Here is a 144,179-nt window from a genome sequence, read left to right on the forward strand (position 1 = left end):
CCTGAATAGTCTAGTGGTTTTCCCTACTGTCTTCCATTTAAGTCTGAATTTTGCAATAAGGAGTTCATGATCTGAGCCACTATCAGCTCCTGGTCTTGTTTTTGCTGACTGTATAGAGCTTCTCCATCTTTGGCTGCAAAGAATATAATCAATCTGATTTCAGTGTTGACCATCTGGTGATATCCGTGTGTAGAGTCTTCTCTTGTGTTGTTGGAAGAGGGTGTTTGCTATGACCAGTGAGTTCTTTTGGCAAAACTCTATTAGCCTTTGCCCTGTTTCATTCCATACTCCAAGGTCAAATTTGCCTGTTACTCCAGGTGTTTCTTGACTTCCTACTTTTGCATTCCAGTTCCCTATAATGAAAAGGACATCTTTTTTGGGTGTTAGTTCTAAAAGGTCTTGTAGGTATTCATAGAATTGTTCAACTTCATCTTCAGTGTTACTGGTTGGGGCATAGGCCTGGATTACCGTGATATTGAATTGTTTGCCTTGGAAATGAAGAGAGATCATTCTGTCGTTTTTTAGATTGCATCCAAGTACTGCATTTTGGACTGCATTTTAGATATATATTAACTATTGTCATTTTTAAAATATTTAAAAAATGTTTTAAATTTTAAGTCCTCTACTACTTCTTCAGTTTTCATTTTTATAACCTATTACAACTTTGCAAAAAAAAAAAAAAAAGATCCTATTTTTTAAGCAAACTTCATATATATATAATTTTGTTACTTTGTTTTATTTTATTAATATTGTATTTTTGAGAGTTTAACCTCTACTCTAGACTTTTAATCTTTGTTTTTTGGTATTTGTTGTCAATTTTGTACCTTTAAAAACCCAGTCTTCAGTACTCATTTTTACTCAGGAGTGTGATTACTGGCTTGATTGCTCTCTCCCCCTTTTGACTCTCTTTTCTCCACCAGGTCGCCTCTATCTCCTCCCTCCCCAACTCTGTGAATCTCTTTGTGTGTTCTGGGCTGTGGGGAACATTTAGGGAACGGATTACTGGCTGTATCTATCTCTCTCCTTTTGATTCCCCCCTTTCCTCTCATGGTCACCTCTGTCTCCTTCCTCCCTCTTCTCTTTTTTGTGTAAATCCGTGAACATCTCTGAGGGTTCCACACTGTGGAGAGCACATAGGGAAATGATTACTGGCTAGCTTGTTCTCTCCCTTTTTGATTCCTCCTCTTTTCCTCCTGGTCACCAGTATCTCCCTCCTTCCTCTTCTCTTCTCCATGTAACTCTGTGAACCTCTCTGAGTGTCCCTCACTGTGAAGAATCTTTTTATCATTAACCTAGATATTTTATCATCTGTTCTGTATAGATGAAGAAGTCTTGAGGTTAATGTAAGAATAAGACTGAAAACCAGAGGAAGAATCTTAAGCCCAAAACCTGAGAACAGCAGAGAACTCCTGTCTCCAGGGCACATTAATCAATAAGAGCTCATCCAAAAGCCTCCATACCTACACTGAAACCAAGCTCCATCCAAGTGCCAACAAGTTCCAGAGAAAGACACACCACAAAAATTCTCCATCAACACAGGAACATAGCCCTCAGCTTCAATACACAGGCTGCCCAAAGTCACACCAAACCCATAGACATCTCAAGACTCACTACTGGACACTTCATTGCACTCCAGAGAGAAGAAATATAGCTCCAACCACTAAAACACTGACGCAAGCTTCCCTAACCAGGAAACCTTGACAAGCCACCCATCCAACCCTACCGACAGCAAGGAACCTCTACAATAAAGAGGAACCACAAACTGCCAGAATACAGAAAGGCCACCACAAACACAGCAATATAAACAAGACGAAAAGGTAGAGAAATACTCAGCACATAAAGGAGCATGATAAAGGCTCACCAAAACAAACAAAAGAGGAGGAGACAAGGAGTCTACCTGAAAAAGAATTCAGAATAATGATAGTAAAAATGATCCAAAATCTTGAAAACAAAATGGAGTTACAGATAAATAGCCTGGAGACAAGGATTGAGAAGATGCAAGGCATGTTTAAGAAGAACCTAGAAGAAATAAAAAAGAGTCAATCAATAATGAATAATGTAATAAATGAGATCAAAAACACTCTGGAGGGAACCAAGAGAAGAATAATGGAGGCAGAAGATAGAATGAGTGAGATAGAAGATAGAATGATAGAAATAAATGAAGCAGAGAGGAAAAAAGAATAAGGAAAACAAAATGAGGACAACCTCAGAGACATCTGGGATGATGTTAAATGCCCCAACATTCGAACCATAGGAGTCCCAGAAGAAGACAAAAAGAAAGGCCATGAGAAAATACTTGAGGAGATAATAGTTGAAAACTTCCCTAAAATGGGGAAGGAAATAGTCACCCAAGACCAAGAAACACAGAGAGTCCCAAACAGGATGAATCCAAGGCAAAACACCCAAAGACATATATTAATCAAATTAACAAAGATCAAACACAAAGAACAAATATTAAAAGCAGCAAGGTAAAAACAACAAATAACACACAAGGGAATTTTCATAAGAATAACAGCTGATCTTTCATTAGAAACTCTTCAGGCCAGAAGGGAATGGCAAGACATATTTAAAGTGATGAAAGAGAAAAACCTACAACCCAGATTACTGTACCAAACAAGGATTTCATTCAAATATGAAGGAGAACTCAAAAGCTTTACAGACAATAAAAAGCTGAGACAATTCAGCACCACCAAACCAGCCCTCCAACAAATGCTAAAGGATCTTCTCTAGACAGAAACACAGAAAAGGTCTATGAACTCTAGCCCAAAATAACGAACTAAATGGCAATGGGGTCATACTTGTCAATATTTACCTTAAATGTAAGTGGGTTGAACATCCCAACCAAAAGACAAAGACTGGCTGAATGGATACAAAAACAAGATTCCTGTATATGCTGTCTACAAGAGACCCACCTCAAAACAAGGGACACATACAGACTGAAAGTGAAGGGCTGGAAAAAGATATTTCACACAAATGGAGACCAAAATAAAGCAGGAGCAGCAATATTCATATCAGATAAAATAGACTTTAAAATAAAGGCTGTGAAAAGAGAAAAAGAAGGACACTACATAATGATCAAAGGATCAATCCAAGAAGAAGATATAACAATTATATGCACCCAACATAGGAGCACCACAATATGTAAGGCAAATGCTAACAAGTATGAAAAGGGGACATTAACAATAACACAATAATATGGGAGATTTAATACTGAACTCACACCTATGGGTAGATCCACTAAAGAGAAAATTAACAAGGAAATACAAACAGAATCCAAAAACATATTAAAAAGATCATACATCATGACCAAGTGGGCTTTATCCCAGGGATGCAAGGATTCTTCAATATCTGCAAATCAATCAATGTAATATACCATATTAACAAATTGAAATATAAAAACCATATGATTATCTTAATAGATGCAGAGAAACCCTTTGACAAAATTCAACATCCATTTATTAAAAAAAAAAAAACACCTCCAGAAAGCAGGCACAGAAGGAACATACCTCAACATAATAAAAGCTATATATGACAATCCCTTATAACACATTATCTTGAGTGGTGAAAAATTGAAAGCATTTCCCCTAAAGTCAGGAATAAGACAAGAGTATCCACTATCACCACTACTATTCAACATAGTTTTGGAAGTTTTGGCCATAGCAATCAGATCAGAAAAGGAAATAAAAGGAATTCAGATTGAAAAGAAGAAGCAAATCTCTCACTGTTGGCACATGACATAATCCTCTACATAGAATACCCTAAAGACTCCACCAGAAAATTACTAGAGCTAATCAATGAATATAGTAAAATTGCAGGATATAAAAGTAACACATATAAATTTCTTCCATTGCTATACACTCACAATGAGAAAACAGAAAGAGAAATTAAGGAAACAATACCATTCATCATTGCAATGAAAAGAATAACATGCTTAGGAATATATCTACCTAAAGAAACAAAAGACCTATATATAGAAAACTATAAAACACTGGTGAAAGAAATCAAGGAGGGCACAAATAGATGGGAAAATATACCATGTTCATGGATTGGAAAAATCAATATAGTGAAAACGAGTATACTACCCAAAGCAATCTACATATTCAATGCAATCCCTATCAAGCTACCAACGGTATTTTTCACAGAACTAGAAGAAATAATTTCACAATATTTATGGAAATACAGAAAACCTCGAATAGCCAAAAAAATCTTGAGAAAGAAGGATGGACCTGTTGGAATCAACCACCTGACTTCAGGCTCTACTACAAAGCCACAGTCATCAAGACAGCGTGGTACTGGCACAAAGACAGAAATATAGATCAATGGAACAAAATAGAAAGCCCAGAGATAAATTCATACACCTATGGACACCTTATCTTCGACAAAGGAGGCAAGAATATACAATCGAGAAAAGATAATCTCTTTAACAAGTGGTGCTGGGAAAACTGGTCAACCACTTGTAAAAGAATAAAACTAGAACATTTTCTAACCCCATGCACAAAAATGAACTCAAAATGGATTAAAGATCTAAACCTAAAACCATAAATTACAAAACTCCTTGAAGAAAACATAGGCAAAACACTCTCTGACATAAATGACAGCAGGATCCTCTATGACCCACCTCCCAGAGTAACAGAAATAAAAGCAAAAATAAGCAAAGGTGACCTAATTAAACTTAAAAGCTTTTGCACAACGAAGGAAACTATAAGCAAGGTGAAAAGGCAGCCTTCAGAATGGGAGAAAATAATAGCAAATGAAGCAACTGACAAAGGATTAATCTCAAAAGTATACAAGCAACTCCTGCAGCTCAATTCCAGAACAATAAGCAACCCAGTCAAAAAGTGGGCCAAAGAACTAAATAGACATTTCTCCGAAGAGACCTACAGATGGCTAACAAACACATGAAAAGATGCTCATCATCACTCATTATCAGAGAAATGCAAATCAAAACCACAATGAGGTACCATCTCATGCCAGTCAGAATGGCTGCTATCCAAAAGCCTACAAACAATAAATGCTGGAGAGGGTGTGGAGAAAAGGGATCCTTCTTACATTGTTGGTGGAAATGCAAACTAGAACAGCCACTATAGAGAACAATGTGGAGATTCCTTAAAAAAACTGGAAATAGAACTGCCATATGACTCAGCAATTCCACTGCTGGGCATACACACTGAGGAAACCAGAATTGAAAGAGCCATGTGTACCCCAATGTTCATTGCAGCATTGATTATAATAGCCAGAACATGGAAGCAACCTAGATGTCCATCAGTAGACGAATGGATAAGTAAGCTGTGGTACGTATACCCAATGAAATATTCAGTTCAGTTCAGTTCAGTTCAGTAGCTCAGTCATGTCTGACTCTTTGTGACGCCATGAATCGCAGCATGCCAAGCCTTCCTGTCCTTCACCAACTCCCGGAGTTTACTCAAACTCATGTCCATCAAGTCAGTGATGCCATCCAGTCATCTCATCCTTTGTCGTCCTCTTCTCCTCCTGCCCCCAATCCCTCCCAAGATCAGGGTCTTTTCCAATGAGTCAACTCTTTGCATGAGGTGGCCAAAGTATTGGAGTTTCAGCTTCAGCATCAGTCCTTCCAAAGAATATGCAGGACTGATTTCCTTTAGGATGGACTGGTTGGATCTCCTTGCAGTCCAAGGGACTCTCAAGAGTCTTCTCCAACACCACAGTTCAAAAACATCAATTTTTCGGTGCTCAGCTTTCTTCACAGTCCAAATCTCACATCCATACATGACCACTGGAAAAACCATAGCCTTGACTAGATGGACCCTTGTTGGCAAAGTAATGTCTCTGCTTTTTAATATGCTATCTAGGTTGGTCATAACTTTCCTTCCAAGGAGTAAGTGTCTTTTAATTTCATGGCTGCACTCACCATCTGCAGTGATTTTGGAGCCCCCAAAAATAAAGTCTGACACTGCTTCCACTGTTTTCCCTACTATTTGACATGAAGTGATGGGACCAGATGCCATGATCTTAGTTTTCTGAATGTTGAGCTTTAAGCCAACTTTTTCACTCTTCTCTTTCACTTTCATCAAGAGGCTTTTTAGTTCATCTTCACTTTCTGCCATAAGGGTGGTGTCATCTGCATATCTGAGGTTATAGATATTTCTCTTGGCAATCTTGATTCCAGCTTGTGCTTCTTCCAGCCCAGCGTTTCTCATAATGTACTCTGCATATAAGTTAAACAAGCAGGGTGACAATATACAGCCTTGACATACTCCTTTTCCTATTTGGAACCAGTCTGTTGGTCCATGTCCCATCCTAACTGTTGCTTCCTGACCTGCATATAGCTTTCTCAAGAGGCAGGCCAGGTGGTCTGGTATTCCCATCTCTTTCAGAATTTCCAGTTAATTTTGATCTACACAGTCAAAGGCTTTGACATAGTCAATAAAGCAGAAATAGATGTTTTTCTGGAACTCTCTTGCTTTTTCGATGATCCAGCAGATATTGGCAATTTGATCTCTGGTTCCTCTGCCTTTTCTAAAACCACTTTGAACATCTGGAAGTTCACAGTTCATGTATTGCTGAAGCCTGGCTTGGAGAATTTTGAGCATTACTTTACTACCGTGTGAGATGAAATATTACTTAGCCATTAAAAATAATACATTTGAATCAGTTCTAATGAAGTGGATGAAACTGGAGCCTATTATATAGTGTGAATTAAGCCAAAAAGAGAAACACCAATACAGTATACTAATGTATGTATGTGGAATTTAGAAAGATGGTAATGATAACACTATATGTGAGACAGCAGAAGAGACACAGATGTATTTAACAATCTTTTGAACTCTGTGGGAGAAGGCGAGGGTGGGATAATTTGAGAGCATAGCACTGAAACATGTGTATTATCACATGTGAAACAGATCGTCAGCCCAGGTTTGATGCATGAGACAGGGTGTTCAGGGATGGTGCACTGGGATGACCCAGAGGGATGGGATGGGGAAGGAAGTGGGAGGAGGATTCAGGATGGGGAACGTATGTACACCCATGGCTGATTCATGTCAGTGTATGGCAAAACCACTTCAATATTGTAAAGTAATTAGCCTCCAATTAAAATAAATAAATTTATATTAAAAGAAATAAAAAACTGTTAATGCATATAATGGAATATTATTTAACCTTAAAGAGGAAGGGAGGACATTCTGACACATGCTGCAAGAATAACAAAACAAAACAAAAAACTGAAATATATAAATAGTATCCCATGTAAATAATAATAAAAATAGAGCTGGATTATCTATAATAACATCAAATAAAATAAACTTTAAGTCAAGTGCTATTATAAGAAGCAAAAAAAGACATTAAACATGGGTAAATGGGTGAATGTATCAAAAAGATTTGACCATATGCATACACAAGAAACAATGGAGCCTTAAAATATATAAAGCAAAGGTTGATACTGTAGGGAGATAGTTCTATGATAAGAGCTGGAGACATCAATGCTCCAGTTTCAAAACAGATGTAACATGTATTCAGAAAATCAATAATGAAATAGGGAACTTGAAAAAACAATATGACCTAAGCATATAAATTATAGGACTCCACCCAACAGCAGCAGAATACACCTTCTTCTTGAGAGTGCATGGACTATTCTCTAGGCCAGACCAGATAGGAAAAATGTAAAAGCAATAAAGGGCACCAGTGGAACTAACTTTGGTTCTTTGAAAAAACCAACAAAATTTATAAAACTGTAGCTATGCTGACAAAAAAGAAAAGAAAAAAAGTAGAACTCTCAAAATATTAAAATACGGAATGCAGACATTACTATTAATCTCAGAGAAGTTGAAAAAATGAGAATACTATCAATGATTTTAGATCAACAAATTAGGTAATCTAAATGAAGTGGAAAAAAAATCTGAGAAATATACAAACAACTAAAACTGACTCAAGAAGAAATTGAAAATCTGGAAAGGACTAAGAGATTAAACCTGTCATCAAAATCCTCCAAACAAAGAAAAGTCCAACACCAGACAATTTTAATGGTAAATTTTGACAAATATTTGGGAAAAAAAAAAAAAAAAAACTTAACAGCAATCTTTCCCAAACTCCTCTGAAAAATAGAGAAAGATGAAATGTTTTCTAACTCATTCTATGAAGCCAGCATACCCTCATACCAAAGCCAGATTATAATATTGCAAGAAAGGACAATTACTATTATCTTTTATGAATATCCATGTAAAAATATTCACCAAATTGCTTGTAAACTGAATGCAACAGCATATTAAAATGATTACATACCACAAACAAGCAAGACTTATCCTACAAATATGAGTGGTTCAATATAAAATCAATTATTTCAATATACTACATTAATGGAAGCAAAAGCACATAATCATCTCAATTGAATTTTTAAAAAATGACAAAATCAAATACTGTTTCATGATAAAAAAAAATCAGAAAACTAGGATTAGAAGGAAATTTATCCAACATGATAAAGGGAATTTATATAAACAACAACACAGCTAACATCAGTATAAATTGGTAGAGGACTGAGACCTTTCCCCCTAAGATCAGGAACAAGACAAAGATGGCTGCTTTCCCCACTGCTATTCAACACTTTTACTGGAAGTTCCAGCCATAAAAATTAGATAAGTTAATGAAATAAAAGACATCCAATGTGTAAGGATGAAGCTAAACTATGTGAATGAAGCTAAACTATCACTATCCACAGATAATGTGATTTCATATATAGAAAATTTCAAAGAATCCATAAAGAAGCAACTAGAGCTTAAATTAATTCAGCAAAGTTTCAGGGTAAAAGATTAACCCAAAAAAGCAGTTTCTCTCTCTACAAGAGTGATGAAAAATCTGAAAATAAAATTTAAGAAATCAATTCCATTTGAATTGAACTGGGGTCTCCTGCATTGCAGATGGATTCTTTACCAGCTGAGCCACCAGGGAGGCCCAAGAATACTGGACTGGGTAGCCTATCCCTTCACGAGGGGATCTTCCCGACCCAAGAATCCCGACCCTAGAATTGAACCAGGATTTCCTGCATTACAGGTGGATTCTTTACCTAACATCCAAAAGAATAAAATAACTAAGCATAAATGTTACCAAGGAGGTGAAATACTTACACACTGAAAACTGCCAATTATTCATGAAGGAAATTAAAGACCTAAATAAATGGAAAGACATCCTGTGTTCATGGGATGGAAGACTTGATAATGTTAAAATGACAATACTATACTCAGATAAATCTACAGTTTCAATGTATCCTATATCACTATTCCAACAGCCTTTTCTTGGAGAAACGGGCAAATAGATCCTCAAATTCATATGGAACCACAAGGAGTCCCACATAGCCAAAACAATCTTGAAAAATAACAAAATTGGAAACTCAAGGTTCTCAATTTCAAAACGTACTACAAAGTTACATTAATCAAAACGGTGTGATACTGGCTGAAAGGTAGACATATAGACCAATGTAATTAAATTGAAATCCCAGAAATAAACATATACACCTATGATCAATTAATTTTTGATGATGGTACCATGACTATTCAATGGGGAAATAATAGTCTCTCCAAGAAACTGTGAAGATACACTTGACTATATACATGGAAAATTATTAATATGGACCCTTACTTAAAACCATACACAGAAATTAACTGAAAATTAATTAAATACATAAATGCAAGAGTAGACATTATGAACCTCTCAGAAATAAGCGTAGAGGTAAATCTTTGTATCTTGTGGATTAGGTAGTGGTTTCTTGCACTAAAAGTGCAAGCAATGAAAGATAAAAATAGATAACTGGACTTCATCAAAATTAAAAATATTTCTGCCTCAAAGGTAACTAGCAAGAAAGTGAAGAAACAGCATACAGAATGGGAGAAAATATCTGTAAATCATGTATCTGACAAGGGTGGAGTATCCAGAATATATAAATAACTCACAACTCAAAAACAAAGAGGCAAACAATCCATTTAAAATGGACAAGGACTTGACTAGACATTTCTCCAAAGAAAATATACAAATGAACAACACACACACAAAGATGTTCAACACCATTAGTCATTTGGGAAATGGAAATCAAAACCATAATGAGATACCAGGCCACACCTCTTAGGATGGCTATTTTCAAAACAAAAAAAGCCAAACAGATATTAACAAGTGTTGAAGAGGATGTAGAAAAATTGGAACCAGGTGCACCACTGGTGGAAATGCAAAATTGTGTAGCCATGTTGGAAAAGAGTTGAATAGTTCCTCAAAAAATTAAATACAAAACTACCATATGACCCTACACATATACTCCTAGATATATATACATGTACTCACGTGTTCATTGCAGCATTAATCATAATAGCCTAAGGTGACCACAGCCCAAATGTCCATTAACAGATGAGTAGTTGAATTGGTGTATAATACATAATCATATTCAGCATAAATGATTAAAGTACTGATATCTGCTACATAATGAATAAACCTCCAAAACATTATGCTAAGTGAAAGAAGCCAGACACAAAAGGTCATGAATAGGATGATTTCATTTATATGAAATATCAAGAATAGATAAACCCATAAAGACAGAATGCAGATTGTTGGTTGCCGAGTGCTTGAGGGAGTGGGAATGGGGAGAAATTGCCTAATGGACAAAGGGATTTCATTCGGTCATGCAAAGAAATGAACAAAAAACTGCAGTGTTAACTCCTGTCTGAGCTTCTAGACACCAATCGGCTCTACAGATTCCAGACTTTCCAGTCATCATTACTGTGTGGATTAATTCTTTATAATAATTTGTGTACATTTATAATTCACATATAAAATATTTCCTATATATATATATAGGAATTTGTAAAATTTATATTCTAGTTATAAAGATTTATGGAAAAATTGATTATATGTATATAAATGTGTATATAGACAGATAGGTGTAGACAGAGATGTATACATAAACAGATGCATATTCATTTATTTACTATCATAATGATGCATCTGTCACTGGAGATCATAACCAACAAAATTGGAAAGACATTATTATAATGGATTGAAATAGATGACTCAAACCTATATTAGGGCTTTTTTATATTCTTATTTAAAAAATACATTCATTAAAATAAAAAATACATTCATTCAGGCTCCATGTGTGAGAGAGACTGGATTGTTCTGGGTCTCTTCCTTCTATGACAGAGTTGTAATATGGGGATAAGACTGTATTTCAAGTCAGTTTTAAAAAAAAAAATTGAAGTACTGTGCACAACGTACTCTAAGTAACCAAGATATATTTCAATAATTTTACCTTACTTATATATAGATAGTCTTCTATAGAAACACTGATATGATTTAATCATCTAATATGAAGTCTATTTATTGAGTCAAGTACATTATAAAGGTTAGTCATTAATAATCTGTTCTATACATTTAGTTCATGTGCATAATTTGTGAGATATTTGATGCATCAGTCTATGAGCCTTTGTGTTAAGAAAAGATGTATGATATCTGTGATGTGGAAATATATCTAAAGTATGAATACATAAAATTAATAATCTCTTGTTCCTCTAGTGCAATGGCTTTCAAAGTATTCTTGGTAGAGCCTGAGAAATTCCCTAGAATTATTTGATGTTTGGCAGAGTGCAGGGGTAGAAAATAGAGCCAGCCAGACTCATGCTCCCCCAAATACACATAATAAAAACACACACTCATTTTAATCAGAAAATCTTCATTTACATGTCTTCCATTTGGGTTATCTACATCATGTTTTCCTTAAAGAAAAAGATGTACAGATCAGGTTTAAAAAGCCTTAAGTAGTGATTGCTTTGTAGCCAGCAGAACTAATCAGCATTGGAAACTGAAATGCATGTTTTTGAAAAAATCTTGAAGTATGCACTTTATAATGGTATTGTTTGTCATGTCACTTTTTTAAAGATGGCTCTAAGAGATGCATAGTAAAAACATCACTGGGTTGAGTAAGAAGTCCCAGACTCAACTTATTCGTGATTTGCAAGTTACCAGCTTTGCATCCTAGGGTAAATCAACTGATCTTTCTGGATTTCAGTTTCCTTTTTGGTAAAATGAGGTTGACTTAGATTAAAGTATCAAACAGGTTTTAATCTTGTGCAAAATCTGGTGACTGTTGCTGCCTTTCTAAAGTAATGTGTTTAGAAGTATTCTGATGCTTGGCTGAGGAGCCAATGGGGCGAAGCTACCATCTGTGGGATTATGACTGAACGCCTCTAAGTCAGAATCCCGCCCAGGCGGAACGATACGGCAGCGCCGCGGAAGCCTCGGTTGGCCTCGGAAGCCTCGGTTGGCCTCGGAAGCCTCGGTTGGCCTCGGATGGCCTCGGATAGCGGGTCCCCCGCCGTCCCCGCCGGCGGGCCGTCGCCCGCGTCCGTCGGGGCTCGGCGCGGCGCGCCCCGCCGCGCGTCGGGACCGGGGTCCGGTGCGGAGAGCCCTTCGTCCCGGGACACGGGGCGCGGCCGGAAAGGCGGCCGCACCCTCGCCCGTCACGCACCGCACGTTCGTGGGGAACCTGGTGCTAAACCATTCGTAGAGGACCTGCTTCTGGGTCGGGGTTTCGTAAGTAGCAGAGCAGCTCCCTCGCTGCGATCTATTGAAAGTCAGCCCTCGACACAAGGGTTTGTAAAAAGAGAAAAAAAAAAAGTAAATAATAGAAGTATTCTGAGGCTCAATAGGAAAGATCTCTGTAATCCTTTAACAGTACCTTCCACGGACAAGCAAATGGGTCAGGAAAGCTTTTGGGCAATTGAACACTCCTGGGCTAGGCGATCTCTTAAAATCTTTTCTAATCTTAAGGAGTGTAACATCTAGAAAAACAAGTAAGAAGCACATCAACTAAAATGCAAAGCACATGAATAAATGACAAAATGCAAAAAATTTCTCTATATATAACTCTGCTGTACACATGAGACTAATGCGACATTGTAAATCAATTATAGTCCAATAATTTAAAAAAAAATAAATTTAAAATGGAATAAATTTCTGAGCAGATTGACAATCAAATGACATGAATGGGACAAAGAGGGAAGGATGAATATGTGGAACACAGGACTTTTAAGGCAGTGAAACTATTATGTTACTGTAATGTACTGTTAAATTATAATGCTGTGATGGATATATTATGCATTTGTCAAAATCCATAGAACTGTAAAACACAAAGAATGAAGCCTAATGTAAATTATGAGCTTTAGTAGATAATAATTTATCAATATTGGTTCATCAATTATAACAAAATATATTCCATTAATGCACGATGTTAATAATACTGGAAATTGGGGGATAGGAAAAGTATACGAGAACTTTCCGTGCTTTATGTTCAATTTTTCTTGAAACTTCCTAAATAAAACTGCTCTAAAAAGTAATCTAATTAGTTAATGTTTAAAGTGAGAAATATTACATTGACCACTTATTATAAAAGCAGACTCCCAAATAATGACAATAGGGGAAGTTTCAAAGAAGAATAAAAATAAAGACTTGCCTACTTCTCCAGCTGCTTCTTCCCTAGCTTCTTTCCAAATCCTAGCTGGATTTAGAAAAGACAGAGGAACTAGAGATCAAAATTGCCAAAATCTGTTGGATCATCCAAAAAGCAAGAGAGTTTCAGAAAAAACATCTACCTTTGCTTTATTGACTACGCCAAAGCCTTTGATTGGGTGTATCACAACAGACTGTGGAAAATTCTTAAAGAGATGGGAATATCAGACCACCATACCTGCCTCCTTAGAAATATGTTTGCAGGTCAAGAAGCAAAAGTTAAAACTGGACATGGAACAACAGACTGGGTCCAGATCAGGAAAGGAGTATGTCAAGGCTGTATATTGTCACCCTACTTATTTAACTTGTATGCAGAGTACATCATGCAAAATGCTGGGCTGGATGAAGCACAAGCTGGAATCAAAATTACCGGGAGAAATATCAATAACCTCAGATACACAGATGATACCACCCTTATGGCAGAAAGAGAAAAACTAAAGAGCCTCTTGATTAAAGTGAAAGAGAAGAGTGGGAAAGTTGACTTAAAACTCAACAGTCACAAATCTAAGGTCATGGCATCCAATCCCACCACGTCATGGCAAATAGATGGGGAAACAATGGAAGCAATGACAGACTATTTTGAGGGGCTCCAAAATCACTGCAGATGGTGGCTGCGGCCATGAAATTAAAAGACGCTTGCTCCTTGGAAGAAAAGCTATGACCAACCTCGACGGCATATTAAAAAGCAGAGACATTACTTTGCCAACAAAGGTCCATCTAGTCAAAGCTATGTTTTTTTTTTTGTTGTTGTTGTTGTTGTTTTTGTTTTTTCCCAGCAATCATGTATGGATGTGAAAGTTGGACCATAAAGAAACCTGAGTGCCAAAGAATTGATGCTTTTGAACTGTGGTGTTGGAGAAGGCTCTTGAGAGTCCCTTGGACTGCAAAGAGATCCAACCAGTTCATCCTAAAGGAAATCAGTCTGAATATTCATTGGAAGGACTGGTGCTGAAGCTTAAAACTCCAATACTTTGGCCAACTGATGTGAAGAACTGACTCATTGGAAAAGACTCTGAAGCTGGGAAGGATTGAAGGCAGGAGGAGAAGAGGATGACAGAGGATGAGATGGTTGGATGGCATCACCTACTCGATGGACATGAGTTTGAGTAAGCTCCAGGAGTTGGTGTTGGACGGGGAAGCCTGGTGTGCTGCAGTTCATAGGGTCGCAAAGAGTTGGACACAACTGAGTGACTGAACTGAACTAGCTTCTTATCACAAGAACTCTCACATAAGTAAAATGTGTGCTGACCATAGACAATCTCTACTCTAGCCATGCTGAAGTATTTGTAGTTTCTTTAATGTTCCATGATGGCAAGAGCCTCTAAGCCAGGGGCCATGTTACTGCACTCCCCTTGCTTCTTCACCTGGTTAACTCCTTCTTAGCCTTTAAGTCATAGTTTATATATTTCCTATAGGAAAGTATGGGCTTCTGTGGTGGCTCAGTGACAGAGAATCCGTCTGCCAATGCAGGAAGCATGGGTCTGATCCCTGGGTTGGGAAGATTCCTTTTAGAATGAAAGGGCAACCCACTCCAGTATTCTTGTTTGGGAAATCCCATGGATAGAGGAATCTGGCAGACTATAGTCCAGGGAGTCAAAAAAGAGTTGGACATGACTTAGCGACTAAACAACAAATAGGAAAGTATGCCTGATCACTTCTTATATTCATCAACACGTAATAAGATGTCGCTCCTAAATTGTCTCTTAGCACCACTTACTTATCTTTCTGTATTAGAAATGCCTAGTAATCTGTACATCATTCCACAGTAAATAATTAGTTTCTTAAAAGTAGAGATAATGTCGTATCCACGTTAGTATTTTTTCCCCTAAAATAAGTGCCTGAAAGTGAAAGACTCTTTGTAACCCCATGGACTATACAGTCCATGGAATTCTCCAGGCGAGAATACTGGAGTGGGTAGCCTATCCCTTCTCCAGCGGATTTTCCTGACCCAGGAATCAAACCGGGGTCTCCTGCATTGGAGGTGGATTCTTTACCAACTGAGCTATCAGGAAAGGCCCCCTCCCCCCCCCCAAAAAAAAACTGCCTACTGTATATTAACTGCAATAGTTGAACACAGCTTAGCGACTAAATAAAAGTTTGTGATTTAAAATATGGGTTAAGTGATTAATTATAACTACCACTCATAGCAGCACTTTAAAACTTAGATATTATAAAATATAGCAAGTAAGATTTTTAAAGAGTTTTTTGATGACCGAGAATGCTTTTTTCCTTTATTTTCTCAGAGCATATCAAATCCACTGTAGGAAACAACAAAAAAATGTAGAATGGAGTTGAAAAGGCTATGTACCACTTGCTGAAGGGTCAGTCACTACAACAGATGCTTAATTTGTTGTTTTTCCCCACCTTTACTTCAAGCTAGTTATTATAAATTTAATATACAGTCTTCTCCAATACCTCCATTTGATATTTTACTAATGTTTAGAAATAGTTAAAACCATATGTGATTTGCATATATTTTCTCTATTTATTATGAGAGAAAGTGAAAAGAAATGGAACTATCCATAATTTCTTCCAAGCTCCATCTATATGAACAAACCTGTTTGTTTGTTTTTACTGACTTAACTTGTTTGTTTTGACTGACTTAACCATTTCATAACTCAATGAAGCTATGAGCCAAGCATGCAGGGTCACCCAAAGATATATGGGTCATAGTGAAGAGTTCTGACAAAAAGTGGTCCACTGGAGGAGGAAAGGGCAAACTACCCCAATATTCTTGACCTGAGAACCCCATCAACACTATGAAAAGGCAAAAAGATATGCCACCAGATGAGCCCACCAGGTTGGGATGTGACCAATATGCTACTGGGGAAGAGCAGAGGGCAATTACTAATAGCTCCAGAAAGAATGAAGAAGCCAGGCAAAGGGGGAAACAATGCTCAATTGAGGATGTTTCTGGTGGTGAAAGTAAAGTCTGGTGACTTTTCCCATTGCATAGGAAACTGAGATGTTAGGTCCATGAATCAAGGTAAATTGGACATGGTCAAGCAAGAGATGGCTAGAGTGAAATTCAACATCTTAGGAATAAGAGAATTAAAATGGATGGTAATGAGCAAATTTAATTCGGTTCAGTTCAGTTCAGTTGTTCAGTCTTGTCTGACTCTTTGTGACTCCATGAATCACAGCAAACCAGGCCTCCCTGTCCAACACCAACTTCCGGAGCCTACACAAACTCATGTCCATTGAGTCAGTGATGCCATCCAACCATCTCATCCTCTGTCATCCCCTTCTCCTCCTGCCCTCAATCTTTCCCAGCATCAGGGTCTTTTCAAATAAGTCAGCTCTTCACATCAGGTGACCAAAGTATTGGAGTTTCAGCCTCAACATCAGTCCTACCAATGAACACCCAGGACTGATCTGCTTTAGGATGGACTGGTTGGATCTCTGTGCAGTCCATGAGACTCTCAAGAGACTTCTCCAACACCACAGGTCAAAACCATCAATTCTTCAGTGCTCAATTTTCTTCATAGTCCAACTCTCACACCCATACACGACTACTGGAAAAACCACAGCCTTGACTAGACTGACATTTGTCGGCAAAGTAATGTCTCTGCTTTTTAATATGCTGTCTAGTTTGGTCTTAACTTTCCTTCCAAGGAGTAGGCGTCTTTTAATTTCATGGCTGCAATCACCATCTGCAGTGATTTTGGAGCCCCAAAAATAAAGTCTCCCACTATTTCCCTGTCTATTTGTCATGGAGTGATGGGACCGGATGCCATGATCTTAGTTTTCTGAATGTTGAGCTTTAAGCTAACTTTTTCACTCTCCTCTTTCATGTTCATCAAGAAGCTCTTTAGTTCTTCCTCACTTTCGTCCATAAGGGTGGTATCATCTGCATATCTGAGGTTATTGATATTTCCCCCTGTCAATCTTGATTCCAGCTTGTGCTTCTTCCAGCTCAGCGTTTTTCATGATGTACTCTGCATATAAGTTAAATAAGCAGGGTGACAATATACAGCCTTGATGTACTCCTTTTCCTATTTGAAACCAGTCTGTTGTTCCATGTCCAGTTCTAACTGTTGCTTCCTGACCTGCATACAGGTTTCTCAAGAGGCAAGTCAGGTGGTCTGGTATGCCCATCTCTTTCAGAATTTTCCACAGTTTATTGTTATCCACACAGTCAAGCATAGTCAATAAAGCAGAAATAGATGTTTTTCTGGAAGTCTCTTGCTTTTTTGATGATCCAGTGGATGTTGGCAATTTGATTTCTGGTTCCTCTGCCTTTTCTAAAACCAGTTTGAACATCTGGAAGTTCACGGTTCATGTATTGCTGAAACCTGGCTTGGAGAAGTTTGAGCATTACTTTACTAGTATGTGAGATGAGTGCAATTGTGTGGTAGTTTGAGCATTCTTTTGCATTGCCTTTCTTTGGGATTGGAATGAAAAGTGACCTTTTACAGTCCTGTGGCCACTGCTGAGTTTTCCAAGTTTGCTGACATATTGAGTGCAGCACTTTCACAGCATCATCTTTTCGGATTTGAAATAGCTCAACTGGAATTCCATTACCTCCACTTGCTTTGTAGTGATGCTTCCTAAGGCCCACTTGATTTCACACTCCAGGATGTCTGGCTCTATGTGAATGATCACAGCATCATAATTTACTGGGCTGTGAAGATCTTTTTCGTACAGTTCTTCTGTGTATTCTTGCCACCTCTTCTTAATATCTTCTGCTTCTGTCAGGTCCACACCATTTCTGTCCTTTACTGAGCCCATCTTTGCATGAAATGTTCCCTTGGTATCTCTAATTTTCTTGAAGAGATCTCTATCCTTTCCCATTCTATTGTTTCCCTCTATTTCTTTGCATTGATTGTTGAGAAAGGCTTTCTTATCTCTACTTGCTATTCTTAATTCAGATGACTTTATTTACTACTGTGCGTGAGCATCCCTTAGAAGATTGGAATAGTCCTTATAGTCAATAAAAGAGTCTGAAATGCAGTATTTAAGTGCAATCTCAAGAACAAAATATTCTCAGTTCATTTCGAAGGCAAACCATTCCACATGACAATAATCCAAGACTATGCCCCAACCACTAATGCTGAAGAAGTTGAAGTTGATTGGTTCTGTGAAGATCTACAAGATATCTAGAATTAACACACACACACACACGCGCACACAAACCCAATGATGTCCTTTTTATCATAGGGATTGGAATGCAAAAATAGGAAGTCAATAGATACCTGGAGAAATAAGCATGTTTAGCCTTGGAGTACAAAATGATGCAAGGCAAAGGCTAAGAATTTTGCCAAGAGAACACATTGGTTATAGGAAACACCCTCTTCCAACAACACAAGATATGGCTCTATACATGGACATTTCCAGATGGTCAATAGCGAAATCAGATTGATTATATTCTTTGCAGCCAAAGATGGAGAAGGTCTATACAGCTGGCAAAAACAAGACCTGGAACTGACTGTGGTTCAGATTATGAGCTCCTTATTGCAAAATTCTAACTTAAATTGAATAAAGTAGGGGAAAACCACTAGGCCATTCAGGTATGACCCAAATCAAATCCCTTATGATTATACAGTGGAGGTGACAAGTAGATTCAAGGGATTAGATCTGGTAGGCAGAGTGTCTGAGGAACTATGCTCAAAGGTTCATAACATTGTACAGGGGGCAGTGACCAAAATCAGCATGGCCTTGAAGGCACTTCCTAATATTCAGAATTTCACCTGTTTTTTTTATATCTATAGGACATATAGTACTCAGCTGACAAAAAGAAAGACTTCAATTTGTGAAGACTCAATTCAACATTTTACTTTACATATACATATATGTTAATTTTAAGGTATAGTCTAGCAGATATAAACATCTCAAAACTGTCATCTATTTTTAAAGAATATCTGTTTTTGACAGTATTGATTATTTGAAACTAAAGGAAAAGCAAAAATACCCACAAAATACTGCAAGTATCATCATCTGCATTTAATAAAGCTCAGGAGAAAATATTGATGAAAAAATGTTTCAGCATTTTCCAGAATTTATTACAAAATACTCTGTTTACTCTAGACCTCTCCATAGCATATTTTTGTTTGTACACAAAATAATGCTTTGTTTAACTCCAGTGTATACTGCAAAATTCAGAATCCTAAATAAGAAATTTAGAAAGTTTATTCAAAGTGTTTTCTTTCTGTTATCGTCTCTTTTCTCCTTTCCTACTACCTAAAAAGTGTATTACCCATCTAAAATTACTATTACACTATTTAGAAACTATATGAACACAAAAATTATGTTTTTGAAAGTACTGAGTTTATTTTAAAACATTGCAGCAAGTTTGAATTTCAGTAAACAAAGCCATGTCTTCATTATATGTTGATTTTGGCAAAGAGCACAGACTTGCATACATCAAATGATGTGATAAAGTAATTTAAAGTAAAATGTGTTTGCTTTCAGTAATGTGGAACCAAAGTACAATAGTAGTGTGGAACTAAAGTACAATATACATGTCTTCTGGCTGATGTAGGCCATAATGTTTCTTGTCTTCTAAGAAGTTTTCAAAATTAATATTTAAAAAAATTGATCCTTTTGTCTGATACTTACGGTATTCACGGAAATAGAGGCAGAGAAAAGATTCTCTCTGCTTAGATTAATGCACTCATACAATAAGCTGAAACAAAAATGTCAAATACATCAGAGATAGTGGCATTCATGATCATAAGTTGTTTTAAAAGGGGAAACTCATTTCCAATCTATTTTAAAAGTTAATTAAAAGTCTGAGTTCTTTGTGAAAGGAGGCCATTTTAAACTTATTTGCCATCCCACTTCCATAACATACATATACATATTTCTCCAGGGCAAGCAGCTTAGCAACATGATTGCATGAAAAGTGTTTAGTTAAGCAAGAAATTTTCAACTGAATACATCATTTTTTTGTGGGAGGTTATCTGTTCCGGTCACTGAAATATGCAATGAAAGGCTACATTTAGAAGCCTAGAAGACCTGTGATTCAGTACATATAATTATTTTTTTAAATTTTTAACTACAAAGGAACGGGAATGTTATAAATACCACAGGAAATTACAATGTATGACATATCATAAACATTATCTGCAACTACTTTTTAGTCACAATAATTCACACTAAAAAGGTACAGACTTTTGCTCACTAAAATTAATGAGGCAATTTGGGAACAAGAGACAAATTCTCACTCGCCTTTTAAAATTGCTCAATGTAGAGATACAGATATAATTAAACTGCAATAATAATACCGAAAAAGGGAACAGGTGCTTGCTTTTTAAAATCACTGAAGTACATAAAATGCCTTAGCGGACAATAGTATTCCATGGCACCTACTTAAAATTTTATGTTCATTTCCTATATTCCTCATCACATTGCTAACATTTTAATTATGAATTCATTTTGACTGTTTGCATGTGAAAGTACCAACTAATCTAGTATTTCAACATTAAGCCTATTTCTTTTGAAGCCATGATAATTTTGCTATTTTATAAAAAGCAATGGAGACTCCTTTCTCAGGATGCTTAAGGCAGAATATTTAAGATTCATGCTTGCTGCTTTGCCTGAGCTTCTGCTTCCTGAAATGAAAAAAAAAAAAAAAAAGAACAGATTGAAATATCATAAAACATACATACATGTGTATTTTGAGTAAACTATATTATCTCAAATTACTAAGAATATTCAAAATCAGAAAAATAGCCCCCAGAAAAAGATGGCTTAAAAATTCTTAATAGAAAAACTATAATATAGAAACTTCTGTCTAGAAACAGATGTAATAGAGAACTGTCTACAATTCCATAAAAGTGAGTGATTTACACTTGTGTCAATTATAGTTGACATTTTATTTAAAAGTAGCTAATTTACTTTTTGAGTGATTTTTCACAAAAATTGAGTGTTTAAAAACATTATCATCTACAGTTTCCAGTCTGCTGAGTTTTGTTTAAGGTTAAGTTACTTAGAAAATGTGTTATTTGCTAAAATGCTGTTTTTAAATTTCTTAGCAGTTCCTGTGAACAGTGAGTACTTCTACAATAGGAATTCTGACCTATAGGTGTGCTCTGGCACTTAAGATAGTACTCAACACAAAATACAATTCAAGGAAAAATATATGGAAATAAAGATGGGTGGCATGAGTGAATTTGGTGAAAGAAACCTCAGATTTGAGTTGTAGAAATCATATATACTAGAAAATCAGCACCTAAACACCTCTCTTGACAATATCAGGAGGAGTGAAAGCAACTGAATATTCCAAAATAGGCCTCTGATGCTAACACCGAAAGAAAGAAAAAGTAAAAGGTGCTACATTTTTACCTCCCCTGCAAAAAAAGAAGCAAAATTGATAGAAGGAAACCAGAAGACAGTGTAATTCATTCTTAATACATGCTTAACAAAACAGATGTAATACACTATTGACTCACCTTCCAAAACCCTTAGTAAAAAAAAATATATATATATATATATATATATACATACATATATATACACACATACATACATACATACATATAGTCCCTAAGCTCTTATGAAATTTCGAAAGTAGTGTTTGGCTGTAAAAATGAGTCTGTCTTAGACCCGCGGTATGTATTTTGTTTCATTTTATTGAAGAAGATTCTACATATTTCCTCACACAGCACAATTAATTTTATACCAAAACCCTTCAATGGCCTAGCATATATAGATGGGGAAGCAGTGGTATAAAAATGTGAATATGGGACTAATGTAATGTCCTTCTTCTTACGAGCACCTAATACCTGAGTAACTAGTATTTTGGAGACAGCCTAGTTCCCTAAAGTCACACTTATCAATCTTTACTGATCTGTCACAAACTGTGTAGCTTTCAGTTATCCTTTTTAATGGAATAAATTACTTGCACAAAAATCCAAAACAAAAGGCAATTAAAAATTCTTTATAATTTGTCTTTAAGAACACATACTATTTAATATACTACATTTAAATATACTATACTTATATTTACTCATAAGTATATTATATATACTTAAATATATGTAGTATATTATATATACTTAAATATATACCTGTAAGTATAGTATATTAAATATATTATACTTATATTTAAATATAAAATATACTATATATTTAAATTATTTACTTTTAAAAATATATTTTATTCATACAATATGTAAATTGTGCTAAAAGCTTTATTATTACATAAAAGTAAGTGGCTAGTATTTATAGAATCACTAGTTATTTAATCAACCAGAGAGCTTTAGAAATAGGAATATGATGTGTTCTTTACCTACTCCCACTATAAACATCATTCTATAAATGCATTGGTTTTGAGTCATATAATCCTGGGTTCAAATTCCATATCTGCTACTGAATTATTAGGTACTCTTGGTCAAATTACTTAACTTATCTGAGTATCTGTTTCCTCCTCTGTAAAATGGCATTGAGGATACCTATCTCTTAAGGGTGGAATAAAGATAAAATGAGATAAATGTGAAATGTGTAGCTCAGTGCTTGGTTCATTGCAGGTATCTGTATTTTTTTCCTACCTTTCTTCTTTTCACTTTCTGGATTAAGTGGAAAGTAACTAAGACCAACACCACAACTAAGTGTTGTTAACATACAGTTTCCCTTGGAGATGTAGTAAAATGGAATGGATTTAGTAGAAATGGGAATGTTTCAAATCCCACAGTAGAGGCAGATTTTCATGGCCTTTCCCTAGAGCCAGGTGGTTCAAAGTCAATGAGAATACTTCTTTAACCAGCGTGCTTTGTTCCTTCAACGTGTTAGTGAACATGGCTTTTCCACATCACTGGATTTTTATATTTTAGTAAAAATATATCAATTATTTTATTTTGTATCAAAACTATCAACTCTACTGAAATGTAAGAAATGCTAATGCAAAGAAATTATTTTTTGTATTAATAAAACAGTAAATAGCAAAAAAAGTAAATAGTAAATATCTTTATATACTATGTTTAAATGCATCCAATATTGAAAAGAATAAAAAAATATTTTATTAAATGGGATTCCTTGCTTTATGGGACTATTTGCTATTGGGTACTTTTAAATCACAAGTTTTCCAGTGCACTGGCTTTCAATAATTTTTAAATGTAAAGAGGATGTATTTTAATTATTTGGAAAATAAAGGGAAAAATAGGTATATTATTAGTTATGATTCTAGTCTCTTTTGCCCTATAAATAGATTTTAAATGTAATTAGAATGCTTATTATGCAATAAAAGCAATTCTGTAGTTCATTATAATGTATCTTTTCACAAACTATCATTTTTTAATGAGAGAATGAGTTCATTAAGTGGATAAACCATTTTTGTTGATCCTATTTTTAGACATTTAACTTGTTTACAAACTTCTTAAGATATAAATAACATTTTTATTTTTTTATTCAAAAAGCCTTTTCCGTGTATAAAATTATTTCAATAGGCTTTAATACCCAGTAAAATTACTGGATGAAGAATTGTAAACATTTTTTAGATCCCTAATATATATTTGCCATTTTGGTTTTCAAGAAGTAGTACCAATTTATACCATCATCAGTAATATATGAGAGAATATGTTTCAATGCACCCTTCTCAGCATTGAGCATTATCACTGTTTTATATTTGTTAACTTCACAGATGAATACTGTATCTACTTTTATCACGTTTCTTTTATTATGACTGCATTTTTCCAATGCAGGTTACTTAGCTGTATCTCTTTATTTTGTATACTTTCTTTTCAGCCAGTTCTTTCTGGAAGACTTATTGTCTTGTTAAATTAAAGGGGGAAACTCTTCTGATATAAAATTTATCACTTTTAATCTTGAGAAAAACCTATTAAATACTAACATTCAGAATCTTCCTATTACCAATCTACCCTCAACTCCACTGCCAATTCTGGATGTCTTTTTGTTATCCCAATCTATCAGCTCCCCATAGTTCAATCCTTGATAATATCTGCTGTTCATTTACTCTATTCCTACTTCTAGGGTTAAACAAGGATGAAAAAAACACTATAAATAAGTTGACTGGCTTCATAATGGGCTCATCAACCCTAACTTCAACTGGGCCTTTCATCTTGCTAAGCCATCATTCCATCAATGATCTTAGCCTATTCTTTGGCTTATTATTATTATTTTCAACAAGTGAATACTTTCAATTCTCACTGAATTTCCCATCCTTCCTAGCAGATGATTTTTGTTCCTACCTCATACTAAAGATACAACATTTTCAAATATGAACTTTCCTAAACTCCCATGCACATTAAAATTTCTATTTTCATCTTTCTCCCCTCATTCTTTCCAGTCTCAAAAGAAAACTGCATACTCTCTCCTTTCCAAGGCTAACCCCTCCCTTGGATTACTCACTTTTCTGTTTCCTCCATGACTTTTTCTTTATTTCCCAATCACCCAGGTTAGAAGCCTTAGAGACTGCTTCAATCCTTTCCAACTCTTTTCATACACAAGAATCTAGTAAACTGCCAAATTCTATCACAAGTGATTTTTCTGTGCCTCTTAAATCCATCTTTTCCTTTCTATAGCTGCTGTCCCACTTTAGGTCATCTCTTCTGGACTTTTAAGGTACCCTCTAATGGGTCAGCCCAACTCTAATATTTCATTTATTCAATGTTTCACAATCCACAGATAAATCTGCTAAATTTATTTTCTTAACACAAAGATCAAATCACATCTTAAAATACAGATATAATCACCTCATTGCCTTCCCTCATTCCACACCACGGCTTTTACATGCCTAGAAGATGAAGTTGAAAGCATAGCATTCATGTACACATACATTCATAGCACAGCATTCATAATCTGGCCCCAACCTACCTAGCCAATCTCACTTCCTAATGCATCTTCTTTTATTTAATATGTCCTATTCTAGGTTCATGCTACACTGCACTACTGCTTCCCAGATATACCATCAGGTGCAGCTATATCCAAACGCAGTGGTTCCTGCTGCAACCTCTGTGAAAGACGCTTAGTGTTACTTCAGTATTTTGGAATCCCTAGTAGCTCAAATGTCAATTCCTCTGTGAAATCTTCCCCAAAGTCCTTCGTAGCAATTTATGATTATTTCTTCTGGGTGCCTACCAAACTTTATTTATACCAATCATATAGAATTTACCACAGTATATCATAATTATTTGTAGGCATATTCATTGTATAATTACTTGCATACATGTCCCTCACTAGGTTATAAACACTTTGAAGATAGAGATTATGCCATATTCTCTGTATTTGCCCTACCATCAATATCAAGTCAATATTTGACACTCAGTAAATATTCACTGAATGAATAAATGAATGAATAACTTCCACTTTTCACTGAAAGTCATCAGTCATAAAAAATAGATGATCCTTCCTTTCATACTTTCTCTAATATATGCCCTGAAATTAGTGACAATTTGGGTTTTACTAACTTCTTTAAGGGCTTCCCAAGGTGGCGCTAGTAGTAAAGAGCCCTCCTGCCAAGGCAGGAGATGTAAGAGATGCAGGTTTGATCCCTGGATTGAGAAGATCCCTTGGAGGACAGCATGGCAACCCACTCCAGTATTCCTGCCTGGAGAATCCCATGAACAGAGGAGTCTGGCAGCCTACAGTCCATAGGGTCACAAAAGAGCTGGACATGACTGAAGCAACTTATGCACACAACTTGTTTAAAGGAAAATTCCTTACCTAAGATTTCCTACAATTTGAATTATATAAAGCCTAAAATAATACATTTTATCCATGGTAAAAGAAAGTTTGGCAAGAAAACAGAATTTCATAGTGACTCAAAAATGCCTGTAAATGGTCTCTAGTGAAAACATAGACAATAATACAGACTCAAAATTGGAGAAGGAGCTGGAGTTTGAAGAATCTGTTTAACATACAATTAACTTCTAAGAGCAAAATGTAAAATGCCAGCAGGGGACACACATTTTGATTAAACTAGCCTTTGTCGAGAAGAAATGTGGTAAAAGGCAAAGGCATATTTAAAGTCCATAGCTTTGAGACTTTTCTTCAAATTTGCAATTTAATTATTGATGTTTTTCTTTATATGGTCTCCTCTGGGAACTCTGCCACTCAAAAAATTTTTTCATTGGCAGAGGAAAATTTCCAAATTCAGCCAGCAATTTAGTGACCAGTTTTGAGACTCAGATGCTCTTAGTTAATTTGAATAGGTGACTATGGCAGTTGCTTCCACACGAAAACAATAGATATCACCAAGAATATTATTATGAACTAAGATGATTTCTGTCCATGTAGACCCATACATGACAACTGGAATAATGGATCCTTTAAAGTTGCTAACCACTTATTTGTGAATGGGTCAGTGAGAAATCTGCTGTCTTGGGCAGTGTGACAGGGAAGTCACTCTGCCTACCTCTTATCCACATACATAATATACTTGATTATGCACATCTGTTTACCATACTATGGATTAAGTGTATGCAGAGCAGGGACATTTCCTTTTACCTATGCTGTACGCCTCTGGCTTAATCTGTATACTCAATAAAGGAAATTTTACTGATTTCATTTTAAAAAAAAGCAATAAAGTGGCCTATAAAGAAAAGGAAAAATGAATCATACCTTTGAACCAGGTGGGGCTGTCAAGCCTAAAAAGGCATACACTGCATTATTTTCTCTGGCTTCAAAGAAGGCATCATAATCCTTGATAAAACGAAGGCAAGAAGAATTAGCAATATGCAACCTTCATTGGTTGGAAAGAAAAGGGGAAATTAATTCAAAATGATCTGACTGCTCAACATCATTGGGGGCAGACAGGTCAGTTAACTTCCATAATGCTAGAATTCTATAAAGAGCAGTAAAGAGGCAAGGCTCATTGGACTCCAGTTAATGTGGGTTAAAAGATATACTGTTCTGTGAGATACAGAAATTGGTCTCTTACTTCATACTGCATAGAACTTAAATCTGCCTCAGGGGAAATAGCTTTCTTCACAGACCAAAGTAGCCAACTCTATGCCAGTAAGAGGTTGCTTAATTTTGGTTTGAAACTGTTGTTCCAGTTCACCATTATTTCTCCTGCATTATTAATGCAGATAAAAATAAAAATAAATAATTATAAAATAAAATAATAAAAAATTAAAATAATTTAAAAGTAGAGATGTCTTCAGAACCAATGGAAGACCAGATATTAGTTAGGCATGCCCATGACCATAAGAATAGTAAATCTGTGTTGTGTTTGGAGGAAGGGTATGAGATTTTCATGAAATAAGACTGAAAGGGCAGTTCAGTCCAGTTCAGTCGCTCAGTTGTATCCAACTCTTTGCGATCCCATGAACCACAGCACTCCAGGCCTCCCTGTCCATCACCAACTCCCAGAGTCCACCCAAACCCATGTCCATCGAGTCAGTAATGCCATCCAACTAACTCATCCTCTGTCGTCCCCTTCTCCTCGTGCCCTCAATCTTTCCCAGCATCAGGGTCTTTTCAAATGAGTTAGCTCTTTACATCAGGTGGCTAAAGTATCGGAGTTTCAACTTCAACATCAGTCTTACCAATGAACACCCAGGACTGATCTTCTTTGGGATGGACTGGTTGGATTCTCCTTGCAGTCCAAGGGACTCTCAAGAGTCTTCTCTAACACCACAGCTCAAAAGCATCAATTCTTCAGCACTCAGCTTTCCTTATAGTCCAAATCTCACATCCATACATGACTACTGGAAAAACCATAGCCTTGACTAGATGGACCTTTGTTGACAAAGTAATATCTCTGCTTTTTAATATGCTGTCTAGGTTGGTCATAGCTTTCCTTGTTGACTTGCCATCAACAACCAAGATGGCATACTTGAAAACACCAATCACAAAGTAAAAATTACTTTTGTTTCCCTAACCCATACATAAGTCAAAAATTTAAAGAAAATTCATTAATGATACCAAAATAAAGGCTTTACTACTTTTAAGCAGAAAATAAGGTATTCCTCTTTTTAAATTAATTTCAAACTAAAGAAGTAAAACAGCTCACCTCTTTTCAGCAGCTTCTTCATGAACATACTAAAACAATAAAATACTCTGGTCTGTACTTACATATTCATCAATAACTTTTTGGTGAATGACTCATCCATTTGCCTCCAAGTAGAAGGCAAAATAGGGAAAGGAGTACGTCAAGGCTATATATTGCCACCCTGCTTATTTAACTTACATGCAGAGTACATCATGAGAAACGCTGGGCTGGATGAAGCACAAGCTGGAATCAAGATTGCCGGGAGAAATATCAATAACCTCAGCTATACAGATGACACCACCCTTATGGCAGAAAGCAAAGAATAACTAAAGAGCCTCTTGATGAAAGTGAAAGAGGAGAGTGAAAGTGCTGGCGTAAAACTCAACATTCACAAAACTAAGATCATGGCATCCAGTCCCATCACTTCATGGCAAATAGATGGGGAAACAGTGGAAACAGTGACAGACTTTATTTCTTTTTTGGGGAGGGGGCTCCAAAATCACTGAAGATGGTTCCTGCAGCCATGAAATTAAAAGACACTTGCTCCTTGGAAGAAAAGCTACGAGCAACCTAGACAACATATTAAAAAGCAGAGACATTACTTTGCCAACAAAGGTCCATCTAGTCAAGGCTATGGTTTTTCCAGTCATTATGTATGGATGTGAAAGGTGGACTATAATGAAAGGTGAGCACCGAAGAATTGATGTTTTTGAACTGTGGTACTGGAGAAGACTCTTGAGAGTCCCTTGGACAGCAAGGAGAGCCAACCAGTCCATCCTAAAGCAAATCAGTCCTGAACATTCATTGGGAGGACGAATGCTGAAGCTGAAACTCCAATACTTTGGCCTCCTGATGTGAAGAACTGACTCATTTGAAAAGACCCTGATGCTGGGAAAGATTGAAGGCAGGAAGAGAGGGGGCTGACAGAGGATGAGATGGCTGGATGGCATCACCGACTCAAGGGACATGAGTTTGAGTAAACTCTGGGAGTTGGCAATGGACAGGGAGGCCTGACATGCTGCATTTCTTGGGGCCACAAAGAGTTGGACATGACTGAGTGACTGAACTGAACTGAACTGAGAAGTTAAAACACCCCAGATGTCTAGGATGGATGCAAAGGATAAGCAGGATGAATGACTGTATGGAGATTTGGACTGGGAGTAAAAGAAAGAGAATGGGTTTGAGGCAATCCATTTGAAAAAAATAAGAATTTTAATTGGTTCCTTACCCCACGGTACTGGCTTTCATTGAAAATCTGAGGTGGCAGGGGATATCCTGTGGCTGGTCGATTGTTTTCAGGTACATTTTCTCTCATCCACTTCCGATTCTCTTCATTGGCTGCAATATCTTTTTCTTCAAATCCTATTTTGTTAGCTTCTAAGAAACCAAGCACATCTTGCTGTTTTTTCTTAATCTAGGACCCAAAGGACAAGAAATTATGTTGTTGAACAAACAGCTTTTGTTGTTTTTATTTTTCAAATTCAATAAAATGTGTTAATGAACTAGTAGAAATGAATTCATACATGGATCAAGATTTGTGGCTTTCCAAAACATATGTGGTTTTCCCCTCTTTATTAGTGTGTTCTCAATGATGTCTCATAAGAGGACTGAAGAGCTTTCAGTTCACAGATCCTTTTATCAACCGGACTTTTATTTTTCCTCTGGAATTACATCTAATCATGTAGAAGAAAAGCTAGCTGATGCATATCAATAATAAAAAGGGCAATTAACTGAAAAGTATCTACAAACCTCTCTTAAGTTTAGCCCTTGTTGAAAGTCATCCCAAATGACCTGAGTCTAATTCCTGTCTTAATAAGCACCACACAGCTAACAGAAATGAATCTTACCTTGAGAATGTTTTAAACCTCTATGTCTCAGTTTTCTTCATTTAGAATAGAAACTGAGGAAGATGTAAGAAGAGCTAAGCCTGCTTTTATAATAAGTTTGAAATATACCCATACCATTCATTAGCCCTTAACATGTAACACTAAGGAATCTTGGAGATAATACACTTATTTTGTCTCCTAATCGTTCCTAGAAGGCTTCAAAATAATAAAATTAATATTTTTGGGTTTCTTCCCTGATATGCATTTCTTTTAGAACCTTGATTCACACATCTATAGTAATTGACCCAAATTTAAAACTTAGTAAACATTTCTGAGCTGCAGAGCACAATCAATAAATATTTCTTCATGGAACTACACTAAAAAGAGTCACGGAGCAGAAGCATCAAAAATACAAAATCAAAAGAAAAAATCTTTTTAATGGAAATCAAAATGCAAAATAAAAAAAATTCATATAGTCAAGCCTTCTTTAGATTTATATCCCCACACACACATACATACATGCATAAACAGAGGTCATATTTTTGTTCTAACTTGTTTGTGACTACAGGTAATTTTATCTTTCATCACACAACTCCAGGAAAAAAAAAATTCTCAACTTCTCCCAAAAGGAACTGAAATCACTACAAGATATTTAGATCAGAGCACAGAATGTCCTCCATTAAAAATCACTTGAAATCAGCAAAATTTGTAGCCAGTTTTTCTAATAGGAATCATATTTCCTTATTAACTTATAAAATCAAACTTTAATTTATAAATGTAACAATACCACACCCTGGATCAGGAAGATACCCTGGAGAAGGGAATGGCTACCCACTCCAGTAGTCTTGCCTGGAGAATCCCATGGACAGAGGAGCCTGGTGGGCTACAATCCTTGGGATTGAAAAGAGTCGGACGTAACTGAGCAACTAAACACACCACCTTTTGAATTTTGAGGATTGTTCTCGTTCAGTCACTCAGTCGTGTCTGACTCTTTGCGACCCCATGGACTTCAGCACTCCAGGCTTCCCCATCCCTCACCATCTCCTGCAGCCTGCTCAAACTCATGTCCATTGAGTCGGTTATACCATCCAATCATCTTGTTCTCTGTTGTCCCCTTCTTCTCCTGCCTTCAATCTTTCCCAGCATCAGGGTCTTTTTCAATGAGTCAGCTCTTCACAATAGGTGGCCGAAGTACTGGAGCTTCAGCATCAGTCCTTCCAATGAATATTCGGAACTGATTCCCTTTAGGATTGACTGGTTTGATCTCCTTGCAGTCCAAAGGAATCTCAAGAGTCTTCTCCAACACCACAGTTCAAAAGCATCAATTCTTCTGTGTTCAGCCTTCTTTATGGTCTATTTCTCACATCCATACATGACTAATGGGAAAACCATAACTTTGAATATATGGACCTTTGTCAGCAAAGTGATCTCTGCTTTTGAATACACTGTCTACATTTGTCATAGCTTTCCTTTCAAGGAGCAAACATATTTTAATTTCATGGCTGCAGTCACTGTCTGCAGTGATTTTGGAGCCCAAGAAAATAAAGTCTGTCACTGTTTCCATTGAATTTTGAGGATAATCCATGTAAGAATCAGTAACAGGAGTGGTAGAAGGCTCAATTAAGTTAGTGGGTTTTAATCTCCATGATGCTAAAGGGGGTGTTCAGATTGCATGGAGTGTGTCAAACAATTTGTTCATCATTTGCATATTTACAAATTTAAGTAGATATACAGATATCCTATAAATATGGTATACTTCAAGGCATTTGGCATTCCAACAGATATTTTTAGTGAATTAAGAGTTACTGTTATAGCTAACATGCTAAGAATTATACATGGCCCTCGATGACTGTCATCTGTCATGCTTATGTGAGACAAAAAGCAGAGAACCCTTAAGATAAATGACTCTCTGGGCCTTTCTCACATTATTGAATGCTTAATATGTTGGGAACACTGTTCTCTATGTCCTGAGCTAAGGTGGTAGCCAGGTCTGGTATCAGTGGTAATTACTGTATATCTTCAGTGATGTCCTTACTCCCTAACCATTAGCTCTGGACCACAAGTATTTCTTCCATCTTCTGAAACTGCCTGACAAGTAAGTACACATGCCCCCTAGAGTATTCTACATCTTTATAGGGCTGAAGAGAATGGGCTATAATATTTTTAAAGTAGATTCTGCCCTAGCAAATATGAACATTTGTCCAGCTTTGAATCTTCAGGAAATGTAAAAAATTGTTTCTTATATATCTGTAAGTCCATTTTCAAATATCAATTTTACTTCCTACAAGGGATGATTAATATCTAAACAATTAGTACCTATAGGTGCATGCTTGATACAATATATCCCCAAAAAGTGGATTTGGACAGATGTGACTGAAAACCATGCATTGCTAGAACAATTAGGAACAATTGTTCAGAACAATTAGGAATGGGTATCACAAAGTTTCCCTAAGGAATAAAATTTAAATTTCCTACAGGAAAAAATACTTTGGAGTTAAAAGGTTACTGATATCCTTTTCAACACACAAATGTATTTGCAAGTAGACAGTGGCACTGTTCAGGAATTTAAATCAATCTTTTTCAAAGAGCAAACCACACCCCCCACTTCCACCCAAAGAATTTCCACCTGTCAGGGTTTGAGATTCAGGGTATCCATCCCACCAAAGACACAGAGCAGGGCTGCTAAAAAAACTGCTGCCTACACAAAAAATTCTGTCTCCAGTTAGCCTCAGTAAGTTTCCTGTCTGTCAGCCAAAGGTCAAGTTTTTTTTTTTTTTTTTTTTTTTTTTTTTTTTTTTTAAGAGGTTAACTGATAAGGTTTCTGCTTTAGAAGGTGTCAGAGTGAATGTTCAAATTCCAAAGGAAGGTGCTCACTTCGGCAGCACATATAATAAAATTGGAATGATACAGAGAAGATTAGCATGGCCCCTGTGCAAGGATGACATGCAAATTCATGAAGTGTTCCATATTTTTAAGACAGCCTTCAGAATGGGAGAAAATAATAGCAAATGAAGAAATAGACAAAGGATTAATCTCAAAAATATACAAGCAACTCCTGCAGCTCAATTCCAGAAAAATAAATGACCCAATCAAAAAATGGGCCAAAGAACTAAACAGACATTTCTCCAAAGAAGACATACAGATGGCTAACAAACATGTGAAAAGATGCTCAACATCACTCATTATCAGAGAAATGCAAATCAAAACCACAATGAGGTACCATTACATGCCAGTCAGAATGGCTGCTATCCAAAAGTCTACAAGCAATAAATGCTGGAGAGGGTGTGGAGAAAAGGGAACCCTCTTACACTGTTGGTGGGAATGCAAACTAGTACAGCCGCTATGGAGAACAGTGTGGAGATTCCTTAAAAACCAGGAGATAGAACTGCCATATGACCCAGCAATCCCACTCCTGGGCATACATACCAAGGAAACCAGATCTGAAATAGACACGTCTACCCCAATGTTCATCACAACACTGTTTATAATAGCCAGGATGTGGAAGCAACCTAGATGCCCATCAGTAGATGAATGGATAAGAAAGCTGTGGTACATATACACTACGGAATATTACTCAGCCATTAAAAAGAATTCATTTGAATCAGTTCTGATGAGATGGATGAAACTGGAGCCCATTATACAGAGTGAAGTAAGCCAGAAAGATAAAGACCAATACAGTATACTAACGCATATATATGGAATTTAAAAAGATGGTAATGATAACCCTATATGCAAAACAGAAAAAGAGACACAGATGTACAGATCAGACTTTTAGACTCTGTGGGAGAAGGCGAGGGTGGGATGTTCACAGAGAACAGCATGGAAACAAGTATACTATCAAGGGTGAAACAGATCACCAGCCCAGGTTGGATGCATGAGACGGGTGCTCAGGGCTGGTGCGCTGGGAAGACCCAGAGGGATGGGATGGAGAGGGAGGTGGGAGAGGGGATCGGGATGGGGAACACATATAAATCCATGGCTGATTCATGTCAATGTATGGTAAAAACCACTACAATATTGTAAAGTAATTAGCCTCCAACGAATAAAAATAAATGGAAAAAAAATAAAAAATAAAAATAAAATTAAATTAATCTATTTTAAAAAAAGAGTCATGAAGGATCTTTTGATTAATGGAAATGTTTTTATGCCATGATTATTATCGTCATTGCATAAATGGATTTGGATTTGTCAAAATCCATCTAGTTGTACATATAAAATTGTTGAATTCTTGTATGTAAAAAAAAAAAAGAAAAGAAAAAAATTCCAAAGGAAGAACAAAGCTTCAATAATCATGCTTCTCATGGGAAAACAAGAGTAATTTTCATGACAGTGCTGACCTGCAATAAAGCATTTAATCAAGATGAAATTTTGTCTTGTTTTATAAGTAACCTGACATTTTCTCAGCTGACACTTTAAAGTGAAGATAGACAGAGGTTCCAACTGTGATGCACCAAAATTTAAAATGATTGTCTGACACTGTATTTCATAGCTATTCAACAATATTTCTTGGGTGCCTTTTAAGTGTGTAAGAAATGTATGAGTTTCTCTCAAATGTCTAAAGAAAAATAGCAGATTCCCTCCTAAAATTACAATCTAATGGGAAGGATTAGACATAAATATGTTAAAAAATTTTAATTACCGCAATGGTATTTAAGTATGAAACTTAAACAACCACACAAGGTGTTTAGGTGAGAGGAGTCAGATGAATCACAAAGCAAATGAGTGGAAGGAACTTAGAAGAGAAAGCAAGTGATTATTGCTATGAATGATGCCACTTAGATTAAGCTTAATAATGACTTCACAAATGCTACATACATATCCATCTATACTGAATGCAGACTCATGCTTACTGAAAGCATGATATATTTCAGTTCAGCTCAGTTCAGTTCAGTCGCTCAGTCGTGTCCGACTCTTTGCGACCCCATGAATCGCAGCATTTAGTAAAGCTTAATATAAACAACCAACTGTGAAAAATGAGCTCACAACTATTATAGCATATTGCACTAGAACAATGAAGGTACAGTATTATAAAATAAACCTGTAAACTTTCTAAATGGATGCTCACAATTTCTATGACTAAATTCTTAATGAATAAACACTTGTGTAGGTATGCATTTTGACTTTTTATACAAGTTAAAATTTTTGACCCAGTCAACTTATGCAAAAACAAATTCAGATATATAGACTTCCTCCAATTGGTTCTATTTGTTTTGAATCTGCCATAAGAGAAGCTGCTTTAATTTGTAGAGAAATAATAAGCTTATCTTTGCTTGCTCCTGCTAAGTCACTTCAGTCGTGTCCAACTCTGTGTGACCCCATCCCTGGGATTCTCCAGGCAAGAACACTGGAGTGGGTTGCCATTTCCTTCTCCAATGCATAAAAGTGAAAAGTGAAAGTGAAGTCAGTCGCTTAGTCATGTCTGACTCTTCACGACCCCATGGACTGCAGCCCACCAGGCTCCTCCATCCATGGGACTTTCCAGGCAAGAGTACTGGAGTGGGGTGCCATTGCCTTCTCTGCTTAGCCAGTGCCTAATAAGCATTTAGGTGTGGGGTGAAGGAAGCATGAACAAATAAAATTTAAAGTTGTTGTTTTTTTTTTAATCTTTTACTATTCTACTTACCAAATATACCCAAAAGGAAAATTAAATCTGAATCCCCAGTCTGTTTGACTATAGACCACAGCAGCATTGCCACTGTGTAGTCATTTGGTAACCAAAGAGATCTGCATGCATTTTTAAGAGAATGCTGTAATGAGTCCTTAAGCCACTAGCTTCTTACTGCTTAATCTAATGGTACAACCAGGCAAGAGACATTTGTTTTCAGTTTGCCTGTTTTGTAATGCTGTAAAAAATGCTTTGGTCACAATCAGCCATGAAAAACTTGTAATTCATATCTCTTTACCAACAAGTCTGCAACAAATCTAGGTTAAGACTATCAAGAATTTCCGTGTTGATCTCCCACCTCTACCCCTAGCTCTCTGGAGTTATCCTGAGAGATATTCTACGATGTGGCAGCATAAGAGCACAGTGCAAGGTTTGCTATTTTACTGCTGCCTGCCATCCCAAAATACTGTTACTATTTTCTCTTTTAGTTGTACTTCTACCACATTATGTCTAAAGAGATGTTAAGGTCCAAGTAATTTAGGAGATCCAACCAGTCCATCCTAAAGATCAGTCCTGGGTGTTCATTGGAAGGACTGATGCTGAAGCTGAAACTCCAGTACTTTGGCCACCTCATGCGAAGAGTTGAGTCCTTGGAAAAGACCCTGATGCTGGGAGGGATTGGGGGCAGGAGGAGAAGGGGACGACAGAGGATGAGATGGCTGGATGGCATCACCGACTCGATGGGCATGAGTTTGAGTAAATTCCAGGAGTTGGTGATGGACAGGGAGGCCTGACATGTTGCAATTCATGGAGTCGCAAAAAGTCGGACACGACTGAGCGACTGAACTGAACTGAACTGAATTTCAGAATTGGAGCCTTGTGTGAAAAAAGGAAAAGGTAGATATTTAAAGATACTTTCTCAAAAATAGGAATTACTATGTCTTAAGGTGGTCACAGTAAAGAAAGTGCACTCATGCCTAATTTTCTGGGTTAAGAAGACTTTTCTTGATCAGTTCTGAATAATCTCATCTATCCAGCCCTTTCTTATCTGTAGTTTTTTTGTTTTTTTTTTTTCCCCAGAGTCAGAAGGAACTGTGGTCTCTCTCCAATTCCTTCAGACACTACTCTATGTGTAGATCCAGGAAGTTGTGAAATAAGGAGCACCAATTCAATTCAGTTTGATTCAATTCAATTCAGTCTTCTGATGCCTGAAACTCTATCATTACTGATTTAGAATGGGCAGGAAATGTGCATGTTTGGAGTGGAAGGAGGGACTGCCTGGAGAAAAGTAGGTAAGGAAACAGTGAGGTTTCTTTGTGTGCCTTAGAATTCTGCCCAGAGTCGTCCCTACTTAAACTCTAACAGAAGGTTACACAAAAATGTGTTGGGAATGACCTCCCAAGATAATCTGAAAACAAAATTCCCAAGCCTTACTGTATGTTATTATTGAGTTAAGTTTTGTACCAGATAAAGACCTTTAAGGAGAAAGGAAGACTAAGGCTTGTTGAGTGTTTGCTGAGTATCAAATTCTTTGTGAGGCTATGTATGCATAGCTGTTGAAATCCTGACAGTTCTGAAAGGTTAGTATGATTATCCTCATTTTACAACAATGGAAACTGAGATTTAGAAAGGTTAACAGACCTTCCTGAGAAGAATGGTCTATTAATTGCCTGTACCAAATTACAATTCTAAAGCTATCTGGCTGCAAAGCCCTGTTCTTTCTCACTACATGCAGTACATATTAGAATTCACAATCTTGTTGGGGAAATAAGACTGACACATATGGGAGAGTTCCTTCTAAACTTTGTGATACAGAATAGAAAGACAACAAACCTGAGATATCTTATGTTCTCTTCCAAATAGCCTCATTTAGTGTATTTGATTTCCCAGGTAGTATAGCCTCTTTTCCCTTGACCAGTCTAAACTGACCCCACCGAATTCCCAAGTCCACCAATCTGTGGGCTTGCTTGTACATAGGCAGTATGAACAGAAGAGAACTGAATGGAATGTCATGAGGCCTCTGATTTTTTGTTGACTGCACTGAGAACAATGTAGCCCATGTCCCCCCTTTGTCAAGCATTTCATCCCTTAATAGTTCTGAGTGGGCAAAGTTGGTATGCAGGGCATATTTCTGTACTTTAAATTTACAAAGAAGCAGATAAGAAAGTGCAAGGGCATCAGATGCTTCCCGATCTTTATTATTTTTTTAAAATAAGCAACGTACCCATCACTTTAAAAAAGTCCAACAATCATTTCACACAGCAAAATGATCTGAATACAATAAACTACTCACTTGAAAGTAAAAAAAAAAAAAAAAAGCTTTAACTGAGTCAGTAAGAGACAGAGGGACTAAAGGAAATAGTATCTACAGAGAAAAGTGCCAGATAAGAAAGGGCTTATAAAGATGAGATTATTCAGAACTGAAACTTAATTTAGTCAAGAAAAACTCTTTTAATCCAGAATATGTGGGTGACTACACTTTCACCTCTTGTAGGTGAACTTCAAACCCACATAGTCTTATCAAATGTACTTGCCAAGAGAAGTGTCTGTTGTTGTTTGGTTGCTAAGTCGTGTCCAACTCTTTGTGACCCCATGGACTATAGTTCACTAGGCTCCTCTGTCTAGAAAAGTATTAGCAGGTTAATAAATAATAGACTAATTTGACCAAAGGCTGAAAGCCACAGAATCAAAATATATACTGCAATCCAACTGCTGCTACACTGGTTCCCTGTGGCCAATTTCAACCTTACCCCCTACTGCTTAACTTTAAAATTTCTGCATAATGTTTTATCTATCACTCTAAAAATATGCATTCCTCAGCCACCCTACAACAGATCAAGCTGCCTTTATTCTTGCCTGAGTTTATTGTGCCAAAGTCCTGGAAAAGGTCAGTTTTCATTCCAATCCCAAAGAAAGGCGACACCAAAGAATGTACAAATTACACTTTTTAACTGTGTTCATTATGCATTCTAGCAGGGTAATGCTCAAAATCCTTCTAGATAAGCTTCAGAAGTACATGAACCAAGAACTTTCAGATGTACAAGTTGGATTTAGAAAAGGCAGAGGAAGCAGAGATCAAATTGCCAACATCCATTAGATCAGAGGAAAACCAAGAAAATTCCATAAAAACATCAATTTCTGCTACATTGACTAAGCTAAAGCCTTTGACTGTGTGGATCAAAACAAATGATGGGAAATTCTTCAAAAGATGGGAATACCAGAAAGGGAAAACCACCAAAAGAAAGGGAAGACCACCTTTCCTGCCTCTTAGAAACTTGCATGCAGGTCAAGAAGCAACAGCTGGAACCAGACATGGAACAATGGACTGATCTAAAGTTGGGAATGGAGTATGTCAAGGCTGATAAACTGTCACACTGCTTATTTAATTTATATGCAGAGTCCATCATGTGAAGCTCAAGCAGGAATCAAGATAACTGGGGAAAATATCAATAACCCCAGATATGCAGATGGCATCTTCCTTATGGTAGAAAGCAAAAAGGAATAAAATCTTGATGAAGGTGAAAGAAGAGAGTGGAAAAGTTAGTTTAAAACTCAATATTCGGGGAACAAGATGGTGGAGGAGTAGGTGGACGTGGATTTATCTCTCCATGGATACATCACGAATACAGCTCAGACACAGAAGTGCATGCAGAACACCAACTGAGAATGGACAGGAGTACCTGAGCAGCAGAAAAGAATATATACAATCACACAAAACTCGGTAGAATGAAGGAACTGGGGGGAAAGCAAGAGTGTTAGTAAGACTGGACCTACCCTCGGCAGGTAGGGGGGACTGAAGCAGGAATCCAATCCCCACATAGGGGCAATTGTCTGCGTCAGAGGAGAAACATTTAAGGCTGAGAGTGAAACAGCTCATCTGTGGCAACCTAAATGGAATTAAAATCAGACACTCCTTGCTGCAGCCATACATACCCTAGACAGGGACACGAGTCCTCTGGAAGGCACAGCAGCTAGGAGCTAGAGGTTAGGGATTGTGGAGCAATCCCAGGGTGAGGGCTGATGTTGACTGTGGAGAGATGGATTGATGAGATGTGAAGGAGGAGATTGGGTGGAAAATGCCTGTGGAGGAGAGCCAGGAAGCCATAGAATCAAGGCAATACTGCTGAGTCACTTGTTGCGGGTGGAGCCATCACCATAGCCTCTCTCTCCCCACACTTCAGCATTGGCAGCTGAACAATAGAGAGGCTGGCCCATCAAATGCCTTAGGCACTGAACTACAGAGTAGGACTCCACCAGGGATGCCCCTTTAATCTCATTCAAAATTGATGGAGAAATAAAAAGCTTTTCAGACAAGCAAAAGTTAAGTGAATTCAAGATGACCAACAAATGTTAAAGGGATTACAACAAATGCTTTAAAAAATGTTGAAGGGATTATATAGTCAAGAAATACAAGAGAAGAAAAAAAATTTGCAAAATCAATCCCAAACAATTAAGAAAATTGCAATAGGAACATATATATCAATAATTACTTTAAATGGAAATGAATTACATGCTCCAATCAAAAGTCACAGACTTTTGGCTGAATGGATACAAAAACAAGACCCATATATTTGCTGCCTACAAGAAACCCACTTCAGACCTAAAGACACATATAGACTGAAAGTGAGAGGATGGAAAATATATTCCATGCCAATGGGAAGCAAAAGAAAGCTGGAACAGAAATCCTCATATCGGACAAAAAAGACCTTAAAATGAAGAAGTTTACAGGAGATAAGGAAGGATATTACATAATGATCAAGGGATTGATCCAAGAGGAAGACATTACAATTGTAAATATCTATGCACCAAACACAGGAGCACCTCAATACATAAGAGAATCACTAGCAGATATAAAAGGAGAAATTGACAGTAACACAATAATAGTAGGAGGCTTTAAAACCCCATTCATACCAATGGACAGATCATCAAAACAGAAAATTAATAAGGAACCACAGGTCTTAAATGATGCATAAGCTGAGATGGATCTTATTGATGTCTTCAGGACATTCCATACAAATGCAGAATACAACTTCTTCTCAAGTGCACATGGGACATTCTCCAGGATAGACCACACCATGACTAACAAATCAAAGCTCAGTAAATTTCAGAAAGTTGAAATCCTATCAAGCATCTTCTCTAACCACAATGCTATGAGACTAGATATCAATTACAAGAAAAAAAAAAAAAAAACCTGTAAGTAACTCAAACACATGGAGATTAAACAACACATTTCTAAATAACAAACAGGTTAGTGAAGAAATCAAAAGGGAAATTAAAAATTTTCTAGGAACAAATGACAATGAAAGCATGAGAGCTCAAAACCTATGGGATGCAACAAAAGCAGTCCTTAGAGGGAAGCTTATAGAAATACATTCCTACCTCAAGAAACAAGAAAAATATCGAATAGATAACGTAACTTTACACCTAACTGGAAAAAGAAGAACAAAAAAACCCCAAAGTTATTAGAAGGAAATAAATCATAAAGATCTGAGCAGAAATAAGTGAAAAAGAAATGAAAGAAACAATACTAAAGATTAATAAAACTAAAAGTTGGTTCTTTGAGAAGATAAAATTGGCAAACCATTAGCCAGACTCATCAAGAAAAAGAGAAGGATCAAATCAACAAAATTAGAAATGGAAAAGGAGAGGTTACAACAGATGATGCAGAAATACAAAACATTATAAGAGACTATTGTGAACAACTATATGGCAATAAAATGGATAACCTGGAAGAAATGGACAAATTCTTAGAAAAGCTCAATCTTGCATGACTGAACAAGGAAGAAATGGAAATTATGAACAACCAAATTACAAGCACTGAAATTGAAGCTGTGATCAAAAATTTCACACACATAAGAAGTCCAGGACCAGATGGCTTCACAGGAGAATCCTATCAAACACTTAGAGAAGAGCTAATGCCCATCCTTCTAAAACTCTTTCAAAAAATTGCAGAGGAAGGAACACTTCCAAACTAATTCTATGAGGCCACCATCACCCTGATACCAAAACCAAAGACAACACACACAAAAAAGAAAACTACAGGCCAATTTCACTGATGAACATAGCTGCCAAAAATCCCCAACAAAACTTTAGCAAACATAATTCAGCAACACATCATAAAGCTCATACACCATGATCGAATTGGGTTTATTTCAGGGATGCAAGGATTCTTCAATATACACAAATCAATCAATGTGATACACCATTTAAACAAACTGAAAGATAAAAACCACATGATAATCTCAATAGATGCAGAAAAAGGCTTTGACAGAATTGAGCACCCATTTATGATTAAAATTCTTGAAAAAATGAGCATAGAAGGAACCTATGTCAACATAGTAACAGCCATATATGATAAGCTTACAGCAAACATTATTCTCAATTTTCAGTTGAAAAACTGAAAGTATTCCCCCTAAGAAGAGGAAAAAGAAAAACGTTCCCACTTTCACTACTATTATTCAACATAGTTCTAGAAATCCTAGCTATAGCAATTGGAGAAGAAAAAGAAATAAAAGGAATCCAGAATGGAAAAGAAGTAAAGTTTTCACTGTTTGCAGATGATATGATACTGTACATAGAAAACCCTAAAGATAGTATCAGAAAATTACTAGAGATAACCAGTGAATTTAGCAAAGTTTCAGGATACAAAATCAATACACAGAAGTCACTTGCATTTCTATATACTAACAATGAAAAATCAGAAAGAGAAATTAAGGAATTGATCCTATTCATCATTGCAACAAAAAGAATTAAATATCTAGGAATAAACTTACCTAAGGAAACAAAAGAATTGTACACAGAAAATTATAAGACACTAAGGAAAGAAATCAAAGACGACATAAACAGATGGAGAGATATTACATGTTTCTTGGTAGGAATAATCAATATCGTCAAAATGACTATACTACCAAACACAATCTACACATTCAATGTGATCCCTATCAAATTACCAATGACATTTTTCATAGAACTAGGACAAAAAAAAATTCACAATTCATATGGAAACACAAAAGACCCCAAATAGCCAAAGCAGTCTTGAGAAAGAAGAATCGAGCTGGAGGAATCAACCTTGCTGACTTCAGATTATACTACAAAGCTACAGTCATCAAGACAGTATGGTACTGGCACAAAAACATAAATATAGACCAATGGAACAATATAGAAAGCCCAGAAATAATCCCATGCACCTATGGGTACCTTATTTTTGACACAGAAGGCAAGAATATACAATGGGGCAAAGACAGTCTCTTCAATAAATGGTACTGGGAAAACTGTACAGCTACATGTAAAAGAATGAAATTAGAACACTTCCTAACACCATACAAAATGATAAACTCAAAATGGATTAAAAACCCAAATGTAAGATCAGAAACTATAAAACTCCTAGAGGAAAACATAGGCAGAACATTTAATGACATAAATCAAGAGCCTCTATGACCCACCTCCTAGAGTAATGGAAACAAAAACAAAAATAAACAAGTGAAACTTGATGAAACTTAAAAGCTTTTGTACAGCAAACGAAACTATAATAAGTAAGGTGAAAAGACAACCCTTAGAATGGGAGAAAGTAATAGCAAATGAAACAACTGACAAAGGATTAATTTACAAAATATACAGCAGCTCATAAAACTCTATGTCAGAAAAACAAACAGCCTAATCAAAAAATGGGAAAAAGACCTAAACAGACATTTCTCCAAAGAAGACATACAGATGGCTAACAAACACATGAAAAGATGGTCAACATCACTCATTATTAGAGAAATGCAAATCAAAACTACAAATATCACCTCAGTCTGGTCAGAATAGCCATCATCAAAAAGTCTACAAACAATAAATGCTACAGAGGGTCTGGAGAAAAGGGAATGTTCTTGCACTGTTGGTGGGAGTGTAAATTGATACAGCCACTATGGAAGACGGTATGGAGATTCCTTAAAAACTAGGAATAAAACCACCATAAATAAATAAAACCAGCAATCCCACTCCTAGGCATATACCCTGAAGAAACAAAAATTGAAAGACACATGTATCCCATTGTTCATTGTAGTACTATTTACAATAGCTAGAACATGGAAGCAACCTAGATGTCCACTGAAAGATGAATGGATAAAGAAGTTCTGGTACATATACACCGTGGAATATTACTCAGCCATAAAAGGAACATATTTGAGTCAGCTCTATTAAGGTGGATGAAGCGAGAACCTATTATAGAGTGAAGTAAGTCAGAAAGAGAAAGATAAATATTATATTATAACACATATATACAGAAACTAGAAAAATGGTTCTGGAGAACTTACTTACAGAACAGCAATGGAGAAACAGATATAGAGAATAGAGAATGTACAAGGGGAAAGGGGAGGAGAGGTTGAGATGTATGGAAATTAACCCAGAAACTTACATTACCATATTAAAATAGACAGCCAACAGGAATTTGCTCTATGGCTCAGAAAATTCAAACATGAGCTTTGTATCAACCTAGAGGGGTGGGATAGGGAGGTAGGGGGAGGTTCAAAATGGAGAGGGTATATGTACACATATGGCTGATTCATGTTGAGGTTTGACAGAAAACAACAAAATTCTGTACAGCAACTAACCTTCAATGAAAAAGTAAAAAAAAAAAAAAAAAACCTCAATATTCAAAAAACTAAGAAAAATGGCATCTGGTCCCACCATTTCATGTCAAATAGATGGGGAAACAATGGAAACTGTTACATGCTTTATTTGCTTGGGCAGCAAAATCACTGCAGATAGTGAGTGCAGCCAGGAAATTAAAAAAAAAAAATGCTTGCTCCTTGGAAGAAAAGCTATGACCAACCTAGACTGTGCATTAAAAAGCAAAGACATTACTTTCTTGACAAAGGTCCATATTGCCAAAGGTATTGTTTTTCCAGTAGTCATGTATGGATGTGAGATTTGGACCACAAAGAAGGCTGAACACCAAAAAATTGATCCTTTTGAACTGTGGTGTTGGAGAAGACTCTTGAGAGTCCCTTGGACAGAAAGGATATCAAACAAGTCAATCTTAAAGGAAATCAATCCTGAATACTCATTGGAGGGACTGATACTGAAACTGAAGCTCCAGTACTTTGGTCACCTGGTGTGAAGAGCCAAATAATTGGAAAGGACCCTGATGCTGGGAAAGACTGAGTGCAGGAAGGGAAATGGATGACAGAGGACGGGATGGTTGGATGGCATCCCTGACTCAATGAACAGGAGTTTGAGCAAGTTCTTGGAAATGGTAAAGGACAGGGAAACCTGGCATGCTGAAGTCCATAGGGTTGCAAAATAGTGGGACATGGCTGAGTGACTGAAAAACAAGAAATCAAGAAAAAGGAGAAGGCCCAAATCAAAGTCAGAAATAACTGAGGAAAAGTTACAAACAATACCACAGAAATTTAAGGATCATAAGAGATTCCTATAAACAATTATAAGCTAATAAAATGGACAGCTTAGAATAAATGAACATATTCTAAAAATGTAGAATCTCCCAAGACTGAATCAGGAAATATGAACAGAGAAAAGCAGTAATGAAATTTAATCAATAATTTAAAATACTATCAACAACAACAACAACAAAAAAAAATCCAGGACTAGATGACTTTATATGTGAATTCTACCAAACCTATGTACAATAGCTAAAATCTATCCTTTTCAAATTATTCCAAACACCTGCGTAGGAAGGAACTTCCAAACTCATTCTATGGGGCCAGTCTCACACGGTTACCAGAAACCAAGCAAATGTATCACACAGAATAAAAGCAAAGTTACAGGCGCAAATCACTGGTGAACATAGACACAGAAATCTTCATCATATTAGTAAACAGAACCCAACAACACATTAAACGGATCATATACTATGATCAAGTAGGATTTATCCCAGTGATGCAAGTATTCTTCAACACATGAAATCAATTAATGTGATACATCATGTTAACAAACTGAAGAATAAAAACAATATGATCATCTTAATAGATGTAAAAAACCTTTTGATAAAATTCAGCATCCATTTATAATAGAAACTCTCCAGCAAGTCGGCATCGAGGGAACTTGGCATGGCCTGTGTGCTCAGTCATGTCAAACCCTTTGTGCCCCCATGGACTATAGCCTGCCAGGCTCCTTTGACCATGGAATTTTCCAGGCAAGAATACTTGAGTGGGTTTCATCAAGGTAATTTCCTACTTCAAGGGATCTTCTCGACCCAGGGATTGAACTCACGTCTGTTACATTTCCGGCAATGAGAGGTGGATTCTTTACCACTGTGCCACCTGTGAAGACCCCAGAGGGAACCTACTTTAATAAAATAAAGGCCATATATAACATGCCTACATAGGGCATTATATTCAATGGAGAAAAGTTGAAAGCACTTCCTCCTAGATCAGGAACAAGACAGACATGCCCATTCTCACCACTATTATTCAACATACTATTAGCAATCCTAGTGACAGCAATAAGACAAAAAAAAAAAAAAAAAGAAGAAGAAGAAGCAAAAATAATCCACACTGGAGGTGGGAGGGGGTCCCAAGATGGTGGCACAACAGGACAGAAAGACCACTTTTTCCCTAAAAATTCATCAAAAGGTCATTTGAATGCTGAGAAACTTCCACAAAACAACTTCTGAACGCTGGAGAAGGACACCAGGCACCCAGAAAGGCAGCCCAATCTCTTTGAAAGGAGGTATGGCAAAATACAAAATATGCAAAGAGAGACAAACGATTTAGGGACAAGAGACCCATCCTGGGGAGGCGGTTGTGAAGGAGAATCTTCCACACAGTAGGAAACTCTCCAGCTGTGTCTGTGGGGAGTTTTGGAATCTCAGAGGGCAACATAACTGGGGGGAGGAGGGGAGAGAAAGAAACAGAATTTGCACCTAACCACAAATGCCAGCAGAGAAGCGGCCCAGAGGTTCACATCCACCACCAGCAAGTGGGGGCTGGGCAGGGAGGCGTAGGTTGCATCATCAGTCCTTAGGGGAAGGACTGGGTTTGAATGCCCTGAGGACAATCTGAGGGACCTAATGTGACAAAGCAACCCAAACTGTGGGATCAACAGAAAGACCAAAAAAAGAAAGGACCTTTCCCGGGAAAGTTTCCAAAGCTTCATGGTGACCCCAGCACACTCAGAGAACAAAGGATTGTGCCCTAACGAATTCCAAAGGAGAGCAAGCTGGCTGCCATTTAGGGCACTCCTTTCCTGGAGGCAGAGAGGCAGGTGTGCCACAACCAGAGATGAAAGGCAAGGGGCTGTTGCAATCTCAGCCCCAGAGACCGAATCTCCCACCAAACTGAGCAGGCTGCCAGTTGTTAATCATGCCTTCCTAGAATCCTAGACAGTTCACATCCACAAGGAGTGTCACGACCTGAGATCAGCTCCCCAGAGGAGATACACAGCACACATGGGATTGTGTGCTCATGGTGTACCCAGGAAACCGAGCTGCTGAGATCATGGAGGTGGGTAAGATGCATGGCCCACCTGGGACAATGAGCTCACCAAGCACCTCGTCACCTGAGCGGCTTGGACCTGGAAAGGGCACAAAACTCAGAGCCCATCTGGGTCTGTGCCCTTGGGTAGCACCCTGGAGCCTGAGCAGCTTGGACCTGGGAAGTGCACAAAACACAGGGCCCACTTGGGACAGTGCCCTTACAGAGCACCCTGGAGCCTGAGCAGTGTGGACCCAGGAAATACACACCGCCTCGGGCTGTGGCAAACCAAGTTTAGTCCACCACTGCAAGCACTCCCCACACATGCCAGTGGTAAGCATCCCTCCCTCTCCACAGCACAACTGAACAACTGAGCCTAAATAAGTGGCCACGGTGGACCCATTGCACCAGGGTGGGAAAAAAAAAAAAAAAACTGAAGAGACTTACAAAGAGAGGAAACCAAAATAAACAAAGAAGGGTACACTGCCTGGAGGTGACAGGTGCAACATATTAAAACCCTGCAGTTAATGCTGAGACTGTGCATTTAAGGGGGCAATTCAAGACCTTGAGAACAAGTACAAGCAGGAAGAAGGGAATATCTGAAACTGAATTGACACCAAACTGCCCGCAACTGCTCTAGAGAAATTCCTAGGTATATTTGGACTATTATCACTTTTTAAATTCTTAAAAATTTTAGTTCTTTATTATTCCTTTAACTTTCATTCTTATAGCCTACTATTACCTTTCTATAAAAAGCCCTATTTTTGTAGAACAAATTCGATACATATATATATTTTTTTTAATTTTAATGATCGAATTTGTTTTGAATTTTTTATATTTTATTTTTGAGAGTCTAACATTTATTTTAGGTTTTAACTCTTTAATTTTGATATTTGTTATCAATTTTGTACCTTTAATAAGCTAATCTTCAATATCCATTTTTACTTAGTGATTTGATTACTGGGTTCATTGCTCTCTCCCCTTTTCACTCTCCATTTCCTCCTCCTGGCCGCCTCTATCTCCCTCCACCCTCTTCTCTTCTTTATATAACTCTGCAAATCTCTGGGTGTTTCTGGCAGTGGAGAGTTGGTTCACTATTGACCTAGGGGGGTTATCTTCTGTGCTGTATTGATGGAGAAGTCTTGAGGCTACTGTAAGAGGAGGACCAAAACCCAGAGGCATGAGGCTCAACTTCAGAACTTGAGAACTTTGGAGAACTCCTGATGCCAGGGAACATAAACAGACAAGAGCTTACCCAAAAGGCTACAACTTCACTGAAATCAAGCTCCAAGCATGAGTCAACAAGTCCCAATGCAAGACACAGCATGTTAATTCTCTAGCAAAACAGGAACACAACCCTGAACATTAAAAGACAGGCTGTCCAAAGCCATACCAAACCCACAGACACTCCAATACTCACTACTGAACATTTCATTGCACTAAAGAAAGAAGAGATCCACTCCACCCCAACAGAATATAGACACAAGATCCCTCAACGAGGAAACCTTTACAAGTCACTGGTCCAACTCTACCCACAGAAATCAGACTCCACAATTCAGAGGAATCACGACCTTAGAGCCAGCAGAAAGGGCACAATAATACAAGATGAAAAGGCAGAGAGATATTCAGTAAGTGAACAAACATGATAAAATCTCACAAAACCAAGCAAAAGAGCAGGAGAAAAGAAGACTACCTGAAAGAGAATTCAGAATAATGATAGTAAAGATGATCTGAAATCTTGAAAACAAAATGGAGTAAAAGATAAATAGACTAGAGATAAGGATTGAGAAGATGCAAGAAATGTTTAACAAAGACTTAGAAGGAATAAAGAAGAGTCAATCAATAATGAACAATGCAATAACTGAGATTAAAAGCACTCTGGAGGGAAACAACAGTAGAATAACTGAGGCAGAAGAGAGGATAAGTGAGATGGAAGATAGAATGATGGAAATAAATGAAGCACAGAGGATAAAAATAAAAAAAGAATTAAAAGAAATGAGAACAACCTCAGAGACCTCTGGGACAACGTTAAGTGCCCCAACATTCAAATCATGGTGGTGGTGGTTTATTCACTAAGACATGTCTGACTCTTGCAAACACATGAACTGTAGCCCACCAGGCTCCTCTGTCCATGGGGTTTTCCAGGCAAGAATACTTGAGTGGATTGCTGTTTTCTTCTCCAGGGGATCTTCCCAATCCAGGAAACAAACCCAGGTCTCCCGCATTGCAGACAGATTCTCTACCGACTGGAGCTATGAGGTAAGCCCAGTTCAAATCATAGGTGTCCCAAAAGTAGAACACAAAAAGAAAGGGCATGAGAAAACTCTTGAGGAGATAATAGTTGAAAATTCCTTAAAATGGGGAAGGAAATATCCACCCAAGTCCAAGAAATCCAGAGAGTCCCAAACAGGATAAACCTAAGGCAAAACACCCCAAGACACATATTAACCAAACTAACAAAAATTAAACAGAAAGAGCAAATATTAAAAGCAGCAAGGGAAATCAACCAATAATACACAAGGGGATCCCCATAAGGAACACAGTTGATCTTACAATAAAAACCCTTCAGGCCAGAAGGGAATGGCAGGACATACTTAAAGTAATGAAAGAGAAAAATTGAGAACAATGATTATTCTACCCAGCAAGGATCCCATTCAGTTAAGGAGAAATCAAGAGCTTTACAGACAACAAAATCTGAGAGACTATAGCACCACCACACCAGATCTTCAACAACAATTGAAAGGATCTTCACTAGACAGGAAAAATAGAAAAGGTTTATAAAAACAAACACAAAACAACAAAGTAAATGGTAGTGGGATCATACTTATCAATAATTGCCTTAAATGCAAATGGGTTAAATATCCCAACCAAGGGACAAAACTGGCCAAATGGACACAAAACAAGACCCCTATATATGCTGTCTACAAGAATATCACCACAAACCTAGGGCCACATAGAGACTGAAAGTGAGGGATGTATAACCATATTTCATGCAAATGGAGACCAAAAGAAAGCAGGAGTAGCAATAATCATATCAGATAAAATCCAACTTAAATAAAGACCATGATAAGAGACAAAGAAGGACAGTACATAATGACTAAAGAATCAATCCAAGAAGATATAACAATTATAAATATATATGCACCCAACACAGGAGCACCTCAAAATGTAAGGCAAATGCTAACAAGTATGAAAGAGGAAATAAACAGTAACACAGTAGTTGGGGATTTTAATAGGCCACTCACATCTATGGATACATCAACCAAACAAAAAATTAGCAAGGAAACACAAGCTTTAAGTGATACAATGGACCAGGTAGACCAAATTGATATCTACAGGTTATATCGCACCAAAACAATGAATTTGATGTTTTCTCAAGTGCACACGGAGCATTCTCTAGGACAGATTACATCCTGAGCCATAAACCTAGCCTTGGTAAATTTAAAAAACTGAAGTCATTGCAAGCAATTTTTTTTTTTTAATCACAAAGTGGTAAGACTAGATGTCAATTATAGGAAGAAAACTATCAATGCATGGAGGCTAAACAAAACGCTTCTGAATAACCAATAGATCAGAGAAGAAATCAAAAAAGAAATGAAAATATGCATAGAAACAAATGAAAATGAAAACACGACAACCAAAAACCTATGGGAATTAGTTAAAGCAATGCTAAGAGGGAGGTTCAATATAATATAAATCTTGTAGAATACAAGAGAAACATAACATAAACAACCTAACTTGATATTTAAAGTTACTAGAAAAAGAAGAAATAAAGAATCCAAACGTTAGTAGAAGGAAATAAATCATAAAAATCAGAGCAGAAATAATGAAAAAAGAAACGAAGGAGCTACAACAAAGATCAACAAAACTAAAAGCTGGTTCTTTGAGAAGATAAATAAAAGAGACAAGTTATTACCCAGACTCATTAAGAAAAAAAGGGAGAAGAATCAAATCAACAAAATTAGAAATGAAAATGGAGAAATAACAGCAAACAACACAGAAATATAAAGGATCATAAGAGACTGCTATCAGCAACTATATGCCAAAAAAAAAAAAAGACAACTTGGAAGAAATAGATAAATTCTTAGAAAAGAATAAACTTCCAAATCTGAATCAGGAAGGAATAGAAAATTTGAACAGACAAGTCACAAGAATGGAAAACCAAACTGCACTCAAAAACCTTTCAAGGAAAAAAAAAAAAAAAACAAAGACAAAACAGGACCAGATGGCTTCACAGGTGAATTCTACCAAAAACTTTAGAGAAGATCTAACACCTATCCTACTCAAACTCTTCCAGTAAATTGCAGAGGAAGGTAAACTCCCAAACTCACTCTTTGAGGCCACCATCACCCTGATACCCAAATCAGACAAAGATGCCACAAAAAAAACAAAATAAAACAAAACAAAACTACAGGCCAATAGCACTTATGAACACAGATGCAAAAATCCTCAACAAAATTCTAGCAAACAGAATCCAACAACATATTAAAAAGATCATACATCATGACCAGGTGGACTTTATCCCAGGGGTGCAAGGAATCTTCAATATTCACAAATCAATCAATGTGATACATCATATTAACAAATTAAAAGATAAAAACCATATGATTATCTCAATAGAGGCAGAGAAAGCCTCTGACAAAATTCAACATCCGTTTATGATAAAAACTCTCCAGAAAGAAGGCATACAAGGAACAACCTCAACATAATAAAAGCTATATACAACAAAGGAAACAGCAAACATTATCCTGAATGGTAAAAATTTGAAAGCATAACCTGTAAAATCAGGAAGAAGATAAGGGTGCCCATTCTAAGCACTACTAATCAACATATTATTGGAAGCCCTAATCACAAAAATCACGGAAGAAAAAGAAATAGAAGAATCCATTGGAAAAGAAAAACTCACTGTTTGCAGATGACATGATCCTCTACATAAAATACCCTAAAGATGCCACCAGAAAATTATGAGAGCTAATCAAAGAATATAGTAAATTTGCAAGATATAAAATTAATACACAGAAATCCCTCACATTCTTATACACTAATAATGAAAAAACAGAAAGATAAATAAAGCAAACAATGTCATTCTCCATTGCCACAAAAAGAATAAAACCCTTAGGAACACATTTACCTAAAGAAAAAAAAAAAAAAAGACCCATATAAAGAAAACTATAAAACACTGATGAAAGAATCAAAGATGACACAAATACATGGAGAAAATATATCATGTTCATGGATTGGCAGAATCAATATAGTGAAAATGAGTATACGACCCAAAGCAGTCTATAGATTCAATGAACCACCTATCAAGCTAACAATTTTTCAGAAAACTAGAACAAGAAATTTCACAATTTGTTTGGAAACAGAAAACCTTATATAGCCAAACCAGTCTTGAGAAAGAAGAATGGAACTGGAAGAATCAACCTGCCTGATTTCAGACTACATGACAAGGCTATAGTCATCAAGACAGTATGGTACTGGGAGAAAGACAGAAATATAGATCAATGAAACAAAATGGAAAGCCCAGACATAAACCTGTGCACCTATGAATACCTTATTTTTGACAAAGGAGGCAAAAATATACAATGGAGAAAAGACAATCTATTTAACAAGTGGTATTGGGAAAACTGGTCAACCATCTGTAGAAGAATGAAACTAGAACACTTTCTAACACCATACACAAAAATAAATTCAAAATAGATTAAAGATTTAAATGTAAAACCAGAAACTATTAACCTCTTAGAGGAAAACATAGGCAAAACATTCTGACATAAATCACAGCAAGATCCTCTAATACCCACCTTCCAGAGTAATGGACATAAAAAAAAAATGGGACTTAATTAAACTTAAAAGGTTTTGCACAACGAAGGAAACTATAAGCAAGGTGAAAAGACAGCCTTCAGAATGGGAGAAAATAATAGCAAACGAAACAACAAAGAATTAACCTCCAATATATACAAGAAACTCATGCAGTTCAATACCAGAAAAACAAACAACCCAATAAAAAAAATGGGCCAAAGCACTAAACAGACATTTCTCCAAAGAAGACATACAGTTGGCTAATAAACACATGGAAAGATGCTCATCATCACTCATTATCAGAGAAATGCAAATCAAAACCACAATGAGGTATCATCTCACATCAGTCAAAATGGTCACCATCAAAAAGTCAACATATAATAAATGCTGGAGATGGTGTAGAGAAAAGGGAACCCTCTTACACTGTTAGTGGAAATGCAAACTTGTACAGCCACTATAGAGAACAGTGTGGAGATTCCTTAAAAGACTGGAAATAGAACTGCCATATGACCTAGCAATCCCACTGCTGGACATACAGGCCAAGGAAAGCAGAACTGAAAGAAACACATGTACCCCCAAGGTTCAATGCAGCAATGTTTACAATAGCCAGGACATGGAAGCAACATAGATGTTCATCAGCAGACAAATGGATGAGGAAGTGTGGTACATGTACACAATGGAATATTACTCAGCTATATAAAAAGAATGCATTTGAGTCAGTTCTAATGAGGTGGATCAAACTGGAGCCTATTACACAGAGTGAAGTAAGTCATAAAGAGAAATACCAATAAAGTATATTAACACATATATATGGAATTTAGAAAGACAGTTATGATGATCCTATATGCAAGGCAGCAAAAGAGATGCAGATTAAAAGAATCAGACTTTTGGACTATGTGGGAGAAGATGAGGGTGGGATGATTTGAGAGCATAGCATTGAATCATGTATATTATCATATGTAAAATAGATGACCGTGGAAGTTCAATGCATGAAGCAGGGCACTCAAATCCCTGCTCAGAGACAACCCTGAGTGATGGGGTAAGGAGGGAGGTGGGAGGGGTTTCAGGATGGGGGGACACATGTGCATCCATGGCTGATTCATTTCAATGTATGGCAAAAACCACCACAACATCATAAAATAATTATCCTTTAATTAAAGTGAATTAATTTTAAAAAATGAGAATCCACATTGGTAAGAAAGAAGCAAAACTGTCACTGTTTACAGATGGCATGATACTACATATAGAAAATTCTACAGATGTCACCATAAAACTACTAGAACTCATCAATGAAGATGGCAAAGTTGCAGGACACACAATTAATATATAGGAATCTATTATATTTCTATACATTAAAAACAAAATATCAGAAAAATTAAGAAAGCAATCCCATTTACCATCACATCAAAAAAAAAAAAAAATATCTAATACACCTAAGAAGATAAAAGACCTGTGCTCAGAAAACTATGACACTGATAAAAGAAATTGAAGATGACAAAAACAGATGGAAAGATACACCATGTCCACAGATTGGAAGTATTAATATTGTTAAAATGAACATACTATCTAAGGTGATTTACATACTCAGTACAGTCCCTACCAAAATACTAATGGTATTTTTCACAGAATTAAAACAAGTAATTCTAAAATTTCTATGGAAACAAAATAACCCAAATAGCCAAAACAATATTGAGAAAGAATAACAAAACTCGAGGTACCAAAGCCTCCGGTTTCAAACTATACTATAAAGCTACAGTAATCAAAAGAGTATGGTACCAGTACAAAATTTGCCAGCAAATTTGGAAAACTCAGCAGTGGCCACAGGACTGGAAAAGGTCAGTTTTCATTCCAATTCCTAAGAAAGGCAATCCCAAAGAATGCTCAAACTACCACACAATTGCACTCATCTCACACGCTAGTAAAGTAATGCTCAAAATTCTCCAAGACAGGCTTCAGCAATACGTGAACTGAGAACTTCCAGAAGTTCAAGCAGGTTTAAGAAAAGGCAGAGGAACCAGAGATCAAATAGCCAACATCTGTTGGATCATCGAAAAAGCAAGAGAGTTTCAGAAAAATATCTATTTCTGCTTTATTGACTATGTCAAAGCCTTCGACTGTGTGGATCACAATAAACTGTGGGAAATTCTGAAGGAGATGGGAATAACAGACCATCTGACCTGCCTCTTGAGAAACCTGTATGCAGGTCCTGAAGCAACAGTTAGAACTGGACATGGAACAACAGACTGGTTCCAAATAGGAAAAGGAGTACGTGAAGGCTGTATATTGTCACCCTGTATATTTAACTTATATGCAGAGTACATCATGAGAAACACTGGGCTGGAAGAAGCACAAGCTGGAATCAAGATTGCTGGGAGAAATATCAATAACCTCAGACACGCAGATGACACCACCCTTATAGCAGAAAGTGAAGAAGAACTAAAGAGGCTCTTGATGAAAGTGAAAGAGGAGAGTGAAAACGTTGGCTTAAAGCTCAACATTCAGAAAACTAAGATCATGGCATCTGGTCCCGTCACCTCATGGGAAATAGATGGGGAGACAGTGGAAAAAGTATGACTTTCTTTTTTTGGGCTCCAAAATCACTGCAGATGGTGACTGCAGCCATGAAAGTAAAAGACGCTTACTCCTTGGAAGGAAAGTTATGACTGACTTAGATACCATATTAAAAAGCAGAGACATTACTTTGCCAACAAAGGCCCATCTGGTCAAGGCTATGGTTTTTCCATTGCTCATGTATGGATGTGAGAGTTGGACTGTGAAGAAATCTGAGAGCCGAAAAATTGATGCTTTGAACTGTGGTGTTGGAGAAGACTCTTGAGAGTCCCTTGGACTGCAAGGAGATCCAACCAGTCCATCCCGAAGGAGATCAGTCCTGGGTGTTCATTGGAAGGACTGATGTTGAAGCTGAAACTCCAATACTTTGGCCACCTCATGCAAAGAGTTGACTCATTGGAAAAGACCCTGATGCTGGGAGGGATTACGGGCAGAAGGAGAAGGGGACGACAGAGGATGAGATGACTGGATGGCATCACTGACTTGATGGGCATGAGTTTGTGTAAACTCCGGGATTGGTGATGGACAGGGAGGCCTGGCGTGCTGCGATTCATGGGGTCGCAAAGAGTCGGACATGACTGAGCGACTCAACTGAACTGAACCAGTACAAAAGCAGAGATTGATTTTTGGAACCAAATTGAGAGACCAGAAAGGAACAAATTAAATGGTCTATTAACCTATGACAAAAAGGCAACAATATACAACGGGGGAAAAGAAAGCCTCTTCAATAAATGGTGCTGGAAAATTGCACAGCTACATGCAAAAGAAGGAAACCAAACGATTTTCTCACATCATATACAAAAATAAACTAAAAATGGATTAAAGGCTTAAATGGAAGACTTGAGATCATAAGACTTCTATGAGAAAATATAGGCAATATGCTCTTTGACATCAGCCTTAGCAGAATTTTTTGGATATGTCTCTTTAGGCAAGGGAAAGAAAAGCAAAAATAAACAAATGGGACTATGTTAAATTAAAAGCTTCTTGCACAGTGAAGGAAACTAAACAAAATGAAAATCTGCCTACTTAATGGGAGATTACAAACAGTATAGCCAGGAAAGTGTTAATATATAAAATATACAATAAACTGAAACACCTCAACATCACAAAAAAAGAAAGAAAGAAAGAAAAGCTGATTAAAAATCAGCAGATGATCGTACACCATGACCAAGTGGGCTTTATCCCAGGAATGCAAGGATTCTTTAATATCCGCAAATCAAACAATGTAATACACCACATTAACAAATTGAAAGATAAAAACCATATGATTATCTCAATAGATGCAGAGAAAGCCTTTGACAAAATTCAACACCCATTTATGATTAAAACTCTCCAGAAAGCAGGAATAGAAGGAACATACCTCGACATAATAAAAGCTATATATGACAAACCCACAGCAAGCATTACCCTCAATGGTGAAATACTGAAAGCATTTCCCCTGAAATCAGGAACAAGACAAGGGTTCCCACTCTCACCACTACTATTCAACATAGTTTTGGAAGTTTTGGCCACAGCAATCAGAGCAGAAAAAGAAGTAAAAGGAATCCAGATAGGAAAAGAAGAAGTGAAACTCTCACTGTTTGCAGATGACATGATCCTCTACATAGAAAACCTTAAAGACTCTACCAGAAAATTACTAGAGCTAATCACCGAATATAGTAAAGTTGCAGGATATAAAATTAACACTCAGAAATCCCTTGCATTCCTATACACTAACAATGAGAAAACAGAAAGAGAAATTAAGGAAACAATACCATTCACCACTGCAACAAGAAGAATAAAATACTTAGGAGTGTATCTACCTAAAGAAACAAAAGACCTATACATAGAAAACTATAAAACACTGATGAAAGAAATCAAAGAGGACACAAAGAGATGGAGAAACATACCGTGTTCATGGATCGGAAGAATCAATATTGTCAAAATGGCTATTCTAACCAAAGCAATCTATAGATTTAATGCAATCCCTATCAAGCTACCAAAGGTATTATTCACAGAACTAGAACAAATAATTTCACAATTTTTATGGAAATACAAAAAACCTCAAATAGCCAAAGTAATCTTGAGAAAGAAGAATGGAACTGGAGGAATCAACCTGCCTGACTTCAGACTGTACTACAAAGCCACAGTCATCAAGACAGTATGGTACTGGCACAAAGACACAAATATAGATCAATGGAACAGAATAGAAAGCCCAGAGATAAACCCATGAACCAATGGACACCTTATCTTTGACAAAGGAGGCAAGGATATACAATGGAAAAAAGACAACCTCTTTAACAAGTGGTACTGGGAAAACTGATCAACCACTTGTAAAAGAATGGAACTAGAACACTTTCTAACACCATACACAAAAATAAATTCAAAATGGATTAAAGATCTAAATGTAAGACCAGAAACTATAAAACTCCCAGAGGAGAACACAGGCAAAACACTCTCTGACATAAATCACAGCAGGATCCTCTATGACCCACCTCCCAGAATATTGGAAATAAAAGCAAAAATAAACAAACGGGACCTAATTAAACTTAAAAGCTTTTGCACAACAAAGGAAACTATAAGCAAGGTGAAAAGACAGCCCTCAGATTGGGAGAAAATAATAGCAAACGAAGCAACAGACAAAGGATTAATATAAAAAATATACAAGCAACTCCTGCAGCTCAATTCCAGAAAAATAAATGATCCAATCAAAAAATGGGCCAAAGAACTAAACAGACATTTCTCCAAAGAAGACATACAGATGGCTAACAAACACATGAAAAGATGCTCAACATCACTCATTATCAGAGAAATGCAAATCAAAACCACAATGAGGTGCCATTACACACCAGTCAGGATGGCTGCTATCCAAAAGTCTACAAGCAATAAATGCTGGAGAGGGTGTGGAGAAAAGGGAACCCTCTTACACTGTTGGTGGGAATGCAAACTAGTACAGCTGCTATGGAGAACAGTGTGGAGATTTCTTACAAAACTGGAAATAGAACTGCCATATGACCCAGCAATCCCACTTCTGGGCATACACACCAAGGAAACCAGATCTGAAAGAGCCACATGCACCCCAATGTTCATCGCAGCACTGTTTATAATAGCCAGGCCATGGAAGCAACCTAGATGCCCATTAGCAGATGAATGGATAAGGAAGCTGTGGTTCATATACACCATGGAATATTACTCAGCCTTTAAAAATAATTCATTTGAATCAGTTCTAATGAGATAGATGAAACTGGAGCCCATTATACAGAGTGAAGTGAGCCAGCAAGATAAAGAACATTACAGCATACTAACACATATATATGGAATTTAGAAAGATGGTAATGATAACCCTATATGTAAAACAGAAAAAGAGACACAGATGTGCAGAACAGAGTTTTGGACTCTGTGGGAGAAGGCGAGGGTGGGATGTTTCGAGAGAACAGCATTGAAACATGTATATTATCTATGGTGAAACAGATCACCAGCCCAGGTTGGATGCATGAGACAAGTGCTCGGGCCTGGTGCACTGGGAAGACCCAGAGGGATCAGGTGGAGAGGGAGGTGGCAGGGGGGATCGGGATGGGGAATACATGTAAATCCATGGCTGATTCATGTCAATGTATGACAAAACCCACTACAATATTGTAAAATAATTAGCCTCCAACTAATAAAATAAATTAAAAAAAAAATCAGCAGATGACCTGAGTAGACAATTTTTCCCAAGTAGAAACACACACATAGACAGGCACATGAAAGGATGCTCAACATCACTAGTCATCAGGGAAATCAAAAGCAGACATTTTTTCAAAAGAAGAAACATACACATAGACAGGTATATGAAAAGATGCTCAACATCACTAATCGTCAGGGAAATCGAAACCAACACCTCATACCTGTCAGAATGGCTATTATCCAAAAAAATCACAAATAAGTGTTTGCAAGGATGTGCAGAAAGGGAAATTTCATGCAAATAACTTTGGGAATATAAATTGGTGCTTTCACTACTCAAAATAACAGTGACTTTTCTTAAAATATTAAAAATAGGACTACCATGGCTTCCCTGGTAACTCAGACAGTAAAGAATCTGCCTGCAATGCGGGAGACCTGGGTTTGATCCCTGAGTTGGGAAGATCCTCTGGAGGAGGGCATGGCAATCCACTTCAGTATTCTTGCCTGGAGAATTGCATGGACAGAGGAGCCTAGCGTGACTCCATGGAATCACAAAGAGTTGGACACGACTAAGGGACTAAGCACAGCACAGCACATATAATCCAGCAACTTCATTCCTGGATGCTTAGCCGAAGAAAATGAAGACACTAATTTGAAAAGATATACACCCCCCCCCCATACTCACTGAAGCATTATTTATAATAGTCAGGAGGTGAAAGCAACCTAAGTGCCCATCAATAGATGAACGGATAAAAATGATGTGACATATATACACGCTGGAATAGTACTCAGCCATAAGAAAGAATGAAATCTTGCCATATGTAACAACATGAATGAACCCAGAAAGTATTATGCTAAATGAAATAAGTCAGACAGAAAAACTCAAATCCTATATGATTTCATCTAAATATCCAATCTAAAAAACAAATGAACATAATGAAAGAGAAATAAAGTCACAGATAAAGAGAACAAACAGGAAGAGAGGAGGGAAAGCTGGGGGAGGGGAGAGAAATAGGTGTGGGAGATTAAGAGGTAGGAAAATTCAGTTACAAAATAAATGAATTAAGGGTATGAAAAGTACAGTGTGTGGAATATAGTCAATTACTATGTAATATATTTGTGTGGTGACAGAGGGTATCTAGACTTATCATCATGGTGATCATTTTGAAACATATAGAAATACTGAATTACTGTGTTGCATACTAGGAACTAACATAGTGTCATAGGTCAATTATACTTCAAAACTAAACAAACTAACACAGAAAATGAGATCAGATCTGTGTTTACCAGAGGCAGAGGTTGGAAGGAGAAAGAAGTGGATAAAGGTAGTCAAAAAGTAGAAACTTCCAGTTGTAAGATAAATGAGTACTAAGAATAACATGTAATACAACTAAGAAATATGAATAACACAGCTATATATTATGTATGAAAGTTGTTAAGACATTAAATTCAAAGAGTTATTTTCTCAGAGAAATCATTTTATTCCCTATTTTGTTAATTTTGATTCTATATGAGATTACAGATATGCACTGAACTTATTGTAGTAATCAGTTCAATTAAGTCACTCAGTCCTGTCTGCCTCTTTGTGACCCCATGAATTTCAGCATGCCAGGCTTCCCTGTCCATCACCAACTCCTGGAACTTGCTCAGACTCCTTCCTATCGAGTCAATGATCCATTATTTCATCCTCTGTGGCCCCCTTCTCCTCCTATCTTCAATCTTTCACAGCATCAGGGTCTTTTCTAATGAGTCAGTTCTTCACATCAGGTGGACAAAATATTGGAGTTTCAGCTTCAGCATTCGTCCTTCCAATGAATGTTCAGGACTGATTTGCTTTAGGATGGACTGGTTGGCTCTCCTTGCTGTCCAAGGGACTCTCAAGAGTCTTCTCCAACACCACAGTTCAAAGGCAACAATTCTTCAGTGCTCATCTTTGTTTACAGTTTAACTCTCATATCCATACATGATTACTGGAAAAACCATAGATTTGACTAGATAGACCTTTTTTGGCAAAGTGATGTCCTTACTTTTTAATATGCTGTCTAGGTTTGCCATAGCTTTTCTTCCAAGGAGCAAGCGTCCTTTAATTTTATGACTGCAGTCACCATCTGCAGTGATTTTGGAGCCCCCCCCCCAAAAAAAAAAACAACTCTGTCACTCTTTCCATTGTTTCCCCATCTATTTGCCATGAAGTGATGGGATCAGTTGCCATGATCTTAGTTTTTTGAATGTTGAGTTTTAAGCCAACTTTTTCACTCTCCTCTTTCACTTTCATCAAGAGGCTCTTTAGTTCCTCTTCACTTTCTGCCATAGGTGTGGTGTCATCTGCATATCTGAGGTTATTGATATTTCTCCCAGCAATCTTGATTCCAGCTTGTGCTTCATCCAGCCTGGCATTTCACAAGATGTACTCTGCATGCAAATTAAATAAGCAGAGTGACAATATGCAGCCTTAATGTACTCCTTTCCCAATTTGGAACCAGTCTGTTGTTCCATGTCCAGTTCTAACTGTTGCTTCTTGACCTGCATACAAATTTCTCAGGAGTCAGGCAAGGTGATCCGGTATTCCCATCTCTAAGATTTTTCCAGTTTGTTGTGATCCACACAGTAAAAGGCTTTGGCATAGTCAAAAAAGCAGAAATAGATGTTTCTCTGGAACTCTCTTCCTTTTTCGCTGATCCAATGGATATTGGAAATTTGATCTCTGGTTCCTCTAAATTTTCTAAATCTGGCTTGAACATCTGGAAGTTCATGGTTCATGTACTGTTGAAGCCTGGCTTGGAGAATTTTGAGCATTACTTTGTTAGTGTTTGAGATGTGTGCAATTGTGCAGTAGTTTGAACATTCTTTGGCATTGCCTTTTTTGAGAGTTGGAATGAAAACTGACCTTTTCCTGTCCTGTGGACACTGCTGAGTTTTCCAAATTTGCTGGCATATTGAGTGTAGCACTTTCACAGCATCATCTTTTAGGATTTGAAAGATCGCAACTGGAATTCCATCACCGCCACTAGCTTTGCTCATAGTGATGCTTCCTAAGGCACACTTGACTTCACATTCCAGGATGTCTGGCTCTAGGTGAGTGATCACACCATCATGGTTATCTGGGGTCATGAATATCTTTTTTGTATATTGTATTAATAACTTCATGATTCTGTAAGTTAAACATTATGCTGTATACCTTAAAGTTATACAGTGTTGTATATGAATTATTTTTCAGTTGTACTGGATAAATAAAGAAAGATGTATCTTTCTGTGCCAAAAAAAAAAAAAATACAGTTCCTAAGTGCCCACTGAACCTTAAGGCCATTGTTCTTACCTTAATACCAGTAAAAATAAAATACAAATATTATTTATAGTCTCAAGGAATTTATGGACTATAATTACAAGATTGTAAATTCCATACTGGCAGACAATTTAAGCCATGGAATCTAGCCAACCCTTAATCAAAATCTGGCCTCCTTTCTGCTGCAGAGAAGTAGGAGAATTAGGTGTGTGCTTTTAAAGGGGAATAAAGGGACACAGATCTTGCTTTAGGGTGTGCTAACAATAGACTGTAAAATTTTATATGTAGAAAGTCCCCTTCTGCTTTACACCAAATTTAATCTTACTCTCAATGATAATACAATAATTATTATTGACTAATTTTTTTTATGGACCAGGCACTATATATGCTTACATTATTTATCACAAAAAGTTATGAGCTGCTATTATTTTCATTTCAGATTAACAAATGAAGAAACTAATATTCAATGGATTAGAAACTTTTCCCTAAACAGACACTTGCCCAAGATCTGTCAAAGTAAAAGGCACAGGTTAAACACTAAGCATAATGAATAACAAAATAATGCTTTACCACACTTGTTATCTCATGCTAATTAGGCTGTCTATCTACTTAACGACATCCCCATGAGTACAGAAATGGCTCATAATTCTTTTCTATCCTTCTTAATTTCAAAGTAAGAGCAAGAAAACCTGTTGATTATTTTAAGGGTTCATACACAGGGTAGATTTTCCTAGATGACCCCTTCAGTCCTTCCCCATTCTGAAGTTCTGTGATAGTGAAACAAAGAAACATGCCACAAGCAAGAAAAGCCTCCTGGAACTTTAAGACTTGGTAAGAAAAAGTTATAGTGAAGAATCAATGATTCATATCAATTCCATAGCCTATACCAAAAGAAGATTATTTTAATTTAAAAATGTCCATACAAATAAAATATGAAGTTGAGAACAGTACAAGGTGTTTCCACAAAAGTATCAGTCAGTGTCTTGTGACCAAAGGTGCCTATAAGAAATGAGTGCTGAAGGGAAAATAGGGTAACAGTTACTTTCGGTTGTTCTGGAAGCTTTGCTACTGCTAAGTCACTTCAGTCGTATCCGACTCTGTGCGAACCCATAGACGGCAGCCCACCAGGCTCCCCCATCCCTGGGATTCTCCAGGCAAGAATACTGGAGTGGGTTGCCATTTCCTTCTCCAATGCATGAAAGTGAAAAATGAAAGTGAAGTCGCTCAGTCGTGTCCGACTCTTAGCGACATCATGGATGGCAGCAAACCAAGTTCTGCCGTCCATGGGATTTTCCAGCAAGAGTACTGGAGTGGGGTGCCATTGCCTTCTCCGTCTGGCAGCTTTAGGCGGGCCTTAGAGAAAAAGCCTTCCTTGAAACAAATCACATTGTTACAACACAATCAAATATCAAAGCTAAATGTTTGTGACAAGTACTAGTCTAATATAGGTGGGTTTTATGTTCCATAAAATTTCAGATTAAGTTTGTACTAAGTATTTAAAAGTACACAGACTGATTTATTACAGTTTGCACTTCCCTGCCTTAATCACTATCATTTATTAACTCAATACAGTGAGTTACTATACAGATTTCATTCCTTTTTAAGACAACTCTGTCATAACAGAAGGAAAGGAATTTGGTATATGAAGAGATATACAATGAAGATATATAAAATGCTGGTGATTTTATAGTCAGCAAAGTTTATTCTCCAAATCACCACCTTTCTATGAAACAAATTCTGGCAGTGAAAAAACCTAATTACATAAACCACAGCTTTCTCCTAAAGCCACACTTCCTGCAAATGTTACAGGGGTTCTAATTCCAGCCAGAGAGATTTTCCAAGTAGCCATATAAGGATAAGCAAAAATACACAAATCCTCCAGCAGACTGATGTAAGGTCATAGGGCAGGCATATGAGAACCAAATATGGTAGTTAAACTCTCCAGCTCAAAACAGACACTTAAAAAAAAAAAAAAAACCTGCAACCACCAACTCCAAAACATCAGTTATTGAATCACAAGAAAACTAATAAGCAATTAATCTATTTTTATTAGCATTGACTGAATGACAAACATGAGCCAGTCAACCATGTATTGCACCATTTCTGTCTTTTTCTTTTTTCCTTTTCTACTGCAGGAAAAGGTTACTGTGAAATGTACAGCTGAATTACATAACAGGGTATTGCACCTAAAAAAATAAATTAGTCCAACTGCCTACAGAAAGAAATACCCAAGAGAATGCTGTCTGCCCTATTGTAGGGAAGGCACTGTCCTACACTATGACTAAGAAAACTACCCATATATAAGACATCATTTGATAGTATGAGTCCTGAGGGAATCCTTATCCTTATTTAAATCACAGAATAGAACATAAAGAGAAAACAATTTCCCTTACTTCTCACTACCAAAACCCCGTGAAGGGCAGTAATAATCATAGAGTTCTAACTAGCATTATTAATATACCTTTGTAATTTTGAAAGCTGTTAATTCAGTCAAGGCCAAATAAAACCAAAATCATTTTGAGAGTGTGTGTCAACAGATATAAGCATTCATGTTCTTTGATTCAGAAACTTCATTTCTAGATTCCTATTTTAAATAAATAATCCAAAAGACAGTAGAATTGTGTGCCTGAAGAGATTATGCATTGTTTTGATGTGTTTTTGTTGTTGTAATTTATTTGTTTGTTCTTAATGGTGGAGAATTGAAAGTTGCCTGCATATCCAATCATCCATACCCGGCTAAGCAATCAGTGGTGTAATCACTTGAAAGACTGCTATGAACACATCAAACTGACCACCAGCAAGTCTGTAGCAGCAAAGAAAAATAGCTATGATGTAAAGAGTAAAAGAAGTCTAGAGAATTATGTTTTTACTATGATTCCAACTGTGAAAAGGAGAACTATATATGTAGTTTAAAAACTAGACGGTAATCCAAACACAATTATTATGACCACTTAGAGCAGGAGTGAGTGTGTATCTCCCTGCTCATGTGACTAAACTGTGCTGGAATTATGAGATTATGAGAATTCCCCCTGCTAAACTTTTCCAGTGGTGTTCCACAGCTTTACAATTTTTTTAATATTTTAAAAAAATCAATTCACATGTACTGAACTCATAGTAGAATCAACACAACATAGCAGAAAGACCATTGACTATGGAACTTATGGCCCCCATGATCCTCACCTCCTGGCATTTACTTCTTTACAGAATTCCTTCCTGTATAGTATGGGCAGGGACAGTTACTTGCTTCCAGTCAATAGAATATGTCAAAGGTGACAGGACACCACTCTAGTGTTGATGTTATAACACTTCTACACAGGGCTTTATTTTTCTAGCTGACTCAGAAGAGTTTCTCTATCCTTTGTTGGCTACGAAGAAGCTGTCATGAGTACTACAGCTTCAAGGAAATAAATTTTGCCAAGTAACACAGACTTAAATTGAAGAACATAGGGAAAACCACTAGGCCATTCAGGCATGATTTAAATCAAATCCCTTATGATTACATAGTGGAAGTGACAAGTAGATTCAAAGGGTTAGATCTGATTAACAAAGTGCCTGAAGAAATATGGATGGAAGTTAGGAAAACTGTACAGGAGGTGGTGATCAAACCCATCCCAAAGAAAAAGAAATGAGAAAAGGCAAAGTGGCTGTCTGAGGAGGCTTTGCAAATTGCTAAGGAAAGAAGAGCACTAAAAGGCAAAGGAGAAAAGGAAAGACATACCCATCTGATTGCAGACTTCCAGATAATAGCAAGGAGAGATAAGAAAGCCTTTATGAGTAGACAATGCAAAGAAATAGAGGAAAACAATAGAATAGAAAAGACTAGAGATCTCTTCAAGAAAATTAGAGATACCAAGGGAAAAATTCATGCAAACACGGGCACAATAAAGGACAGAAATGGTATGGATCTAACAGAAGCAGAAGATACTAAGAAGAGGTGGCAAGAATACACAGAAGAACTGTACAAAAAAGATCTTCATGACCCAGATAACCACGATGGTGGGATCACTCACCTAGAGCCAGACATCCCGGGATGCAAAGTCAAGAGGGCCTTAGGAAGCATCACTATGAGCAAAGCTAGTGGAGGTGATGGAACTCCAGTTGAGCTATTTCAGATCCTAAAAGATGATGCTGTGAAAGTGCTGCACTCAATATGTCAGCAAATTTGGAAAATTCAGCAGTGGCCACAGGACAGGAAAAGGTCAGTTTTCATTCCAATCCCAAAGAAGTGAAATGCCAAAGAATGTTGAAACTACTGCACAATAGCACTCATTTCACATGCTAGCAAAGGAATGCTCAAAATTCTCCCAAGCTAGGCTTCAACAGTATGTGAACTGAGACTTTCCAGATGTACAAGCTGGATTTAGAAAAGGAATAGGAACCAGGGATCAAATTGCAAACATCCAATGGATCATAGAAAAAGCTAGAGAATTCCAGAAAAACATCTACTTCTGCTTCATTGACTACACTAAAACCTTTGACTTTGTAGATCACAACAAACTGTGGAAAAATTTTAAAGAGATGGGAATAACAGACCACCTTACCTGCCTCCTTTGAAACCTGTATGCAGGTCAAAAAGCAACAGTTAAAACTGGACATGGAACAACGGACTGGTTCCAAATAGGGAAAGGAGTAGGTCAAGGCTGTATATTGTCACTCTGCTTATTTAACTTACATGCAGAGCACATAATTGTGAAATGCCAGGTTGGATGAAGCACACGCTACAATTAAGATTGCCGAAAGAAATATCAAAACCTCAGATATGCAGATGAAACCACCCGTATGGCAGAAAGCAAAGAGCAACTAAAGAGGCTCTTGATGAAGGTGAAATAGGAGAATGAAAAAGCTGGCTTACAACTCAACATGCAAAAATCTAAGATCATGGCATATGCTCCCATCACCTCATGGCAAATAGATGGGGAAACAATGGAAACAGTAAAAGACTTTATTTGGGGGGGCTCCAAAATCACTATGGACAGTGACTGCAACCATGAAAATAAAAGACGCTTGCTCCTTGGAAGAAAAGCTATGACAAACCTAAACAGCATATTAAAAAGCAGAGACATTACTTTGCCTACAATGGTTTGTATAGTCAAAGCTATGGTTTTTCCAGTAGTCATGTATAGATGTGAGAGCTGGACAATACAAAAGGCTCAGCACCACAGAATTGATGCCTTCGAAATATGGTGCTGGAAAAGTCTCTTGAGAGTCCCTTGAACAGCAAGGAGATCAAACGTGTCAATTCTAAAGGAAATCAGTCCTGAATATTCATTGAAGGTACTGATGCTGAAGCTGAATCTCCAATACTTGGGCCACCTGATGCGACGAGCAGACTCATTGAAAAAGACCCTGCTGCTGGGAAAGATTGAAAGCAGGAGGAGAAAGGGACACTAGAGGATAAGATGGTTGGATGGCATCACCACTCAGTGGACATGAGTTTGAGCAAACTCCAGAAGATGGTTAAGGACAGGGAGGCCTAGAGTGTTGTATTCCACAGATTTGCAAAGAGTCAGACCGAATGAGTGACTGAGCAACAGCAACCACATTTGTTTGAAGATGGATTCTTTTACAGTGGAGTCTCCAGATGAGAAACCTTTCCTGGTTGATACATTGATGTAGCCTTTTAGGATCTATTTAAGGTATACCAGGAGTCCTGACCTTTAGGCACTGTGATATAATAAATGTATTAAGTCATTATATTCACAGTAATTTGTTAAACAACATAGAAAATTAATACATAACCCAAATGACTTGGATTTGAATCTCAGATCCTCCACTTATTATCTGTGTGATGGAGCGAGTTGATTCACCTCTGGCTCTTAAATTCCTCATTTATTAGTTGAGAGTAATAATACTCACCTCCCAGAACTATTGCACAGAAAATTACACACAATAGAAGCAATGTGCACCTAACACTGACTGCTATATTGTAAATTGTCTCTCAAGGTTGAAATTTTATGTATCTTGCATTCTATGTACTTTCTTTAATTATACCTGACCCATAGCAGGTGTTCTATAAATATGTGCCAAATGAATAAATGTAAATAAGCTCTCAAAGAAATGTAGGTACTTTAAATATATATAAGGAACTTTAACTATATATAATTGAGAGAGAACCCCTGCAATTCAAGGTATTAAAAACAATGAATTACACCACAGTACATCAATCACAATATAGGACAGTCTTTCTGGAGTAGTATGCTAGTGAGGGCGTGCAGATAAGGAGCCAGACTCTGGGATCAAACATAAGAACATTGTATCTGCACAATTCAGTGAAACCTTTTGATAAATTGCTATCAGTAGAAAATATACATATATGAAGATGATAAAGATGTATTTAAATCAAGCAGTGTAGTCACTAGCAGACATGATAAGGTTAGTGGTTTATAAAGTGTTGGACTGATGCTTGAACATTCATAAAGTCTAGTGATCTTTTTTCACTCACTTTATGAAGGGTCTCTACGAAGCAAGATGGGCTATTTAGCACATCCAGGAAAGGTTTTAGGGACTACTGAGAGACTGTGAAAGTCATTCAGTCATGTCCAACTCTTTGCAATCCCATGGACTATTCAGCCCATGGAATTCTTCAGGCCAGAATACTGGAGTGGGTAGCCTATTCTTTCTCTAGTGGATCTTTCTGAGCCCAGGAATTGAACCGGGGTCTCCTACACTGGAGACAGATTCTTTACCAACTGAGCTATTCTTTACCAACTACTTATTTCAAATCCTAAAAGATGATCCTGTTAAAGTGTTGCACTCAATATGCCAGCAAATTTGAAAAACTCAGCAGTGGCCTCAGGACAGGAAAAGGTCAGTTTTCATTCCAATCACAAAGAAAGGCAATGTCAAGGAATGTTCAAACTACTGCAGAATTGTACTCATCTCATATGCTAGCAAAGTAATGCTCAAAATTCTCCAAGCCAGGTTTCAACAGTATGTAAACCGTCACTTCCAGATGTCCTTGGAAGAAAAGCTCTGGCCAACCTCAACAGCATATTAAAAAGCAGAGACATTACTCTACCAACAAAGGAACATCTAGTCAAACCTATGTTTTTTCCAGTAGTCATGTATGGATGTGACAGTTGGACTATAATGAAAGGTAAGTGCTGAAGAACTGATGCTTTTGAACTGTAATGTTGGAAAAGACTCTTGAGAGTCCCTTGGACTGCAAAGAGATCCAAACAGTCCATCCTAAAGGAAATCAGTCCTACATATTCACTGGAAGGACTGGTGCTGAAACTGAAACTCCAATACTTTGGTCACCTGATGCAAAGAACTGACTCATTGGAAAAGACCCTGATGCTAGGAAGATTGAAGGCAGGAGGAGAAGGGGGTGACAGAGAATGAGATGGTTGGATGGCATTACCGACTCAATAGACATGAGTTTGAGCAAGCTCCTGTAGTTGGTGATCGACAGGGAAGCCTGGTGTGCTGCAGTCCTTGGGGTTGCAAAGAGTCGGGCATGACTGAGCAACTGAACTGAACTGAACTGAACCGAGACTAAATTTCTGCGAGAAACTTCAGAAAAATGTAACTGTTTATTCAGTTCAGTTGTGCAATCCTGTTTGGCTCTTTGTGACCCCATGGAGTCCAGCATGCCAGGCTTCCCTGTTTATCACCAACTCCCGGAGCTTGCTCAAACTCATGTCTATCGAGTCAGCGATGCCATCCAACTATCTCATCCTCTGGCATTGCCATCTCCTGCTTTCAATCTTTCCCAGCATCAGAATCTTTTCCAATAAGTCAGTTCTTCGCATCATGTGGCCAAATCGTTGGAGTTTCAGCTTTAACATTAGACCTTACAATGAATATTCAGGACTGATTTCCTTTAGGATTGACTGGTTTGGTCTCCTTGCAGCCCAAGGGACTCTCAAGAGTCTTCTCCAATACCACAGTTCTAAAGCATCGATTCTTCAGTGCTCAGCTTTCTTTATCGTCCAACTCTCACATCCATACAAGACTACTAGAAAAACCATAGCTTTGACTAGAAGGTCTCTGTCAGCAAAGTAATGTCTTTGCTTTTTAATATGCTGTCTAGGTTCATCATAGCTTTTCTTTCAAGGAGCAAGCATCTTTTAATTTCATGGCTGTAGCCACCATCTGCAGTGGTTTTGGAGCCCAGGAAAATAAAGTTTGTCACTGTTTTCATTGTTTCCCTATCTATTTGCCATGAAAGAACTCTTTACTGCATTACAGTAAAATTCCAATATTGGGCTCAGAGAAAGCGTCTACCAAAGTAAGAAATCTTACCCTGATAATGGTTTCCTAAAAAGGTACTTTTTGTATAAGAGAATCTAATATATTAGAAAGTTGACTGGCAGTTAAATATTGTCAAGCAATACATCTTGAGCCTTAGTCAGTTTCCATTAAAAGCACTGTGCTGTATTGTAAAACTGTTTTTTCTTAACTTGGCTACCTTTTCTGGCATCTATTCAATGCTCCTAATTGGTAAATATGAAACAGTAGAAAAAATTCCAAAGTTAAGTCAATTTGAATCACAAAACCTATATTCACAACACTCAGCCAGTGTTCACTGTAAAAATCCCCCAATATTTGTTTCTGTGAAACAGGGGAGACCAAAACTACTGTTAAACAATGTGCAGGAAAGTCATTGACTCAATCTCTGAAAGTCTCCCAGATCATTTTATGAAGAAAAACAATAATACTCACACAAAGACACATGCATATTCTCAGAAATTCAATTTCTAATAACTCTAGGCTGAAAGAAAATGTTTTCTCCACTTTACTTTTTAAAAGTGAGAGGAAGCTGATTTTGCATATGATCTACTGAAATTTCAACCCAAAGACATCTCTTTGCTAGGAACAAATTCTCCCTCAATATAATAAAAAAATATTTAAGACAATTACTTTTTCAAAGTCAACAGTCATATTATTGTAGCAACATAAGGAAGGGAAACAAAACATAAGGGATGTTTCAAGTTTGACCTATTGCTAATGGCATCATTCAAAGTAGTGGAGAATCTCAACCTAACACCCACCATGAAGCAGAGCACAGCATGCAGAAAAAAAAAAAAAAAACACATCATTTTTACACATGTTGATCAAATTCATGATCAAATTCATGGAAATGGCTCAAAATATCCCAGTTCAACTTTCTTAAATTCAATTTACTCTTAAAATTACTATCTTATCAAATGTGTAATAACAAGAGATAGAAAATGTTTGTATACATTATTTAACAGGGCAATTTTCACAAATAATTGGCAGATTTTAGATCACAGAGTCAGCTTTCCAAACAATTAAAACTTTATCTAACCAAATGGCATGCTTTATTACTGTCATATAATGAGACAACTTGGCATGGCTTTATAGTTTTTCATACTGAAAACAAATTCAGCCATTCAATTTAAAGCAAACCCTTAGTTACAATCTATTTAAGGGAAAGGATTTTAAGTGGCCTTACAAAAACATATGATGATTGCATGATTTTTGCTTTTTTACCAAATTTGCGAAAACATCCACAAAGAAATGTATATTACTAAATGTAGTTTAGCAACCTAAAAGTTGTTTATATTTCACATATGTAAAAATCTCCATGTCCCTCGTCACCTTCTCTAGACCCTTCTAGGGAAATAACTGCTAACGACATCCAGCTAACAGTGGTTCAGCTAACAGCATAATCCTTACACCTAAGAGGTTGTGATTTCAGAAAATACAAAACCAAATACTACCATTTCAGACTAATTTAGCTGTAGTATTGATTTTTTTTTTCCTCCATAGTGGGTGAGATGATTAATATTTCATTACAAAGGAAACTAAACACCTTCAAGGGAGCATGGCAAGTCAGAATTATTTATCTTACCCAAACAACAAATGCATTTCTCATAGTAAAAAGATTTAGTCTGAAGCCTTAGCTGAGCAGTATGCCCCAGATATACATTCCAGAGAACACTATGAATGTACTCCCAGACTGAATAAAGCATGATCCAAACCATCCAGCTGAGAACAACTGCCATGTATTGTCTAATTAGTTAAATAAGACCAGGATCAAATGGTCCACAAAACTAACCAGCTAGCAAGCTAAGGTTGCTAAAACAAAAGAGGCCTGGGACAGGTAGTTCTGAAGGCTCATCAATGGGTTTTCAGTGCAATTTAATTGCTACTAATGTTATTTGGACTAGGACCATCAAGAACTAGAACATGTTTAACAATAGGAACTGCTGTCAAGGATGGTGAAAGACCTGATATATTTATTCTATTTACAAACTAATAAGTAATCCTGCCATGGTTTTAAGGATGGTAGCAGAAAACATGGGAGTTCTAGGTCACAGCAACAGCAGTAGCCAGAGTATTAGTATTTTCTTGTACCTGTTCCCTGAACCTCAATTCTTAAAGGGTGACACAAGGGGCCAGGTTAGGGAACCTGGATCTTTCATCCTGGGCAGTAAGCAAATCTTCCTTTGCTTTAGAGAGACGTTATCTCATTTTCCAAGGTTGTCTGCATCCTTGAAAAGATAATGCAGAACAAAGGAAGTCATTGCCTCTGCTCAGAAGATGTGCCTAAATACAAGAGATGAATGGAGAATTGTCTGTGAATACATACCATGTACAACCTATTTGGATATTACAGAGTTCTCAGCTCTTACACATTTCAGAAGGGGAAATTATCTCAACATCAAATGCAGTTTTGGGTGATGAAATCTTGTAATTTCACCATCCAGATGAACAGAAAATCGTGGAAATTAAATTGCATAGCAATAAAATTAAAAACATAAATCATGGATTCTGTAACACTGAACTATTTTACTTCCAGCATTTATTCAGCAATCCCACATAATATGGTGTGTTTATTTGTAAAATCAATTCTTGTAACCAATGTTACATATTTAACTTCTTACTCAACCTAAATATCCATATTTGTGCCAAAAGACAAAAAGTAAATTATGACCTCATTTTAAACTCTAGACAAACGGCAACTCATATTCTTTCCATAAATATGTTTTTTGTTTTAAGGATTTTGATCCTGATTCAGGAAATGATTTGTTGAAATAAATTTAATATTACTCAAGTTTGAAAAAGAAAAAGAATGGCAGTTATCTCTACAGAATTCTTATGGAAAGTAAAGTATATGAAAGGACTTTAATGTCTGGTGTTACTATTAAAATGCTATGTAACAATAAGTGCTCTTTATTTTGTTTGGATTTTAAACAATACTAAAATTAAGCATAAATTGTGAGGAATATAAATTGCACTAATTAAAATACTCATTACATATATATGTGTTAGCATACTGTATTGGTTTTTATCTTTCTGGCTAACTTCACTCTGTATGATAGGCTCCAGTTTCATCCATCTCATTAGAACTGATTCAAATGAATTATTTTTAATGTTTGAGTAATATTCCATTGTGTATATATACCACAGCTTTCTTATCCATTTGTCTGCTGATGGGCATCTAGGATGCTTCCATGTCCTGGCTATTATAAACAGTGCTGCGATGGACATTGGGGTACATGTGTCTCTTTCAGATCTGGTTTCCTTGGTGTGTATGCCCAAGAGTGGGATTGCTGGGTCATATGGCAGTTCTATTTCCAGTTTTTTTAAGGAATCTCCACACTGTTCTCCATAGTGGCTGTACTAGTTTGCATTCCCACCAACAGTGTAAGAGGGTTCCCTTTTCTCCACACCCTCTCCAGCATTTATTGCTTGTAGACTTTTGGATAGTAGCCATTCTAATGCATATGTATGGAATTTTAAAAGATGGCAATGATCCTGATCTCTCGAAACACCCCACCCTCGCCTTTTCCCACAGAGTCCAAAAGTCTGTTCTGTACATCTGTGTCTCTTTTTCTGTTTTGCATATAGGGTTATCATTACCCTCTTTCTAAATTCCGTATATATGTGTTAGTATACTGTAATGGTCTTTATATTTCTGGCTTACTTCACTCTGTATAAAGATGCACGAGACAAGTGCTCGGGCCTGGTGCACTGGGAAAACCCAGAAGGATCTGGTAGAGAGGGAGGTGGGAGGGGGGATTGGGATGGGGAATACATGTAAATCCATGGCTGATTCATGTCAATGTATGACAAAAACCACTACAATATTGTAAAGTAATTAGCTCCAACTAATTAAAAAAAAAAAAGGAAAATAAATAAATAAATAAATAAAATTACAAAAAAAAAAAAAAAAGATGGTAATGATAACCCAATATGCAGGACAGAAAAAGAGACACAGATGTATAGAACAGACTTTTGAACTCTGTGGGAGAAGGCGAGGGTGGGATGATCTGAGGGAATAGCATTGAAACATGTATATTATCAAGTGTGAAACAGATCACCAGCCCAGGTTGGATGCATGAGACAAGTGCTCAGGGCTGGTACACTGGGAATACTGAGATGGATGGGATGGGGAGGGAGGTGGGAGGGGGGATCAGGATGGGGAACACATGTAAATCCATGGCTGATTCATGTCAATGTATGCCAAAAACCACTAAAATATTGTAAAGTAATTAGCCTCCAACTAATAAAAATAAATGAAAACAAAGACTCATTACCTTATGATTTTATTTTATTGTTGTTTTTTTTTTTCATTTATTTTTATTAGTTGGAGGCTAATTACTTTACAATATTGTAGTGGTTTCTGCTATACATTGACATGAGTCAGCCATGGATTTACATGTGTTCTCCATGCTGATCCCCCCTCCTGCCTCCCTCCCCACCCCATCCCTCTGGGTCTTCTCAGTGCACCAGCCCTGAGCACTTGTGTCATGCATCCAACCTGGGCTGGTGATCTGTTTCAACCTTGATAGTATACTTGTTTCAATGCTATTCTCTCAGAACATCCCACTCTTGCCTTCTCCCACAGAGTCTAAAAGTCCATTCTGTACATCTGTGTCTCTTTTTCTGTTTGCATATGGGGTTATTGTTACCATCTTTTTAAATTCCATATATATGCGTTAGCATACTGTATTGGTTTTTATCTTTCTGGCTAACTTCACTCTGTATAATGGGCTCCAGTTTCATCCATCTCATTAGAACTGATTCAAATGAATTCTTTTTAAAGGCTGAGCAATATTCCATAGTGTATATGTACCACAGCTTCCTTATCTATTCGTCTACTGATGGGCATCTAGGTTGCTTCCATGTCCTGGCAATTATAAACAGTGCTGCGATGAACATTGGGGTACACGTGTTTCTTTCACATCTGGTTTCCTTGGTGTGTATGCCCAGGAGTGGGATTGCTGGGTCATATGGCAGCTCTATTTCCAGTGTTTTACGGAATCTCCACACTGTTCTCCATAGTGGTTGTACTAGTTTGCATTCCCACCAACAGTGTAAGAGGGTTCCCTTTTCTCTACACCCTCTCCAGCATTTATTGCTTGTAGACTTTTGGATAGCAGCCATCCTGACTGGCGTGTGATGGTACCTCATTGTGGTTTTGATTTGCATTTCTCTGATAATGAGTGATGATGAGCATCTTTTCATGTGTTTGTTAGCCATCTGTATGTCTTCTTTGGAGAAGCGTCTGTTTAGTTCTTTGGCCCATTTTTTGATTGGGTCATTTATTTTTCTGGAATTGAGCTGCAGGAGTTGCTTGTATATTTTTGAGATTAATCCTTTGTCTGTTTCTTCATTTGCTATCATTTTCTTCCATTCTGAAGGTTGTCTTTTCACCTTGCTTATTGTTTCCTTTGTAGTGCAAAAGTTTTTAAGTTTAATTAGGGGCCATTTGTTTATTTTTGCTTTTATTTCCAATATTCTGGGAGGTGGGTCACAGAGGATCCTGCTGTGATTTATGTCAGAGAGTGTTTTGCCTATCTTCTCTTCTAGGAGTTTTATAGTGTCTGGTCTTACATTTAGATCTTTAATCCATTTTGAGTTTATTTTTGTGTATGGTGTTAGAAAGTGTTCTAGTTTCATTCTTTTACAAGTGGTTGACCAGTTTTCCCAGCACCACTTGTTAAAGAGGTTGTCTTTTTTCCATTGTATATTCTTGCCTCCTTTGTCGAAGATAAGGTGTCCGTAGGTACGTGGATTTATCTCTTGGCTTTCTATTCTGTTCCACTGATCTATATTTCTGTCTTTGTGCCAGTACCATACTGTCTTGATGACTGTGGCTTTGTAGTACAGTCTGAAGTCAGGCAGGTTGATTCCTCCAGTTCTATTCTTCTTTCTAAAGATTGCTTTGGCTATTCGAGGTTTTTGTATTTCCATACAATTGTGAAATTGTTTGTTCTAGTTCTGTGAAGAATACCATTGGTAGCTTGATAGGGATTGCATTGAATCTATACTTTGCTTTGGGTAGTATACTCATTTTCACTCTATTGATTCTTCTAATCCATGAACATGGCATATTTCTCCATCTATTTGTATCTTCTTAGATTTCTTTTATCACTGTTTATATATATATATGTCTTTTGTTTATTTAGGTGAATATATTCCTAAGCATTTAATTGTCTCGTTGCAATGGTGAATGGAATTGTTTCATTAATTTCTCTTTCTGTTTTCTCATTGTTAGTGTATAGGAATGCAAGGGATTTCTGTGTGTTAATTTTATATCCTACAACTTTACTATATTCACTGATTAGCTCTCATAATTTTCTGGAGGAATCTTTAGGATTTTCTATGTAGAGGATCATGTCGTCTGCAAACAGTGAGAGTTTTACTTATTCTTTTCCAATCTGGATTCCTTTTATTTCTTTTTCTGCTCCAATTGCTGTGACTGAAACTTTCAAAACTATGTTGAATAGTAGTGGTGAGAATGGGCACCCTTGTCTTGTTCCTGATTTCAGGGGAAATGCTTTCAATTATTCACCATTCAGGATAATGTTTGCTGTGAGTCTGTCATATATAGCTTTTATTATGTTGAGGTATGTTCCTTCTATGGCTGCTTTCTGGAGGGTTTTTATCATAAATGAATGTTGAATTTTGTCAAAGGCTTTTTCTGCATCTATTGAGATAATCACATGTTTTTTATCTTTCAGTTTGTTAATGTGGTGTATTACATTGATTGATTTGCGGATATTAAAGAATCCTTGCATCCCTGGGATAAAGCCCACTTGGTCATGATGTATGATCTTTTTAATATGTTGTCAGATTCTGTTTTTTAGAATTTTGTTAAGGATTTTTGCATCTATGTTCATCATTGATATTGGCCTATAAGTTTTCTTTTTTTTTTGTGGCATCTTTGTCTGGTTTTGGTATTAGGGTGATGGTTTTGGAAGTTTACCTTCCTCTGCCACTTTCTGGAAGAGTTTGAGTAGGATAGGTGTTAGCTTTTCCCTAAACATTTGGTAGAATTCAGCTGTGAAGCCGTCTGGTCCTGGGTTTTTTTTTTTTGTTGTTGGAAGATTTCTGATGACAGTTTTGCTTTCTGTGCTTGTGATGGGTCTGTTAAGATTTTCTATTTCTTCCTGGTTCAGTTTAGGAAAATTATAATTTTCTAAGATTTTGTCCATTTCTTCGAAGTTGTCCATTTTTTGGCATATAATTGCTAATGATAGTCTCTTATGAGCCTTTGTATTTCTGTGTTGTCTGTTGTGATTTCTCTATTTTCATTTCCAATTGTGCTGATTTTATTCTTCTCCCTTTTTTTCCTGATGAGTCTGGCTAGTGGTTTGTCAATTTTATTTATCTTCTCAAAGTATCAGCTTTTAGCTTTGATGATTTTTTGCTCTGGTCTCTCATTTCTTTTGCATTTATTTCTGCCCTAATTTTTAAGAATTCTTTCCTTCTACTAAGCCTGGGGTTCTTCATTTCCACCTTTTCTAGTTGAGTTAGGTGTACAGTTAGGTTATTGATTTGACTTTTTTCTTGCTTCTTGAAGTAAGCCTCTATTTCTATAAACCTTCCCCTTAGCACTGCATTTACAGTCTCCCATAGGTTTTGGGTTGTTGTGTTTTCATTTTCATTCATTTCTCTGCATATTTTGATTTCTTTTTTTTTTATTTCTTCTGTGATTTGTTGGTTATTCAGAAGCGTGTTGTTCAACCTCCATATGTTGGATTTTTTTTTTTTTTCATGTAATTGACATCTATTCTTACTGCATTGTGATCAGAAAAGACGCTTGGAATGATTTCAAATTTTGTTTTTTAATTTACCAAGGCTAGATTTATGGCCCAGGATGTGATCTATCCTGGAGAAGGTTCCGTGTACACTTGAGAAAAGGGGGAAATTCATTGTTTTGGGGTGAAATATCCAATAGATATCAATTAGGTCTAACTGGTCCATTGTATCATTTAAAGTTCGTGTTTCCTTGTTAATTTTCTCTTTAGTTGACATATCCATAGGTGTGAGTGGGGTATTAAAGTTTCCAACTCTTATTTTGTTATTGTTAATGTCCCCTTTCATACTTATTAGCATTTGCCTTACATATTGTGGTGCTCCTATGTTGGGTGCATATATAATTGTCATATCTTCTTGGGTTGATCCTTTGATCATTATGTAGTGTCCTTCTTTGTCTCTTTTCACAGCCTTTATTTTAAAGTCTATTTTATCTGATATGAGTATTGTGACTCCTGCTTTCTTTTGGTCTCCATTTGCCTGAAATATCTTTTTCCAGCCCTTTACTTTCAGTCTGTATGTTCCCCTTGTTTTGAGATGGGTCTCTTGTAGAGAGCGTATGTAGGTGTCTTATTTTTGTATCCATTCAGACAGTCTTTGTCTTTTGGTTGGGGTATTCATCCTATTTACGTTTAAGGTAATTATTGATGAGTATGATCCTGTTGCCATTTACTTTTGTGTTTTGGTTTCGAGTTTATACACCCTATCTGTGTTTCCTGTCTAGAGAAGATCCTTTAGCATTTGTTGAAGAGCTGGTTTGGTGGTGCTGAATTCTCTGAGCATTTGCTTGTCTGTAAAGCTTTTGATTTCTCCTTCATATTTGAATGAGATCTTTGCTGGGTACAGTATTCAGGGTTTTAGGTTTTTCTCTTTCATCACTTTAAGTGTGTCCTGCCATTCCCTATTGGCCTGAAGAGTTTCTATTGAAAGATCAGCCATTATCATTATGGGAATCCCCTTGTGTGTTATTTGTTGTTTTTCCTTTGCTGCTTTTAATATCTGTTCTTTGTGTTTGATCTTTGATTAATATGTGTCTTGGGGTGTTTTGCCTTGGCTTTATCCTCTTTGGGAATCTCTGGATTTCTTGGGCTTGGGTGACTATTTCCTTCCCCATTTTAGGGAAGTTTTCAACTATTAGCTCCTCAAGTATTTTCTCTTAACCTTTCCTTTTGTCTTCTTCTTCTGGTACTCCTATGATTTGAATTTTGGGTCGTTTAACATTGTCCCAGATGTCTCTGAGGTTGTCTTCATTTCTTTTATTATTTTTTTTTCTTTTTTTCCTCTCTGCTTCATTTATTTCTACCATTCTATGTTCTATCTCACTTATCCTATCTTCTCCCTCCGTTATTCTACTGTTGGTTCCCTCCAGAGTGATTTTGATCTCATTTATTACATTATTCATTATTGATTGATTCTATTTCTTCTAGATCCTTGTTAAACATGTCTTGCATCTTCTCAATCCTTGTCTCCAGGATATTTATCTGTAACTCCATTTTGTTTTCAAGATTTTGGATCATATTTACTATCATTATTCTGAAATCTTTTTCAGGTAGACTCACTATCTCCTCATCTTTTGTTCGGTTTGGTGAGCGTTTATCATTTTCCTTTACTCGCGGAGTATTTCTCTGACTTTTTATCTTGTTTATATCACTGTGTTTGTGGTGGCCTTTCTGTATTCTGGCAGTTTGTGGTTCCTCTTTATTGTGGAGGTTCCTTCCTGTGAGTGGGGTTAGACGAGTGGCTTGTTAAGGTTTCCTGGTTAGGAAAGCTTGTGTCAGTGTTCTGGTGGGTGTAGCTGGATTTCTTCTCTCTGGAGTGCAATGAAGTGTCCAGTTGTGAGTTTTGAGATGGCTATGGTTTTGGTGTGACTTTGGGCAGCCTGTATATTGAAGCTCAAGACTATGTTCCTGCATTGCTAGAGAATTTAAGTGGTATGCCTTCCTCTGGAACTTGCTGGCTCTTGAGTGGTCCTTGGTTTCAGTGTAAGTATGGAGCCTTTTGGATGAGCTCTTATCCATTAATGTTCCCTGGAGACAGCAGTTATCTGGTGTTCTCAGGTTTTGGACTTAAGCCTCCTGCCTCTGGTTTTCAGTCTTATTCTTACAGTAGCTTCAAGACTTTTCCATCCATACAGCACTGATGATAAAACACCTAGGTTAATGGTCAAAAGATTCTCCACAGTGAGGGACATCCACATAGTTTCACAGAGTTATATGGAGAAGAGAAGAGGGAGGAGGGAGATAGAGGTGACCAGGAGGGGGAGGGGGGAATCAAAAGGGGAGGGAGCAGTCTAGCCAGTAAGCAATTCCCTATGTGTTTGCTCTCTACAGTCTGGAACCCTCAGAGAGGTTCGTGGACTTACATAGAGAAGAGAAGAAGGAGGAAGGAGATAAAGGTGGCCCGGAGGATAAAAGGGTGAATCAAAAGGAAAGAGGCAGATCCAGCCAGTAATCAGTTCCCTAAGTGTTCTCCACAGCCAGGAACACACAAAAAGATTCACAGAGTTGGGTAGAGAAGAGAAGGGGGAGGGAGGAGATAGAGGTGACCTGGTGGAGAAAAAGGAGAGTCAAAAGGAGGAGAAAGTAATCAAGCCAGCAACCCCACTCCTAAGCAAAAATGGGTAGTGAAGATTGTATTCTTAAAGGTACAAAATTGACAACAAATACCAAAAAGCAAAGATTAAAAATCTGGAGTAGAGTTTAGACTCAAAAATACAATATTAGAAAGAAATCACAAAAACCATAAGAAATATATATATATATGAAGTTTGCTTTAAAAACAGGGTCTTTTTTTCTCCCAACATAATACTAGGTTATAAAAATGAAAATTAAAGGAGTAATAGAGGACTTAAAAGTAAAAAAAAAAAAATTAAATTTAAAGAGTGATAATAGTAAAAATATATCTAGGAATTTCTCTGGAGCTGTCGAGGGCAGTGTGGGATCAGTTCAGTTTCAGATAGTTCCCTGTTCCAGCTTATAATTCTCAAGATCTATAAGCCGCTTCCAATGTAGTCGGTGCTAACTACAGGGTTTTAATCTGTTGCACCTGTCACTTCCAAACCAGTTCCGTTTATTTTGGCTTCTTCTGTTTGCAGGTCTCTTCAGTGTCTAAATTCTGCCCTGACACAAGTGGGCAAAGGTGGTCCCTCATCTAGGCTCACTTGTTCAGTTGTGCTGTGGGGAGGGGGGAACACTGCAAACAAATATCACTGGCCTGCATGGGGAATGCTAACAGTGTCTTGGCCACATTGGGTTTGCCCCTGCTCACAGTGTGTGTGCTTTCCTAGTCTACAATGCTCAGGCTCCAGGTTGCTCTGCAGGGGAACTGTCTGAGGTGGGCCCTGGGTTGAATGCACTTCCCAGGTCTAAGCCGCTCAGGTTCAGGTTCTCAGGTACTCCACAAAGACGCAGACTTGATTGGGCTGGTGTTTTGTGACCTCCCCAGGTCCAAGCAGTTCAGGTGACCTGGTGCTTGGCAAGCGCACTCTCCCAGGTGGAGGGTGAGTCTTATCATCTCCCCCATCCTAGCCGCTCAATTTCCTGGGTGTGCAGCGGCTGTGCCACCTCAGTTGTGCCATGTGTCTCTTCTGGGGAGCTGATATCTGGCTGTGACCCTCTTGACAGATGTCAACTGTCCAGATTCCCAGGAAGTCTTGGTTAACAACTGGGAGCCTGCTCGCAGTTTGGTAGAGGATGCCATCTCTGGGGCCGAGATTTCCCCTTTTTGGCTCTGGCTGCTGCCCGCCAGCCTCCCTGCCTCTGGTGGGGGATGGGTCAGTCTGCAGCCAGGTAGGTCTCCTCTGGTATTCGCTCAGTTCTTTGTTCTGTGAGCAGACCTGGCAGTGCCTTAGGTTGGGGTTTTTCATGGGATAGACCGCTCTCTCTCTTTATTTTTGTCTCTCTCTCTGGCTATCCCACAGTTTGGGTTGCTATCTCACCTTAGCTCACTAGGATTGCCCTAAGGGCATTCAGGCCCAGTCCTCAGCCTAAGTAATGCAGTCCATGCCTCCCTGTTCAGCCCCTCCTTGCTGGTGGCAGATGCAAGTATCTGGGTTACTTATCTGCTGAGAGTTGCCATTAGGCACATAATCTCTGGGTTTTATTTATTTATTTTTCCTCCCAGTTATGTAGCCCTCTGAGATTCCAAAATTCCCCACAGACCCACTAGTGAGAGGGTTTCCTGGTGTTTGGAAACTTCTCTTTTAAGACTCCCTTCCTGGGACAGGTCTCCATCCCTAACATTTTTGTCTCTCTTTTTAACTTTTATATTTTGTCCTACCTCCGTTCTAAGACAATGGGCTGCCTTTCTGGGTGCTTGATGTCCTCTGTGAGCATTAAGAAGTTGTTTTGTGGAATTTTCTCAGCATTCAAATGTTCTTTCAATGAATTTGTGAGGAAGAAAATGGTCTCCCCATCCTATTCCTCTGCCATCATAAGACCGCCCCCAATTGAAATCTTTAAAAAAAAAAAAAAAAAAAGTTGCACTGAACTATCAATAAATGCACTTTGTAAAATTAATCGAAGACAACTAAATAGAAAGTGAGGAGAACCATTTCCTAATACACAATGCAGAATTGATTTTATAATGCTTATTTTATTATTTTTAGCTAGTTAGCAAGTTAAGGTATTTCTACTTTGGTGGTTTTAGAAAGGCCAAGGAACCAGAGATCAAATTGCTATCATCTGCTGGATCATCAAAAAAGCAAGAGAGTTCCAGAAAAACATCTATTTCTGCTTCATTGACTATCCCAAGGCCTTCGACTGTGTGGATCACAATAAACTGGAAAATTCTGAAAGAGATAGGAATACCAGACCACCTGACCTGCCTCTTGAGAAACCTGTATGCAGGTCAGGAAGCAACAGTTAAAACTGGACATGGAATAACAGACTGGTTCCAAATAGGAAAAGGAGTACGTGAAGGCTGTATATTGTCTCCCTGCTTATTTAACTTATATGCAGAGTACATCATGAGAAACGCTGGGCTGGAGGAAGCACAAGCTGGAATCAAGGTTGCTGAGAGAAATCTCAATAACCTCAGATATGCAGATGACACCACCCTTATGGCAGAAAGTGAAGAGGAACTAAAAAGCCTCTTGATGAAAGTGAAAGAGGAGAGTGAAAAAGTTGGCTTAAAGCTCAACATTCAGAAAACTAAGATCATGGCATCCGGTCCCATCACTTCACGGCAAATAGATGGGGAAACAGTGGAAGCAGTGTCCAACTTTGTCTTTTTGGGCTCCAAAATCACTGCAGATGGTGATTGCAGCTATGAAATTAAAAGACACTTGCTCCTTGGAAGGAAAGTTATGACCAACCTCAACAGCGTATTAAAAAAGCAGAGACATTACTTTGTCCACAAAGGTCCATCTAGTCAAGGCTATGGTTTTTCCAGTAGTCATATATGGATGTGAGAGTTGGACTATAAGAAAGCTGAGAGCTGAAGAATTGATGCTTCTTAACTGTGTTGTTGGAGAAGACTCTTGAGAGTCCCTTGGACTGCAAGGAGATCCAACCAGTCCATCCTAAAAGAGATCAGTCCTGGGTGTTCATTGGAAGGACTGATGTTGAACCTGAAACTCCAATACTCTGGCCACATGATGAGAAAAGCAGAGTCATTTGAAAAGACCCTGATGCTGGGAAAGATTGAGGGCAGGAGGATAAGGGGACAACACAGGATGAGATGGTTGGATGGCATCACTGACTCAATGGACATGAGTTTGGGGGGGCTCTAGGAGTTGGTGATGGACAGGGAGGTCTGGCGTGTTGCACTTCATGGGGTTGCAAACAATAGGACACAACCGAGTGACTGAACTGAACTGAACTGATTCATAATGAAAAGCTACTTCTTCACATGCAATTTGAGGAATTTACAAAGAGTCACTCACAAAACCACTGGTGTTTTCACATCCTGCTGCAGATCACCTGTGAAAAACAGACTATTCTGGACCACAGAATGAGCCCAGACAGCAGAGTTAAACATTAATAGTAAAGTCAATAAAAGATTAAATAATCTGTTGCATGACAAACTAGAACAATGCAAGCTTTCTCAGCAGGATGTTCAAAAACACTGAGGTAATTAAGATGGGACTGCCAACTGAGAAAGTACAAAAGCAAACAATTGCTGTAATTTCAGGTTTACCAGTTTAAATTCACCCTTTCTTTACCAGTAATAACAGTAGCTGATATCTGCCCTTCTTTTTAGATTAATGATAATGTAAAATCTTGTGTACAGAAATTAGTTCAGCAAATTTACTGACTATACGACTTAGGCCTAGTTAGTCAATCACTTTGAGACTAAGTTTTCTTCTATGTGAAATTGGTGTAATACACCTATTTCCTAGAGATGTGGGGCTAAATGAGAAGATGAATGTAAAGTTCTTGGCTTTGAGCTTGAATCCCCAAAGGCACTCAATAAATAGGAAGCCTTTCCATACTCATGTCCTTCTTTCTCCTACTGATTCTTCAGACTCAAGTTTACCTTCCCTAGAATATATCTTAGGCACATTGATTTCTCTTAAATCTGAATTCTTACAGCAGTAGTTTCTGATCTGTGATCCTGATATCACTGTGGGGAGGGAGAGTGAAAGGGAAGAATAGTTATTGCAAAGAGCCTACAAATCTCTAAGTATACAAGGCATTTTCTGGAGACCAAGAAAATGTTTTGCAGTGAAGTGTACAACTTTATGTATAGTGTATGAAGTGTACAACAGTATGTATAGATACTGTTTTATAAATTGAAATACACATTCATTTCAAAGTGCTACCAAATTCATGGTATTCATTGGAAGGACTGATGTTGAAGCTGAAACTCCAATACTTTGGATACCTAATGTGAAGAACTGACTCACTGGAAAAGACCCTGATACTGGGAAAGATTGAAGGCAGAAGGAGAATGGGATGACCAAGGGTGAAATGGTTGGATGGCATCATCGACTCAATGGACATGAGTTTGAGCAGTTCCCGGAGTTGGTGACGGACAGGAAAGTGGACAGGGAAGCAGTCCATAGAGTCACAAAGGCTGGACAGGACTGAGTGACTAAACTGAACTGAACTTGTGCCAGGTATTATGCTAAGTACCACATGCATTCTCTCATTTAATTTCATTTGCTCATGCCCAGAGAATATTGCTACTGCATTCTTGTACTCAAAGCTGCTATTTTTACAACTGGGGTCCTTCTAACAGCTTGGCATTTGTCTTTATCTAACTGAGTTCTATATAGCATAATGTTCTGAAAGTTTCTCATAGAGATATTACTGCTATAACCAATGGAAGCTAATAAGGTGAAACCTTGTCATTTAGAAGTTTTTATGGAGATTCTATGTATTCATGATTGATTAAATCATTGGCCATTGGTGACTGAATTAAATCTCTAGCCCTTCTCCCCTCCCAAGAATATATATATATATATATATATATATATATATATATATATATATATATATATATATATATAATACCACAATGTTATTCTAACATTTAAATGAAAAGTCATTTAAAAAACTGCTAACACTTTAATTTTGCACAACTAGATATTCTCTTTTGAACTTAACTATACTTAACTTTGGAGAAGGAAATGGCAGCCTGCTCCAATATTCTTGCCTTTGAAACCCCATGGAGAGAGGAGCCTGGTAGGTTACAGTCCATGGGGTTGCAGAGAGTTGGACACAACTTAGCAACTAAACAAAAACAATATTTAACTTTTCAGCAAAAAATTGACTAGCTCATCAGAAAAACCAACAACACAACACCATTTTACACACAGCAATTCAGTTAAATTGATAACTGTTAGCACTTGGTAAGAGTTATTAATAGGAATTCCCTTTATAATCTGCTATAGGAACAAGTTGACTGCTCTCTAATAGAGGACATAATCCTTTAGTACAATTTACTATTTTTTCTTAGATCCTTAGGTTCAGATAGGAAAGATTAATAAAAGGAAATGTCCAAAACTATAACCTAATTTTCGTGTTCTAAAAATGACAAAAGATGGATACTGATACCTTCAAAGGCTAACAATATATACAAAATGAAATCGAACTCTTCTCATTAAAAAGAAAAGGCTAATGACACTACGCTTCATAGCTGTTTCAAAATGATAAAAGGAGTTAGTGATAAGTATTAGCTTGACACCAAATTTAAAAATAGAGCCTCATCTGCAAGTCTATCTTTTTAGATATATGTCTGATGTAATGTATCATTCTTGTTAGCAGAAAACTGCTTTGTTAAAAGATCAAGAGTGGATAATACTTGTGTTCACAGGCTTCTACTAAAATAATATTTAAACCTATTTCTACATGAAAAATTTCCAAGGGCAATTCAACATGGTTTTTCTGGCTTCTCTTCCTAAAGAACCACAGACCACCAACTAGTGAACATATTCGCCTTACTTCAATATATCAACACATTGTTTTAAAGAGCGTTGATCTGGTAGTTAGGTGACCTGGAATCTAGTCTCTGAGCTGAGCTGCAGTTCTTCATATATATGTGTGAATCCCATGGACAGAGTAGCCTGGCAGGCTACAATACATAGAGTCACACAAAGTCAGACGCGACTGAAGCAACTTAGCATACATGCACACACACAAGGAATTTAAACAAGCTAATTTAACAAGGAATTTAAAATAGCTAATTTCTAAGGACACTTTCTACTCTGCCATGTTGTCGTTCCAAGAAGTCTTTAACAATCAGAGGATCAAGGTAGGGAAAGGGATGTGCAATTCTCCCTGAATCTTTACCTCCTCTAGGAACTAGTTGGAAGAGTAACCCTTTGCTTTATCTGAAAAGTGTTATATAAAGAAGTATATGTTCTACTGACCACTCTAAATAAAAGTGTTCTCTACTCAGTTTACATGAATGAAACTGTTACAAGTACAAACTCTTCAACCTAGTGTGAATTAATGAGTAACTCCAAGGAACCCATAATCTCATTTGGAGGAAAGTAACCACAGAAGATTCCTAGTATACTTTTGATATTAAGGCAAGTGAGAAAAATCAGACTTTCATCCCATTTGGCAAAAGTACAAACACAGGAATCCACAGGCTTTTCTTCATGTGTCAAGAGTCACTTTGGACCACACATTATAGGAATGAAAGCACTCAGGGATATTATCTTGATAATAGTAGTGTCAAAAATGCTATCACCACTTTAAACTTACAGAAGATTTTAGAAAATGTGCCACTGTACTGTCAATGTTCTATTTGCTTAAAAAGCAAATGAAATCATTGTGGCTTTTAGAGACTTATCAAGACAGCAAATGAAAAATAACTCATCTCTAAAGCAAAAGTGAAAACATTAGACAACTGATTTCCTTCAAGCTAGGAACTTGTCAACAGTCTCATCTGATGGCTTGTTCAGGAATTTTTGTACATTCTCCACATAGATTCGAGTCCCAAGGGTTTTGCAAGCAATAAGACAAGCTCTGTGTTCTGAAATAGACCAGCAGAGTAAGGGAATTTGGTGGTGGGAAATGTACAGAAGAGAATATTTTGCTTGCTTTTAAGAAGAAAAGTAAAACAGAGCTCTTAAATGAGATACTAATTGACTGCTTTAGCAATAGCTATGGCAATTTCCTTCAGATCAAAATGAAATGTGGCACTTTAAAATCAATGTAATATCTAAAATATTTGCACCATGCTTTTAACTGGTGTGGGGGATCTAACAACCAATTACTCAAATTTAGTCTTTGTCTCTCCACTTTTCATGATGGTATTTCTGATATAAAAGGTCCAAAGCAATGTTGTGATAGTTTTTACTATAAGGTAACTATACTTCAATAAAAATTAATTTTAAAGAAGCCCAAAACATTTATTTAAGGAACAAATTTATGAATTTCCTTACAATAGGCTTGTAATACAGGCAATGTTAAACCCAACTTTACCTAAGAGAAACAGAAGTGGTACGTGACTTGGCCAAGAATATTTGACTTATCAATGGCAGTGCTAGAAATTCTATTAGTTTCTTATTGTCACAAACACAAATTACCACAAATTTAGTAGCTTAAAACAACACAGACTTATCCACTTACAGTTCTGGAGGTCAAAGTTTGAAATTAGTTTCATGGAACTAAAATCAAGAGGCTGGCAGTGCTGGTTCCTTCTGAGGGCTCTCAGTTCAGTTCAGTTCAGTCACTCAGTCATGTCCGACTCTTTGCAACCCCATGAATCGCAGCATGCCAGGCGTCCCTGTCCATCACCAACTCCCGGAGTTTACTCAAACTCATGCCCATCAAGTCGGTTATGCCATCCAGCCATCTCATCCTCTGTCGTCCCCTTCTCCTCCTGCCCCCAATCCCTCCCAGCATCAGGGTCTTTTCCAAGGAGTCAACTCTTCGCTTGAGGTGGCCAAAGTATTGGAGTTTCAGCTTTAGCATCAGTCCTTCCAATGAACACCCAAGACTGATCTCCTTCAGGATGGACTGGTTGGATCTTCTTGCAGTCCAAGGGACTCTCAACAGTCTTCTCCAACACCACAATTCAAAAGCATCAATTTTTCGGCTCTCAGCTTTCTTCACAGTCCAGCTCTCACATCCATATATGACCACTGGAAAAACCATAGCCTTGACCAGATGGACCTTTGTTGGTAAAGTAATGTCTCTGCTTTTTAATATGCTATCTAGGTTGGTCATAACTTTCCTTCCAAGGAGTAAGTGTCTTTTAATTTCATGACTGCAGTCACCATCTGCAGTGATTTTGGAGCCCCCAAAAATAAAGCCTGACACTGTTTCCACTGTCTCCCCATCTATTTCCCATGAGGTGATGGGACCAGATGCCATGATCTTAGTTTTCTGAATGTTAAGCTTTAAGACAACTTTTTCACTCTTCTCTTTCACTTTCATCAAGAGGCTTTTTAGTTCCTCTTCACTTTCTGCCATAAGGGTGGTGTCATCTGCGTATCTGAGGTTATTGATATTTCTCCCAGCAATCTTGATTCCAGCTTGTGCTTCTTCTAGCCCACCGTTTCTCATGATGTACTCTGCATATATGTTAAATAAGCAGGGTGACAATATACAGCCTGAGCTCTAGAGGGATTCTATTTTCCTTGCCTCTTTTAGTTTCTAGAGGCCACCTGCATTTCTTGACTCATGACCTCTTCCTTGCCTCACTCCCAACCTATTTCCATCATTAAATCTACTTCCTCTTCTGCCATTGATTCTTCCTCTGCCATTCTCTTATAAAGACCCTTGCAATTATTAGGTTGACATAAAACTAATTGCAGCTTTGCGTTGCTGAACTTTGCCATTTGATATTAGAATACATTACTAACTGGTTATGGTATACCTCAATTTATGCACATTTCTTGTTTTTTGCTTTTTTGCTAACAACTTATTGCCTGCTGTTTATTTTATATTTATTATAGGCTATAGAAATTACATTAGACTAAAAGCAAATTTGAGCAAGCTTTTCATTTGAGTTCAAAATGGGTTGTAAAACAGCAGACACAACTCACAACATCAACAATGCCTTTGACCTAGGAACTGCTAATGAATGTACAGTGCAGTGGAGATTCAAGATATTTTGCAAAGGAGATGAAAAAAGCTTTAAAGATGAGGAGCGCAGTGGCCAGCAATTGGAAGTTCACAATAAGCAATTGAGAGGATCATCAAAGATGATCACTACATGAGGAGATGCTAAAGAACTCAACGTCAACCATTCTACAGTTGTTCAGCATTAGAAGTAAATTGGAAAGTAAGAAAGTTAGATAAGTGAGTGCCTCACAAGCTGACTGCAAATCAAAAAACTGAAACTAAAAATCATCATTTTGAAGTATTGTCTTCTCTTATTCTATGCAACAACAATGAACCGTTTCTTGATCTGATTGTGACATGCGACAAAAAGTGGATTCTATACAACTACCAGCGACAACCAGCTCAGTGGTTGGACCAAGAAACTCCATAGCACTTCCCAAAGCCAAACTTGTACCAAAAAAAGTCAAGATCACTGTTTGGTGGTCTGCTGCTGATCCGATCCACTACAGCTGTCTGAACTATCACATTACATCTAAGAAGTATGATCAGAAAATTGATAACAACAAAATTTGCAACACTTGCAGCTGGCATTGGTTAACAGAATGGGCCCAGTTTTTGTTTTTTTTTGTTTTTTTTTTCCATGACAATGCCTAACTGCACATCATATAACCAATGCTTCAAAAGTTGAACAAATTGGGCTATTAGATTTTACCTCATCTGCCATATCCACCTGACTTCGTGCCAAACAACTACCACTTCTTCAAGCATCTCGAAAACTTTTTGCAAGAAAACTGCTTCCACAACCAGCAGGAGGCAGAAAATGCTTTCTAAGAGTTCATGGAATCCTGAAGCACAGATTTTCATGCTACAGGAATAAACAAACTTATTTCTTGTTAGCAAAAATGTGTTAATTGTAATGATTCTTATTTTGATTAATAAAGATGTGCTTGAGACCAGTTGTGATGATTTTAAATTCACAGTCTAAAACCACAATTACTTTTATACCACCCTAATGCATTTAGTGCCCACCTAGATAAACCAGGGTAATCTCTGCATCTCAAGATCCTTAACTGAATCTTAGAGGCAAAGTCCCTCTTCCCATATAAAGCAACATTCACAGGTTCCAGAAATTAGGATTTGGAAATCTTCTAGCAGCTGTATTTACTAACTTAGGAGTTAGTATTAGTAGCTATTAGTATACATTAACAAGAGTTTTCTGACAATGAAACAACCTATTTGAAGAGTTAATAGAAGCATCAATGGAGAAGGTCAATATGTAAAAAGCTGTTAAAAAAATGTTTGCAGTGAATAAACTGTTGGACAGACTGGGCTATACAGACTGCGCTATAAGTCTAGTTCATCTAAAAAATTCTATAGATCTTGAATTAGATTTCACCAATAGATACAATTCCTTCCACATAAAATCTTACACTAATGTTACTTGTTTTATTGAGGCAACAACATCACTAAGAAAATTAATTGATCAACAAATATTTACAAAACATCTCTTCTGGGCTAAGCATTGAAGACATATATGATAGAGTTTCTATCCTCAGAGAGTTTAATGCAGTACTTAAAATATAACTAACAATATGATGAGTATCCCTTATGAAATAAAAAGACAATAAAGGCTAAAGTAGTTTAGTGATAGAGAGAACTGCCTTACTTTAAGTAGCCAGAAAAGACTTCATTAGGGTAAGATGGGTAGATGGGTATGACCATGGCCTGTGGAATAGGAAAAGAATAATTCAGGTGGAGGAAACACTGGGACTAAAGGCACAGAGGTGAGGCTATAAACCTGGCATATGCAGGAAGTAGTAACTAGTATCTGGACCAGACAGTGCCTCTAGTGCAAAGCTTTCCATTGATGGCACATAAGATGACTTTAAGTACATGATTAAAGATGTCTCTTTAATTGTATGCATTTATGCTAATGTGTAATAGAAAAATAGGCAATTAGAAAATTAAATCCATGATTTCACAGATATTGTTTGGGATAAATCAAGAGATTTATTCAAGCATATATTCATTCATGCATCCTCTAAGTCTATAAGCATGTATTCATTACATAGTTCTGGGGACTGGGCACTGTGCAACAGCCTGAGAACACAATAGAGGTGCACAAAACAAAGACCCCAAGTCCAAGGAGTTCACAGTCTAGTAAGAAAGATAAAAACAGAAAATTATAATAAAATATGCAATGACATAAAAATATTTACCAGGTTGGATGCATGAGACAAGTGCTTGGGGCTGGTGCACTAGGAAGAGCCAGAGGGATCGGGTGGAGAGGGAGGTGGGAGGGGGATCGGGATGGGGAATACATGTAAATCCATGGCTGATTCATGCCAATGTATGGCAAAAACCACTACAATACTGTAAAGTAATTAGCCTCCAACTAATAAAAATAAATGGAAAATAAATAAATAAAAAAATAAAAAGAAATATGCACAAGGTACTACTAGATTATGAAAACATCTAACCTAGGTTGAGGGCTTTACAAGTGCTGCTAATGATAAAGAATCTGTCTGCAATGCAGGAGACAAGAGATGCAGGTTCAATCTCTGGGTCACAAAGATTCCCTGGAAGAGGGCGTCGCAAACCACTTCAGTATTCTTGCCTGGAGAATCCCATGGACAGAGGAGCCTGGCAGGTTACAGTCCATAGGGTCGCAAAGAGTCGGACATGACTGAGTTACTTAGCACACACTCATGCAACCTAGGTTGAGGGTATCTTCTGGAGAAGATTAAAATATATTTAGGAAGGTTAATATGAGGATCTTCAGTGAAATGGATTGCAGAGGGAGAAACAGTTGAGACAATAATTCTTCTTTCAGTTAAAGATAGAGTGTCAATTTAAGTCAGCTGGGATTTACCCTGTAGTTCTCAGAAATATATAATTATCAAATGGATGCTAAGATTCCTAAGTCATGGCCTTCTATTTCTCAAGATTAATATCGTCATCATAACATCATTCATTATGGAGAAAAAACTTAATAGGAGCAAAAGTTGAGCTCTTTATAAATACATAGGTTTCACCAAAGAATATGCAAAAGAACCTTGGGCTGAATGCAGGTGCCTAAAAATGTGACAAAGGCCTAATTTTAAAAAGAAATTTCATTTTTTCAAAAGAAAAACTAAGCTACAGTCATATTTAGGTAAGGTACTTATTTCTATGGCCTTGATTTTATTTACAATTGGTGTGTTAGTCTCTCAGTTGTGTCCAACTCTTTGCAATCCCATGAACCATAGCCCACAAGGCTCCTCTGTCCATGGGATTCTCCAGGCAAGAATACTAGAGTGGGTTGCCGTTTCCTTATCCAGGGGATCTGCCCGACCCAGGAATCGAAACTGGGTCTCCTGCATTGCAGTGAATTCTTTACCATCTGAGCCACCAGGGAAGAACCACAAAACAGTTGGTAATGACCCACATTTTGGTTAACAGTCCAACTAGGATCATTGCATTTTCTTACTCTTTTTAAAATGATTTATTTATTTATTAAAATCCTTTTTATTTTGTATTGGGGTATAGCTAATTAACAAACAATGTTGTTAAAGTTTCAGGTGAACAGAGAAGGGACCCAGCCACACATATACATGTATCCATTCTCTCCCAAACTCCCCTCTCATCCAGGGGGCTACATAACATTGAGCATAGTTCCATGTGCTATGCAGTAGGTCTCTGGTGGTTATCTATTCTAAATATATCAGTGTGTACATGTCCACAGCAAACTTCCTAATTATCCCTTCCCCCTTTCTTCCCCCAAGCAACCATAAGCTCGTTCTTAAAGTCTATGAGTGTATTTATGTTTTGTAAGTTCGTTTATATAATTCCTTTTTAGATTCCACATATAAGGGATGTTATATGATATTTCTCCTTCTCTGTCTCACTTACTTCACTCAGTAGGAGACTCTCCAAGTCCATCCAAGTTGCTGCAAATGGCATAATTTCATTCTTTTTAGTGGCTGAGTAATATTTCATTGTATATATGCACCACATCTTCTTTATCCATTCCTCTGTCAATAAACATTTAGGCTGCTACCACGTCATGGTTACTGTAAACAGTGTTGCAATGAACACTGGAGTGCATGTATCTATTTGTATCATTTTCTTTTTCCAGATATATGTCCAGGAGTGGGATTTCAGGGTCATATGGTAGCTCTATTTTTAGGTTTTTAAGGAATTTCCATGTGTATTGGCTATACCAATTTACATTCCCACCAACAAAATAGAAGGGCCCCCTTCTCTCCACACCCTCTCCAGCATTTATTGTAGATTTATGTATTGTAGATTTTCTGATGATAGCTATTCTGCCTGCTGTGAGGTGATAGCTCATTGTAGTTTTGATTTGCATTTCTCTAATAATTAGCAACATTGAACATATTTTCATGTGCCTATTGGCCATCTGGAGGTCTTCTTTGGAGAAATGTCTATCTAGGTCTTCTGCCCGTTTTTTAGGTGGGTTGTTTGTTTTCACACTGTTAAGCATCATAAGATGTCTGTAAATTTTGGAGACCAATCCTTTATTGGTCACTCACATCATTTGCAAATATTCTCTCCCAATCTGTGGGTTGTCTTTTTGTTTTGTTTATTGTTTCCTTTGCTGTGCAAAAGCTTTTGAGATTAAGTAGGTCCCACTTGTTTGTTTTTTATTTCTATTATTCTGAGAAATGGATTGAAAAATATATTGCTGTGATTCTTGTCACAGAGTGTTCTGCCTATGGTTTCCTCTAGGAGTTTTACAGTGTCTGGGCTCATATTGAGGTCTTTAATCTATTTCAAGCTTATTGTTATGTATGGAATTAAACAGTAATTTAATTTCTTTTTTCTTACATGTAGCTGTCCAGTTTTCCCAGCACCATTTGTTAAAGACACTCTTTCCAACATTGTATAGTCATGCCTTCTTTGCCATAGATAAATTGATCATAGGTACATGGGCTTATTTATGAGTTTTCTATCCTGTTCCATTGATCTATATGTCTTTTTTTTGCCAGTACCACATTGTTTTGATGACTGTAGATCTGTAGTTCACTGTGATATCAGGGAGCCTGATTCCTCCATCTGTTTTCTTTCTCAAGATTGCTTTGGTTATGCCAGGTCATTTGTGTCTCCATACAAATTTTTAGGGTTTTTTGTTCTAGTTCTATGAAAAATTCCATTGGTAATTTGATAGGGATTTCATTGTCTTTGTAGGTTGCCTTGGGTAGTATAGTCATTTTGACAGTATTGGTTCTTCCAACCCATGGACATGGTAATCTACAAAAAGCACTTCTAAGAGGGAAGTTTATAGCACTACAATCTTACCTCACAAAACAAGAAAAGAAGAGAGGACAAGATGGTGGAAGAGTAGGTGGATATGGAGTACATCTGTCTCCACAGATGCATTAGGAATACATCTTCAGACACAGAAGGTCTCACAGAATACCAGCTCCAAGTGGGTAGAAGTCCCTGACCACTTGAAAAGAATATATAGATCCATGAAAAACTCAGTAGGACAAAGGAAGGAGATGAAAAAGAGGAGAGTGAGCTAGTCAGGACTAGACCTGCACCCAGGGCATGAGGAAATTGAAGCAGGTCAGATCCCCACATTGGGGCAATTGTCTGGGAACCTGGAGAAGCATTTGAAGCTGCGGGAGAGTGCATCAGTTGATCTGTGACAGTCTGAATGGAATGAGAACCACACAGACAATCCTTGCCACAGCTCTATGAACCCTGGACAGGGATGTAAATCCCCTGGAACATGTGGGGGCTGGGAGCTCAAGCATAGGGATTGGAGAGCAATCCCAGAGTGAGGTCTGTTGTTGACTTTGGGAAGAAGGCCCTAGGGGACGTGAGGGAGGAGATCATGGTGGGGAATGAGTTGGAAGAAATCAGAGCATCCATAGACATAAGGCAATAATGCTGAATCATGCACAGGGGGTGGAGCCATCACTATAGCCTCTATCACCCCACATGTCAGCACTGATCAATAGAGAAAGACCCCAGAGAGGGTGGCCCTCCAAGTGTCTAACATGCTGAGCAATACAGAAGTTCCCGAACCTAGGGTTGGGGGGGTGGGAGGGCGTTAATTGCCTGACGCTCCAAGCAACAGAGAAGGACCTGAGCCAGGTGGGCCCTTTAAGTGCTTGACATACCAGGTAACAGAAAAGGACTAGCCACAAAGGCCTTTTGAATGCCAACTGCCAGAGGCTAGAAAAAGACTGTAATAGTACCATAGCTCTTGAAATTGGCTGAGACGGCCAGCATCCCTACACACTTGGTGCCACCCAGGGTCCCTGCAATAGAAGCAAATGCACCACTTCTACGCTCAATCTTCACTGGGCAAGAGTTGCCAGAGGCTAGGAAAAAAAAACCCAAGAGCACCATATCTCCTGCATATCTGGTATTGTAAGGGTCCCTGTGATCTAAGCAGCTGCACCACCTCCACACCCAGTCCTCATTGGGGCAGACCAAGTCTTCCAGGGCAGCCTCAAGAGCAAACTCCTGTGGATGACCCACATTCAGAGGTGGAAATAAAACCACAATTGAACCCCAGGGGCAGTGTAGCTGAGGAAGAAGAACCAAAACCTTCCCATCAGTTGTACAAGCTACAGGTTAAAACCATACGAGAAACTAGGCAGACTCTGTGTCTATGGAATATATAAAAGGACAATGAGAGCTCCCACAACAGATAACTCACTAGCTCTGGCAGCTGTGGACATTGGAGGCAACAATATGCAGGGGAAGGGTCAGATTAGAGTCTGATCTGTCCCCATAGCAGGTCAAGAGACCAGCCCAGTATTGGAGAGCATCCTAGGGAGGCAAAGGTGGACTGTGACTCACAATGAGTGACACGATGTTGACAGCTGAAATCTAAGAAAAACATATATTATCATTCTTTTTTGAATTTTTCTGTACTTGGTTCTGCGTTATTATTATTATTATTATTTTTCTTTTCCTCTGTTGCTGAGGCTATTGATTTCATTATTACTATTAACTATTTAATCTTTTGGAACTTTACTTTTTTAACCAACCTTTTTACTTCCTTTATTTACTGCTACCTCTATGTTGGCCTTTTGCAGTTCTGTGGGGTTTTTTCTTTCTTTTTTTTTTTTTTTTTGTTTGTTTTTCTTGTTATTCTTTTCCTGCTATAGTTATTCTTTAATATATATAAATCTTTCTATACACTTCTCTTTAACATTGCTTTTCTAAATTCTTTTACTTTTATTTTCTTACTTTTATTTCTCTTTTTCAACATATTAATTTGTTTTCTTTGCTTAATTCCCCAGTTGGCACTCTGCTTTTGTTTTGTTTCCTGGTTTGCATTTTAGTTAGTTCTGTTTTTAATTGGTTGATAAAATGTTTGCTTTTCTTTGCTTCTCAAGTCACATTCTTGTACTTTCTTTTCTTTGGAATGTTGTGGTTTTGTTTGTGTCTGTGTATGTCTGTGTCAGCTGGCGCAGAATCCGCCTGCAAGGCAGGAGACCCCGGTTCAATTCCTAGGTCAGGAAAGATCCTGGAGAAGGGATAGGCTACCCACTCCTGTATTCTTGGGCTTCCCTGGAGGCTCAGAAGGTAAAGAATCTGCCTACAATGTGGGAGACCTCAGTTTGATCCCTGGTTTGGGAAGATCCCCTGGAGAAGGGAAAGGCTACCCATTCCAGTATTCTGGCCTGAAGAATCTCCATGGACAAAGGAGCCTGGCAGGCTACACACCATGGGGTCACAAAGTATCAGACACAACTGAGAAACTAAGCACAGCACAGCATGTGTGCTAGTGTATTCCACTGTTTTTGTTAGTACTAGATTTTAAATTTACCATTTGCTTCGGTTCATCTTTTGCTTCTTGTTATTTTGTTTATGTGTGTTGTGTGTCTGTTTCATCGACTTTAATTCTATAACAAACAATTTGTGGAATCTCAGTCCCCAGAGAGAGATATGACCTGAACCTTTGGAGTGGGAGCACTGAGTTCAGGACCCTAGACTGCCAGAGAACTTCTAACCTCAGGGAGTATTAATTAGTGAGAACTCCCACAAAGGTCTCCACCTATATACAAGACCTGGTATCACCAACTGCCAGCAGCATCCAGTACAGGACACCTCACCCAAACAACAAGCAAAACAAAAACATAAACCTAATCATCAGTAGACAGTATACTAACAAACACCCCAAAACCAACCACCTGACAGAATCCTACCCAACAGAGAGGAAAAAAAAAAAAAAAAACTTGCCTCCTCCCACCAGAATGCAGGCACAAATCACTCCCAAGAAGAAGCCTACATAAACCACTGGACCAACTTTACCCACTGAGAGCAGAAACTGAAAGGATGAAGCCATATAACCATAAAGCCTAGAAGAAAAAGACCTCAAACACACTTAGTTGGAAAAAAATGAAAAGACAGAGAAATATTAAACAAATATTACACAAAAGAAAAATTAAACAAGGTAGAAATTCACAAGATCTTATGAAGAAGAGGAAATAGGCAAACTATGTGAAAAATAATTCTGAATAATGATAGTAAAAAATGATCCAAAACTTTGAAAATAAAATGGAGGAAATATAAGAATCAATTAAGACATTTAACAAGAATCTAGAAAAAAGAAAGAATAAACAAATAGACAAAACAATTACTAAAAGTTAAAAACACTCTAGAAGGAATCAACAGCAGAAAAACTGATGCAGAAGAACAGATAAGTGAGCTGGAAGATAGAATGGTGGAAATAATTGCTGAAGAGTGAATAAAGGAAAATGAATGAAAAGAATTGAAGATAGTCTCAGAGATCTCTGAAACAATACTAAACACACCAATATTTGAATTATAGAGGGCCCAGAAGAATAAGAGAAAAAGAAAGGGTCTGAGAAAATTTTTGAAGAGATTATATTTGAAAATTTCCCCAACATGGGAAAGGAAAGAGTCAATCAAGTCCAAGAAGCACAGAGCATCCCATACAGGATAAACCTAAGGAGAAACATGCTGAGACACATGCTAATAAAACTAAAAAGATTAAATACAAAGAGAGAATATCAAATGCAGCAAGGGAAAAACAACAAATAACATACAGGGGAAACTCCATACGCTTAACAGCTGATCTTCCAGCAGAAACTCTGCAGGCCAGTAGGGAATGGCAGGATATATTTAACGTACTGAAAGGGGAAAATCTACAACCAAGATTACTCGGCAAGGATCCTATTCAAAAATCGCATGGAGAAATCAAGAGCTTTATAGACAAGCAAAAATTAAGAGTATTTAGCACCAACAAATGAGCTTTGCAGGAAACATGAATGGGACAAGAGAAGGAAAAGACCTAAAAAACAAAACCAAAACAATTAAGAAGATGCCAATACGAATAGTTATAGATATAGATATAGATGCTGCTGCTACTGCTGCTAAGTCGCTTCAGTTGTGTCCAAGTCTGTGTGGCCCCATAGACGGCAGCCCACCAGGCTCCACCGTCCCTGGTATTCTCCAGGCAAGAACACTGGAGTGGGTTGCCATCCCCTTCTCCAATGCATGAAAGTGAAAAGTGAAAGTGAAGTCACTCAGTCGTGTCCAACTCTTTGTGACCCCATGGATTGCAGCCTGCGAGGCTCCTCCGTCCATGGGATTTTCCAGGCAAGAGTACTGGAGTGGGTTGCCATTGCCTTCATACACACACACACACACACACACACACACACACACACACACACAATTACATTAAATGTAAATGGATTACACACTCTTACCAAAAGACACAGACTGGTTGAATGGATACAAAAACAAGACTCATATATATGCTGTCTACAAGAGACCCACTTTAGACCTAGAGACACATACAGACTGAAAGTAAAAGGATGGAAAAATACATTCCATCCAAATGGAAGTCAAAAAGAAGCCAGAGTGGAAATTCTCATATCAGGCAATGTAGATCTTACAATAAAGAATATTGTAAGAAATAAAGACAGATGGTACACAATGATCAAGAGATCCAAGAAGAGAATATAACAATTGTAATTATTTATGCATCCTACATGCAAGCACCTCAATACATAAAGCAAAAATTAACAGACAAAAAAGGGAAAATTGACAGCAACACAATAATATTAGGGGATTTTAACACCTCACTTGCACCAATGGACAGATCATCAAAACAAAATTAATAAGAAAACATAAGCCTAAAATGACACATTAGAGCAGATGAATCTAATTGATATCTTCATGACATTCCATCCAAATGCAGATGAATACATTTTCTTCTCAAGTGTACATGGAACATTCTCCAAGACAGACCACATTCTGGGCCACAAATTAAGCCTCAGTAAATGTAAGAAAATTGAAATCATCTCAAGTATCTTTTCTGACCATGATGCTGTGACTAGGTATCAATTACAGGGGAAAAAAAAAAAAAAAAAACTTTTAAAAGCAGTCACATGGAGATTAAACAATATGTTTCTAAATAATGAACAGGATACTGAAGAAATAAAAAGGAATTGGAAAACATTCCTAGAAACAAGTGACAACAAAAACACGATGACCCAAAACCTTTAGGATGCAGCAAAGCAGTTCTAAGAGGGACATTCATAGCAAGACAATCCTACTTCAAGAAACAAGAAAAACATCGAATAGAAAACCTACCTTTACATTTAAAGCAACTGGAAAAAGAACAACAACAATAACAACAAAAATCCAAAGTTAGTAGGAAGAAAGAAATCATGAAGATCAGATCAGTAATAAATGAAAAAGAAATGAAGGAAACAATAGTAAACATTAATAAAACTAAAAGCTGATTCTTTGAGAAGATAAAATTGACAAACCATTAGCCAGACTCATCAAGAAAAAAATGGAAGAAGAATCAAATGAACAAAAAAAGAAAGAAAGAAATGAAAATGGAGTGGTTACAACAGACAATGCAGATATACAAAGAATCATAAAAGACTATCATGAGCAACTAAATGCAAAATGGACAACCTGGAAGAAATGGACAGATTCCTAGAAAAATTCAACCTTCCAAAACTGAACTAGGAAGAAACAGAAATCATGAATAAGCCAAATACAAGCAATGGAATAAGAATTGTGATAAAAAAATCTCCCAAATACAAAAGCCCAGAGCCAGATGGCTTCACAGCTGAATTCTATCATTTAGAGAAGAGTTAATGCATATTCTTCTGAAACTATTTTTTTAAATTGCAGATGAAGAAACATTTCCAAACTCACTCTACAAGGCCACTGTCACCCTGATACCAAAACCAAAGACATCACACAAAAAGGAAAATTACAAGCCAATATCTCTGATGAACACATATACAATAATCCTCAACAAAATTCTAGCCAACAAAATTAAACAGCACATTAAGAAGACCATATATCATGATCAAGTCAAGCTTATTCCTGGGATAAAAGGATTCTGCAATATACACAATCAATCAATGTTTCCTTGGAAGAAAAGCTATGACCAACCTAGACAGCCTATTAAAAAGCAGAGACATTACTTTACCAACAAAGGTCCTTCTAGTCAAAGCTATGATTTTTCCAGTAGTCATATATGGATGTGAGAGTTGGACTATAAAGAAAGCTGAGAGCCGAAGAATTGATGGTTTTGAACTGTGGCATTGGAGAAGACTCGTGAGGGTCCCTCGGACTGCAAGAAAATTCAACCAGTCAATCCTAAAGGAAATCAATTCTGAATATTCATTGGAACGACTGATGCTGAAGCTGAAACTCCAATACTTTGGCCACCTGGTGCGAAGAACCAACTCATTGGAAAAGACCCTGATACTGGGAAAGATTGAAGGCAGAAGGAGAAGGGGATGACAGAGGATGAGATGGTTAGATGACATCACCGACGTGATGGACATGAGTTTGAGTAGACTCTGGGAATTGGTGATGGACAGGGAAGCCTGGCGTGCTGCAGTCCATGGGGTCTCAAAGAGTCAGACATGACTGAATGTGATACACCGTATTAACAAATTGAAAGATAAAAACCATATGATCATCTCAACAGATGCAGAAAAAGCTTTTGACAAAATTCAGCACCCATTTATGATGAAAACTCCTCAAAAAACTGGCACAGAGGAACCTACCTCAACATAATAAAGGCCCTATATAAAACCCAGAGCAAACATTTTTCTCAATGGTGAAAAAGTGAAAGCATTCCCTTAAAATCAGGAAGAAGATAAAAGCACCCACTCTTCCTACTATTATTCAACATAGTTTTGGAGGGGCCAGCTATGGCAATCAGAGAAGAAAAAGTAATGAAAGGATTCTAGATTGGAAAAGAAGAAATAAAACTCTCACTTGTTTGCAGATGACATGAAACAATACATAGAAAACCCTAATGATACTATCAGAGAATTACTAGAGCTAGTGAGTGAATTTAGTAAAGTCACAGGATACAAAATAAATACACAGAAATCACTTGCATTCTTATATACTAACAAAAGAAATCAGAAAGAGAAATTAAGGAATCAATGCCATTGCAACAAAAAGAATAAAATACCTAGGAATAAACCTACCTAAGGAGACAAAAGAGTTGTATACAGAAAACTATAAGACGCTCATGAAAGAAATCAAAGACAACATAAACAGATAGAGAGATAATCCGTGTTTCTGGGTTGGAAGAATTAATATTGTGAAAATGACTACTACCAAATATAAACTACAGATTCAGTGCAATGCCTTTCAAATAACCAATGTCATTTTTCACAGAACTAGAACAAAAAAATTCACAATTCAAATGGAAACACAAAAGACCCCAAACACCCAAACAATCTTGAAAAGGAAGAATGAAGCTGGAGGAATCCACCTTCTTGACTTCAGACTATACTACAAAGCTACAATTATCAAGACAGTACAGTACTGGCACAAAAACAGAAATATAGACAAATGGAACAAGATAGAAAGCCCAGAGATTTCTATCCACATGCCTATGGGCACCTATATGACAAAGGAGGCAAGAATATACAATAAGGGAAAGACAGTCTCTTCAGTAAGTGAAACTGGGAAAACTGGACAGCTATGTGCAAAAGAATGAAATTAGAACACTTCCTAATGGTATACACAAAGACAAACTCAAAATGGATCAAAGACCTAAATGTAAGACCAAAAACTATAAAACTGGTAGAGGAAAACAAAGGCAGAACAGTGTATGACATAAATCACAGCAAGATTCTTTATGACCCACCTCTGAGAATAATGGAAATAAAGACAAAAATAAACAAATTGGACCTAATTAAACTTAAAAGCTCTTGTACAGCAAAGGAAAGTATAAACAAAGTGAAAAAGACAAATCTCAGAATGTGAGAAAATAAGAGCAAATGAAACAACTGACAAAGGATTGATTTCCAAAATATAAAAGCCACTCTTACAACTCAATGCCAGAAAAACAAAGAACCCAATCAAAAAGTGGGCAAAAGAAGTAAGAAGATGTAGAGATGGTTAATAAACACATGAAAAGATGCTCAAATCACTCATTATTAAATAAATGCAAATGAAAACTACCATAAAATATCAGCACACACTGGTCAGAATGGCCATCATGAAAAAAATCAACAAAAAAATAAATGCTAGAGGGTGTGGAGAAATGGGAACCTCTTTCATTGTTGGTGGGAATGTGAACTGATATAGCTACTATAGAAGACAGAATGGAGATTCGATAAAAAACTAAGAGTAAAACTACCAAATAACCCAGCAGTCCCCCTACTAGGCATATACCTTGAGGAAACCAAAATTGAAAAAGTCACATGTATCCCAATGTTCACTGCAGCACTATTTACAATAGTTAGGACATGAAGCAACTTAGATGTCTATCAACAGATGAATGGGTAAAGATGCTGCAGTACATATATACAATGGAATATACACCCCTCAGCCATAAAAGGGAACATATTTGAGTCACTTCTAACAAAGTGGATGAACCTAGAGCCTATTATACAGAGTGAAGTAAGTCAGAAAGAGGAAAACAAATATCATATATTTAAGTGTATATGTGGAATCTAGATAAATGGTACTGATGAACCTATTTGTAGGCCAGCACTGGAGCCATAGACATAGAGAACAGACTTATAGTCATGGGGGTGGAGGAGGAAGGAGAGGGTGGGACAAATTCAGAGAGTAACATGGAAACATATACACTACCATATGTAAAATAGATAGCCAATGGGAACTTTCTGTATGACTCAGGGAACTCAAACCAGGGCTCTGTAACAAACCAGAGGAGTGGGATGGGGTGGGCAGTGAATGGGAGGTCCAAGAGGGAGGGGCCATATGTATACCTATGGTTGATTCATCTTGATGTATGGCAGAAACCAAAACAATATTGTAAAGCAATTATAAAAAATAAATTAATTTTAAAAAAAGAATAAACAAGAAAAACCTCAGATAAACAACCTAACTTACACCTAAAACAACTAGAGAAAGAAGAACAAATGAAACCTAAAGTTAGTAGAAGGAAAGAAATCATAAAGATCAGAGCAGAAATAAATGAAATAGAGACAAAGAAAACAGTTGCAAAGATCAATGAAACTAAAAGCTAGTTCTTTGGAAAGATAAACAAAATTGATAAACCTTTAGCCAGATTCATCAAAGAAAAAAAAAAGGAGATGAAACAAATTAATAAAATTAGAAATGAAAAAAGTTACAACTGACTCCACAGAAATACCAAGGATTATAAGAGTCTACTATGAGCAACTGTCTTACATTAGCCATGCCATATTTTTTCATTAGTAACACCATAAACTTTTATAAATGAACAATGTCCAATACTTGGACTTTAGGAATTACTCACCTTAATAAGTTTATTTTTTCATGAAATGTTTTACTCTGAGGCTGTTTAGAGTTTAGCATAAATTCAATAAATCACAAGTCTCACAAAATAACCAATATATGGGAATATTCTTTTATAGCATGATCTTAAGTGTGTACTAATCTATAGGCATGAACAATGCCCAGAGGGCTTCCTAAAAAAGAGGGACTGAAGAGAAGAGGGGGAAGAAAAGCCACTAGACCTATTTTAAGCTTTCCAAAACAAGGCAGACTATAAATTCTTTCAGAACAAACACCTTTTCCCTCACAGAGCTGAATGTTTTATCAGCAGGTATTCAGGAAATATGTGTTGAATTGATAACAAGTGGATCTCTATGTATTGTAGAGAGCTTTTCTTTTTTTGCTTCCATGACTTCAAGAAACTAATCTTTCTCTTCACTGCACAAAAAGAGGTAAAAAATAACCATCAGTTACCCAGATTTCCACAATCTTAGTCCCAAAGTCTAGGACAACAAGGAATAACATTTTATCAAGGGAAGTTATATATTCCTTCTTTGGAGACTTTACTAAGGGAAAATTGATTATGATCCTTCTGGGACAATTCACAGGCAGTCCTTATGTGTATGGACTGGATGACTTCTTATGATCCCTTCTACGCAGATGCTTTTAATATTTTATTTTTAGTATGTTTGATGCTGAGAAAAATGGGAAAGACTGAAAGCCATTTATTTCCACAATGAAGAAGGAATTTTCAGTGTTCTACTCCAGGTTTCTTAATAACAAGTGATATCAGTCAAAAAAAAAAAAAATAGGTTAACTTTTATTATGCCCTTTCTATCAAGATATAGTTGTTTTAGTACACTAAAGCATTGTTACAAAAATTTGAAAGTCATAATACTATTTTTTATATGACATATGGCCTGCAGGATCCTTGTTCCCTGACCAGGGACCAAACCCATGCACCCTGTAGTAGAAGCGTGAAGTCCTAACCACTGGGAAACCAGGGAATTCCCCATAATGCTATTTTAAGACCAATCTGGTACTAAGAGAAATTTTATCCCCAAGAACAACAAGGCCCAACTGGATTTTGATGCTTATTAATTTTGGTAATTGGTGCAACCATTTTTGATGGGGTTCAAATGTTTGTGGTGGGAAGAGTTAAAAATATGTTGGAAGGGGGAAGGAGGAGCTAAAATTATCTTTATCTAATGAGTTGGTGGAAGCAAAAGAGAAATATTGATCATTTCAGCATTGAGCCTTTCTGCTATAAGCTTGACCAATGGCAAACATTGGATAGCCCCCTCCCTAGGCAGTCTGGCTCAAGAGACGATCCTTATCAAATTTAACATAGCAGTTGGCATGAACTAAACCCTACCTAAATACAGGACATTGATATGTAGAACCCTGAACCAAACATTAAACCATACTGCTGGAAGTCCTATAACCCTTTAGAAAGAAAGAAAAAAAAAAGGACCAAGGAGAACAGGAAGGGAAAGCAAATATAAGATGATTGGGGTTTTATAAATACATATAAATACACCTCAGATTTTTGTAAGACATGATTGTTTACACAAAAGATCAAGGCCAGGATCCCAAAGTGAAGGGATTATTAAGAACTCTAAAAAGTATTTTTCAGATAATGAAAAGGGGGCTTAGCATGATTTGTTCCAGTATTCCAAGGTAACTGATAGGCAGTTCTACCACAAATCTTTAACTTTTCATCACTGCTACATCTGGCTTTAAACAGAACTGTATAATAATCATGAAAATCATGCCTGTGAAAAAACATTCAAATATAAGAAGAAAGTGCAAACTATACCTAAGATCTACTTTCCACACCCTTCTCTAATGTAACGACAGGAAAATTGAATAAAGCTTGAATTGAGCTAATAAACTATTGTTGTTTTCAGAATAGTTATTCAAGAAGATCAAGACAGGGTCACTAGAAAGAGTAGACAAAGTATTTTGGGACATTTGTTGGGAAGTAGAATGTTGATTCCTGTGAGATAGCATGCCAACTTTCGAGCAAGGACTTCTGCCTTTGAGCCCTCACATCACATACAACTCCTTATTTGCAGACCATATTATGTAGTCTCAGAAATCAACATCTCCAGACTGCCTCACTTATTTTGGCTCACGTGACTTTAAAACAATTACTATGGTAGATACAATCTCTATATAGTTTGGGAAAATGTTTTTTTTTAAAAAAGTTTAATGCTATTATATACAACAACAAGCATCTGTCTTTATTATTATATGCTTTTACATATAATAAGAGCTCATGACTAATCATATGAAATGAAAATTGCTATACATTTTTATTAAAACAACACAGACATATAAATTAACGTCTACCATTCCAACTTCAAATATTTTCATGAAGTCGTATAAGGACATTAAAAGGTGGTACTTTTTGCAAATGTGGGTATGGAATTAGGTCATAATTATCTCGCTCATTGGACTTCCCTGGTGTCACAGACAGTAAAGAATCTACCTGCAATGCAGGAGACCCGGGTTCAATCCCTGGGTTGGGAAGATCCCCTGGAGAATGGAATGGCTATGCACTCCAGTATTCTTGCCTGCAGAATTCCATGGACTACAACAGAGGAGGCTGTTGGACTACAGTCCATGGGGTCACAAAAAGTCAGAAATGACTTGGTGACTAACACACTATCTCACTCATTAGGAGATTGTGTACTTTTCCTTATAATTGTTTATTGGAGAAATATGTGGACAACCCAAAAGTTCAGGTTTTGCACTTTTCTTCCCCCAGAATCTCTTAACATGAGCTGTTGCACAATATGGTATCTAATTGTTGTAGCATTAGCCCAGTTTAGATGTTCTCTATATATTCCAAGAAATAAGATGTTTATGCACTATATCTCTAGATCTATATATTAGCCTGAAAGTACAATTCCAATAGTCCTCTATCCCACTACTTTATACAATGAAAAAATAAAATATATCTCTGTACCAAATGATTTTCAAAAAGTAATTAGATACTGATTTATAGTTACTCTACTTAAGTATCCAGACATAAATTATTTAGATAATATTGTGCTAGATGTTTTGTATTTCAAAGCATCAACTTTTCATGAAATCTAGAGTCACTGAATTTTAAAATTATATACATGCTATATGACTAATGGGACTTCCCCTACACAGACCCTGATATTTGGGTAGTGTAAGGAATCCCTGGAATGTATAGCTTTAGTTCTAAGGTCATCTTTTTGGTAGAGTCAGACTAAATATCAAGGGAGATATATACATACTCCTCTCTTAAGACCCCACACAGAGACTGATCATAACCATAAAATAAAAGGGATACAAACACATACCAAACCAAAATTATTCTTCAATTTCAACTTCAGAATGTAATAATAAGTCCTAATGCAACTGGAAAAAAATGTTTAGTCACATTCTCCTATAATATTTTTAGATTTTCCTTCCAACAACTTTTTTTTTTAATCACATAAATTCCAAAGTCTGGTATAGAATCAGCCTTATTATGGATCTTGCCACACTTCCTACATATCCCCCCCGCTTATTTTTTTTCATTGTTCCGCTTTAATTTTTTTTCCTTTATTTTTATTAGTTGGAGGCTAATTACTTTACAATATTGCAGTGGTTTTTGCCATACATTGACATGAATCAGCCATGGATTTACATGTGTTCCCCATCCCGATCCCACCCTCCCACCTCCCTCCCCATCCCATTCCCTTTAAAACTCACCAGATATTTGTCTCGTTGCCTGACCAATTTGCTATATCACCACCACCATCCCGAGTGTTCTCTCAATATTGCTCAGAATATTTAAATTCAAGACCTTTATTTCTAAAAATTTAAGCAGAAACTCATTGAAACAGTTTCACCACAACCACAGCTTTTTGAGTTCAAAATATTTAGTTGATGAGCAAGACCAATTATGCTTAAGATTCTGAAAGTGTGAGATCAGATTACACAATATTTAGTAACAGATTTCCAATGACAATTACTTGCAGAAGTTTTCTTCCATAACACTCTTAATTTTATGTTATTAATATTCCACTTGTGAGGGTGATGAGAAGCAATGGAAGCTTTAGTGACCTAATCAAATTACCCAGGCATCAGGCATACCTCACCCTAAAACTACATTCTCTAGCTAAAAGCTTAAAATTCTTTCCCCAAAACAATATGTTTTAATCTACTTTTAGTTAGACTGTCTTACACAAGTTAATTTTCTTATATTGGGGTAAAAGTACATGTTCTGCATTCTAACTAATCATACACAAATAAGCTTTTATGACTTTAAATTTCCACTCTAAAGAATTCTAAGTTGTTAACATGATGTAACAGGCAACTAGAATTATTCTTGGTACTGCTATAGACCAATTAATTAAGAAGTATTTTTCGTGATTTTCCAAGTTCAGAAGAAAAGCATTTTTACAATGACTTTTAAACTAGTTTCAGAGCTACATTCATACTGGATAATTAATAAATAACAATCATTAGGCAGAATAACATAAGCATTAAAATTGTGAGCTCTGGAATCAGACAGATCTGAAGGGTGTTTGCTACTTCTCTAACATTGTTAGCTCTCTAAGTCCGTTTCCTCTTCTTAAAAATGTCATAATAATAGAGAATTAAGAGGTACAACTACTACTATGTATAAAATATATAAGCTACAAGTATATATTGTACAGCACAAAGAATATATACAATATTTTGCATTAAATATAAATGGAGCACAACCTTTAAAAAATGTGAATCACTAGTTGTATACCCGATATTTATAATATTGTAAATCAACTCTATCTCAATAAAAAAAGGGGAAAAGGGAAGGAAAAAATGAGCATAATGGGAATACTGATTCCACTGAATCGTCATAAGAATTAACTGACACAATGCATCTAAAGTTCTTACCACTATGCCTGGCATATTTTAAGTGCCAAATGAGTGATAGTTCTTACTATTATCAACTAAAGCTGATAAATTATTTACAAGAGAAATTAAAATTAAAAATGAGATGTGTTATCATATTTGTAACATATTAAGTACTTGTCTATGCTCATCTTCCTTCTAAATCACACTGGATAGAATGATTTCTTAAATAATAAAGCCACTATTATATATATATATATATATATATATATATATATATATATATATATATATACTGTCATAATTTCAGTGTTGAGAAATATGCTGCACTTATGGTGAAACAATTCGCTGAGTGGTAGTGAAATAAACAAAATTTCCTAGTGTTGTAGCTCAACTAAGACTATTCTCTGGTTTTAAAAAGGTGAAGTTCTTTTTGTCTAGAGTCACTGCTGGAAATCCCCTCAGCAAAAATGTTTGGCTGTACTCCAACTCTGTGACAGGGTCTCATCTCCAGAAAAGACTAAGCCAAAGGGACAGAACTCAAAGACTAGAGTTCAGAACCAGAGTTTACAAGTCACAGAAGTACTGCTTTCTTGATGAATTTAGATTTATAGAATCATTACAAGCCACATTTTAATTATATTAAAAAGAATCAAAAGTCATAAAAGTTCAATACATGTCACAAATGCTATTTAAAAAATGTCCTTAGATAAGCAATTTTATTCAAGAAAAAAAAAAGAACTAAATTATATATGAAAATGTTGCTACTAACCTATCTTCCCCACTCGCACCTAACTCTCATATGCAGATTATAGATGACACATTTGCCTAGTTAGGCATCATCTGGTCTTTTGCCTACTTTTCAGGCATCTTATGGTTATTAAATGGCAGTTATATGTTCCCAATCACATGACAAGATTTTAATGTACTTTGACATAATTTCTGTTCAGTATCTATCCAGCAAGAGAGAGTACAAATAACACAGTGTTTACTCAGAACAACCTGAGTTCTAATCCTAGTTCTACCATTTGTAACTCTTTGATCTTGACCAATGTACCTAGTTTCTGGGTCTTAGAAATATCCCCGTCAATCACGTGAAATAGATCTAATACTAGTATTTACCTCACAATGTTATCACAAGGATTAAACTAATTGAAATGAAGTATGTAAAACACTGGGCACTGCACCTGACATACACAATGCATAAATAAATGTTAGGCTTTACTATTACTAGAGTCAAATCCTGATTAGCCAGGTTAATGAAAAGTAATGAAACAAAAATCTAGCAGCACTACTGAATACTTTTAAACATATAGTTTATAAATTTGTGGTGATATTTTTAAACTTATACTTAACTTTTGCCTGATGTTCTGGCAATGGGAAACACTTCCAACAAACCAATAAAGCTAAAATGTGAAGGACTGAGCCAGAAAACAATCCCTTTGCTTAGAATTCTTCTCTATTGGCCAAGTGTGAAAAGTCAGCTTTGCTCTCATACTAATAAAAATAGTCATCATAAATGAGTTGTGTCCTCTTTCTAAATGTATGTTTGTTTAATCTTGGTCTGCATTGAAGGAAGTAATTAAATACTGGGTTTAGAAGGCTTCCTGGTAGGCTGCAAAGTACAACAGAACTGAAAGCAAACAGATGGTCATATAGTCATCAACAGATTCTGTTTAATTTTATCAGTAAGAAATGAAACACATTTATCCTTGATAATTCACCTAACACAGAAAATATTCCTGTAAAATGTATGCTTCACAGCACAATATATATCTTGGAAAACAATTTAAAGATTAACTACAGAAAATTAGAACATTTGACTTGATTATGTCTAGGGCTTCAATTTATTTTTCTTTTCCAGCACAACCCAGGGGGTGCCATGCTGTGCTCAGTCACTTTAGTCCTGTCTGACTCTTAGAGACCTCATGGACTGTAGCCTTCCAAGCTCCTCTGTCCATAGGATTTTTCAGGCAAGAATACTGGAGTGGGCTACCATGCCCTCCTCCAGGGTATCTCTCCTGACCCAGGGATTAAACCCATGTCTCCTGCATCTCCTGCATTGCAGGTGGATTCTTTACCACTGAGCCACTGGGGGGAGGGTCGACCTTAAGGTTTATTAATCAAAGCCCTTTCCTTGACAGAATAGTATTTGAGCTAAAAATAAATTTATTTTATCCTTTTCTCCTACCATATTATGAAATTTTTACTAAACTTCTGCAATGCATTCTTTCCTACTACCATTTGAATTTCAAGAATCCAAGAGTCATGATCATTGGTAAGTGTGTTTCCTGAGCCTCCTTAAATTGGACAAAATTATTCCAAAGGTTTTGCCATTGCTGCTGTGATGTTAAGGAAACCAGCCACTAAATATAGGACATCAATCTAAAGGCGCCAATCTTTAGATTGTTCCTGCATTTGCCTCATGAGAGCTGCCATTTCCCATGGTTCAGGGTATCCAGAAAGCATGTCCAAATGGCCATGTCATTAAATTTCTAATTTTGCTCTTCCAAATAGCTTATGAATATCTTTACGCAGCATTTAAACAAACCTTGGCAGCTATGACAAAGACCACAGCATATTTCAAATTAATGTTCTATTTATAAATACAAAGAGCAGTGGCCATATATGACAAATCCACAGCTACCATCATACTCAATAGTGGAAAGTTGAAAGCATTTCCTCTAAGATCAAGAACAAGACAAGGATGCCCACTCTTGTCATATTTATTCAACAGAGTTTTGGAAGTCCTACCCATGGTTACCAGAGAAGAAAAAGAAATAAAGCTGTCACTGCTTGCATATGACATGATACTATATGTAGAAAATCCTAAAGATGCTACCAGAAAACTACTAGAGCTCATGAATGAATTCAGTAAAGTTGCAGGATACAAAATACACAGAAATGTGTTGCATTTCTATACACTAACAATGAAAGATCAGAAAAAGAAATTAAGCAAACTCCTATTTACCATTGCATCAAAAAAATAATATACCAGGAATATACTAATACAACTGAGTGACTGAACTGAACTGACACTTACCTAAGGAGACAAAAGACCTGTTCTCTGAAAACTATAAGATGAAAGAAATTGAAGACTACACAGAAAGATGGAAAGATATATCATGTTTTTGTACTGGAAGGATCATATTTTCAAAATGACTATACTACCCAAAGTGATCTACAGATTCAATGCAATCCCTATCAAAGTATGAATGACATTTTTCACAGAGCTAGAACAGACAATCTTAAAACTTGTATGAAGAGACAGAAGATCCAAAACTAAAAAAAGAAATCTTGAAAAAGACAACAGAACTGGAGAATCAGGTTTCCTAACTTTAGGTTATACTAGAAAGCTACAGTCATCAGAACAGTATGGTAATGGCACAAAACAGAAATGTACATCAATGGAACAAAATAGAAAGCCCAGAAATAAACTCATGAACCTATGTCCAATGTTTCTACGACAAAGAAGACAAGACTATAAAATGGATAAAAGATGGTTTCTTCAATAAATAGTGCTTGGAAAACTGAACAGTTACATGTTAGAAAAATGAAATGAAAACATTCTTAAATACCATAAACAAAAGTAAACTCAAAATGAATTAAAGACCCAAATATAAGACTAGATACTATAAAATTCTTAGAGGAAAACATAGGCAGAACACTCTGACAAATCACAGCAAGATCAATTTTTGATCTATCTTTCAGAGTAATAGAAATAAAAACAAAAAAACAGATGGGACCTAATTAAGATTTTCACAGCAAAGTAAACCACAAACAAAATGAAAAGACAACCTTCGGAATGGTAGAAAATATTTACAAACAATGCAACTGACAAGGGATTAGTCTCCAAAATTTACAAACAGTTCATGCAGCTCAGTATCAAAAAAAAAAAAAAAAAAAAAAAAAAAAACAACACAATCAAAAATGGGCAGAAGACCTAAAGAGACATTTCTCCGAACAAGACATACAGATGGCCAAGAGTCACATGAAAAGATATTCAAATCACTATTAGAGAAATGCAAATCAAAACTACAGTGAGGTATCACGTCACACCTGTCAGAATGGCCATCATTAAAAAGTCTACAAATAATAAATGTTGGAGAAGCTGTGGAGAGAAGGGAACCCTCCTACACTGGTGGTGGGAATGTAAATTGATACAGTCACTATGGAGAACAACACAGCAGTTCCTTAAAAAACTAAAAATAGAGCCACTATATGATACAGCAATCCCACTCTTGGGTATATATCCAGAGAAAACCATAGCTCAAAAGGATACATGCACCCCAGTGTTCTTTGCAGTACTGTTTACAATAGCCAAGAAATGGAGGCAACCTAAATATCCATCAAAAGATGAATGGATAAAGAAGATGTGGTACATATATACGATTGAATATTACTCAGCCATTAAAAAGAATGAAATAATGCCATTTGCAGTAATATGGATGGACTTGGGGATTATACTAAGTGAAGTAAGTCAGACAAAGAGAGATAAATATCATCACTTATACGTGGAATCTTAAAAAAATGATACAAATGAACTTATTTGCAAAATAGAAACAGACTTAGAGAATGAACTTATGGTTACAGTGAGGAAGTTTGTGTGGTGGGGGGTAAACTGGAAGTTTAGGATTGACATATACACACTGCTATACTTCAAATGCCTTTCCATGAAAAAAAGAGCAGCAAATACTCTTTCACATAATGCAATTATTATTGAGAATACTTGAGAATCATACAGATGAAGAACCGTGGCTTGTTGTTTTATGTCCATATTATCCAAATGAAGAAAATACTGCCTAGTGATTAATGCTTTGGCAATCACTAGCTTTTATAACTCAAACACAGAATAATGCCACAGAGGAAAATTATGTAGAATTCATTTACTATACAGACAATCTAAGCTATAACTAGCTTGTTTTAACAGTAAAACAAAAGAGATCATTTTACAAAAGTTAGTCCATAAATAATACCCTCAGAAATTTACCACAATCTATCTACTCAATCTTAAAATTTCTATACTAATTACATCTAAAATGCATAGATGCCCCTCTGGGGCTGCAAAAAAAAATAATAAAGTAATAAAATAAAATAAAACACATAGAGACCCTGAAATGGAGATAATTATGGACCTGAGGAAAAGTATGGGAAGAAAACTCTTAAGTCAGTTATAATTCTCCATGTTATTATCACTCTAGAGATCCTGATCAAAGGCCAAGGTTGATTTTTGTTATAAGTTATTGAAATTCATTAAGTTTATTATAAGCTCTGTGCTTACTATTCCTCTTCCATTAAATGCAAATTTATAGGACAGTAAAATTTCAAGAAAAAAAAAAAACATGGCATGGCATATACTATTGTGTTACAGTAAGTCAAAATATGCATAAGCAGTTCTGAGCAGGCAGAAATCACTTCCTATAGACAAACAACTTGGGAGTTGAATTCTTGCTAAATGGTTTTTACTTAAAAAATTTAAAAAACAGTATTAAGACCTGAATTTCATCCTTTTCCTATAGGAGACCAATTCCAAATGTGCATCTTCTCTATATCTCTGGCCTTAAGTAAATTTAGCACACTTATTGACATTCATACTATCCCTCCTTTATACTAGATCCTCATTTTTCTATCCCCCTGATTGTATATGCCCAAGCAATTCCACTTACAGGACTTACTCCCTGTTCACATTTATATCTGCATGCCTCCTAGCTGTCACCCATCACTTGGAGGATGTATTTCTTTAAACATGTATCATTTGGATTCAAACAGCTTGTATTAGATTCAAGCTCTGTGGCTTACTAGTTGTATGATCTTGAGAAAGTTGTTTAACCTCTCTGAACCTATATTTCCTTACCCTAAAAACACAGATAATCATAGGATGTAATTCATAAGACTAGAAATTGCCAAGAAAAAATGAGATAGTATCTGACACACTTAAGTGTTCATACTTACTATCACTATTATGACTATTATCAAGAAACTTCATGTCATTTTATAATGGTATAAAAACCAACATACTCACTTTCATTTCTAAACTTTTGAGAAGCAAGGACTACACCTCTGTAATTGGGGCAGAGTTGAATACAAGTTTGAAACCTTTTTTTAATTGGACTGTGAAGGATAGGTACTCTTGAGTTAAGGTCACACCAAGTTGTAATTATCATAGATCCTCCCTTACCTGATAAAACATCTAGTGTTGGTAATTTTATTAAAATCACTAACAGGAGTAAGAAAACAAAGATTTCACAATCCAAAACCAAAAGCTTTCCTTTAAACGTTCTTCAGAGAACTATACTTAGTCACTTATAGAAGCATCTCACTTTGTGCAATTGCTGGGTTCCTGTTAGGATGTTTGCCTCAAAATTTCTAAATCATATGTTAAAATACAACGTCACAGCATTCTTAAAGGAAAGACCTTAGTATTGCAAACTGAAGAGTCCCCATTTATGTTATAAAATAACTCTTCTGAAGCTTACTAATTTTACACTGTTTTAATATTATTTAAAAGTACTATAAGATTATAATAAAACAAAAATTTATTTTGGCAATATGCAGTAGACTTTTGATAACAGGTTTACAAGAACTATAATTACTGCAACAACAGACAAATCTATAATTATCCATAAGAAAAATAATTGAAACAAAACACAAAAAGCATAAATACTTCTTATTTGCATAGTCTTCAACAATGGAATCTGGAAAAGGACATAGTAGGAGACAGTAGTCATTTTCAAGGCCATAAGAAACTTAAGTCTTAACAAAGAAAGAGGTACAGTTGTTTCTACTTGAACAGAAATTCTTAAAGGAGTTTCTTGTTGAATCTGCCTTTTAGGAAGGGGTAGAAGAGCAAGAAAGCAAAGAATAAATCAGCAGTATTGAAACTGCATGTTATCCAGTGAAATCATCAAAACTAACTTCCTGATCTGTTCAACCTAATTTGGGATTTAACTAAAGGTATTAAGCTGATCTTCTAAATTTTACAATTATTGTATTGGACTTGAGACTCTGAGCAGCTCAAACATTATTTCAAATATCACAATTAATATATATGGAAAATAATAAGGCAAGAAGCTCATAAAATGAAGTTCAAAGACAATATAAGAAGTTTTCTTTTTGTTTTCAACCTAAACTTACTCCAAAATATAACCTTAAGTATTCTATTTCAAAACTGTCTAAATACACCCACATATAGTTGCCAGACACGTTGAAGGTTCAAAGTTCTTGTGATTTCGCACAACTTTCAGTTCTATTCCAAATCCTCTTGGGGGTAAACAAAACAAAAATACATAAAAACAAAAAATATGGACTTTTTTTTTTGTTGCTGCTGCTCTAAAGCTCAGAAGAGAGAGGGGGTTTGTACATTCTACATCCCAAATGCATATCCTGAGCCCAAAAAGAAAAAAAAAAAAATCTGCTTTTTGCGAATTGTGAAACAGACACTTTTATTTACCATGCATATACACTCAGCTTTCCCCTGGTTTAGCCTATTGCTCCCCACAGCTGTTGAAAATTGTGATTCTAAATTAAGAGCACATGAATGAGAGGGGGGATGTCCTATCAATTGAAGAAGCGGTCACTGGGGTCTGCAACAACAAAAGAAGCCACTTGTTAGTTCTCTTTCCAGTTCTCAATATATTTGAAGCATTTAGAAACTATTCGAAGTAATATCTTTTGAAAGAAAAGAAAAAGTCAAAATAAGGGAACGTATGGAAGGAAAAAACACATCCCTTGTCACATTGTTTAAAAAAAAAAATTATCATTGTTCCTGATGTCTCCCATCCTGCCCAGTTCTAACAGAGTCTTTAGGCCGAAGTTAAATAACTCTCTCTTACACATTGGCAAAATATAACTCTTTGTTTATAGGGGTCTCTGTGAAATATAATCACAGTGCCTTAGTAGGCCTCCACTTCATCATCATCAGTAAGACCATGTTTTACATCCCTTACAGATGTGAACCCTTGTCTCTTGACTCCATACTAAGAACACATATGTGAAATGTCCCATTCTTACAAGTGTGTGACTTGATTTCTTCACCTAACCCTAAAAACCCTATACCACCATCTCCCATTTACCAAAACTCCGAAGCTTTCTTTTTACTTCAAAGAAGAAATGTGGCCCTAACGTCGTAAGGCAAATAAAGCTAAATTCCATGGAAAAATGAAACCGATGCAACAAAGAGAAGAAAAGGGAAGACAGGGGGTTGGGTGGGAAGTGCCTGTGTCTGCCGAAGGAGAAGCTGCCAGACTAACTTCTGCAATTCAAGGGTTCTGGGGCAGCAGGAGACTGATGTGTAGAAAAATAACAAAGGTGGGCTTCCCACCTTCCTTACCGCCATGGAGCCAGAGGAAGATGCAATATACACACGGATCACCATCTTGGGAACAGCTTCTGTAGTTTGAATCCTGCAAACGGCTGGAGAGCAGCTGCAGCAAAGGCTGGAATCAAGCTAAGGGCAGTACAGAGGTTGGAAAAGAAGGGTGGGGGAAGTTGGAAGGGGAACTTGCCAGAGCCCCGCCCTTGGCTGCTTTCACTGTGCTTCGACCGCTGCAATCCCAGCCCCAAAGCCCAGAACGCACAGGCTCGTTTGCATCATTTTTTTTTTTTTAATTGGGAATCTCGAATAGCACCGCGAGATCTGTTGAAACATTTATTTTTGACTGTTCACTCCCGGAAAATAAAGAAAAGAGAAAGAAAAAGAAAGGAGCGTTGAGTTAAATCTGATTGCAATGAAGGACCTTTCCTCACGGAGACTCAAAAGTTCTGCGCCTTCCAGCTCAGCAATGTATACAAATAAGATGCTTTCTTTGAAAGAGGAAGTTCTCCTTTGGAAGAGGAAGTTCTACGTTGAAACCAGACATTAGTAAGAAAGCCCAAGTTCTCAAAGCCTTGTGCATTTTAAGATTGCTATTTTGTAGTGACTGTTTTCGTGTTAGCTGGCGGCAGGAATTGGACCCTGAAGGACTGAGTGCTGCGGCTTAGGAAAAGTATCAGGTTTCCACAAGTCCAGAAACAGCAGGATTGGTTTTCTTTTTGAGTTTTGCTTTTTGTTAAATTAGGGAATCCTGCTTCCGTGAGAATTCTCAAGAAGCCTGATTGACTGGCAAACTCAAGAATGGAGGAAGAAATTGCAAATAAAAAATTGAAAATACACTGTAAGAAAGTGGATGATTTTTGTTTTGTTTGCTTTGTAACTGGTTATGGAAAGGGAATTTGGATCATATGTTGCAGGGGATGTGGAAATGGGGAACAGAGAGAGCAAACGGTTATTTGTAGCTCTAGGGAAGTGAGCAAATAGTTGATAATGCCCAGAGTGGTTTCCATTGACTATCAAAACATACAACATTGTGTTTCTAAGGAGCTCCCACCATAATAATTATACTTCCCAGATTATGTCAAATGAACAGAAATAAAGAACTTGCAACATGAATGAGAGTGGAGAGAGTCAGTCACCTGTCCTACTTCTTTACTTTTACTTTGTCCTCCCTCTCCATTCTAAGTCATATTTGCCTAGGTCCAATAATTGTAATAGCTTCCTAATAGATTCTCGCTTCTCCAATCTATGTGATCGGTACAACAAACTTGAGAGGTAGATATAATTACGTCAGTTTATTCAGATGAAGACTCAAGGAAATGCATGAAAATGAGTAATTTTCCTAAAGTCATTTACCTAATAAATTCCAGAGTTAAGATCAGACTTCGAGTTCAACCAGCTCCAAAGGTTACCTTCTTAAATATCATTTTTAATACATTGTGTGGAACAGGGAAAGTACTCAATAACTGTTACCTATTTTTCTTCCAAAAACATAATTTTCATGTGTCACTAAGAACAGTGTAGCCTGAAATACTTAAGACAGGTTTCCATTGACTATCAAAACAAACATAAAGTGTGTTTGTTTCTAAGGAGCTCCCACCATAATCTGGCCCTAAACAATCCATACAGTCTCACTCATTGCTCCCCAAACCAACTTCCTTGAATAACCATTGTTTACTACCACTACAATAACCATACTTATTCCTATTTCCATGCCTTTGCTCTTCTTGTCCCTTTCCTCACCTTTCCCCCAGATAGTCTGTCTTTCCTGAGCTCTCCATATGTCCCACTCTGATCTTTAATAAATATAAATAAAAACCTTTATACACATGATCAGGCTGAAGTAAGTAAGGGTAAACTAGTCACCCTCATCATGGTCAACATCAGGGTGACTGTGACTGTGCTTCCCACCCACAGGACAGGAAAATATTCCTTCAGGTTTTGATTTGGCATGATGGACATAATTTGCAATATAATAACATAATTAACCCCTCAACTCTTAGTGCTCAACATATATTCTACTTGAATCTATAATCTATTTTGAATTGATGAAAAAAATAGAAAGAAAGAAAAACTCTTCTATTGATTCTACATAACCATATGACAAAATTAGCAACTCCAGAGAACTGAGTGATAGGCGGTATTAGCAAAGACCAGTTAGTCTTATCAGGAACTTTCAGAAATGGGAAGACAATTGCTAGTATTTAATTTCTTTTAAATACAGATGTATTCAGTTCAGTTCAGTCGCTCAGTCGTGTCCGACTCTTTGCGAGCCCATGAATCGCAGCACGCCAGGCCTCCCTGTCCATCACCAACACGCATTGTTTACTCAAACTCATACCCCTCTAGTCGGTGATGCCATCCAGCCATCTCATGCATCCTCTGCCGTCCCTTTCTCCTCCTACCCCAATCCCGCCCAGCATCAGGGTCTTTTCCAATGAGTCAACTCTTCGCCTGAGGTGGCCAAAGTACTGGAGTTTCAGCTTCAGCATCAGTCCTTCCAATGAACACCCAGGACTTATCTCCTTTAGGATGGACTGGTTGGATCTCCTTGCAGTCCAAGGGACTCTCAAAAGTCTTCTCCAACACCACAGTTCAAAGGCATCAATTCTTCAGCGCTCAGCTTTCTTCATGGTCCAACTCTCACATCCATACATGAGCACTGGAAAAACCATAGCCTTGACCAGATGGACCTTTGTTGGCAAAGTAATGTCTCTGCTTTTTAATATGCTATCTAGGTTGGTCATAACTTTCCTTCCAAGGAGTAAGCGTCTTTTAATTTCATGGCTGCAGTCACCATCTGCCGTGATTTTGGAGCCCCCCCAAAATAAAGTCTAACACTGTTTCCACTGTCTCCCCATCTATTTCCCATGAGGTGATGGGACCAGATGCCATGATCTTGGTTTTCTGAATGTTAAGCTTTATGCCAAATTTTTCACTCTCCTCTTTCACTTTCATCAAGAGGCTTTTTAATTCGTCTTCACTTTCTGCCATAAGGGTGGTGTCATCTGCATATCTGAGGTTATTGAGATTTCTCCTGGCAATCTTGATTCCAGCTTGTGCTTCTTCCAGCCCAGCATTTCTCATGATGTACTCTGCATACAAGTTAAATAAGCAGGGTGACAATATACAGCCTTGACATACTCCTTTTCCTATTTAGAACTAGTCTGTTCTTCCATGTCCAGTTCTAACTGTTGCTTCCTGACCTGCATACAGGTTTCTCAAGAGGCAGGTCAGGTGGTCTGGTATTCTGAGCTCTTGAAGAATTTTCCACAGTTTATTGTGATCCACACAGTTGAAAGCTCTGGCATAGTCAATAAAGCAGAAAAAGATGTTTTTCTGGACTCTCTTGCTTTTTTGATGATCCAACGGATGTTGGCAATTTGATCTCTGATTCCTCTGCCTTTTCTAAAACCAGCTTGAACATCTAGAAGTTCACGGTTCATGTATTGCTGAAGTCAGACTTGGAGAATTTTGAGCATTACTTTACTACCATGTGAAATGAGTGCAATTGTGGAGTAGTTTGAACATTCTTTGGGATTGCCTTTCTTAGGGATTGGAATGAAAACTGACCTTTTCCAGCCCTGTGGCCACTGCTGCGTTTTCCAAATTTGCTGGCATATTGAGTGCAGCACTTTAACATCATCATCTTTAAGGATTTGAAATAGCTCAACTGAAATACCATCACATCCACTAGCTTTGTTCATAGTGATGCTTTCTAAGGCCCACTTGACTTCACATTCCAGGATGTCTGGCTCTACGTGAGTGATCACACCATTGTGATTATCTGGGTCATGAAGATCTTTTTTGTGCAGTTCTTCTGTGTATTCTTGCCACCTCTTCTTAATATCTTCTGCTTCTGTTAGGCCAATACCCTTTCTGTCCTTTATCAAACCCATCTTTGCCTGAAATGTTCCTTTGGTATCTCTAATTTTCTTGAAGAGATCTCTAGTCTTTCTCATTCTGTTGTTTTCCTCTATTTCTTTGCATTGATCGCTGAGGAAGGCTTTGTTTTTTTTTTCCTGGCTATTCATTGGAAATCTGCATTCAAATGGGAATTGATGTATTAACCTAAGTGAAAACTTTCCCAATGAACTGGTATATAAACAAAATCTATAGGTCCTTATTAAGAAATTTGGAAAACTCAGCATTGGACACAGGACTGGAAAAGGTCACTTTTCATTCCAATCTCAAAGAAAGGCAATCCCAAAGAATGTTCAAACTACCGGGCAATTGCACTAATCTCACATGGTAGTAAAGTAATGCTCAAAATCCTCCATGCCAGGCTTCAGCAATACGTGAACCATGAACTTCCAGATATTCAAGCTGGTTTTAGAAAAGGCAGAGGAATCAGAGATCAAATTTCCAACATCCACTGGATCATTAAAAAAGCAAGAGAGTTCCAGAAAAACATCTATTTCTGCTTTATTGACTATGCCAAAGCCTTTGACTGTGTGGATCACAATAAACTGTGGAAAATTCTTCAAGAGCTCAGAATACCAGACCACCTGACCTGCCTCTTGAGAAACCTATATGCAGGTCAGGAAGCAAAAGTTAGACCTGGACATGGAAGAACAGACTAGTTCCAAATAGGAAAAGGAGTATGTCAAGGCTGTATATTGTCACCCTGCTTATTTAACTTGTATGCAGAGTACATCATGAGAAATGCTGGGTTCGAGGAAGCACAAGCTGGAATCAAGATTGCCGGGAGAAATCTCAATAACCTCAGACATGCAGATGACACCACCCTTATAGCAGAAAGTGAAGAAGAACTAAAGAGCCTCTTGATGAAAGTGAAAGAGGAGAGTGAAAAAGTTGGCTTAAAGTTCAACATTCAGAAAACTAAGATCATGGCATCTGGTCACATCACTTCATGGCAAATAGATGGGGAAACAGTGGAAAGAGTGGCTGACTTTTTTTGGTTTTTTTTTTTGGGGGGGGGGCTCCAAAATCACTGCAGATGGTGATTGCAGCCATGAAATTAAAAGACGTTTACTGGTCACTGGGCGGAGCGGAGGAGGACGAGGAGGAGGAGGAAGGGCGCGCGGCGGGCGCAGCCGGGAGGGGCGGGGGCGCCGCGGCGGGAGCGAGGCCGGAGCCGAGCGGGCCGGCGGGCGCGGGGCTCGGCGGCTGGGGTCGGCCGGGCCCGCGGGGTCCGCCCGGGCCGGAGCGTCGGCCGAGCAGCGGGAGGAGCGAGCGGCGCAGACAAAGAGCAGCGCCTGGGCGGGCACAGGGCGGCCGCCGCCTGGGACCCGCGCCGCTGCCCCGGCCTCGGCGGGCAGCACGCGAGATTTCCTACGTTCCTTTTCTTCGAGCAACTTTCTGGATCGTCACCCTCTGCTGAGATTTGAGTTAGATAGGAGGATTTGGAGAACTCTGGCAGCTTGGTGACTTCAGGTGCAGTCAGCTGAGGAACTCACCCTTTGAGGAGCTCTGCGTTGCGTGTCACCTCTCGTAACTGGGCGCCGAAGGGCTGCATAGTTGGAGAAGTCCTGAGACTACAGGAAGAATAAAACTGAAATCCAGAGGCAGGAGACTTAAGCCCAAAACCTGAGAACACCAGAAAACTCCTGACTACAAGGAACTTTAAGTAATAAGTGACTGTCCAAAAGCCTCCATACCTACACTGAAACCAACCACCACACAAGAGCCAATAAGTTTCAGAGCAAGACATACCACGCAAATTCTCCAGCAACGCAGGAACATAGCCCTGAACATCAACATACAGGCTGCCCAAGGTCACACCTAACACATAGACCCATCTCAAAACTCATTACTGGGCACTCCATTGCTCTCCAAAGAGTAGAAATCAAGTTCCACGCACCAGAACACTGATGCAAGCTTCCCTAACCAGGAAACCTTGACAAGCCAATCGTCTAACCCCACCCACTGGGTTAATCCTCCACAACAAAAAGGAACCACAGACCTCCAGAATACAGAAAGCCCACTCCAGATACAGCAATCTAAACAAGATGAAAAGGCAAAGAAATACCCAACAGGTAAAGGAACATGAAAAATGCCCACCAAGTCAAACAAAAGAGGAGGAGATAGGGAATCTACCTGAAAAAGAATTTAGAATAATGATAATAAAAATGATCCAAAATCTTGAAAACAAAATGGAGTTACAGATAAATAGCCTGGAAACAAAGATTGAAAAGATTCAAGAACTGTTTAATAAAGACCTAGAAGAAATAAAAAAGAGTCAATTACAAATGAATAATGCAATGAATGAGATCAAAAACACTTTGGAGGGAACCAAGAGTAGAATAACGGAGGCAGAAGATAGGATAAGTGAGGTAGAAGATAAAATGGTAGAAATAAATGAAGCAGAGAGGAAAAAAGAAAAAAGGATCAAAAGAAATGAGGACAACCTCAGGGACCTCTGGGACACTATGAAACGCCCCAACATTCGAATCATAGGAGTTCCAGAAGAAGAAGACAAAAAGAAGGGCAATGAGAAAATACTCGAGGAGATAATAGCTGAAAACTTCCCTAAAATGGGGAAGGAAATAGCCACCCAAATCCAAGAAACCCAGAGAGTCCCAAACAGGATAAACCCAAGGCGAAACACCCCAAGACACATACTAATCAAATTAACAAAGATCAAACACAAAGAACAAATATTAAAAGCAGCAAGGGAAAAACAACAAATAACACACAAAGGGATTCCCATAAGGATAACAGCTGATCTATCAATAGAAACCCTCCAGGCCAGAAGGGAATGGCAGGACGTACTGAAAGTAATGAAAGAGAATAACCTACAACCTAGATTACTGTATCCAGCAAGGATCTCATTCAGATATGAAGGAGAATTCAAAAGCTTTACAGATAAGCAAAAGCTGAGAGAATTCAGCACCACCAAACCAGCTCTTCAACAAATGCTAAAGGATCTTCTCTAGACAGGAAATGCAGAAAGGTTTTATAAATGTGAACCCAAAACAACAAAGTAAATGGCAACGGGACCACACCTATCAATAATTACCCTAAATGTAAATGGGTTGAATGCCCCAACCAAAAGACAAAGATTGGCTGAATGGATACAAAAACAAGACCCCTATATATGCTGTCTACAAGAGACCCACCTCAAAACAAGAGACACATACAGACTAAAAGTGAAGGGCTGGAAAAAAGTATTTCATGCAAATGGAGACCAAAAGAAAGCAGGAGTCGCAATACTCATATCAGATAAAATAGACTTTCAAATAAAGGAAGTGAAAAGAGACAAAGAAGGACACTACATAATGATCAAAGGATCAATCAAAAAAGAAGATATAACAATTATAAATATATATGCACCCAACATAGGAGCACCGCAATATGTACGGCAAACGCTAACAAGTATGAAAGAGGAAATTAATAGTAACACAATAATAGTGGGAGACTTTAATACCCCACTCACAACTATGGATAGATCAACTAAACAGAAAATTAACAAGGAAACACAAACCTTAAATGACACAATGGACCAGCTAGACCTAATTGATATCTATAGGACATTTCACCCCAAAACAATCAACTTCACCTTTTTCTCAAGTGCACACGGAACATTCTCCAGAATAGATCACATCCTGGGCCATAAATCTGGTCTTGGAAAATTCAAAAAAATTGAAATCATTCCAGTCATCTTTTCTGACCACAGTGCAGTAAGATTAGATCTCAATTACAGGGAAAAAATTGTTAAAACTTCAAACATATGGAGGCTAAATAACACGCTTCTGAATAACCAACAAATCATAGAAGAAATCAAAAAAGAAATCAAAATATGTATAGAAATGAATGAAAATGAAAACACAACAACCCAAAACCTATGGGACACTGTAAAAGCAGTGCTAAGAGGAAGGTTCATAGCATTACAGGCTTACATCAAGAAACAGGAAAAAAACCAATTAAATAACCTAACTCTACACCTAAAGCAATTAGAGAAGGAAGAAATGAAGAACCCCAGAGTTAGCAGAAGAAAAGAAATCTTAAAAATCAGGGCAGAAATAAATGCAAAAGAAACTAAAGAGACCATAGCAAAAATCAACAAAGCTAAAAGCTGGTTTTTTGAAAAAATAAACAAAATCGACAAACCATTAGCAAGACTCATTAAGAAACAAAGAGAGAAAAACCAAATTAACAAAATTAGAAATGAAAATGGAGAGATCACAACAGACAACACTGAAATACAAAGGATCATAAGAGACTACTACCAGCAGCTCTATGCCAATAAAATGGACAACTTGGATGAAATGGACAAATTCTTAGAAAAGTATAACTTTCCAAAACTGAACCAGGAAGAAATAGAAGATCTTAACAGACCCATCACAAGCAAGGAAATCGAAACTGTCATCAAAAATCTTCCAGCAAACAAAAGCCCAGGACCTGATGGCTTCACAGCTGAATTCTACCAAAAATTTAGAGAAGAGCTAACACCTATCTTACTCAAACTCTTCCAGAAAATTGCAGAAGAAGGTAAGCTTCCAAACTCATTCTATGAGGCCACCATCACCCTAATTCCAAAACCAGACAAAGATGCCACAAAAAAAGAAAACTACAGGCCAATATCACTGATGAACATAGATGCAAAAATCCTTAACAAAATTCTAGCAAACAGAATCCAACAACATATTAAAAAAATCATACACCATGACCAAGTGGGCTTTATCCCAGGAATGCAAGGATTCTTTAATATCCGCAAATCAATCAATGTAATACACCACATTAACAAATTGAAAGATAAAAACCATATGATTATCTCAATAGATGCAGAGAAAGCCTTTGACAAAATTCAACACTCATTTATGATTAAAACTCTCCAAAAAGCAGGAATAGAAGGAACATACCTCAACATAATAAAAGCTATATATGACAAACCCACAGCAAGCATAACCCTCAATGGTGAAAAATTGAAGGCATTTCCCCTGAAATCAGGAAGAAGACAAGGGTGCCCACTCTCACCACTACTATTCAACATAGTGTTGGAAGTGCTGGCCACAGCAATCAGAGCAGAAAAAGAAGTAAAAGGAATCCAGATAGGAAAAGAAGAAGTAAAACTCTCACTGTTTGCAGATGACATGATCCTCTACATAGAAAACCCTAAAGATTCTACCAGAAAATTACTAGAGCTAATGAACGAATATAGTAAAGTTGCAGGATATAAAATTAACACACAGAAATCCCTTGCATTCCTATATACTAACAATGAAAAAACAGACAGAGAAATTAAGGAAACAATACCATTCACCATTGCAACAAAAAGAATAAAATACTTAGGAGTATATCTACCTAAAGAAACAAAGGACCTATACATAGAAAACTATAAAACACTGATGAAAGAAATCAAAGAGGACACAAACAGATGGAGAAACATACCATGCTCATGGATTGGAAGAATCAATATTGTCAAAATGGCTATTCTACCCAAAGCAATCTATAGATTCAATGCAATCCCTATCAAGCTACCAACGGTATTTTTCACAGAACTAGACCAAAGAATTTCACAATTTGTATGGAAATACAAAAAACCTCGAATAGCCAAAGTAATCTTGAGAAAGAAGAATGGAACTGGAGGAATCAACCTGCCTGACTTCAGACTCTACTACAAAGCCACAGTCATCAAGACAGTATGGTACTGGCACAAAGACAGAAATATAGATCAATGGAACAGAATAGAAAGCCCAGAGATAAATCCACGAACCTATGGACACCTTATCTTTGACAAAGGAGGCAAGGATATACAATGGAAAAAAGACAACCTCTTTAACAAGTGGTGCTGGGAAAACTGGTCAACCACTTGTAAAAGAATGAAACTAGAACACTTTCTAACACCATACACAAAAATAAACTCAAAATGGATTAAAGATCTAAATGTAAGACCAGAAACTATAAAACTCCTAGAGGAGAACATAGGCAAAACACTCTCCGACATAAATCACAGCAAGATCCTCTATGACCCACCTCCCAGAATATTGGAAATAAAAGCAAAACTAAACAAATGGGACCTAATGAAACTTAAAAGCTTTTGCACTACAAAGGAAACTATAAGCAAGGTGAAAAGACAGCCCTCAGATTGGGAGAAAATAATAGCAAATGAAGAAACAGACAAAGGATTAATCTCAAAAATATACAAGCAACTCCTGCAGCTCAATTCCAGAAAAATAAATGACCCAATCAAAAAATGGGCCAAAGAACTAAACAGACACTTCTCCAAAGAAGACATACAGATGGCTAACAAACACATGAAAAGATGCTCAACATCACTCATTATTAGAGAAATGCAAATCAAAACCACAATGAGGTACCATTACACGCCAGCCAGGATGGCTGCTATCCAAAAGTCTACAAGCAATAAATGCTGGAGAGGGTGTGGAGAAAAGGGAACCCTCTTACACTGTTGGTGGGAATGCAAACTAGTACAGCCGCTATGGAAAACAGTGTGGAGATTTCTTAAAAAACTGGACATAGAACTGCCATATGACCCAGCAATCCCACTTCTGGGCATACACACTGAGGAAACCAGATCTGAAAGAGACACGTGCACCCCAATGTTCATCGCAGCACTGTTTATAATAGCCAGGACATGGAAGCAACCTAGATGCCCATCAGCAGATGAATGGATAAGGAAGCTGTGGTACATATACACCATGGAATATTACTCAGCCATTAAAAAGAATTCATTTGAACCAGTCCTAATGGGATGGATGAAGCTGGAGCCCATTATACAGAGTGAAGTAAGCCAGAAAGATAAAGAACATTACAGCATACTGACACATGTATATGGAATTTAGAAAGGTGATAACGATAACCCTATATGCAAAACAGAAAAAGAGACACAGAAATACAGAACAGACTTTTGAACTTTGTGGGAGAATGTGAGGGTGGGATATTTCAAAAGAACAGCATGTATACTATCTATGGTGAAACAGATCACCAGCCCAGGAGGGATGCACGAGACAAGTGCTCCGGCCTGGTGCACTGGGAAGACCCAGAGGAATCGGGTGGAGAGGGAGGTGGGAGGGGGGATCGGGATTGGGAATACATGTAAATCCATGGCTGATTCATATCAATGTATGACAAAACCCACTGGAAAAAAATAATAATAATAATAATAAAAAAATTAAAAAAATAAATTAAAAAAATAAAAGACGTTTACTCCTTGGAAGGAAAGTTATGACCAACCTAGATAGCATATTAAAAAGCAGAGTCATTACTTTGTCAACAAAGGTCCATCTAGTCAAGGCTATGGTTTTTCCAGTAGTCATATATGGATGTGAGAGTTGGACTATAAAGAAAGCTGAGCGCCACAGAATTGGTGCTTTTGAACTGTGGTGTTGAAGAAGACTCTTGACAGTCCCTTGGACCAAAAGGAGATCCAACCAGTCCATCCTAAAACAGATCAGCCCTGGGTGTTCTTTGGAAGGACTGATGTTGAAGCTGAAACTCCAATACTTTGGCCACCTGATGCAAAGAGCTGACTCATTTGAGAAGACCCTGATCCTGGGAAAGATTGAGGGCAGGAGGAGAAGGGGATGACAGAGGATGAGATGGTTGGATGGCATCACCTACTCAATGGACATGGGTTTGGGTGGACTCCAGGAGTTGGTGATGAACAGGGAGGCCTGGCATGCTGCGGTTGATGGGGTTACAAATTGTCGGAAATGACTGAGTGACTGAACTGAACTGACCCTTATTATTTCAACCATCTCTTGACTGCATATTCTAGAATGATCATTTTTGCTTCATTTTCAGTTCAGTCAGTTCAGTCACTGAGTCGTGTCTGGTGATGTGCATCAGCAGGACACAACTTTGTTTTTAATTTATTTATTTTATTTGGAGGTAATTACTTCACAATATTGTGATAGTTTTCTGCCATACATTGACATGAATCACCCACAGGTATACATGTGTCCCCCCCCCAACCTGAAACCCTCCCCCACCTCTTTCCCTACCCTATCCCTCTGGGTTGTCCCAGAGCACTGGCAGTGGGTACCCTGCTTCATGTACTGAACTTTCCCTGGTCATCTATTTTATGTATGGTAATGTACATGCTTCAATGCTAGTCTCTCAAATCATCCCATCCTTGCCTTCTCCCACTGAGTCCAAAAATCTGTTATTTATATCTATGTCTCCTTTGCTGCCCTGCATGTAGGATTATCAATACCATTTTTCTAAATTCCTAGGGTAAAAGAAACAGGATCACTCGTAAGATGGAATGCTGAGAGGAGAGAATAGGTAACAGAATGTACTTAAGTAGGAAATCTTCCCAGATGAGAGTATCTGAGTAAAATTCCTTCTTTTCCCCTGGATCAAGAAGAATTTTGGATGTAGGCTGCTTCAATGACAAAACAATCTTCCAGCTTCAAAGTATTGATCTGACAGATTTCTTCCTCTCTTTTTGCCACCCCATGCACAGATTTCAGAAACACAGCATAGATTTGTGTTTCAGTTACCTTTTACTGCTCAACAAATCACCATAAGAGGTAGTGCTCAAAAAAAAAAAAAAAAAATGACGATGTGTATTTTGCAATTTTGGCAGAGCTTGGCAGAAAAACGGCCTCTCTGGGGGTTTCCTTGGTGGCTCAGTGGTAAAGAACCTTCCTGCTCAGTTCAGGAGACACGGATTCGATGCTGATCTAGGAATATCTCACATGCTACAGAGCAACTAAACCTGTGCACCACAACTACTGAGCCTGTGCTCTAGAGACTGCTCTGCAACAAGAGAAGCCACCACAATAAGAAGCCTGCACACCACAACTGGAGAGTATTCCTTGCTCATTGCAACTAGAGAATACCCTGCACTATATTATATATGTTAATGTACAGTATTTATCTTTCTCTTTCTGACTTACTTCACTCTGTATAATGGGTTCCAGTTTCATCCACCTCATTAGAACTGACTCAAATACGTTCCTTTTTATAGCTGAGTAATGGTCCATTGTGTATACGTACCACAGCTTCCTTATCCATTCATCTGTTGATGGACGTTTAGGCTGCTTCCATGTCCTAGCTGTTGTAAATAGTGCTGCAATGAATATTGGGGTACATGAGGACACAACTTTAGAATTGGAGCCAGTTTTCTCGGTTGGGTCTAGAATTCTGATTTCACTAGATATTATGTCTATTGTGGCCGCTAGAGGGCGCCACATATTCATGGGAAAAAATGTTCTGTGCTTGGAAAACCAAGACAAAATTTTATCAGCACTGTACAGAATTCCAGCAGAGAGCTAGAATAATTGTCCCTGAGCATTTACAAGAAAATGTCTCAGGTTACAATGGGGCTTCATGAAAAAGAAATAACTGTTTCTAAAAATCTTTCGATACCTGCAGTAAGGGCCACTGGCCCCTTATACTTCATTAGTTGTCACTGATTCCAGAAGAGTAGTGAGTCAACGTTGAAGATGACTCATTTATTTAGAAGAAATGTAATGCAAAGAGATCAAACCAGTCAGTCCTAAAGGAAATCAACCCTGGATATTCATCAGAAGGACTAACGCTGAACTTGATGTGAAAAGTCAACTGATTGGAAAAGACCCTGATGCTGGGAAAGATTGAAGGTGGGAGGAGAAGAGGATGACAGAGGATGAGATGGTTGGATGGCATCATTGACTCAATGGACATGACTTTGAGCAAACTCCAGGAGATTGTGAAGGACAGGGAAACCTGGCTTACTGCAGTCCATGGGGTCACAAAGAGTCAGACACAACTGAACCACGAACAACAATGAGGTTATGGTGCAGGGTGATTTCCCAGGTATTATTTCTTCCAAAGAGAGATCTGCTCTGAGGTCCCATTCTCTCTCTTTCTCCCACTCTCTCTCACACACACACACAAATAAACCAAGATTTATGGAATTACAAATCTGAAAAGGACTTCAGAAGTCAGTCTAAACCCCTAGCTCCCTCTACACCTTAATATTAATAACCCCATCAAATGGCTGCCCTGGCATTGCTTGTGAATACCTCCAGTTACAGTGAATTCACAATTCCTGAGGCATTCCCGGCTACATTTTTGGGTCAGCTCAAAACTTTAGAAAAAATTTATGAGGTTGAGACGAGAATCATTTCCTTTTATGTCTCTTTGATACAAATAACTTTCAGTTATAAACTCATCTCTATTCTTGTGAACTCCTTTGTAACAGAAGGACTTCTCCCCTCCAAGTTAATATTTCCACTTTTTCTAAACCATTCTTCATATGCTGTGATAGATATCTAGAGGTCTTTCCTCTAAATATGCTTTGGCTTCTCAACTTCTTTTTTCTGCATAGCATGGTCCCCAGAATTAAATATCATGCTCCAAGTATGATATGACTAGCATCATGTAGAGTAGTATGGGGTTCTCATTCTGAACCTTCTATTTCTCTTCTAGCCCTATTAGTGGGAAAGGTTTATTTAATTGTGCATTTTCCTAATTACTAAGAAGTCATGCCCCTTTTCATACATTTGGCACCATTTTGATACTTTATTTTGTGTAGTATCTATTCAAAACGTTTGCCCTTTCTAAAATTTTGTGTTTCTTTTGTCTCTAACCCAACTAACAGCCTCGTGTCTCTTATATGTGTTATGAATAGTGTCTTCCAGCCTGATTTAACAGTGTCATTTTATAAACAATGTCTCTTAATTTTGAGTTATTTAAATATATCAATATTTTCCTTTCTAGTTAGCTGGCTTTATGCCATTAATTTAAAAGTCTTTCCAAACCCTGAGGGTATGAAGATGTTTTCCTATTTATCGGACTTTTTTTTTTTTTTTTTTACTTTTAGAGCTATAATCCACCTGGAATTAATTTGCAGGTAAGGTTTGAGATATAGATCTAATTTAATTTTTTTTCCAAATAGGCATCAAATTATTCTAGCACTAGAAATTGAAAAAACATTTTTTCCCACTGCTTTGCAATGCCACTTTTGTCAAAGATCAAGTGATCATACATGCATGGGTCTATTTCTGGTATCTCTACTCTGTTCCAACTGTCTATTTGTCTATCTTGTGCCAATACCACACTATCTAAATTACTATCAATTTTAATATCTTGAAAACTTGTACTGCAAGTTCTGCTACTTTGTTCTTCTTCATTGTGTCCTGTTTGTGGTCCTTTCTATTTCCTTTTAAAAAGTTAGAATGTTTGTGCAATATAAAAACACAATAGATTTTTGTATACAGGCTTTGTATACAAAAACTTTGTTAAACTCAAATGTCAACATTAATAATTATCTGTATGTTCTATTTACACAGTTATATCACCCAGGAAAAAAGACAGCTCTTTTTTCTTTCCAATATTATATGTTGTTGTTACTTAGTCACTCAGTCGTGTCTGACTCTGCAATGCCATAGACTGCAGCACGCCAGGCTTCCCTATCCTTCATCATCTCCCAGAGCTTGCTCAAACTCATGTCCATCTCATCTTCTGTTATCCCCTTCTCCTGCCTTCAATCTTTTCCAGCATCAGGGTCTTTTCCAATGAGTTGGCTCTTCACATCAGTGGCCATAGTATTGGAGCTTCAGGTTCAGCATTAGTCCTTCATCAGCAGAAAACTGGATTAAAGATTCCAATCTTCTACTTTAAAAAATTATTTTCATTTTCGCATTGCACTGAAACCTCCAAAACACTCATTCTTTTACTATTGTTGTGTAATAAACAACTCCAAAATATGAAACAACAGTTTTATCATGCTCAAAGTTTCCACAGCTCATGATCTCAGCCAGGGCATAAAAATTACTATTTGCCTCTTCTCTACTGTATCTTAGGCCTCAGCTGGGAAGTCTTGAAGGGTGAGAGTCACTGATTGGTTGGAGGCTGAAATCATCTAGAGACTTCTCTATTAATGTATCCACTGCCTATGTTGAGATGATTCAAACCTTAAGCTCAGCTGCAAATGTTGGCTATAGTATTTCCATGTGGTTTCAACATTTGACAATGTTTTTTTCATGACATGACAGCTTCAGGGAGTGAATCTTCTTACAGTGCAACTCAGAGCTCCAGAAAATAAGGCAGAACCTATATCACCTTTCATGACCTTAACTCAGAAATCATTACTTCAAAGAGTTGTACGACAGAAATAAGGGAAACAAAGCTTGACTGGACCCTAAAGGGACCTCGATTATGTTAAGGTAATCTGAAATTCCTCCAAAAGTAGAAGTAACTCCTCTTTGGGATAAGACAACATCATTGAGAGCCTCATTATTACTACACTTTTTTCATCTATAATGTCTAGCACTCAAAAACAATCCTGTTTAAAAGGGAAAAGATTCAACTGAAAACCAAAGACAAAGAGAAAATCATAAAAGTAACCAAAGAATAAAGAGACATATTACCATTGAAGAAACGATAATAGTATCTATTGCTCACTGCTCATCAGGGGGAAAAAAAAAAGAGACCAAAGGCAGTGGAAATAGATCTCCAATGTGCTGAAAGAATGCACTATAAACATAGAAGTCACAGTCAACATAAATATTTTGAAATATATATTCAGATAAACAAAACAGAATTTTTCACCAAGAGTCCCATACTAAATGAAATACTAAAGGATGTATTTCAGGAAAAATAAAAGCATTGTGCATGGAAGCTGAGAGATGCAGCATGGAATGACTAGCCATGGAGATTAGTAAATATCTGAGTAGATCTGAAATGAATGACTATGGAGTTTAAAATATTTGTAGAGTTTAAAATATTTGAAGAACTTAAAAATGTGAGAAAATTTGAATATAAATTGGATAAATGTAGTTCAAAGATTCAAAGGTAATTATATTATCAAGAAAGGTGTTTTATATAGATACATACATACATAGATAAGCCAAGAACATTGTGGTAATCTCTAGGATAGGCAATAAAAGTAACAGAATACACTATAATAGGTTTAACAAGGGCTTCACTGGTGACAGAAGTGGTAAAGAACTTGCCTTCCAATTCAAGAAACATAAGAGATGTGGGTTCTATCCCTGGGTCATAAAGATCCCCTGGAGAAGGACAAGGCAACCCCTTCCAGTATTCTTGCCTGGAGAATCCCATGGACAGAGGATCCTGACAGTCTACAGCCCATAATGTCACACAGAATTGGACACAACTGAAGCTAATTAGCACAGCACACAAGCTTAACAAGCTAATAAAGGATTAAAATAGAATAACTAAAATCAATTTAAAAGAAGGAAAGACTGGAGAGAAAAACAGAGCAGAAACAGATGGCACAGTTAGCAGTGATAAGCTATGTATGTAAAAAATATATTTATATACACATATATATGTGGGCTTCCCTGGTAGCTCAGCTGGTAAAGAATCCGCCTGCAATGCAGGACACCCTGGTTCAATTCCTGGGTCGGGAAGATACCCTGGAGAAGAGATAGGCTACCCACTCCAGTATTCATGGGCTTCCCTGGTGGCTCCAATGGTAAAGAATCTGTCTGCAATGTGGGAAATCTGGGTTTGATCCCTGAGTTGGGAAGATCCCCTGGAGGAGGGCATGGCAACCCATTCCAGTATTCTTGCCTGGAGAATCCCAATGGACAGAGAAACCTAGAGGGCTATAGTCCATGGGGTTGCAAAGCATCGGACATGACTGAGCGATTAAACACACACACACACACACACACACATATATATAACAAATATTAAATACATTACAGGTAGAGTAACTGATCTAATTAAATGATAAAAATTGTCTGACTAGATAAGCATAAAACTCAACTGTATTCTTCCTATAGGAATAAAGTTAAAAGATACAGAAATTAAGTCAAAAAATACTGGAAGTTTGAAAATAAAGATGCAAAAATATACGATGCAAAAGCTGCCACAAGAAAGTTGGCATAGCTATATTAATACCAGGCAAAGTAGGCTTTAAGGAAAAATTTGCTAGAGTTAAAAGAATATTTAATGATAAGCCTTAATTTATCAATGAAGATGAAACTATTCTAAATTTGCATGTACCTAGTTATATAGCACTAAAAATATGCAAAACAAAAATTATAAGGAGAAATGGACAAATCCTCAATTATAGTGGAGTATTTTCATAGACTTCTTGCCATAACTGATATAGTAGACCAAATCAGTTTAAGATATAAATGATTTGAAAAATATAATCTAGAAACTTGACCTAATAGCCATAAATAAAACATTGTACTCAACAGCTGCAGAATATATGTTCTTTTCAAGTGCACATGAGGTATTACAAAAAGTGACACATACTGTACTATTAAGTCTCAATCAATTTCCAAGGATTCAAGTTATACAGAATATGTTAAACTAGAAATTAATAACAAAAAGAAACATAAAAAATCCTCATATATTTGAAGAAACTAAGCAATATGCTTCTAAACAAAATCCACCATTGAAATTAGAAATTTTTGAACTGAGTGATAATGAAAACACAACATATAAAACTTGTAATGTGCAGTTAAAGCCATGTTTATAAGGGAATGTATAGCTAAGAAGAAGAAAGTTGAATGTCTGTGATCTAAGCACACATCTTAAGAAAGCATATGAAATTAAACCCAGAGAAAAGGAGAAGAAAAAGGAAAGATATAATAAAGATAAGAGCAGAAATTGCTGAAAATAAAATAGACAAGAGTCAGCAAAGCCAAAAGTTGGCTTTTATAAGAACTAAATATTTCTTAAACTGTAGACTGAAATAAGAAAGAGAGAGAGAGAAATAGAGAATGAATGAGAGAACCCGCAATGTCCTACCTATCTCAGGAATGAAAAACAGACATCACAACATATCCAATAGATTTTGAGAACATTATGAATAATTCAATGTCAGTAAATGACATGAGATGGTCAAATTCTGAGGAAAACACCACTTACTAAAATGTATACAGAATGGACTAAAAACAATTAAGAAAATTACATATGTAATTGCAAAACTTCCCACAAAGTAAACTTCAGGCCCAAATGATTTCATTGACATATTCTACAATAATTGAAGGAATTTTTCAAATGCCAAATTTATTAATATTTCTCCAGATGATAGGAAAGAGGATATCTTCCAATCACTTCAAGGCCATCTTTGTACTCATTCCAAAGTTTAGTCGGTACATTACAAAAAACTCACATGCCAATCTCACTATTGAAAAATAGAAGCAAAATTGCTTTAAAAAAAAAAAAAAGTACCAAGCCAAGTCCTTGTTGTCACTATTCTAAGAAATTGTTCCCTCATGCCTCTTAGAGTGCAAGAATTAGGATAAGAATACCATGTATGAATACCAAGTCTATATTTGGAATGGGGTCATAAACTATAATAAAGAAGATGAATCTAATGTTATGAAAAGGTTGACTACAGAAAAGAATGCTTCTATTTTTAGGTGATAAGACTGAAAAACACTTTTGGCGTGGTTATTATATGCTACTTCAGTTCAGTTCAGTCGCTCAGTCATGTCCAACTCTTTGTGACCCCATGAATCACAGCACACCAGGCCTCCCTGTCCATTACCAACTCCCAGAATTTACTCAACTCATGTCCATCGAGTCGGTGATGCCATCCAGCCATCTCATCCTCTGTCGTCCCTTTCTCCTCCTGCCCCCAATCCCTCCTAGCATCAGGGTCTTTTCCAATGAGTCAACTCTTCTCATGAGGTGGCCAAAGTACTGGAGTTTCAGCTTCAGCATCAGTCCTTCCAATGAACACCCAGGGCTGATCTCCTTTAAGATGGACTGGTTGGACCTCCTTTTGGTCCAAGGGCCCCTCAAGGGTCTTCTCCAGCACCACAGTTCAAAAGCATCAATTCTTCAGCTAAGCACTGTGTAAAGCACTGTATGTCCATTATTTCACTTAAACCTTTATAAAAATCCTGTGAAATAGCTACTATTGTACCTATTTGACAGAAAAGTAAGAATAGTGTTTAAGTAACTTGATGAAGGTCATGTAACTAGTAAAGAGAGAAGCAATATTTCAATTATCATAAAAATTATAGGTTTATTTGATTTCATGTGTTTTTAACCACTATGCCATACTGCCTCCCTGAGGACAAAGATCATATTTTATTTCTAGTGTAACACTTCATAGTGTCTAGCATGGTAGATATTCAAAGAATATTTGCTGAATGAATGCATTTTTAAATAATTACATTTCATCTAGGCCAAAGGATTTTCATGCATTCAAGTAATTTATGTTCTCTAGGGTAATATCTCTGTCATTCTTGGAATTTCAATCCCAATTTATTAGTGCTGTTCTACATAGTGTTGTTCTTCCATAAAGTCTGAATGAATAAATACCATGAATGGATTTTAAAATTAATCATTGAAATTCTGGAAACCAAACCAAAAGGAGATTCTAAAAACAGCTTAAGAGATTTCTGCATACCCTTGAATAAAGGACTTTAGGATGTGTGAGGTCTCCAGGGATAAAGACGTCAGTGTAACAAACAAAGATTTTTTTAAGTAATTTTTATTGGACTATCCTCCTCCTCTCTCTTTTCCCTCTACCATGAACAAAGATTTTTTGAAGTTTGATTTTTATTTTCCACTACTGAGACTCTATTATTGGAGAATGGGCATCTTAGATATCACTAAGTATTATGATAGTATTGGCATCACTTGTTAATTTAAAAAAAAATTCTAATTTTTCCGTCTCTCAGTTCATCACTCCAATTGAAAATCTACTATAACTTCAGGGATTCACAATCTCATAAAGACAAACACATCTAAATAAATAATTATACTACAAGAGAGTGACAAATACAATAAAAATCAAAAGTAAGATGCTGTATAAAAAAATCATTAAGACAGATGTAGTTGAAAAGGTTATATTCATCCAAAAGACAATTTATTGGGCAGCTATCACTAGCCAGGCACTGTGCACATCATGAAAGAGACAGATGCATTAACTTAAGTTCATACCTTTGTAGGATTAACTAAAAAAAAACCAAAAATTATGGTACTAAGTGTGAAGTGTTATAAAAAATTGCATATAAACAGTGTGGGTTCTGTTTGCTAGAACTTTGTTGAGGATTTTTGCATCTAAGTTCATCAGTGATAGTGGCCTGTAGTTTTCTTTTCTTGTGGCACCTTTGTCTGGTTTTGGTATTAGGGTGAATGGTGGCTTCATAGAATGAGTTTGACAGTTTAGCTTCCTCTGCAATTTTCTGGGAGAGTTTGAGTAGGATAGGTATTAATTTCTCTCTAAATTTTTGGTATAATTCACCTGTGAAGCCATCTGATCCTGGGCTTTTGTTTGTTGGAAGATTTTAAATTAAAGTTTCAATTTCTGTGCTTGTGATGTATCTGTGATACACCATCAATACACAATCAATGTGATACACCACATTAACATTTAAGATTTTCTATTTCTTCCTGGTTCAGCTTTGGAAGGTTATACTTTTCTAAGAATTCATCCATTTATTCCAAGTTGTCCATTTTATTGTCATATAGTTGCTGATAGTAGTCTCTCATGATCCTTTGAATTTCTGTGTTGTCTGTTGGAATTTATCCATTTTCATTTCTAATTCTGTTGATTTGATTCTTCTCTGTTTCTTTTTTTTTTCTTGATGATACTGGATAATGGTTTGTCTATTTTGTTTATCTTCCCAAGGAACCAGGTTTTAGTTTTGTTGATTTTTGCTATAGTCTCCTTTGTTTCTTTTTCATTTTTTTTCTGCCATAATTTTTTTTTTTTATTAGTTGGAGGCTAATTACTTCACAACATTTCAGTGGGTTTTGTCACACATTGATATGAATCAGCCATGGATTTACACGTATTCCCCATCCCGATCCCCGATCCCACCTCCCTCTCCACCCGATTCCTCAGGGTCTTCCCAGTGCACCAGGCCGGAGCACTTGTCTCATGCATCCCACCTGGACTGGTGATCTGTTTCACCATAGATAGTATACATGCTGTTCTTTTGAAATATCCCACCCTCATATTTTCCCACAGAGTTCAAAAGTCTGTTCTGTATTTCTGTGTCTCCTTTTCTGTTTTGCATATTGGGTTATCGTTACCATCTTTCTAAATTCCATATATATGTGTTAGTATGCTGTAATGTTCTTTATCTTTCTGGCTTACTTCACTCTGTATAATGGGCTCCAGCTTCATCCATCTCATTAGGACTGGTTCAAATGAATTCTTTTTAATGGCTGAGTAATATTCCATGGTGTATATGTACCACAGCTTCCTTATCCATTCATCTGCTGATGGGCATCTAGGTTGCTTCCATGTCCTGGCTATTATAAACAGTGCTGCGATGAACATTGGGGTGCACGTGGCTCTTTCCGATCTGGTTTCCTCAGTGTGGATGCCCAGAAGTGGGATTGCTGGGTCATATGGCAGTTCTATTTCCAGTTTTTTAAGAAATCTCCACACTGTTCTCCATAGCGGCTGTACTAGTTTGCATTCCCACCAACAGTGTAAGAGGGCTCCCTTTTCTCCACACCCTCTCCAGCATTGATTGCTTGTAGACTTTTGGATAGCAGCCATCTTGACTGGCGTGTAATGGTACCTCATTGTGGTTTTGATTTGCATTTCTCTAATAATGAGTGATGTTGAGCATCTTTTCATGTGTTTGTTAGCCATCTGTATGTCTTCTTTGGAGAAATGTCTGTTTAGTTCTTTGGCCCATTTTTTGATTGGGTCATTTATTTTTCTGGAATTGAGCTGCAGGAATTGCTTGTATATTTTTGAGATTAATCCTTTGTCTGTTTCTTCATTTGCTATTATTTTCTCCCAATCTGAGGGCTGTCTTTTCACCTTACTTATAGTTTCCTTTGTAGTGCAAAAGCTTTTAAGTTTCATTAGGTCCCATTTGTTTAGTTTTGCTTTTATTTCCAATATTCTGGGAGGTGGGTCATAGAGGATCTTGCTGTGATTTATGTCGGAGAGTGTTTTGCCTATGTTCTCCTCTAGGAGAACATAATTTTTATGATTTATTTCCTTCTACTAAGCCTGGGGTTCCTCATTTCTTCTTCTTCTAGTCACTTTAGGTATAAAGTTAACATATTAAAATGATCATACACCATAACCAAGTGGGCTTTAGCCCAGGGATGCAAGGATTCTTCAGTATTAGTAAATCAATCAATGTAATACACCACATTAACAAACTGAAAGATAAAAACCATATGATTATCTCAATAGATGCAGCAAAAGCCTTTGACAAAATTCAACATCCACTTATGATAAAAACCTTCCAGAAAGCAGCCATAGAAGGAACATACCTCAACATAATAAAAGCTGTATATGATAAACCCACAGCAAACATTATCCTCAGTGGTGAAAAATAGAAAGAATTTCCCCTAAAGTCAGGAACAAGACAAGGGTGCCCACTCTCACCACTACTATTCAACATAGTTTTGAAAGTTTTAGCCACAGCAATCAGAGAAGGAAAAGGAATAAAAGGAATCCAGATTGGAAAAGAAGAAGTAAAACTCTCCCTGTTTGCAGATGACATGATCCTCTACATAGAAAACCCTAAAGACACCACCAGAAAATAACTATAGCTAAGCAATGAATATAGTTGCAGGACATAAAATTAACACACAGAAATCCATTGCATTCCTATACACTACCAATAAGAAAACAGAAAGAGAAATAAAGGAAAAATGTACATTCACCATCACAATGAAAAGAATAAATTACTTAGGAATAAATCTACCTAAAGAAACAAAAGACCTATATATAGAAAACTATAAAATACTGATGAAAGAAATCAAAGATTACACAAATAGATGGAGAAATATACCATGTTCATGGATCAGAAGAATCAATACAGTGAGAATGAGTATACCACCCAAAGCAATCTATAGATTCAATGCAATCCCTATCAAGCTACCAACGGTATTTTTCACAGAACTAGAACAAATAATTTCACAATTTATTTGGAAATAAAAAAACCTCGAATAGCCAAAGCAATTTTGAGGAAGAAGAATGGAACCAGAGGAATCAACCTTCCTGACTTCAGATTATACTACAAAGCTACAGTCATCAACACAGTATGGTACTGACACAAAGACAGAAATATAGATCAATGGAACAAAACAGAAAGCCCAGAGATAAATCCATGCACCTATGGTCACTTAATCTTTGACAAACGAGGCAAGAATATACACTGGAGAAAAGACAATCTGTTTAACAAGTGGTGCTGGGAAAGCTTGGAGAAGGAAATGGCAGCCCACTCCAGTATTTTTGCCTGGAGAATCCCAGGGACGGCAGAGCCTGGTGGGCTGCCATCTAAGGGGTCGCACAGAGTCAGACACGACTGAAGCGACTTAGCAGCAGCAGCAGCAGCTGGGAAAACTGATCAACCACCTGTAGAAGAATGAAATTCAAACACTTTCTAAAACTATACACAAAAATAAACTCAATGTGGATTAAAGATCTAAATGCAAGTCAAGAAATTATAAAACTCCTAGAGGAAAACATAGACAAAGCACTTTCCAACATAAACCACAGCAGGATCCTCTATGACCCACCTCCCAGATTAACGGAAATAGAAGTAAAAATAAACACATGGAATCTAATTAAAAGCTTTTGCACAACAAAGGAAATTATAAGCAAGGTGAAAAGACAGCCTTCAGAATGGGAGAAAATAATAGCATGTGAAGCAACTGACAAAGAATTAATCTCAAAAATACACAAGCAACAATTTCAATTCCAGAAAAATAAATGACCCAATCAAAAAATGGGCCAAAGAACTAAACAGACTTTTCTCCAAAGAAGATATACAGATGGATAACAAACACATGAAAAGATGCTCAGCATTGTTCATTATCAGAGAAATGCAAATCAAAACCACAATGAGGTACCATCTCACGCTGGTCAGAATGGCTGCTATTCAAAAGTCTACAAACAATAAATGCTGGAGAGAGTGTGGAGAAATGGGAACACTCTCACACTGTTGGTGGTAATGCAAACTAGTACAGCCACTATAGAGAACAGTGTGGAGATTCCTTAAAAACTGGAAATAGAACTGTCATATGACCCAGCAACCCCACTGCTGGGCATACACACTGAGGAAACCAGAACTGAAAGAGACACGTGTACCCCAATGTTCATCACAGTACTGTTTACAATAGCCTGTCCATGGAAGCAACCTAGATGTCCATTGGCAGATGAATGGATAAGAAAGCTGTGGTACATATACATAACAGAATATTACTCAGCTATTAAAAATAATGCATTTGAATCAGTTCTAAAGAGGTAGATGAAACTGGAGCCTGTTATACAAAGTGAAGTAAGTCAGAAAGAAAAACACCAATACAGTATATTGATGCATATGTATGGAATTTAGAAAGCTGGTACGATGACCCTATATGTGAGACAGTAAAAGAGGCACAGAGATAAAGAACAGACTTTTGGACTGTGTGGAAGAAGGCGAGGGTGGGATGATTTGAGAGAATAGCATTGAAACATGTATATTGCCATATGTGAAATAGATTGCCAGTTCACGTTTGATGCATGAGATAGGGTGCTCAGGGCCAGTGCACTGGGATGACCCTGAGGGATGGGATGGGGATGGAGGTGGGAGGGGTTTCAGGATGGGGAACACATGTACACCCATGGCTGATTCATGTCAATGTATGGCAAAAACCACTACAATATTGTAAAGTAACTAGCCTCCAATTAAAATAAATTAATTAATTTAAAAAAATAGTGTGGGAACACTGCAAAGGAGAAGACAAAATCTTTAAAATGAGTAAGGCTTGCCGAGGAGATAATGTCTTCTTTTAAAATGATATTTATTTATATTGCTTTGAATACACAATATACTCAAATGGTTCAAAAATAAAGCAATAAATAAAGGTTTATATTGAGAAGTCCCATTCTTATCCCCTCCCCACCTATGCCACTCTTCCCTATCCTCTATAAGTTCAATTCAGTTCAGTCACTCAGTCGTGCCCAACTCTTTGTGACCCTATGGACTGCAGCCTACCAGGCTCCTCTGTCCATGGGGTTTTCCAGGCAAGAGTACTGGAGTGGGTTGCCATTGCCTTCTCCTCAATAAAGCAGAAGTAGATGTCTTTCTGGAACTCTCTTGCTTTTTCTATGATACAATGGATGTTGTCAATTTGATCTCTGGTTCCTCTGCCTTTTCTAAAACCAGCTTGAACATCTGGAATTTCATGGTTCATGTACTGTTGAAGCCTGTCTTGAAGAATTTTAAGCATTACTTTACTCACACGTGAAATGAGTGCAATTGTACAGTAGTATGAGCATTCTTTGCCAGTGCCTTTCTTTGGGATTGGAATGAAAACTGACCTTTTACAGTCCTATGGCCACTGCTGAGTTTTTCAAATTTGCTGGCATATTGAGTGTAGCACTTTCACAGCATCATATTTTAGATTTAAAATAGCTCAACTGGAATTCCAT

At 37.2% G+C, this 144,179-nt stretch overlaps 1 protein-coding gene and 1 non-coding gene across 2 annotated transcripts; one reads left to right on the forward strand and one right to left on the reverse strand.

Annotated features, from left to right (window-relative positions):
* Positions 1 to 19,757: 19,757 nt before the first annotated feature.
* On the reverse strand, positions 19,758 to 118,183 carry SH3BGRL (SH3 domain binding glutamate rich protein like). The gene is made up of 4 exons (XM_061136221.1): positions 117,938 to 118,183; positions 29,634 to 29,819; positions 27,031 to 27,111; positions 19,758 to 21,065 (listed from the first exon to the last, which is right to left on the reverse strand). The coding sequence occupies exons 1-4, from the start codon at positions 117,980 to 117,982 to the stop codon at positions 21,033 to 21,035; spliced, it is 345 nt and encodes a 114-aa protein (XP_060992204.1). The 5' UTR covers positions 117,983 to 118,183; the 3' UTR covers positions 19,758 to 21,032.
* LOC133053192 (U6 spliceosomal RNA) lies at positions 33,098 to 33,204 on the forward strand. The gene has a single exon (XR_009692127.1). It is a non-coding gene; the product is annotated as a U6 spliceosomal RNA (small nuclear RNA).
* Positions 118,184 to 144,179: the final 25,996 nt, after the last annotated feature.

The sequence above is a fragment of the Dama dama genome, chromosome X (genome assembly GCF_033118175.1).
Source record: "Dama dama isolate Ldn47 chromosome X, ASM3311817v1, whole genome shotgun sequence".
Taxonomy (NCBI): domain Eukaryota; kingdom Metazoa; phylum Chordata; class Mammalia; order Artiodactyla; family Cervidae; genus Dama; species Dama dama.

Coding starts and splice junctions, on each gene's coding strand:
- SH3BGRL (XM_061136221.1), bottom strand. CDS start 117,982: ATGGTGATCCGTGTGTATATTGCATCTTCCTCTGGCTCCATGGCG. Junction 29,820..117,937: donor CTTCCTCTGGCTCCATGGCG/GTAAGGAAGGTG, acceptor TTTGGGTCCTAG/ATTAAGAAAAAACAGCAAGA. Junction 21,066..27,030: donor CAGCCCCACCTGGTTCAAAG/GTATGATTCATT, acceptor TTTTCATTTCAG/GAAGCAGAAGCTCAGGCAAA.